This window comes from Antechinus flavipes, chromosome 4, assembly GCF_016432865.1.
Source record: "Antechinus flavipes isolate AdamAnt ecotype Samford, QLD, Australia chromosome 4, AdamAnt_v2, whole genome shotgun sequence".
Taxonomy (NCBI): Eukaryota; Metazoa; Chordata; class Mammalia; order Dasyuromorphia; family Dasyuridae; genus Antechinus; species Antechinus flavipes.
The window spans coordinates 105,292,383-105,436,561 of record NC_067401.1 but is presented as its reverse complement, the minus strand read 5'-3'; the positions used below and the strand labels follow the sequence as shown (position 1 = coordinate 105,436,561).

Here is a 144,179-nt window from a genome sequence, read left to right as displayed (position 1 = left end):
TTTTTAGGTGGTTGCATGCATATGTTAGTAGATGTGAACATAGGATTGTATACACAGATATCAAACTAAATAAACTGTGGCTATAGACTTGGGCTCCCCAGTCTTCATTGCAGTGAAGTCTTCTCACTAGAGGGAATAAAGCTTTCTCCTGTTTAAGGCAGGTAAATAGGTAAGATGTCTCTTCCAGCCTCTGTGTGTGTATATATGAGTGTGTATTGTATCAGAGTAAATAGTATATGATCCATGTGTCAATGTATGTGTTTCGTCCCATAGGGATGTCCACATTTGTGTGTATTCGGGCACCTGTCTCCTTGCTCCTTCTGCCTCATGCAGCCCCAGCCCCAGCTCTGCCCTGCCCTGCCCTGCCCCAGCCCCAGCTGAGTCAGGGAGAAGGAGGGAGCCAAGCCTCCCTGCAGGCCCCTCCCTGGGCTAGCCTGGCCTGAGCATTTTCATTGCCACATACAATCCTGGGCGGCCCGGACTTTATGGGCTTCCTTAGCCAGATGCCCCAGGGTGGGGAGTGGGGATTTCCGGAAGTAAAAGACAGTTTTACAGTCTTCTTCCCTCCCTCCAAGCCCCAGGCAAAAGCCTATCCCAACCAGTTGGACAGACCCACCCCAGAGAATTGAGGGAGAGAAGTGGAACAGCAGGTGCATGGGCAGAGATGAGACCAGGGGTCCCAACTTACCGTCCTAGGTCTCATTCCTCCCCCTATTCCACCCCCATCTTCCTTTCCAGTCCCCTCTGCTCTCTAGCTAGGTTTACTGCTGTGCCTCCTCTTTCCCAATCAGTTAGTCAATCAAAAAGTATTCAATGAATACCTATTATGTGCTCAGCACTGAGCTCCATCCCTTTGTCTGCCTCCTCCTGTCTTGATCTCTCCCAGTCACAGACATAAACACACACACACACACACACACACACACACACACACACACACACGGAACGTGAAACAGATCAAGTCTGGCTAATCGGGAAAGGCCAGTAGAATCAGTTCCCACACCAAGCTGTATGACTTCTTTCAGAGCCTCAGTTTTCTCCTCGGTAAATTTAGGACTCATGCAATGCTCTCTAAGGTCCCTTCCCAGCTCTAATCTTGTCATTCTAAGATCACTGAACTAGAACTTCTGAATCAAACCTGAGAGAAGTCTCCACCCACCTGACTCGACAACCTCCTAGTCTCTCCCAAGAATTCTGGGGAAGCCCAAGAAAACTGAAGAATGGAAGACCTAAGATTCCTCACCCCCCAACAAAGGGAACGGGAAAGTCTGCTAGAGAGCTAACGGAAGCAGGTTGCCTTTCCCCAGCCCTGACCTCAGGAAAACACAGTGGAGATAAGGATCCTGATATAATCTCCATGTCTCCCCAGGCACTGGGAGGACTGGCAGACACAGGTAAGCAATAGACATCTAGCTGCACGGTAAAGTCCCCGCCCTAGGGAAGGGCTGCTTGGCAGTAATGGCCACAGTACAAGTTGGAATTTAATGGAGTCGTTTTCTCTTCAGCCTCTGGGCTGCCAGAGAAAGTTAGAGAAGTAAGAAAAAGACATTGTTGAGTCTCAGGTAGGAGACAGGGGACAAAATCTGGGGTTTGGGGAGAAGAGAACAGAGGGGAGAGGAGATAGTGGAAGTGGAAACAAATAAGAAATCACCTCAGTCCATTCATTCCCTCACCTCCACTCAAAGTAGTACCTCACCCATCCCAGACTGAGGAGACCCTCCCCTCAGGAGCTGTGGAACTGCCTCATGCACATCCACTTGCCTCATCCATATGTACCTGCAGATGTTAACAAATCATTCCGTGTTTCTCACGGAGAAAAAGCCAAATTGCAAGACCACACCTCAGAAAGGGATGGGGAAAGGACACGATGTTCAGAGGATGTATAAACTCACAGGATTTACAGGTGAAAAGACTTAGGAATCATTTAGTCCCAAACCTCCTAGTTTTATGGGAGAAGATTGAAGCCCAGAAAGAAATCACTTGGCCACAGCAACAGATAGGGTTCCAACTAAATTCTAAACCCAAAGCTCCTGACTGAAAATCCAACATTTCAGAGAGAAAAGGGAGGGAAGGAGGAAAAGGAATGCTGGGGAAGGAACAGATGCAATAGGCAAGGGAGAAAGGAGCAGATGGGGAGGAACAGAGTGAGTTGAACAAGGAAGGAGAGCAGGCTGGAGGAGAGGAACATGCAGGCACCCTATAAGGCAAAGATTTGCCTTAAAAGAGACAAGAATTGAGAACGGGACAGATTATGGAAAAGTAGATAGAGAGCTGGGGTAGGGAGCAAAAGAGTCTTCCACTAAACTTTAAAGATCATCCAAGATCTACTGAGTGATCATGTCCCTAGGAATAGCAGCATCATAAAAGCTAACTTTCCTAAGCATTGAAATCCATACCTTATTTTTCACTTAGTTACTTGTGTCCCATCCTGCATTTCAGAGAGGAAAGAATGGAGCTTCCCAGAAAAGGATAGTCTATCTAGCCCAAACCCCTAACTTAACCATCACCCCAAACACATAGCTTCATAAATGGAAATGCCCCCAGCAGGGCACCCAACCTGGAGCTCCCAAATAACCAAATAGAATTCCACAGACAAAAAGATAAAAGCTAGATTACTCCCCACTCCCTAATCCTATCTTGGATGTCATTGTGACAGTCTCCAGGAAAATAGTGATAAATTTGATTGACCTATTGGCCCAGCCTGGATATCCTTCCTAAAAAAGAATCTCAATTTGAATAGGCATGGAAATAAGTTTCCTCTGTAAGATAGGAAGGAAATAGGGAACCTTGATCCAAATGCCAGATTGGTCTTTTTGCTATCTGTCTGTCCCCCAAAAGGCAAAAATGAGGCAAGCTCAACCCTGAATTTATACTTTCCATTCCCTCCCCAGACCATGGAGTCTTCCAAGGTCATAAATCTCTTCCTAACTCCCTGTGAAAGGAATGAAGAGAGAAGAGTGGAGCAAAAAAGACCATCCAGAGAGAATCAACTCCCTTCTCTGGCTGCTCACTGAATACCATTTTCTACACCAAAACCTTTCACTTGGAATTCTCACAATACTTCCAGCTGGATAGCTCCCAGACAGAGTTCAGCCCAGTTCAAGTACCAAACACATGTATACACATGAAACCTAATGCTCAGAGATGAAAATGTCCATGAGGGAGATCAACCCTAGCAAGCAGCTTTGAGGAGAGAGACAACTTCCAGAGGCATCTGACTCTCAAAGAATCTCCCAAGATTCCCTTTGCTACAAGTTCTTTCTTGTCTTCTCTGGGTGCTGGGAAACCCCCAGACCCTGTACCTGGGCTTAAGCACATCAGCAGTAGATGGAATATTCCTCGTCCTCCCATCTCTCCTGGGTAGAAGTCTCCGCCTTTAGCTGGATAGTTCCTCAGAGCTGATGGTGGCGGGGCACAGTGATGGTGGTGATGGTAGTAGGATGTGTACAGGGATGGAGGGAAAGGGGAGATGGGAGACGGTGAGCCCAGACACTGCCCGGGGTAGGCAGGGAACGTGCAGTGAATGACCTGCCTAGCAGCCAGCCAGAGTTATTTCAATGGGAGGGAGGGGGCCAGCTCCCCGCCTTGGGGAGGAGTCCCAGGAGCTCTAATTAGCGGGGTGACAGGATGGCCTACCCAGGCATTACCCAGCCCTCACCCAAGCTCTTCCCCATGCTGAGAGTGGCACAGGGCGGGCAGCGGGACTTATAATTAGGCACTAGGTAAACCTCCATTTCCTTCTGGCCCCATCCCTGAGGGTGACAATAGTCGCCCCAGTTTACAGCGTCCATTGAGCTCCCCTCACCACTCATTTGTCCAAGGGGAGCAGGAATGGGGAAATGGAAACATTATCGAGGGAGGGGTGAAGAAGCAAGGGGCTGAGGTCAAAGCTCCTCCCCTAAACCCAAGACTTTAAGGGTTAAGAGAGAATATAGGTGTCTACTGTCCTGTCTTTGTTTCCCCACCCCCACCCCATACTGCATCTTAACAGTTTTAATGTCTTTCAGCCTCATCTGGTTGGCCCCTTCTAATTTCCTTTCTCTCTCTCCTCTATTCTTTCTGTGCATATAGGCATGGGGGGGAGGGGAGGGGGAGAAGGGGACAGCCAAGTCCTACAGGTAGCCCAGTAGTAAAAAGATTTCTTGCCCCTGATTGTCCTTTAAGGTTCAAGGAATACTAGAGATAGAGGAAGGTAATCCGTTCTTGTGACCTAGTTGCTCTAGGGAAGGGCCAAGTATATTTGAAAGAGATTCAAGAATGTCTTGCCCAACCTTCCCCTCTGTGTTGTATTAAAGGCATTTTAGCCAGTCAAAGTGATGCAGGGAGGGAAAAAGTGTGGATATAACAAGATCTTTATCTGTCATTGTTAGTTCCCCAACCCTGAGAAGAGTTAAAGCTCTGGATGGGAGTTGAAGAAGAGAGTATGAATGAAAGGATCACCCCTAAAGAGAGGAAAGTAGACTCATTCCATTTCCCTCTCAAGTCTGGCACCCTACCCACAAGGGCTCAGTGACCTTGCCTGGGAATAGAGGAAGTCCTTGGGTGCTCAGGGTAGATATTTGGCATGTGGGTGGAATGGAGCAGAGGGAAGAAGGGCTGTCCATTCCACCACAATTACCAACCTTTCTATATACTAGGGGACAGGACAGAAACAGTTTTTTGAAACCTGAGAAAACAGGGACCGGGGTGTGGATAAGGGGATGAGATCCAAGAGTAGAATGGTGAAAATAATAATTGGATGTCTGTAAGAGGAAAGAAGGGCACCTGAGAAGTGTCTGTGTGTGTGTATGTGCGTGCATATGTATGCATCTTTATTCTGTATGTGTATTATTCTATAAACATAGGTAACACATGAGTACGCTTGTGTGAGATAAGGAATGTAATGAAAAAGGATGTTCAGATTATTTCTTCATTAGGGGATATATGTATGTATATATATGCATAAGGTATGTTATTAGTGCATCAATGTATGAGAAATAGTATGTATATGTGTATGTATGTCTAGGAGAGAGATATAAAGGGTTCGTGTTCCAACATGGGAGATGCTCCAGGCTATTCAGGGTCAGCAGAGTTTTTGGATAAACTTAGTCCCAGACAGCAAGGCCAGTTTTATAGTGATGCTGGAAGATAGCTCTAGATGGAGAAATTATTTGGGGACTTCTTCCCCCTGACTTCCCTGATCCACTATACATGAATTAGCATATATTACAAGGCTTCTGAATTTAGGAGTCTAGTCACGTGTCCTTCCCACCTACCTAGTCTGCTCAAAAGGGGACCATCAGATACTTCCAATGTGCCACTTAAGGAGCAGAGAAGAGTGAAGTTAGGGACAATTCAGTGGCTGGGGAAATAGAAGGGGATACAAGAAAGGAAATCATGAGTTTCTAAGGCAGTTTTGGTTGGGAGTAGTAAAGCATTTTCAAGACACACAAGGAAGACAAGGAGTCCATGATTCTTAATTCCCTCCTCTCTTATTCCAATAATAACAGGGATCTCAAGGGCTCACAAAGCATTCACAATTGATTTCCTTATTTATTCAAGAATTTATTGGATTTTTTTCCCTGTGCCCTCTTTTGGCCTGGTATCATTATCTACCTTTTACCATTTGGAATTCATCCTAGGTCACATACCTAGATGCTGTCTGATTTGATGTCACCAAGGCATTCTGGCTTTCAGCCCAGAGTGAGTCTGTGAATGAAAAGAACTACTAGACCATTCCAATGGGGACCAAGGAACAAGGTTAAGATCAAGACTGGGGAAGATAGGCAAGAAAGTATTCTGTAGGGAAAAGTAGGAGTTGTGGTCACCATTAAATGTAGGGTTAGAATTAAGGTTTAACCTTGGAACCCAGGTGACAATTGATTGAGGTTTATTGCTGGAGTTGAAATTAAAATTTAGAGTTAGGACTGAGATTGCACTTGGGGTCAGAATTACAGGTAAGACTATGACTGGGTTTGAAATCAGCAGATCTGTTATTTGTTAGCAAAGTGGTATGAACTTAGGGAAGCTTTTTCTCTTCTATGGACCCCAGTTTCCTTACCTTTAAAATGAGGGGGTTGCATATGGTCCTTTAAAGCTCTAAATCCTCTGATGTAGGTAATTATGTCTAATATTAGTTTTATTCTACTATAATATATAACCACTGTGCCTTAGGGACTTCAACATATCTCAGAGAGTAATTCTAAAGTTTTACCTAATCTATGCAACAGAATATGTCAAGTGAGCTAGGAAGATGCCGAGAAGTGGACTCAATGGGTGGAGTCATTGGAGCAATGACTCCCGGTCAGGTGATAATTTTATAGTTGGATCCAGATGACTGGGAGATTGGAGAGTCTTGGAAACTGGGAATTTATATGGATAGATGCTTATATGGACATACTTAAAGAGGAATGGGGATGAGATTTGCAGCTGTCTCAAAGCTAAGTGGGATAACTAACATTCTGGGTGACAACATCCAAAAAGATTTCTATAGGCAAATAAAATGAAATATGATGGGGATAAATGTAAAATCCTTCACTTGGGTTCAAGGAATCAACTGCACAAATATAGCATGAAGACAGAGTTGAAAGGAAATTGTTCGTGTGAAAAAGATTCAATTCAGCTCAATAAAAATTAATTATCTGCTATGCACAAGACACTATGCATGGGAGACAAAGACTAAAAAACAACAAATTCTACCCTCAAGGAATTTCCATTCAACTGGAAGAGGGAGAACAACATGTACAAAGATAAGTAAATATAAAAATAATTTAGCAGGGGAAAACTCTAATGAGTGAGTGGATCAAGAAAGACCTCAGCAATCCAAGGCAATATCAATAAACTTTGGATAGAAAATGTCATCTGCATCCACAAAAAGAATTATGGAGATTGAATGTACATCAACACATGCCATATTCACTTCTTTTTGTTTGTTTGTTTATTTGTTTTTTCTCTGCTGTGGTGTTTTTTTCCCCTTTAGTTCTAATTTTTCTCTCCCAATATGATTCATAAAGCAATTAAAAAAAGAAAAGAAAAGAAAAAAGAAAGGCTCAGCAAGGAGATAGTAACTCAGCTAAGACTTGAAGGTAAGATAAGATTTCAAGAAGCAGTAGTTAAAGAAGAGCATCTTAATAAAGAGAGCAGCCTCTGCAAAAGCATAAAAGGGTGAGAGATATTAGTTCAGGGAACAAGCAAGTCAGTTTGACTGGAACATAGACTGAAGAGAAGCAATATGCAGTAAGCCAAGAAAAGAAACCTGGGAATCAGTGTGATGGATTTTAAATACTGTCCTGAGGAGGTCATATTTTTCCCTAGAAGCAATAGGGTTATTCCAGGTTCTTGAACAGAAGAGTGAAATGGCCTTTCCTTTAAGAAGATTATTTTGGCAGTTGGATGATGAATAGATTGGAGTTGTAAAAGACTGGAGGCAGGGAAACTAATTAAGAAAATCTTGTAATAGTCTATTCAAGAGGTGATATGAAATTGAAGTGGAGTAGTGACTGTTTGAGTAGAGGGATAGGACAGATCTGACATGTTGTGGCAGTTGAATTTCTATGACTTAGAAAATCATTTGATATAGAATGTAAGAAAGGGTGAAGAGTTGAATATGGCATTGAAGTTTTGAACTTCAGTGACTGAAAAGATGGTGGGGCCTTAGGCAGAAACAGAAAATTCAGAAGAGGGGATGGGTTAGTGGAAAGATTGGAGAAAGAAGGGAGAGATACCAGATCTGTGATTTTATTAAATAGGAAATTCTAATTTCTAGTATAGATCTGCAACTACTCTATAATTTACAGCCTTAGACAAGGAGTTCTTATCTTTTTGAGTGTTATATACACCCTTTTCAGTCTAGAAAAGTCTATGTAATCCTCAGAATAATGTTTTTAAATAATTGAAGAAAAGGACAGGTTTCTGATGGAGAACAGTGAAACTAATAATGAAAGGGGTTTTTTCCACATCTAATTTCATAGAATCCTTAAATTTCTCTGCAGACTACATAAGGTTTAAGTTAAAAGAAGTCTTGCCTTAGAAAGTAGTCTATAATACTGAGAAATTAACATACAGTCAAGAGATGAGATTTGAACACAGATCTCACTGACTCTTCCTGACTCCACTGTACCATATTGCCTCTCAAAGGAGAGTGAATAGGAAGTTTTTAGTAGAGCAAAAGTTCTGTAATTGCCAACAGTAAGACATAATAGCATACAAAAACAAATAATAAGCGAGTCTTAGTCCAATAACCTACATTAGGAGGAACAATATCCAGAAGGGTTCTTGTGACAATCTATGCTTGCCTCCTGAGAGCCAGTCTTCCTAAGGCAAAAAGATCCATCTTCATAGACTGGTTGATGAATAATCCAGTGATGAATTCTTTGGCTATGCATCCCATGAAATAAAGGATAATACACTTAGTCCCATGCAATTCTCCTATATCTGCAGGAATAGAGGCTAAAAAGTAAAGAAATGGGTAGGAAGGACAATCCATTTGTCATTTATAAACACTAAATGTGAGATTTTTTCTCAAAAAATTATTCAACATATTTCTAGAGGAACTAAAATGTATCCATATTGACATTCATGCTATAAGTGACATTAGATTATAGGAAGAAGCTTAAAGGATGAAATGAAAGGATGTTTCAGAGGCTCTTCTGGTAAAGGCAAAAAAAAAAAAAAAAGAGTCAGAGGAGCTGGTTTTACCATGTACCCAAAGGCAAAAGAAATATCATCTCATGGGGCATTTGGTCATTTTGTACTGCATGACTCCTGATGAGCATTTGGGGAAACACCCTGTGAAGGTAATTATAGTTTCCGCACCAGCCTCTGCTGCAGAGGACAAGAAAATAAAAGAATTCAGTGAAGAACTCAACATATATTTTAATACTCTGTGGCTTTGATGTACTGATGGGCATGAGATGGAGAGTGGTGACAAATATGTTGGAAAATAGAGCTCAGGATTACAAGATAAAATAGTTTAATGGTTTGTATATTATACAAAAATCCCTAGTTTATAGGGATTTTCTTTAATTTTTTTCTTTAATGTAAATATAAAGTAGTTGAGGGGGGATAGTAACTAACAAAGGGGCAAATGAATGAGAAAGAATGTTCTAAGCTGGGTGGAGGTATGAGAGGAGGGGGCAGAGAGAAAAGGAAAGAGAATAACCATGTAAAGGCACATTGGTGGGAGATAAGATGACATGATCAGGGAATATCAGGTAGGGATTGTTATGTAAGTGCATGAAGAGGAGAAATGTTCAATAGACCTGGAAACATGGGCCAGAATTAAATTGTCAATAAAATTTAATTTAAATTGGTTGGTTTTTTTTTTTTTTAAGGAAATTTTTGTAGCTAAGTAAAGATAGAAAGCACATGATCATCATTTTCAAACACCCACTGTATCCCCAGGGCACACAATATTATACTTGCATTTTTCTATCACCTAAGAAAGAAAATATCACATGACCTATCCAAATACTAAATAAAACTCACTTCTACTGGCTTCTGCTAATATCAAAGAAATTACATAATAAGGAGAATTGAAAAGGTATGTTCTTTCTATGTAATTCTGAAGGGCCTAATTACAACATTCCTGCCTACCTTCCCCTCCTACTCACTTAAAAAAGTTTTATTGATGCCTTTTGTTTTTACATCACAATTATTTCTGAATCTATTTCTTACCCTCCCACTGATCCTTCCCTTGTCACAGGAAAAGAAAAAAAAAAAAAAACCAATGAACATGCAGGCTAAATCTGAGCTACAATATCCCACATCCAAGTATAATCGTTATTTTTCTCAACAGAAAGTAAGCTCCTTTAAGGGAGGGATTCGTTATCTTTGTATTAGCTGGTACATAGTAGGAGCCTAATAAATGCTTATCAGTTAATTGAAGAAGAGACAGGAGGTATTGAATATGGCAAGCTTTGGATAATATCAGAAAAATTAAATTGTATCTTAAATTTCCAATTCAATGGAATGGGCAATTACTGGTTAGAGGAGCTAGATGGCATAGTGAATATAAAATTAGACAGAGTTAGGAAGAGCTAAGTTTGAATCTTGCCTCAGACACTTATTAGATGTGTGTTCTTGGACAAGTCATTTAATATCTTTTATCTTTAGCATCCTGATCTATAAAATGGAGATAAAATTAGCACATCTCTCATTAGGTGGTTGTTAAGACTAAATAAGATAATATATGTGAACGTTTTGCAAACTGTAACACACTATATAAACATTTGCTATTATTGCTATTTGGAATAGAAATTAAATTGTGAAATCTAATAAAGGAAGGTTGTAAATTATGAAAATATCACATTATATGATGATGAGCAGTGGAGAAAAAATACATTTACAGAAAATTCAGTGACAAATCCAATTAAACCAACTTATATTAAGAAACAGTGATCCTGGAAGAACAAGAAAGAAAGAAAGAAAGAAAGAAAGAAAGAAAGAAAGAAAGAAAGAAAGAAAGAAAGAAAGAAAGAAAGAAAGAAAGAAAGAAAGAAAGAAAGAAAAAGAAAGGAGGAGGAGGAGGAGGAGAAGCTGCTTTCAATAAGACTGTGAAGTCTGAAAGGGAAAATAATATGCAAACAGCTATGTACAAACAAGATAAACACAGAGTAAATTTGAGATAATCTCAGGGGCAAACCACTATGATTAAGGAGGAGTGGAAAAGATTTCTTGTAGAAGGTGGAACTTTAGATGAGGTTTGAAGGAAGCCAGAGAAACCAAGAAATGGAAATGAGAGGCAAAGAGTTCCAGGGATGGAGGACAGCTAATAACATCCAATAGACAATTGAACTTCAGACATTTTCTGGAGGCTACACAATTTTAAGGTTGATAAAGGATTTGTTTTCATCAGTGTGGATCCAAATGCCTAAAAAGAAAGAAAAAATTTCTTCTTTTTTTTTTTTTTTACTGCAGAAGGAAAAGAAAGTCAATCAAGAAAAAATAATAAATATCATCTAATATGCCTAATTTCCCATCTTTACAATATAGTATGAAGAAATCTACAAAAAAAATTAAGCATCCTTGATGAATGTATGAGAAGGGAATTGATCAACTTTTGCAAAGGGAAAAATATTCTTTAGCAGACCACATCTTCACTGAAGTACAATTGACTAAAAGGTCAAGACAAGGTCTTTGCCTTCTCTCCATTTCTTTTAAATCTTCTATAATTTAAATTCCAACCTCATCCAACTGAAATTGCTCTCTCCAAAGTTACCAATGAATTCTCAATTGCTAAATCTAATGATCATTTCTCAGTTCTCATCCTTCTTGACCACTCTGCAGCCTTTGATCATTTTGACTGAATTCTACTCCTGGATACTCTTCTTTCTGGGTTGTAGTGTGTGTGTGTGTGTGTGTGTGTGTGTGTGTGTGTGTGTGTGTGTGTGTTTATCCTCTCTTGATTCCAGACCTACCTATGTAATCCTCCTTTCTCATCCTTCCCTCTCTCCCTTTTTTATGTTAGATCTTCATCCATGTAATACCTACTAAATGTGATTATCTACAAGGCTCTGCCATAAGGTTTCCTTTTTTCTCCCTATATGATCTCATTTAATCTCCTCAGCTCTAATAGGTTCAATGATTATATCTATGTTAAATGATTCCTAGATCTATTTAACAATCCCAAGTTTGTTTATAGAGCTTAAGTCCCACATAATCAACTACCTAAGGGACATTATCAATGAGATATTCCCTAGACATTTAAAACTTAATATATCTTAAAAAAAAAAATCTCATTGTCTTTCTCCCAAAAAAATCTCCCCACATCTTAGTACCCTGTTACTTTAAAGATCACCATCATTCCTCCTTGCGTTCATATTTACAATCTCTGGTAATCTCTATTCCATTTAAATCATGCCATTACTTTCTCTAAAACATCTCTTGAATACATCTTCCTCTCTCTACTCATACAGCTTCCATATTCAGATTTACATCACCTCTTTCCTGGAATATTGTATTAGCTGAATTTGGCCTCCCTGCCTCTAGTTCATCTTCCACTTAACTGCTAAAGTGATTTATTAAAACTGAGGCTTAGTCAACTCCGCAGACTCCAGGATCAGATTAAAATCCTTAATTTGGCATTTAATGATTTTCACAACCTCATCATTTCCTACCTGTTGAATCTTCTTAGACTCTGCTCCTCTTCATCCATCTATCATCTAGCCATACTAGTCTGTTTGCTGTTCCTTGTATACAAAATTTCATCTTTCATTTCCATGCCTTTGCGATGGTTGTATCTCACTACTGAAATGATCTCTCTCCCAACCTCTGACTCAAAATATGTGGCATCCTTTAAGTCTGAATTCAAGGGCCATTTTCTCTAGAAGTCCTTTAGGTGCTAGTGCAACCCCTCTAAGGTTACTTTCTTTTTTTATTAAAGTTTTTTATTTTCAAAATATATGCATAGATAATTTTCAACCTCCACTCTTGCAAAACCTTGTGTTTCAATGTTTTTCCCTCCCTTCCTCTCACTCCCTCCCCTAAATGGCAAGTAATCCAATATATGCCAAACATGTGCAGTTCTTCTATCCCTATTTCCACAATTATAAAACTCAGTTTCCAGTTTCTTGCCGCTACAAGAGGCTGCTATATTTTGTGCTATTTTATACATGTGGGTCTCTAAGGTTACTTTCTATCTGTTTTGTATTTTATCTTGTAAGATTTCAATATGATCTGACTTATATATGTTGTCCTCATCGTTACAATGTAAGCTTCCTCAGGGTAGGAATTGCTCTTGTTTTTTCTTTGTATCTCTGCTATTTAGCACAGTGCCTGGCAAACGGGATGTGTTTTAATAAATGCTTGTTGCTTGATTGCTACATGATATGTATATATGTATTTACATGTCCATATAAAAATGTGTGTGTGTGTGTGTGTGTGTGTGTGTGTGTGTGTGTGTGTGTGTGTAAAGTGATAGGATGTCTTCCCTCAAAGAGGGAAAATACTGTTTCTTTTTTTTTTCTTTCTATCTGCAGTGCTTAACACAATGCCTGGTATAGAGTTGGACCTTGAAACTTAGAAATACTTGAAGTTGGGTGATAAATTTTGTTATATCTGACACTGTAGATAGACTAATTAACTGGATCCTATAATTGAATAGGGAAAAGAGAGCAGACTTACTCCATTTGGAAACTACACAGTGTTTTTTCTGCTCTCAAGATTTTCTCTTAAGAAAAATTTAATTTTTTAAATATAGCTATACTCTTTCAATAATGCTATGGAGCCATGCATGCAACATCCTAGTTTTCAAAGGATCAGAATTGTGAATCATTCAAAGAGTGATGGAGAAGTAGAGAAGCAGGGAATGATCCAGTGACCAAATTGAGGCACGTGATCAACAAGGAATTGCATGCAGAAAGCACCGTAAAAGATATCACTGAGTGGGAAATGATGAGCAGGATGCTCTCAGAAAAATCTGAAAAGTCCTCCATGAACTCAAAGTGAAATATACTATATACAAAGTAATAGCAATGCTGTGGGATGATCAGCTGTGAATGATTTTGCTATTCTTATCAATACACTGATCCACGACTACTCTTAAGGATTTAGGATGAAAAATGCTACCCATACCTAGAGAAAAAACTTATTGTGTCTAAATAGAAATTGAAACATAATCTTTGGTTTTATTTTATTTTTCTTGAGGCTTTTTTTAAGGGGGGAGGGGGGAGAGATCTATGCTTTCTTTCACAACATGACTTTTGTAGAAATGTTTTGCATAACTCCACATGTGCCTTTGTAAAGGGGTAAGAGTGGAGAGAAAAGGAAAGAATCTGGAACTCACAGTTTTAAAAACAAATGTAAAAAATGTTTTACATGTACCAAAAAAAATGTTTTACAAGTAATAAATAAATAAAGTTTTAAAAAATATTATTGAGTTATGTGACCAGAAAAGGAAGGTGGGCTGATCACATAGCAAGGGCAAGAGATAACAGATGCAAAAGCCAAAAGCTGCCACTGCTAACAATATTAGAGAGCCCAGAGCAGAGGTCCATTATCTGTTCGTGTCATGGTGGCCCCTTTGACAGTCTGGTGAATCTAGAGACCCCTTTCTAAGAATAACGTATTTAAATGCATAAAATAAAAGATACAAGATTACAAAGAAAATTAATTAGATTAAAGTATTTTGAAACAAGCTCCTTAAATCCCAGGTTAAAAAGCCCCTGGTCTAGAGGACCCCAGAAAATTTGATGAATTCCATGGTAGATTTATGGAAAGATGTGGACAAGAGTCACACAGGATGAGAGGATATGAAATTATTGCAGTTTGCACCACTGGATAGAATAGCCCCATAACTGTGATCATAGGAACTTTAAAGTTTAAAGCTAGAAAGGTGAGAGTCAGGCTGTCCTCTGATCTGGTAAGATAATAGCTAAAGTATTGTGTTGAACTCTGTATGCCACATTTTAGAAAGTATAAGATAAGCTAATGCTCATAATCTGAATTCTTTCATTAAATGCTGGAGCACCATTTATCCCAGTATTATTTCTGTTCAAACATGGATTGAATTAGATGACTATTGAAATTGCTTCCAACTCTGTGATTCTAGAGGAGAAAAGGCATGTCAGGAAAGGGAGATTTGAGAGGGGGAATCCAGATGAGGTGGAGGCATATAAAATGAGGAAGGTTGTGAGACTGAATTACCTCCTCCTAAGAGTTCATCCATCTGCCTCTTTACCCACTTGAAACTAAAAAGACTAGTGTCCCTTATAGACACAGTATATCAAAAACTAATTTTCATTTCCCTCTAAGAAGACAAGAAGTCTTCTAGCTAGTTCAAAAACCATGTATATCTCACTTTAGTGCAGTATGGTGGAAAGAATATTGTATTTGGAGCAAGATGACTTGGGAGTCAAAGCTAGGGGTCACTTCTCATTAAACTTTACTTTCCTCATTTGTAAGTTGAGGAGATTGGACTAATTGAATTATAAAAACTCTACTAGAATTATTCAAGACTCCAAAGACACTGAAACTCAAGACCAAAGATGTAAGGAGGTTGGAAGAAGTGTATGGTAAGAAATACGTACTAGCTGTGTGATTCTTCCTCCCCCTTTAGAAGGCAATTTCCTCATCAGGCAAATGAAGGGCTTGAAGAACCAGCATGAAGTAACAAAGAATATTAGATTTAATGTCAAGGCAAAATTCTCTACTATTACAATCTATATGATCTTGGGCAATCACTTCCCTTCCCTAGGAAGGGATTGAACTAGATGAGTGGAAGACAATTTCTAACCCTAAATCTTATGATATCCTCTCCCAATTTTCTGGATCTACCCCACCACCACCCCAGCTCCACCTGCCAATTCCAACCTAACTCCTCCTTTAACTTGCAGTCCTATCCTCTATCCCACCCATTTCCTTTTTATCAAGATCAGATAAAATACAAATGCTCCTCAGGAAAATGAGAACACATAGAGGCACAAAAAACAGAGATCAACAGACATTGAGACACAAACAAAGGAAAAGACAAAAGCTTATATTCTGGTACAACTCAAAAACAACTCCCACTTACCCACCCAACCCCAACTTAATTCTCATTGACTACTAAATGTATGGTTTTCCAGGAGGGAAAGGAACATTTTTTAGTGTCTTCCACATCATTTCAAACCTGTAAGGAAGAAGTTGTAGGATGTTTTTATATCTAGGTAAGTCTTGATAGAGACAAAAATAAATAAATAAAAGAGACAGAAAGGAAGCAAGAAGGATAAAGAAGGCGGGATTTCAGGTTCCCCAGCTGTTGGACAGGAAAAGTCACTCCCTCAAAGGCTCATCCTTAGGCATGACTCATCCCCAAACCTAGATTTGTGTGGTGAAGGAAGGTGCCGTATCACTCTCTTCCCAGCCCCCATCTTACTCCTCCCACACCTCACTACACCTAACAACTCATCCTATAAGGACCCTTCCTTTCCTCTATCTCTTCCACACCAAATCTTCATCCCTTCTCCTTCTATAGTTCTTCTTAGCCTCTCTTTTCCCATTTCTCTGAAACTCCCTTCTCTGGACTTGAGGGCTACATGACATGCCCTGAATTGCCCAGGGCTGCTATTTCTCACAAATTGTGCCCATATTCTTTCTTTCCAACACACTCCAGCCACACTCCAGTTCTTTGTTTTAAACATTCTTTTTCTGTATCTAAGCCCAAAGTCCTCCCCTTTATCTCCATTCCATATTCCCTGGCCTGAGCCACCTCTTGCCACTCAGAGGGACTCAGGAATTGGAGATGGAAGGAGACGAAGATAATTAAAACCAATTTTCAGACTGAGCCTTTTGAGAAAACAAAAGAAAAGAAACTTGGGAAACAGAACAGAAAGAATCAGGTTGGGTAGAAAGTTGAATTCTAAATGTAGAGAAATGGAATAATAGTTCCAATTAGGGACAGATAAACTCCAATTGGTGCCAGAGGGATGAAATCAAGTCCTTTTAGTTTTGAAGTCTATGCACCAGGTAGGACTAGGGTGAGTGAGGTGAAGTATGTGGTTAGGGAGGTACAGAGGGTGGAGGTGTGAAGGCTGAGGTGATGGTTGCAGTTATATTGGAGTTGAGGCTAAAGAAAAGTTATGGTCAAGTAAAGAAGAGTTAGAAACAGTTTCCCAAATAGAGTTCTAGTTAGAGAACTTCAGGGAAAGCATTGGAGATACAATTTGGAGATCGAGTTAGAAATCAAGATTACTAGGGGGAAACAATAACATTTTTAATATCAAAGTTAAAAAATTAATATTGATATCAGAATTAAGTTCTGGGAGCCAAACTACAATAACAGCCTAGGAGTCGAGATTCTCCAGGACCAACATCCCTGGACCAAGTAGAGAAAAGCTAGGATTCCAAAAATGGGTATCACTGGGACCAACAGACCTTCCTTTCTCTCTCAATATCAATCTCAGGGTCTCTGGTTCTCACTCTTGTCTGTCCTAAACCTGGTATTCACAGGGAAGACAGGAATCAGACCTCATGATATATAGGGAAGAATATTGATTTGGTAATCATAGAGTGACAAAATATCTAAAAGGGATGAGCTGATCGATCCTCAAAGCCAATTCTCTTGGGCCTTTTGACTCCAAGCCAACCATACCAAGTTTCTATTTTTCAACACAATGGTTCTAGGTTTGAATCTTGACTCTGCTACTTCCTTTCTATGTGATGAATAAATTAATTCTTTTTTTCTGGGCCTCAGTTTCTTCAGTGTAAGATGGACTCATGAGCTCTTGAAGGTTCTTCTGGCTCTGGCACTTTTGGAGAGCTTATAGTCATGGAATGCAGCTAGCAGATACTGGGCTTGGGGCCAGCAGTCACTTTGAGAGCTAAGGAAGATGTATAACTGGGTTGGGAGACTCCCCATTGAGTCTTTCTGGATCCAGCTCTGTACCCTTGGCTCCATGTTTGTTTTCCCTGGTTGCCCGGGATCCTGAATTAGGAGAGGGAGGAAATGGGGTTGGGACAGAGCCAGAAGAGGTGGGATCTGGAGTGGGACAGGACTATGTCAGGTAGGCAAATGATCCAGATATTTTCTATCAGTCTGGATGAGTATGCTAGGTTGCAGCCTATCCATATCCACCATACCTCTTTTGCCCTTTGAAAATTGTATTATACACAATTTTGATTCTTTGGATATTATGATATTATGTGGTTCATAGCCATATTATATGATTAATTTAGAACCCTCCCCCACTTTACAGACGACAAAAATGAAGCTTATTGAGGCTAAGTATTTACCTAAGATTATACAGCTCTTAAGTATCGGAGATGGAACTGAGCACCCAGTCTTGACTCTAAGCCTTGAGTTCTTTCCAACATGTCACAGTAGCTCCTAATCCCCATTTGGCATACACACATCATCCAAAACTCAGGGCAATTCCCAGAATAAGGGAGCCAATCTTTGCTCTACTTTTGCCCCACTCATTTTGTTTCTTATTGCAATCCTCCTTACTTTTCATTCTCAAGTTTCTCTCCAGAAAACTCCAAGATCTCAAATAGCCTTACTCACAAATCCCCTAAACGTCATGATCTTCTGTAAAAAATTCATATTTAGGGGACAGATAGCCTTTTTTGTCCACCAAAAAGAAATCAGTTAAGAACTCATTAGGCAGGATTGGAGTTGGGACACAAGAATAACTTTTCAGGACTACAAAACTGAATGAAAAAATGAAATGATCCTCCTGAAAATTATTTAAATCCCAATAGCTGTGGTAGCTAGGAAAGTCAGATAGGTGAACATAGGTGGCCTTTTAGGGGAACAAAATGTCAATAATATTTTAAGTGAGGGCTTTATGAGAACAGTATGTCTTGGACTATGGCTCTGGCATCTCTTTCATGTGGGTTTGGTAGAAAAGGGAAGGAAAAGGAGAAGGGGTGCCTATCAGTCTGCTACCTGGTGTGACCTGTGATCCAAACTAGTTCCCTCTCACTCAATGTTCCCCAATTTTCCACACACACAAACACTTTGCATGCAAAAGGTATTCAGGTAAAAACTGTGAGCCTTCAATATGCCTGAGAGTCTCTCTATGACCTAGCTCCAGCGTCCTTCTCCATGGCAAGGTCCTCTCAGTGAAATACCAACAACTCCCCTGCTTGCTCCCTCCTCCTCACTCCCAACTATCACTCATCCCAGCTCCAGAAGCCCTGACTGGCTTTGAACTTTCACAATCCCTTTCATGCTAGCCTAATCAAAGCATATTTACAGAAACCAATTAAATACTCAGTTCTGGCATAAGGCACAGATGAGAGAACTAAGACATTTGGAAGTAGAAAAAGAGGGTGGTGACAGATAATTCCATTGAGTCAAGTGGAGGTCCTGTTCAGGACACTGAGTCACATCCCTGCCTAAGGCAGTGCCGGTAAGGCTGGCATCAGTTTCTGGAGCTGGAATGCTGAGGCCCAGAGAATGCCTTCCAGCAAGGAGTTGGCATAGCACGGGCAAGGCTGGCTCCCAGCCAAGAGATCTGGGAATACTTACCTGAGACGGCTGCTTGTAGGTCAGACTGGCTGCCCCAAGATAAAAGGCCAACACTAGTTTCTCCAGTCAGAGCCATCCAAAACTGACATCTGGGGCTGAGGGACTCCAATAGGAGATAGGGGTCAAGACTTTAAGGATAAGAAGTAGGGATTGGAAGGTCACGGGCATGAAAAAGCAAATAATTATAAGCAAAATATCTTACCAAAGTCAATAGTTTTTAATTTTTTTTTTTGTTTTTGTTTTTGTTCTGATTTTTTAAAGCTTCTGAAACTTTGTAAGGTTAATAAATTCTAAAGAAAGAATTGTCTTTTCTCAGCATTGGAAGGGCCCTCAGAGATCATTCTGGTTCAACCGATATAACATTGCCAAAATGTTAATCATCCAATCTCTGCTCAAAGATCTTTAGTAAAGAAAGTTACTGAGGCTACTGCCTCCCAAAGTAGTCAATTCTACTTTTGGAAGACTAATTTTCCAGCAGTCATTTCTTATATACAGTATTTTAAAATCTGTTTCTTTGCCACTATAAGGTCTAGTACCAAATCCATCATCTCCCTCTGCTTACCTTCTACCTTTGCTTCTAAATCTATAAGATAAAAAGAACAAAACTAATTCTTTTTCCACGTGATAGCCTTTCAACTACCTTAAAACAGTTATGGCATACACTCTATCCTTCTTATCTTTCTGCTACCATCAAGTCTCTCTTCTTGAGACTAACCATCCCCAACTCTTTTAGCCAGTCCCTATATGGCCTGGTCCCTTCCCTGGTCCTAATTTGCAGGACAAAGTGATGCTTCTGGACCAATGGGTGCTTTTTCCCCCCATTTCCCAATTCTCCAACCCATCCTCCTATCCCTAAAGTTTTACTGGAATTCCTAAATCTATGTATGTTTTCTTCTGCGTTAGCTTTGGGGGCTTTCCCCTTTGCAAGTTAAAAGTTCTCCTTTTGTGGATTAAGGAAGAACAGAATTCAATGACAGACTTAAAAATGGGTACTGGCCATCTCAAGGGATCTACTCCCAGAACAGCTTGGCCAGGGCAGGTAAGGCACCTGAACCAGACATTCTGGTGCCAAAGGGATCCAGATACTCCCTTCATAGCTTACCCAACAGCATCTTCATGTTGGTGCTGCCAAGAAACAGTAGGAACCCAGGCCATATCTGCCCCTAGCAAGAGACACACTTTCCCTATAATTATCTTTACCAGAGAAGGGGGGTGGTACAAAAGAACTCACAGTGTAACAAGTCTGCCTCCACCCTTTATTCCTAGCTCTCAACTGCACCCTAAATCTGAGACCCTGGGTTTCTCTAATATTTAGTGACCTGCCCTTGAGCTAGCAATAAAAAATAAATAAAATAAAAAGATAAAACAGACCCCATCGTGAGGCTGAAGACAGCTAGATAGGACCTTGGAAATAGGAACTGATTGGGTCAGGAGACTGAAGAAAAAGAAGCTTTAAAGGGGGGAAAGTGGGAAAGTTTGCCCACATTAAACATCCAGATCATGTCTATGAAGAGCCATTCACCTCAGTACTTGTCTTCTCTGCCCAAAGGCATAGATTCCAAAGAACAGAGGTACCTTAGTCTTAAATCTCTAAGAGCTGCAGTTTAATTTGCATATCATTTGGCTGCACAGTGGGGGAAAAAAAGAGACAGCATCATAAGTTTTAGAGCTAGAAAGTTCTTTGTATGGTGTCCTACTTTACTCTTGACCCAAAGTTGAAAGCCTTAAGATGCAGGATAAGAGAGTTTGAATCATGTCTAATTCAGGAATTTTCTTTTATTTGAATATGCATATTTAATAAAAGTTTTGCGGGATAATTTTCTCCATATTGGGGGAGGGAATGGGAGGAAAGAAAATCAATTTTTAAAAATTGAAAAAAGTAAAACATTTTAAAATGTTCACGATTAAGTTCTTGTCCTAGGATCCATCACTTTTTTAAAAATATATTTAAGTATATTTCAATGTAATTGATTTCCTTTGTAATGCCATGTAATTTTATGTATTTAAAAATATTTTCCCAGATTCACCAAATTGCCAAAGGGGGTTCAGGACAGACCAAAGGTTATGAACTTTTAAATGTTTTCAAGTAATGAATTGTTCAGCAGGCTGTATTTTTCAACTTTTGGAAAGGGTGCTAAACCCCCATATAAATATAACCTGGGTTCCTTATGCTTGGATGCCTCCAACACATGGGTGACATACGCTACACTGGATTAACATTTCTCTTTTTATGTCTATGTTCCAATTAGAATGTAAATCCCTGAAGTCAGGGACAAGGTTACACATCTTAGGATTTCCTACTTTTGCAAAGTAGGTACTCAAAAAATATGATGGGATAAAGTGAAGACATTTGGTTTCTAGTCTAAGCTCTGACACTTTTAACTAGCCTTTGTGACACTGGTCAAATCACTTTCCTTATCCTTATCTTTATAAGTACAAACTAATCTAATATCAAAATGCACAAACCAAGGTTCTTATCTCCCTTTCCTACATTTAGTCTTCCAGTATTCTCCCTGGTCTTCCCCCTAGAAGCAGCTGGAAGAAAACCTGAAATCAAGCATTCAAATCCAACCTCAGATGTATTAGTTGTCATTTAACCCCTGCCGCATTTTCCACAATTGTAAAATGGGAATAATAGAATCTACCTCTTAAGATTGTGAGGATTAAATATCTGTAAAGTACTTGGCATATGTCAAATACTTAAGGAATGCTTTTTGTTTTTCCTTTTCCAATTTCCTGTGTAGTCTTGTATCCTATAACTTGCCATCAATTACTGAGAAAAGAACTTTTGTAGTCTCCCTTGTTATCCCTCTGGAAAATGGGGTAGGGGTAAGAGTGGATCTAATTCTAGTTGTGACGAGAATGATCTCAAAGTTTGGGGTAGGCTTTGCAAGTGGAGGAAGATAGAAAATTCCTTGAATCTGGAGCAGAAACAAGGACTTACTCCAACCCTACCTCTTATAAGTTCCCACTTTGGGACTGTCCTTTCTGAGACTTAAAAGTCCTTAAGGAAATTCTACATAGAGATGGATTTTTCCTTGCCCCATTGGCCTCTTTCCCATTCCCAAGTGAGTAGATGTGGGAGGGTTAAGCTGAGCCTAAAAACAGGGTTTCTAGATCCCCTTGGAAGAATGAGGGCAGAGCTTCTCTGGGCCCAAGTGGATACAGGCTCAAGCTATTGTGCTTTTGGCTCATCTTCAGCGTGATCCTTCTACCTTATGGGAAGTGATGCCCAAAGAACCCCCCTCCCCCCTCAGAGCTGCATCCTCTCTAAAGAAAGCTAAGAGGGAGCCCTAGGGAAGGAGTCAACATAAAGAGGCTGGGGACAGATCGATGGTTCTCTCTTCTTCATGGGAACCCAGGCAGGGCCAGCACTCCCCCCCCCCATTCTCTTCTGCAGAGAGGAAGGAGATAGGGGAGCCTCGGTACTGTGCCTGAGGAAGCGGAAGCACAGGAAGCAGCTTGCTGACTCTTGCTGGGCCCCATGAAAAGGGGACTCTTGCCCAGGGCCCTTGTAACCTGGCATTGTAAACACCTGGGACGCGCCCAGCAGCCGCCCTCCACCTTGATGGCTGCAGGGCCCATCGTGGAGGAAGGCTGAGCCCCAAACCTGGGAATGGGTGGGTGAAAAAAATGACAACTCAGGGAGGGGACCCTCCACAATTAGCTCCTCTTCCCCCAGAACAGTCAGATTGGTAATTCTAGACCAGGTTTTCATGACAGATTATTGGGAAGTGGAGGATAGATTGGAGGTGAGGTATTGATATTAATATTGATTTTGAGAAATAGTGATATTAATCATATCCTTGAGTCAAAGGAAATGGGTTGGGGAGGGTTGAAAGGCAAGGTGAAGAGCAGACCAGAGTAGACTAAGGAAAGCTGAGGCAGATTAATGGGCTGAGGGGAACCATGTTTATTAGGAGAGAATTGGATGTGGAATAGATTAAGGAGGATGGAGGCAGGCAAATGAGGTAAAGGGAACTGTTTGGGTGAGGGGAGAATGGGGCAGGGTGGGGTGAGGAGCACTGGAGTTCTGGGTGTGCCCTGTTAGGGGGAAAAGGAGGTGGAGGTAATGTTTGTGTTGTGGTATTGCCTGAAGTTGAAAGGGCTCTGGTGAGGAAAGGCTGAGGAAAAAGGAGTCGGGATTCATCCCCTAGATCACAGATGCAGTCTGATTCATGGATATGTACAAAGGGACAGCTCTGCCTCGGGCTATGGCCCCTCCTTCCCGGGCCCTCTGCCCTTCATCCCTCCCATTTCCATCTCAGTGGCAGGAACAACCCGGGAACTCCACAAAGGGAGCATCCTCCTGGAGGAGGCCCTATTGATGACGTTGCAGAGGAATTAAAACTGTGTCAGGATATGGCTGTTCCCCGGCTCCTGCTGGTTCTCTTAACCCACCAAGGCCACAGGTCATTCGCATAGCCCAAAAAGCATTATCATTTTCTTTTAATAGGGATACAGAAAAAAAAAAAAAAGGATATCTGGGTTCCTCGGATGATTATATAGGGGAAGGGGAGGGATACACAGAGAAACATCCCCTTGCCAACAAGCTCTTCTACCTCCCTGAGACCTACTTTACTTGTCTCGGCATTCTCATTGTGGGTACGGAAAATCTTCAGGCCTCAGCCCCACTGAGAGAAAGTCAAGCATGAATCCTAATAAAGGTAAAATAAATCTAATCTCTATTTGTAAACTCTCTGGGTCAGCAGCAATAGTGGAAACCAAGGAACAAAGTCACAGGTAGCCCCTGGCAGGGGTCTAGGGAAAAGTCCATTCGTAGCTCCTTCACTCAGCTCACGGAGGTGGCTGGCAGAATATTGCCTTTTCTCTCTGCCTCAATACAATACTTCTCCGGGAGGCCTGTGGCTCTGCAGAGAGAAAGTCAGAGAGGGTCAACAGGGGGCTAAGAGCAGCAGGAAGGAGCACCTAGAAGGCCCTGGAAAAGGTCAGTCAGTCTATCAGCAAGCACTGAGGGTGCCCTGAGCTCTGGGCTCTGTGCTACGTGCTGGAGATATTAAAAAAGGTAGAAAGATAGTGTCTGCTCTAGGGAAACTCACATTCTAATGGGGGAGACAACATGGAAATATATATGACATATACAGGGCAGATAGAAGGGAATCTTAGAGGGAAGGGCAACAGGGGACAGGTAGAAAGCAAAGACAGAGACCGGGAAAAGGGAAGGTAGCCAGCACAAACTCACAGGCAGGATTAGAAATCCTTTCCTAAGAGGTATCCAGAGAATAAAGTTCTGCATTCCTCCTTTTTGAATTTCAAATTGACGAATACCATAACTATCATAATAATGGGCCCAGTAATTGAAATTATTGGTTTTCTTTATGGATGAGCCCCATTTTTAAGCTGGTGTTACTTGATTTTAACAGTAAAACTGGGGAAACAAGTTTTTGGACTCAGAAGGTATGTGTATGTTCATAAAAACTATTTTTTACTGAGTTTGTGCAAAATCAGCTTGTTTTTAATTTTTTGTTTTTAGGAATAGGAAAAATGGGGAATTTTGAAATTAGGAAAGAACTGCTACTCAAAGTGCAAAAGCAATTATTTTGATAAAATGGACTTTTGTAGATTTAAATAAACATCAGAAAATTTTTTTTAAAAATAAAGTTCTAGAACATCCTAACTCCCATTCCCTCGAATCTCTGAGCTAATTCTCCCTACCCTCCCAGTTTAGGGGAGATTCCTCTACCCCAGGCCATTTCCCCTTCCCTATCTGCCAGTACTTTAGTAATCCCGTCTGTACTTCACACTCTGGGATAACTCCCTATCTCCTTGACCATGGGTTCCAGGATAATGCTCCCTGCCTTCACCTGCTTCCAGATCCAAAGGGATTGCCCCCTCAGCTCCCTGCCCCTCTGGGCCCTGAAAAGCAGGACTGGATGGCAAACCCACCTCAACTCTTCCATCTTCTTCCTCTTGATGTCATCGATGCGCTCACGTCGCTTCTGAGCCTCTTCCTTGAGGCGCCGGCCCTCTTCAAATGTGGCAATCCGCTCCTGCACCTGCTTCTGCTGATTCTCTCGCACCTGACGACGCAACTCATTGGCATGGTGCAGGTTTTCCTTGGCTTTCTTCTCTTCTTCCTCATGTTCCTTCTCAATCTGCAACCGCTGAGCCCTTGGGTTTGGGGGGGAAGCCAAGACAGGGCTCAGCAGAGAAAGGAGCCTGCCACCCGTGGGTGCCCACTCTCTGAGGCAACCATTCTCTACCTGACCCTCTTTACTCATCTCAAACAAATAGCCTATTCATGGACCCCCTTCTCTCAAGACTGTGCTATAATTTTGTGTGCCAGTCCACCAAGGGTTCTTGTCTTTATACATTCATTCATTCAATGAACATTTATTAAGGACCAATTTTGCATAACCCACTGTGCTAGGTGCTAAGGGAAATACAGAAACAATGTTAACATTCTATTGTTTTTTCATGTAATGGAATTAAAATGATTTAGCCAAGGGAGATTGGAGCAGCTGTAATAATAATGTAAATCAGAGAGATTTGGGAAATATGGGTGGGGTCCACCAAAAATGGTATGGCCCTTATAAAGCTTTTTTTAAGCAAAACACGCTTAAAATATTTAAGAGAGGCAATGTACTGTGGTGAATAAAGGATAAATCATAGGGCTCAAGTTCTATATTTGACACATACTGACTAAGTAACCACAGCTAAGTCATTTAAGCTCTTGGTCCCCCTGACAAGAAAGTTACACAGAGTTTGCCAGGTTGCATCCATGAGAGAATTTGAAGACTGAAATAGTTCTTTAGTTCAATATCTAAGACAAGATTTAAATTCAGGTCTTCCTGACTTCAAGTCCTGCATTTTATCCATTTAGCTGACCCTTCTTTATGTCTGACTGAAACCTTTTCTGCTACAATTTCATTCTTTTCCCTCTTATGGAAATAAAGAATCATTGTTGCTTTTCATCTTTGTCAACGCTCTCTCTTTCCAGGGGAATTATTCCAATTCCTTTAACTCCCACAGGTTCTTGACCAAAAAGAATCTTTGTCACCCAGCTAACTCTGAGCAAGCTACTTAATCTCTATCAGCCTTAGTTTCTTCACGTGTAAAATAGAGATAATAACAGCATCAGCCTAACAGGGCTGTGGTAAGGCTCAAATGAGATAATATCTCTAAAGCACTGAGTACAATGCCTGGCAACTAGGAGGCATTTACTTAATAAATGTTTATTCCATCTCCCCTTTCCTCTTTGTAAAATAATTTTAATGACCATCACAAAGAAATAAGGACTAATCTAGACTGATTAGAATCCTCTCAGTGGTGAGAGTACTCTACCCTCAACAACATGGCTCAGTGGGAAGAAAAAAGTATTTGTATTTGGGAAACCTTGGATTCAAATCCTAGATCTTTCACTTACTGCTGGGAAACTCATTGTTTTCTCCAATAAAGGGGTTAGACTAGACAATTCCTAAGGTAATTTGCTCATCTAACTGTAGATGCTCACCCTTCCCTCCATTCCCCCTTAGCTGCCCCCTTTGCTTATTTAATCGGCCTTTGTTATAGCCAGGTGAGGAAGGAAGGCCAAACTACCTGAGGATCCTCTCAAACTCGTCCCGGTCCCGTTGCACCTGCACAGCCAGTGAATGCTCCTTGAAAGCCACCTGTTCCTTCCGAATCTGTTTCATCATCGCCTCAGTTTCTGCTTTCTTCTGGGCACTCTCCTTCTCTTTCTGGCGCCATTCTCGTTCTGCCATTTCTTGATTGCGCCTGGCCCGCAGAGCATCCTGGCAGGAGAAAAAGAGCTCAATGAGGGTGGGGGCCCTGCCAGATAATTGAGGGGGGCACTTAAAAATTCTAAATCTACCCAATTGAAACCAAGAGAAGGCAGGGCAGGTTAGGGTGCTTAAGGGGACAAGTCTCCCTAAACAACCCTCTTCATCCCAAAGACATCTAGAAGAAGCTTCCTCAAAGAACTCTGCGATTGACACCCCCTGCTCAATCTTCCACCCCTTCCCTAAATAAATGAGTGGTAAATTAATCCTTTAGAGATCACCAGTTTATGATCTTCCCATTACTCTTCTGCTTTGAGAAACCCAAAAATTTCTCTAGCAACAAGAGATTCTAGGAAAGAATAGATGACATTTAATGATCAGAAAGTAACTTAAGAGACTATCTTATCCATTTTCCACCCCAAAGTTATTCCAATTTGAAAATACTATTAATGAAGGCATCCAGTCTCCCTTGGTGACCTATTTGAGAAGTTGATATTCTGCCATCAGAAAGTGATTAATGTGTTGCCTGTTTCTCAGGGGCTGTGACTCCTGATTTTTAGAGGGGGAATACATCTCACAGAAGGTACTATACAGATATATGTGTATATATTTGTGTGTGTACATATGGGAATATATATCTTATTCAATATATGTGTGTGCATGTGGGAATATATATCCCCCAAATATTTCTTATTCAACCACTACCCCTGTAGGCAGATCCTCCTAAGCTCCTATATTGGTAAAGTATGCAGAAAACTTGGAGTCTCTTCTGTTAGGCCTTTCCCTGAAGTCCATATCATAGGCTACCCGAGGAATAACCTGGAGGGGAAGATACCTGCTCGGCTTGGTAGTCCTGGGCTTTCTCTTGCATGGCCCTCAGCCGAGCAGTCTCTTTGTCTTTTTCCTTTCGGATTTTTTCTTGCTCAGCTTCAAACTCTGATTCTCGGACCTAAAAGAGAGAAAAAGCCAAGGGAAACAAGACATACTACAACCTTGGTCTGTCAGACAACCATGAAACCCCTACCCCCAGATGTGAATCTTCCAGTCTTCCGGGGGCACTTCTTCTTTCTTTACTGGAAAAGCAATGAAAGAACTGGCTTATCTTTTCTATCACTTGATTTTCCCATAGGGCAATTCCATCTTGTTTAAGAAACAGACAGATATGTTAGCAATCAAAACAGCAGTCTTTACCAGGTGCTCATGCTATAAAAGTGGACAAATATCTATTCCCAAGGCCATCTCCCCAGGGCTGCTCCTCTTAAGCTGGTAAAGCACAATCTCCCGACAGAGAATTCCCTTAGCCCCGGTATTCTACGTTGACAGATCTCTGCGAATATCCTTATGTCCATATTTTTGTGTCTTACCATATTTAAGTCAGAATTCTTTTAAATTTGCTATTTCCTGTAGCACCTAATTAGTGCTTTGCCCCTCAACTGGTGTTCACAAATGGTGTTGGTCAATGACTGATGATTCCTAGGAGTATTCTGAGGTTTGGAGAAAGCGACTACCAAATACCCAAATGTCACTAACCTGTCCAAAGTCCTGTGAATGAATGACTCAATCAGTCAAACATTCTGTAAGTTCTTACCATTTGCAAAGTACCATGCTAAGTACACTGGGGGATATAAATTAAAAAACAAGGCAACCTTTGCTTTCACAGAGCTTACATTATGTAATAGGGGAATCAACATATATAGTAGGTTTCCACTGCATCAGATGGAAGGATCCCACAGTTCTCAATATGCAGAAGCAAATGAGATATTAATGCCTCTTTTTTAATGTCACTCCCACTGATAAATTCATGTAAGTGTCTGACATAGAATGACCATACAGTGGCAAGGACCTTGATGGCAGGAACACTCCTTTCAATAGATTTGAGTGTGAGTGGGCTTGTGCCCATCTGTATCAGCATCTCCTCCCCTAAGTGTCTATCTTCGGTAATGAGAGAATCCAATTCAGTTCCAATTGATCAGTGATGAACAGGACCAGCTAGACCCAGCAAAAGAATTCTGATAAACAAGTGTGGAGTACTTGCATTTTTGTTTTTCTTCCCAGGTTATTTTTACCTTTTAAAATTCAATTTTTCTTGTGCAACAAGAGAAATGTATAAATATGTACACATGTATTGTATTTAAGATATATGTTAACATATTTAACATGTATGAGACTGCCTGCCATCTAGGGGAGGTGTTGGAGGGCAGGAAGGGAAAAGTTGTAACAGAAGTGTTTGCAAGGATCAATGTTGAAAAAATTACCCATGCATATATGTCAATAAAAAGCTATTTAAAAAAAAAAAAAGATCTACTCCCCTAATCCATTTTGATCTAGGTACTGATTTTAAGTCCTCCTAGCAATCTCAATAAAGAAATCATATTTTTCTTATGCAGCAAGATAATTGTATCAATATATATATATACATATATTAGATTTAACATGTATTTTAACATGTTTAACATATATTGGATTACTTACAATCTAGGGGAAGGGGTGGGAGGAAGGAAGGGAAATTTTGGAACATAAGGTTTTTTACCCATGCATATGTTTTGAAAATAAAAAGCTTTAATAAAAAAATAAAGAAATCATATTGTGACTTGGATGATACATGCCATCTGTACTGTTCTAGATCAGAAAAAATTCTGTGATTAACAACTACTTAAGATGAGCTCCAAAGACAGCAGCGTGTATATGGATGTGTGTTTTCCTGTGAGACCCAAAGAGCATATTTATATCTATATGTCCCTTTGTTTTGCCAGTCTATATGCCTTCAACCTCTTCCACAATTCCACCTGTTTCCCCACCTTCTTAAAACATAGCAACAAGAGTCACAGGCAATGAAAATGGTGGAAAGATCTATGTACTTGAAGTTAGAAGTCCTGGATTCAAGTTTAAATTCTAATATTTATTAGCCCTGTGACTACAAGCAAATAATTTAAGTTATTTCATTTTCAATTACCTCATCCATGAAATTAGAATAATAGCTAACCATGTTTAACATATATTAGACTACTTGCCATCTAGGGGAGGAGGGTGGGAGAAGGGAGGTAGGAACTGGAACACAAGGTTTTGCAAGGGCTAATATTGCAGAATTATCTATGTACATGTTTTTAAAAATAAAAACCTTTCATAAAAAATAATAGAATAATAGCTAGCATTTATACAGCACCTATGGGATACCAGGTACTATGTTAAGCATTTTATAATTACTATCACATTTGATCCTCACAACAATCCTGAGAGCAGGTGCTATTATTATCCCCACTTTATAGATGAGGAAACTGAAGCAGACAGAGGCTAACTGTCTTAATCAGGATCACACAGCTAAGCAATCAGTCCACAAGTATTTATTAGGCACATCCTATGTACCAGACATTGTGTCAAATGTTGGGCATTCAAAGAAAGTTGTAAAAGACAATCCCTGTTCTCAAGGGGCACACGCTCATGCAAACAAATTATACAAGGTAGATTGGGAATAATCAACAAAAGAAAGATGCTAGTATTTAAGGAAGATTAGGAGAGATTTCTTGTAGAAGGCAGGATTTTAGCTGAGACTTGAAGGAAGCCAGAAATGTTAGGAAGAAGAGACACAAAGTTCTCCAGATAATACAGACAACCAGTGAAAATGCCCTGAATCAGGAAAAGGAGAGCATGGGTCAAGGTACAGCATGGAGATTGCACTGGATTGCACAATCAAGGCTTAAGAAACCAGGAAAGATAGGAAGGGGTACTAGTAGGAAGTTAGTATCTGAGTATCACCTACCTTAAAGTATTATTACCAAGAAAATCTCTTTTAAACTATAAAGTGTTACATGAATGGAGGCTACTCTTGCTATTGTGTTTTTTACAAGTGTTCTACTTTTTCTTGCTCGAGACCAGGATTAGTTCCTTATTGCCCACAGCTGTCAAATCCAGACTCAATATAACTTCCAAGTCTTCTTACCAAGTGTTTCTACCCTTGTACATCTCACCACCTACAAGTCTCAATACTACTGACTTTAAATTTGATTTTAGGCAAACATGTCTATTAGCTCAAGCATCCTTCCCATCTCTCTATATGCAAGTCAAACACTGCTACTTCTGAGACGTCATAAAAAACATTCATTCATTCATACAATATTTACAGAGCACCAAGCCTGGTCAGGAAGCCTCATCTTCCTGAATTCAAATCTAGCTTCAGATTAGTGGTGTGACCTTGGGCAAGCCATTTAATCCTGTTTGCTCCCTTTCCTCAAGCCATAAAACGAGCTGGAGAAGGAAATGTCCAGACATTCCAATATTTTTGCCAAGAAAACTAGTCACAATATTTACCATGTGCCTAGCCCTGTGCTAGGTACTATCACAATATAATTAAGTATATACATAGCATGTGGTTTTTCTCCTTCAAGGGACTTATTGCATACCTTCCACAAATACATGTCTCTCCCTCCCTTCTTTCCAAGTCTTGATCACAATTCACCATCATGCAGTCTTACTGGAATGATCTCTGCCCTGACTGCTTCCATTCTTCATTCCCTTTTTCTTTAGAATTTCTATGCATTTTAATACACTATATTAAATTATATCAATCTGTATTTCCTTATGTTTCTTTGAGAGGATTGTCCTGCCCATATGTCATATGCTTCTTATGAGAACCCTATGTTCTCTGAATCTTTTATTTTTCCATAGCACCTAATACAAAATTCAGTACATAAAGCATGTTACCAAGGTGATGGAAGGATGCTGACAGTCTCGGGAGGGAGAAGGAATGAAGATGTCTATACCTTATAGAAGCACTGTGGCATAGGGGAAATTCCAGGATTTGGAATCAGAAAACCCAAGTTCAAATTTTATTTCTGTTCTAACCTATGTGACTTTCACCAATCTGGTTCTCAGTTTCTTCATCTGAAAATAAGGGATATGGATTAATTGATCTTCTAAGACATCTCCCAGCACTAAATCCTATGCTCTTACCCAAGTCAAAGCTGTATGGGAAAGTAATATACCATCACATATCAATTACCAAGATCAGTAGGGGATAAAGTCAATATTCAAAGGGATTATGTAAGTATTTCCTTCATTGATACAGAACACTACCTATTCATTTTTGCCCATCCGGGTTCTGCAGAAGTTTATCACTGTGGGGGAAGGAAAGAAAGGGAATGGACAGAAGGGTGTCCAGTGAGCATGGGAGGAGCAGACTACCTCCTATTTTCTATCTTCATGAGAATATCTATCATATATTTACCATATTCTCACTCCAGGGGCATCCCATCTTCCTTTTTAACCCTAAATTTTCCTGGTGATATTCTTTAATCCTTATATCCTTGACTAGAGAGGCAGTGTGGAATTGAACACAAAGAACCACCTTCAGTGCCAGAAAGTTCCTCCTCTGATGCACACTATGTGAACCTGGGCAGATCTTTCAACCTTTTTTGGTTTGTTGGGTTGATTTTTTGGTTTGGCGTTTTTGCAAGGCAAGTGGGGTTAGGTGACTCACATGGCTAGTAAGTGTTAAGTGTCTGAGACTGGATTTGAACTCAGATCCTCCTGATTTCAGGGTCAGTGCTCTATTCACTTTGTCTTTCAACCTTTTTTGTCACTCAAGGCAGAGAATTTGTAGACAATTGTTCATAGAATCCCTTGTTGATCAGTTGTTGATGGAGTCCCTTCACCTCAGAATTCCCTTTATCAATGGCATTCCAGATCTAGTTCCTCTTTCTTATTCCAGGTCTTTTTTTTTAATTTTTATTTAATAATTACTTTATATTGACAGAATCCATGCCAGGGTAATTTTTTTTACAACATTATCCCTTGCACTCATTTCTGTTCCAATTTTTCCCCTCCCTCCCTCCACCCCCTCCCCTAGATGGCAAGCAGTCCTATATATGTTGGATATGTTGCAGTATATCCTAGATACAATATATGTTTGCAGAACCTAACAGTTCTCTTGTTGCACAGGGAGAATTGGATTCAGAAGGTATAAATAACCCGGGAAGAAAAACAAAAATGCAGATAGTACACATTCGTTTCCCAGTGTTCTTTCTTTGGGTGTAGCTGCTTTTGTCCGTCATTTATCAATTGAAACTCAGGTCTCTTTGTCAAAGAAATCCACTTCCATCAAAATATGTCCTCATACAATATCGTTGTCGAAGTGTATAATGATCTCCTGGTTCTGCTCATTTCACTTAGCATCAGTTCATGTAAGTCTCGCCAGTCCTCTCTGTATTCATCCTGCTGGTCATTTCTTACAGAACAATAATATTCCATAACATTTATATACCACAATTTACCCAGCCATTCTCCAATTGATGGGCATCCATTCATTTTCCAGTTTCTAGCCATTACAAATAGGGCTGCTACAAACATTTTGGCACATACAGGTCCCTTTCCCTTCTTTAGTATTTCTTTGGGATATAAGCCCAATAGAAACACTGCTGGGTCAAAGGGTATGCACAATTTGATAACTTTTTGGGCATAATTCCAGATTGCTCTCCAGAATGGTTGGATTCGTTCACAACTCCACCAACAATGCATTAGTGTCCCAGTTTTCCCGCATCCCCTCCAACATTCATCATTATTTTTTCCTGTCATCTTAGCCAATCTGACAGGTGTGTAGTATTCCAGGTCATTTTTGAAGATTCTTTTATGCTATATTTTGCAGCCTGCTCATTCCCAACATTATGCCTCTCCATTGCCCTCTGCTGCTACTCATTTTTAATTCTCTTAGAGATAGGAATGTTTTATAATTTGCAGCCACACAAGTAACTATTGGTATTTTAAAAAATTAGTATTTGTTTCAGGGAAAAGTCTGGGGTCATTAAAGAATCTTTGCAATTTGTCAAAACAGAGTCCTCTCTCCCGTTCCTTTTTAATTTTGAGTCCAACTTGTCTTTCTTTGTATTGTCTTCCCATATATATGTAAGGGGTTAGAAGGGAGAATAGCTTCCCCAAACCACAGCTCAGTGGATAAAGTCTATAAGGTATAATTATAGATGACAAGATGTAGTATGTTAACACTTTTTGTTTCCTTAAGAAACAGAACATTTCTATGCTGGAATTAATGGAACCTTGACCAATGGGGGAAAAAATGATCATGTCCCTGGAGAATTTAAATAGTTAAGCCTGTCAACAGCACCAGTAATAGTTATAGCAGGAGCCCATAACTCAGAAGAGTTCAAAGACATCATTGAAAAAACAATGGCACAAAAAAACCAGACTATATAGATAAGTATGTGTCTCCCTACCTAATATTTATGAACAGAAGGTCATTGAACAAGGTTATATCTGTTGCTAAAGTTCTTAATAGATCTTGAAGTACAGATGGGAGAAACCTTGTTAAGAGAAAACCTTTAAGGGAGCATTTTCTTTACCAAATCAAAATTTTAAAAGAGAATCAATGAAAAAGTCCAATAGGACCTTTTATTCTTTATTATCAAATTGAGTGAGAGTGGATTGGTGGTCTCCTGTGGATATTAGACTTTAAAAAGTCTTCCTGTAGTAACCCTCATCATGTGTACATGTCTCATAAAAATTTCACATGAAAAGTAAGTATAGTGGGCAAAGTCAGCATATAGTTCAATAGTTATTGATGTTTTCTCAGTTATTTTTTTCAAGTACTGAGATCTGACATTCTCCCACACACATCTGTGACATCTTTGCACTCAAATACCTTGTGAATTGATCCTTCCACACCTTTACAACAGTGCTGCCTCTAGCACAGACCTCCTTGATGTATCTCCAGCACAGACCTCCTCCACCTTCTTTCTCTTTGATGCCATTTCTAATTCCTTCACAAACACATCCCAGGTTGTGATACTAAGTGCAAGTATGATGATTCTACTATCTTTGATGATGAAAAGAAGTTGATTGTAAAAATCTTTGCAAATCTTTTCCATCTTTTTTTTATTTGTTACACTTCTTTCATTTTCATCTTTATATGTCCCCAAGATGAATCTTTTTATCTGATTGTTTTGACAAATTTTCTTTAAATTGATTTTGCCCATTGGGGTTTTTCTCAGTTTTAATGAGGTGACTGCTCATCATCTTCCATCTTTCTTCTTTATAATATTGTACAAATATGTTTATTTTCTAAACCCATGTTGCTTTTGGCTGACAATCTTCCTTACTGAGCAAATAAGTTACTTTTGTTAAATAAGATGCTTTTTTTAGCTCTTTTGGTCCCCTTTTTATGACAACTGATTTCAGCATATAAACATTTAAGCACTGTGCCAGGTACTATGCTAAGCATTGGGCACATAAAGAAAGACAAAACATTGTCTCTGCCCTCAAGAACTTCACTGTCTAATGAAGGAGACAACTTATATTATAAAAAAGCTATATCCAGATTATATTGGAAATAATCAACACTGATTGCCATCTGGGGGAGAGGGTGGAGGGAGGGAGGGGAAAAATCGGAACAGAAGGGAGTGCAAGGGATAATATTGTAAAAAATTACCCTGGCATGGGTTCTGTCAATAAAAAGTTATTTAAAAAAAAACATTAAAAAAAAAAGAAAGACTCAACAGAAGAAAAGAATTAGAATTACCTGTAAGAAAGTATTATAGTCTGTGTCTGTCCTTTCTATTAACCATTTCCTGGGATATGAATAGTTGACAATTAATTTGGCTAGGTAAGGATTAAGCTATTTCAATTGCACACCACATCTTTTTCTAACTTCTTTTTTTCTGTTTGCATTGATTTTTATCTTTGTTCTAAAATATATCAGTAGTTTGTTTATAAATATTAGGTTTAAAAAAAAAGTATCCTCACATGAGTAATGCCTTTTCCTATCAGTTAAAACTTAATCAGTTTTCTTTTATTGATGTTTTTCAGTGTTCTCCTTGCCTACTATCTATTAATGATTCTTTTTGTGAAGAAAATATTCACAAAGGTCAAGCTTCTTTGTAGTCTATAAATCTTTGATCTCTCAATTGTTATTTTCAATCCATATTTTCAAATATATTTCTTACCACCATTACATATTCCTATCTCTGCACTGATGTCACCAAATATCGAGAATAAACTAATTTAGTGGGATGATCTCATTTAATTATTGGTAAATTTCTTTATCCCTCATCCGATGAAAAATATGTTAGTGCAAAAGGGAAATCATTTTTATGGAGCTCTCTTTGCCAATGCTTATATTGATGTCAATCTCACATTAAAAACTGAATTTTTTGTTGTATTCTGGTCATCATAAGATCTTACCATCTTCCTGTGTGAGTTTAATTTATCTGAGCTCTCTCAGTTCCTCAAGTATGGTCCTGGAAACAAACTGGGTCTGCTTTTTGAAGACTAGTCTGTCTAAGTATGTGGAGGATTATCACAAAGAGATGGGCCCTAGTCATGTGTTTTGGTCATGATAACCATGAAACAAACAATAAAAATCCCTCACGAACCTTTCATTTCATGCTGCCTCCTTCTCCACAGTGACTATGGCAGCAGGATGGAAAAGCAAGCAGAGGATACTAAGAGTCACACAATTTTTAGGCTATCTTATAAACTTTACCTTGGCCACTGATATTTCACACGTGAGACTGAAGTTCAGTGACCAGCAAATGGACCTTCTACTAGAGGAACAGAATTATATCAGTATCGACATACTTGCTAAAAACAAAATTAGAAAGAAAGGGAAAACAATGCAGATAATGGAATGAATGGCTTACATATTCTCCTTGGAAACGCAAATATCATCGGAGTCAGTGTCACCAGTTTTATTACATGCTCAAAGGCAGCAAGAAAAATTCCATGGAACATTTGGTCATCTTGTACTGTAGGATTCAGTAAACTCAGGGGAATTAAAAAAGAATTACAAGGAATTTTCTAAACCTAAATGGGATAGCAATTATAGACAAGGGACTATGTATCCTTTGGATAGTAAAAAAAATAAATATATCCATGGATGCCTTCAGGTTCTATATTCTCAAAAGAAAGTAAAAAAAAAAAAATCACATCAAAAGTCTCAACCACTGTGAATCCCTCACTGCCTCCCAATTTAATCTCCTCATTCGAGTTACTCATAAGAAAGTGACCAACTTACCTGATTTTCTCTAATATTCTATTTTCCCTACCACTCTTTGTTAATAAGCAATTGGACCATCTAAAATGGTAGGAGAACTAATGTAGTCTCTACAAAATTGATTCCTACAGAGTAAAGAAATGGCTATCTCCTATTTGGAAGGTTCTTAGCTCTTCTGCTAACTTGCCCTCCTGAAACAGGATTGTCATAACTGTTCCTGATAAAAAGTTACAAGTTGTTCTCATAAATCATACCCCTTCACTACCATCATTTCACCAGCCTTTAACTCTTAATACTGTCTATTATGCTCCCTTAATTTCAGATAAGCAAACCTACTTGCCATCCCCTTCATATAACTCACCCATTCCCACCTTTAGCCTTCCCCTAGCTCTGTTTCTTCTTGTCCCTACCCAGGGCCCTGTTCCCTCACCAATTTCTTCTTGGTGAACTCCATCACTATCTGGTCTGCAAGTTTCTCCTGGTTCAGCAAGTCCTCCTTTCGCTTCTGGTTTTCATCATTGATGCGCTTGATCTCAGCCTGCATCCTGAGCTTATCCTGGTGCCTTTGTTCCATATCCTTCCAGAGAGAGAGAAAAACAGCATGATATAGAAATAAGAAACACACATTAATGTGTGTGTGTTTATATGTATATATAAATGCATAGATATATACAAATACACATATATACACACATATAGAAATACAAATATACACCCATATGCCTGGAGTCAGGAAAGCTCATCTTCCTGATTTCCACTCTGTCCTCAGACCCTTACTAGCTGGGTGACTCTGGGTAAGTTACTTAACCTGTTTGCCTCAGTTTCCTCATCTGTAAAATGAGCTAGAGAAGGAAATGGCAAACTACTGCAGTATTTTTGCCAAGGAAACTCAGAAAACTCAGTCATACAAAGAGTGATATATGGACTGAAACAACAAAAAATATATTTGTGTATTTGTATGCATACACATATATAAATATACATATAAATTAAATTTTTATGTTATTATATGTGTATTGTGTACCATTTACATATATGTTACATATGTATATATATTTAGTACGTATATAGTAATCAATTTAAAATAAAGAGAAAAGCAACTGAATGGGGAGAAATGTTCATAGTAAATACGTCATATGGAGGTTTGGTTCCCAGAATAGATAGGACATTGATAGATTGAATTTTTTAAAAATAAATAAGTATCTTATCTCCTACAAGATAACTTCTTTAAACTACTTTGGGATATGAATGGCTTATTGGTCTAAGGTTCCATAGTCAGTCAGGAGCAGAACCAAGACTAGAAGAAGAACTAAGATCTCCAGATTTCTGGTCTAATGTTTTTTTCCCTGGTACTAAGACAGCTTTCTCCTCATTTGGCCACTAACTATATAACTTTGGTAAATACACATAGCTCAGTTTCCTCCTCCCTCTCTCCAAGGGCAGAATGGATTCAGTGATCTCTAAGACACTTTATATCTCTAAAGATGTTATTATAGGACAAAGTCCCCATGAATTCACCACTAGGACAGTATCTTTCTGATATGTCTCACAATGGTAGAAAATAGATGTAGTCACCAACAGGAAGCCTCCAAATAGTGGAACGATTTCTAGCTGTTCAGAGTAGTTCTTAATGGCATCCTCCCCTTGCCCCCTCTCAATAATGTCTTCATTCAGGGGTACATTTTTCAATGAAAGTGAATTAAATTTAAGTTAAAGTGTCAATCAGTATGTCAACCTGAGGGGTCTCTCGGGAAGTATCATTAGAGTTTTACTGAACATTTTTATCAATGATTTGAATGAAGACGAAAATGGGATATTCATCTAATTTACAAGTCACATAAAGCCATAAAGGATAACTAAATTGGCAGAAAAAACCTACTAAAACTAGAGTAAAAAGATTCAAGTTTGAGCCTCAGCTTCAACTCTTACATAGATATGTAACCATGAGCATAGTGCTTAATTAATATCAGAGTCTCCCTCTTCTCATCTGTAAAATGGTCATATTTACACTATTCATCTGAAAATATTATTGTGAGGAAAACACCCACAGAAATCTTAAAAGTGATTTATGTGGAAGTTATTATCATTATTATTATTATAAGCATGTTAGGCAACAAACATAATCAGGATCCAAATAATCTTGACAGGCAAGAATTTAATGAGATCATTTTTATCTTTATTAATAAACTTCAAACACTATACTTAAGTTAAGAAAAAATAAATTATCCAAGGACAGGATGTAGGAGATGTGACTAGACAGCATTATGTGTGGAAAGGATATGAATGTGAGTAAGCAGTGTTACAGGGCAGCTTAAAATGTTAATATATTAAAGGCAACATTAACAAGTACGTGGTTTCCAAAATAATGGAGGTGACAAAGTCATTGTCTTCTGAGCTGTCACAGTACATTAGGAGTCCTATGTTGAATGTTCAGTCTTGAGTACCACATAGAACACTGACAAGTTGCAATGTAGTCAGAAGAGGAAAACTGAGATGATGAGGGGACCATACACAAGGTCATCTCATCTAAGGTCTGAGTGACCAAACTGGGAGTGGTTAGCCCAGAGATAAAATGGCTTAGGAAGGCTCTGATCACCCACCACAACCACCTGGTGTGTGGAAAAGGGCAATGACTTAAGTCTATTTGGCCCCTGAGGAAAGAATTAGGGCCTGGGAGTTGGAGAATGGGGTTGCAGGGAAGGTTCAGGGAGGTAGACATCAGTTGAAAAGAAATGACAGATAAGAGCTATCCATTAATGAAATTCGCTTTCTAAGGAGATAACGAGCTTCCCATCACTTGAACTCTTCAAATGCTTGGAGATTAACAGAGAGAATTTCTATTTCAGATATGAGTTGGGCTAAACCACTTCTGAGATACCCCTTCCAGCTATGTGTGACTATAGGATATAATAATAATGATTAATACATTTCTGGCACTTAAAGGTTTATAAAGGACTTTTTTTCATAACAATCCCTGTGAGGTAAGTTGTATAAATGTTATTATTGCCATTATACAGATGAAGAAACTGCTCATTTCCCTCTCTGGTTCTCTTTATGTTGCTCTCCTGAACCTAGAAGATCCTCTATTCCTCTTAAACCAACTTCCTACTCAGCACAAGTCTTTTCTTCCATGAAATTTTAACTGGTATTAAAACTGACTTTAATCAGTCATTTCTGTAATTTCCCAGTGCACTTAAAGTCAGTATTATTCTTTAATTAAACACTGCTTTGATTGTCTTTCTAATTGTTTTTTTTTGTGTGTGTTTAAATAGACCACAAAATTTTTATTCAGGGTAAGTGTTTAGAATGAAATTTCCCTTGTATTCATCCAAATTCCATGACAGAGGGCCTAGCGGGGTTCAGTCAATATTTATGGTCAGCCAATCAAAAGTAAGAAATGGTACTGTGAGAACTCAACTTAGAGGTGAGTACCCCCAAGACTGGGAAATATTCAGAAAATGCCACTGTTTAACACTGAACCTAATAAGAAATGACCCAGAATCACAAGACAATACGAAAACTTTTTTTCTATTGTTGTTGCTGTTTGCTTGCTTGTCTTTTTCTCTCATTTTTTTTCCCTTTTCAATCTGATTTTTCTTGTGCAGCATGATAAATGTGGAAATGTGTTTGGAAGAAGTGTTTACAAATGTTTAACCTGTATTGGATTACTTGCCATCTAGGAGAGGGGAGAAGAGAGCGGGAGGGAGAGAAATATGGAATACAAGGTTTTGCAAGGGTAAATGTTCAAAACTATCTTTGCATGTATTTTGAAAAATAAAAAGGTATGATGAAAAAATAAATGACCCAGAATGGATGAGGTTGGCCAAGAGTTGAGGTAAATCATATTATGATAGGGCTTAGAAACAAATATGTCAGGTCTGGCAGGGTAGCAAGAGACCATCAGGCTGCTGTCTCTGAGGAATAGACCACTTGGTAACCTGCTGTTTAAACTAATTTGTCTCAATAATTATATACTAAAGTTCCTTATTTCTTGACATTTGACATCCAGAATGTCTGGGGTATGGAAAATGGTGTGGAAAATCTTATAGCTAAAGGCTTTGGATGAAGGGGCTCAAAAAGAACATAAAGTCAATCACTCCCTTTCCCTTTTCAAAAAAGAATCCTTAAAATATTATCTTGGGGCTCCAATGTAATTTAGGGATAAAATAATTTAATCCCTTGATTTTACATAAGAGAAAATTAAGATCCTAGAGGGGTTACTTACTCAAGGTCTCATTTAACTCATACTGAAATTAAGGCTTAACTGTGATGGGGTTAAATGGAGCCCATTATGAACTCACAGATGATTGAAACAGGAAGGGACCTTGGAGATAGCCTTGTATATAACTACTCTATTCATTTCACTATACACATATAAGTTCATATAAGTCTTTCTAGGGTTTCCTGAAATTGTCCTTTATTATAGCACAATATTATTCTATTACAATATTATAACACAGCTTATTTAGCCATTCCCCAATTGACAGGCATCCCTTTAATTTCCAATTCTTAGCCACCACAAAAAGAGCTGCTATAAATATTTTTGTACAAATAGGTCCTTTTCCTTTTTTGACATCTTTAGGATACAGATGTAGCAATGGTAATGCTGGATCAAAGGGTATGCAGAGTTTTATAGCTTTTTGGGCATAGTTCCAAATTGCTCTGCAGAATGGATGGGTCAGTTCACAACTTCCTATTCAGCACAAGTCTCTTTTCTTCCATGAAATCTTAACTGGTATTAAAACTGACTTTAATCAGTCATTTCTGTCATTTCCACCAACAGTGCATTAGTGTCCCAGTTTTTCCACATCCCCTCCAACATTCAATATTTTCCTTTTTTGTCATATTAGTCACTCTCATAGGTATGAATTGATATGTCAGGGTAGTTTTAATTTACATTTCTCTGATCCATTGTGAGTTAGAGCGTTTTTTCATATGACTATAGATAGCTTTGATTTCTTTGTCTGAAAACTATCTATACATATACTTTGACCGTTTATCAATTGAAGAATGACTTATGTTTTTATAAATTTTGCTCAGTTCTCTATCTGAGAACCGTGGCCTTTGTCAGTGATACTTCTTGTAAAATTCCTCCTCCCACCTCGTTTTCTGCTTTCCTTATAATTTTGGTTGCATTGATCTTGTTTGTGCAAAGTTTTTAAATTTTATGCAATTAAAATCATCTCATATTTTGTAATGCCTTTTCTATCTTCTTTGATCTTAAATTCTTCCTTAACCATAAATATGACAAATAAACTATTACATGTTCTCTTAATTTGTTTATGGTATCAGCCTTTCTGTGTAAATCATGTATCTATTTTAGCCTTATCATGGTATAGGGTATGAGATATTGTTCTATACCTAGTTTCTGCCATACTGTTTCAGTTTTCCCAGCAGTTTTTGTCAAATAAGATCCAAGTTTTTGTTCCAAAAGCTTGGATCTTTTGGGTTTATCATATACTAGATTATTATGGTCATTTACTATAACATAATTTGTATCTAATCTAGTCCATTGATCCAATCTGTTTATCTTGACTATATATGTTCAACATTTGGTATCCTCCCAGAATAGAGTATCCAGAAGTATGAGGACAACAAAACCTTGTTTCTTGGACTTGGGGCCCAGGACAAGCAGCTAAGCAAGAAAGACTGACTCACTCCAATCCGAGATCAGCCTCCCATCAGAGTCAGAGGCCCTTCACTGCCCCAATTCCATTATCAATGTCCCATTCCTGCTTTCTTCCTATCAATAGCCCTTTAAATCTCTATCCGTTGATTGAGGCTAGTTCCAATGATCTTGTGATGAAAAGAGCCATCTGAACCCAGAGAGAGGTCTGTGGGGAATGAGTGTGGATCACCACATAGCATTTTCATTTCTTTTATTATTATTTGCTTGCATTTTCTTTCTCATTTTTTCCCTTTTTGATCAGGTTTTTCTTGTGCAGCAAGATTACTGTATAAATATGTATACATATATTGAATTTAACATATATTTTAACATGTTTAACATATTCTGATGGCATTGCTTGCCATCTAGGGGAGAGGGTGGGGGAAGGAGGGGAAAATTTGGAATACAAGGTTTTATAAAATCAATGTTGAAAAATTGTCTATGCATAAGTTATAAAAATAAAAACCTTTAATAAAAATAAATAAATCTCTATCCCTGCAAACAAATGGAAATGAAGGGAGTAACCATCAGTTGGAGAAGGGCTGAACAACTTATGACATATGTATGTCCTGGAATAATAGTGTACTGTAAAAAATAGTGAAGGGATAACTTCAGAAAAAATCTGGGGATATTGAAAGAACTGTTACAAAATTAAGTGAGAGAACCAGGAGAATAATATATACAATAATATCAGTATTGTAATAGCAATTTTCCAAAAGACTCAGGAACTCTGATCACACTTCCAGATGACTCAAGAACATGCTACTTACTTCCTAATAGAGAGGAGATGGACTCTGAACACATAATTGAGACATATTTTTTGGCTATGGCCAATGCATGAAATTTGTTTTGCTTGATTATACATGTCTATAACAAGGATTTTCTTTTTTTTGCTTCCTCAGTTTGGAGCAAAAAGATGTGGGAGGAAAAGGAGATGAATATGAAAATAAACTAAAATTTAATTTCATAAATAAATAAATCTCAAATCCTGAGGCAAATTTCCCCACCTTGGGCAACTGCCCAGTGACTCTAACATAATATTGTTGTTCATCCTTTGTTTTTGATTAAAACCAATGACATCAAGGGGTGATGTCTTAACTTGTGCATGAATAGGATTTAAGTGAGGCAAAATTGCACAGTTGTCAATCTCACTCTCTCTTCCTGAGTAACTGAAATCTAGTGGCAGGACAAAAGTCCTGGCTCCAGAAAAAGTGGATGATCTTAATGTCTTCAATGTATGATCAAGTTTTAAGTGCCCCTCGGTGCTAGTTTCAGCCGCCTTCATGGCCACTGGAACAAACTGTTCATTTTTGTCTATTCTAGAGGGTTCACAACTTCCTATTCAGCACAAGTCTCTTTTCTTCCATGAAATCTTAACTGGTATTAAAACTGACTTTAATCAGTCATTTCTGTCATTTCCACCAACAGTGCATTAGTGTCCCAGTTTTTCCACATCCCCTCCAACATTCAATATTTTCCTTTTTTGTCATATTAGTCACTCTCATAGGTATGAGTTGATATGTCAGGGTAGTTTTAATTTGCATTTCTCTGATCCATTGTGAGTTAGAGCTTTTTTTCATATGACTATAGATAGCTTTGATTTCTTTGTCTGAAAACTATCTATACATATACTTTGACTGTTTATCAATTGAAGAATGACTTATATTTTTATAAATTTTGCTCAGTTCTCTGAGAACCGTGGCCTTTGTCAGTGATACTTCTTGTAAAATTCCTCCTCCCACCTCGTTTTCTGGACCTCACATACTTGGAGGGGATCCTCACATATTTGGAATAGAATTCCCCTAACTCACCAACAGGTTTGAGACCTGTTAGTTACCCTCAGCCTGGTTTAGCCCGTCTGCCAAGACAGTTTATTGGGGTCTGGCTATTGCACATGCTATAGCTTCTCGGAGCCACAGGTGAGAGTTGAGTCAAGGTGGATATCAAATATAGGTGAGCAGCCCTGAAAAGGGCTTGGAAAGCCCTCAGAGCAGGGATACTAGTCCTCCTGGAACACTCCATACACTCCACCCTGCCCTAATTACAATTGAGTTGAAGTGACAAGCAAGATGAACTTAGAGGTTGTAAAGTAAATTTGAGCTCAAAGCTATCACTGCTACTGAGGAATATCCTATGTGTGGAATGACTGTAGATTGCTCTACCTTATTTTAAAAAAAGAAGAAAAGGGAGGTAAAAGGAAGGCAGTAATGCTATATATTAAAATACTGATGTAAAGAAAACTAGGAACTAGAGAAGAGAAATATAACCTTCATTTGGATGAAGATCATAGACTAGAAGAATTTTTGAAATGAAAAATATTTATTGTGTTCCGTATCCCAGGCATTATACTAAAGGATGGAGACACAAGAAAGAAGTGTGTGAGACTTTACTGCAGAGTTTATTACAGACCACTTAAACCAAAGGAAGAAATAGATTAATTTGGAAAACAGATCATAGGACTAGCACAGAGCACAATGTAGTAATGGGGTACCTGAAATCAGAGCTGCTAATACCTTCTTGACTTGTCTTAGTGATATTGTCATTCTTTCAAAAGGTGGAGGAAACCAGGGGAAATTTATTTTGGATGTAGTTCTCACTAACAGGGAGAACCAGTTGCTGAGATAGAAATGATACAAACCTTAGGGAAAAGTGATCTATCCCTCCTAGATAGAACTTTATTATAGAAGAACAAAGGAGAGCTGGAATAATCTACTCTGCACCTTAGATATGGGCGAAAACAATTTCAAAGGGACCAGAGAAAAGTTCCATGGACTAAAATTTTATGGGAAAAGTCAGTCCAAAAGGGGTAGAAAGCTCTTACAAAATCCTAAAGCTTCAAAATAAAAAGCAGAAGCTATCTGAACAGACTTGTGAGGATATAAAAAGAGCCAAACAAAATTAGATGTTTAGAAAGGGAGGTAAGATTGCCAAGATTTGTCCAACTGATTGTATATGTGATATGATAAAAAGTAAAAAGATAAAGATAACTGAGGACCTATATGACTAAAAGAACAGTGATATCTTTAAACAAGGAAACAAGGAAGTTCAGAAGAGGTGTGGATGTTAGGGGAGAAATAGTGAAATCTGTTTTGGCCATGTTGAGGTTGAGATACTTATGGAAAATCCAGTGGGAAATATTGAATTGAAAATTGGTGACATTGGGCTAGAGAAAAGATTTAAGGATCACCTACCTAGAGATGTCAATTTAACCCAATAAGATAGAAATAGAAGCTAAGAGGACTTAGCCTAGAATCTTGGGATATAACCACAATTAGGAGAGTAGAATGATGATCCAGTAAAAAAAAAAAAAAAAAAAAAGCAAAGGAAGTGGTGAAAAGTTATCACAGAGAGAATAGTATCACAAAAAAAAAAAAAAAAAGAGAGAGAAAAGAAAGTTGTCATTAACATCTGAGGCTACAGAGAAGATCAAAAGAATGACTGAGAAAAAGGCATCAGATTTGGCAAACCAAAAGATCACTGGCAACTGGACTGTGGTTTCAGTTCAGTAGTGAGGGCAGAAGAGAGATCACAAGAGGACGAGAAGAGAAGCTCAGGCAATGAGAATAGAGAGAGCTTTTTCTAAGAGTTTGGAAGTGAAAGTAAAAAGATGTAATGGATGAGAGTTTGATGAAATTGTAGAATGAGAAATTTTTAAAGATGAGGGATGAAGGAGGATAAAATAGGAGGTGATAAGATCTATAGACATTGACTGAAGATTAATTACACAGTAACAGGGGATGGCTGAGGTGAATAGTAACAATTTGGCAGATTCCAAAACTCCTGCATCTGAGGTTTGCTACATGTATGATTTTGGGCAATTTGACAACCTCCCAGGTCTCAGCTTCATCTTAGGTAAAAATGTGGATAGTGAGTTAAAAATGTTTCCGAGGTCCAGATCTATGTTGGATGATCTTATAAACCTTAGGATTGGAAATGTCAGGACAAAAATTCTAATAAGGAATTGATACCAAAGGAAGGTGATAATAGGAAAGCACCAGCCATTCCTGTGATGACTTCAAGTAACCCAGCCTAGGTGAATTAAATCATCAGAGCCTAAAAGAACTGATAGATATGATTACTGTTGCATTTGTCAGTGATATTTGAAAAACTGTAGAGAATGAAAGTAGTAAAAGATACTTACTAGCTATGTGATCCTGGTAAGTCAATTCTATAACACAGATAACAGTACCTATCTTGTATGGTTATAATGAGATTCATATGAGGTAATACTTGGTTTTTTCAAAATGCTTAGCAGAATGCCTGGCACAATGAAGATACTATATAAATATATAAATATATATATATATATACACACATATATATTCCCTTTCTCTTTACTATTATTATTATTATTGTCTTGATTTTTTAAGAAAATAGTGACCTAATAACTAGTGGGTTCCTTCTCAGTGGAAATCTTTAAGCAAACGATGGATGATCATTTGTTAGGAATTTTATACTAGGAATCCTTCAGATGTATTTTGGACTATAGGGTCATTGAGATCCCTTCCAACTTTGAAATTCTATGATTATGGGTCTTGTGTAAAAATACATGAAAGTGAAAGCAGGTAAGACAAGTCAAGCAGATAGCTAGCAACCAGTATGTCCAGTTTGGCTAAGTTGCAAACTTTGTAGCCAGACTGTGCTAAGTCTTAAAAGTTAAGCTAAGGAATTTTCATTTAATGGGAAATTGGGAGTGACTGAAGATTTTTGAGCAGAGGGGTATATATGATTAAAAAAACCTTTCCATTAAAAAATTATTTTAATAACTGTATAAAGGATATATGGGGGAAGCAGGTGGTGTATTAGTGAGCATACTGAAATAGTCTGGGATCCAGAGGAGTGGTGAAAACCCAAACTATAATAGCAATTGTGTAACTGGGGAGAAGGGGGCTGTTAAGAGAGAAAATGATGAAGGATAAGTGACAGAACTTGGCAAGTTCTGGAGTGGTGACTCAAGACTGAGAAGAAAAGTGAGGTCACAATAAAGATGATGACAAATTAGAAGAAGTGGGGTGGAATCAGAGTCATGATGGATGAGAACAGCTGTTTCTGTGATGCAAAGGGAAGAGTACAAGGTTAGGGAAATAGTAACTAAAAGGGAGGATATCCGTGTCAGTCTTCTTGTAGACAAAATAGTTCAGGGTGCTCCAATACATTTATTAAGTCTGTGCTCCCAGCAAAGAAGATAACAACAAGATAGCAACAACTATAGGAGCCTTAGGACAGTATTCTTTAGAGTCATTTTGTACCCTTTGTTCTAGATCCATTTAACTTTTCAAGAAGACTTCCCTTGCTAAAGATAATACACTGATCATCATACATTTTCTAGTTTTCATCATATATTAATAAATTAGCTAATTTTCATTGCACATTAATAAATGATTTTCCTGGTGGTATGTATGGGTGTTTAAGCAGAACTAGCACCTCTGGTATGAGGGCTTGTGAAGCTCTCTTCAGGGATGTTTATCCATCTTTGGTGTCCACCTGGCACTCGTCTCTCACCTGTAGCTCCAAGAAGCTGTAGCACCCACACCTCAGTAAACCATCTCAGCAGACGGGCTAAGCCAGGTTGAAGGTAATCAACGGACCACAAACTGTCAGTGAATTAGAGGGATGTCTACCCCAAGCAGGTAAAGACTTGCTCTCCGAAGAATGGGTGGATTAGAACAATTTGTTCCAACAGCCACAATGATGTCTATAAAGCCATCTGTAAAGTGTCTAGAGCTTGGTCAGATATTGAAGATGCTGAGGTCATCCACTACATCCTAGGCTGTCGCAGGTCATCCCAACTTTTGTCTTATCACTGGACTGGGATGACTTTGGAAGAGAGAGTGAGACTGACTACTTCGTGCAATTCTGCCTTAACATTCCCCTGAGATGTCACTGGTCCTCTTCAAAAAAAAAAAAAAAAAAGACAAACAACAATCAGCTTTTTGGTTCATACTAATCAAATTCCTAACCAGTCTCTTGTGAGTTTGGTTGCTATGAGTCAGTTCAGTACTTTTGAGTATTTTTGGACTAAAGAAATCAAGTCCCCCCCCCCAAAAAAAAAAATCTGAACTTAGACTGGTCACCTAAGGGCATCCCCTCCTCAACATCCTACTTAATTTTTTCCATCTATGTCTCTTTTATGACTGCCCAAATCCAAGAATCCTATGGTCAACCATTAAACATCAGATCACTCAAGCCAAGCTTGCTCTATGTTCTCTGGATCCAATCTTTCCCTTAAGAAATGCCACATGCCTAAAAATGACTCTTTCCTTCCCAAACTAACAAATCTCCTTGTCATTCATATAGCTCCTGGAATCCCACTCCCTTTATAAGACCTTCTACATAGGGTAGCAGAAAGAAAATACCCCTGAAAAGTCAGAAGACCTGGTTTGAATCCCATCACATACTAGCTCTGTGACATAAGCAAGTCACAAACTGTTTCCTCACACATAAAATGGAAATAAAACATGCACTCTCTCCATCACAGGTTTTTATTTTGAGAAAATGCTTCTTAAACCTTAAACCACTATTTGAATGTGAGCCAATCTGACTCTTGTAGAATGCCAGATCATGGAACTCTCCCCGTTCCCTCTTGACTTCCAAGAATTCACTTACCCTCCCTGTGAATACAGCCAATTGAAATATCCATGCAAATGGAACAAGGCACTAGCAAGATAACCCAAAGAGCAGAGACTCTTAAGAACCTGTCTATTTAGCTGTGGCATGCATTTAATCATTTCTTTTGCAATATACACACCTTTCTAATTGTTTCATATTGGCTAATTGTAAAATGAGTTTTCCCTGCCTAAGTACATAACAACTAATGATAGAGAGGCCATTGAACAGCATGGGAAGTGATAGTGGGGAGGGGGAGGAAGCAAGTCCCAAACTTGAGCACAAGTCTGGCTTATTCTGCCAAGGGGATAATCCACCTGCAGGTAACTAAGAGTGATTTATAATAAAGGCTTCAAACAAGCAAGTGACCCGGCTGCCCTGCATCATTCCCAAATGCAGCCTGAGCCAGAATAAAATGTAAATTGGGAAATATTTTTATTTCAACTTTTTATTTTCAAAACATATGCATGGATAATTTTTCAACATTGATCCTTGCAAAACCTTGTATTCCAAATTTTTCCTTCCTTCCCCTAGATGGCAAGTAATCCATAAATTGGGAGATATTTAACAAAATACTACAAAACATAGATGATGTTAACATGTGGCTTTCTATGTTAATTTCTATATGCTCTGGGCTTTTCTACACTCCTTTCCCTCACTCCCTTCCCATTTCTCTTTGAGTATGACATCAGTGATTTACATCATTGTTATCATTTACTGGCTACAAGTACAATCTATCCAGCATGACCTGCCCATCTGGACTGATGTGCCTGTCTTTGACTGTAAGCTTCCGGAAGGCACGGACTAACATCATTTAATTCAACCCCCAGAACAATACCACATCCAAATAACTATTTAATATAATAGTAAATACTGCTGTTGCTGGTAGTATTAAATGTGCTTGTGTCTAATGAATATTTTGTCTTTCTTGTAATGAAGACAAAATACATATACTTTCTATTAAGAAATATCAAACCCTAAGAATAGAAAGTTATATGTGCTGCCATTCATAATCTGTTAGCCTGTTTTGATTAATTCTTTTTCATGGGAAAATTCAATAGCAGTGATGAGGGAGATGGGGTATTTATCAGGGAGTGACTAATGTGGCCCAAAATTAAATTAAATTTTTAATTAAAAATTAAATTTAAAATCTAATTTAAAAGTAAAATTAAATTTTAAATGTCAAATTTTTTAAAAGTCTGTACCTGCTAGTCCCAGAATATCAAACTTTTGAGAATTGGGAGAGAACGGAGGAAATGGGAAGAAAGGGTAAAGGATGGATTGCCTTTTAAGACATGACAGTTTTCATTACCTTTATATCTTCTTCCTGGAGTTGCTCTATATACTGTAACATCTGCTGGATCTCCTGCTCTCGTACCTCTGCCTTCAGTGACCGTTCTTCCTCGTTCTTTTCCATCTGCTGGATAATATGCCGTCTTCCTCTACAAATCATAGAAACCATCCAGTCCAACCCCCACTTTTAACAACTTAGCATTTTAGAAACCATTGGTCTCTAAAAAAGAGGAAAGAACCCACATCTGTAAAAATGTTTGTGGCAGCCCTTTTTGTAGTGGCAAGAAACTAGAAACTGAATGGTTGCCCAACAATTGGGGAATGGCTGAATAAATTATGGTATATGAATATTATGGAATATTATTATTCTATAAAAAACAATCAGCAGGATGATTTCAGAGAAACCTAGAGAGACTTACAGGAACTGATACTTAGTGAAATGAACAGAACCAAGAGAACATTGTACATAGCAACAAGATATGATGATCTATATTTTTACCATGTTTAACATATATTTGATTATTTGCCATGTAGGAGAGAGGATGGAGAGAAGAGGAAGAAAAATTGGAACATAAGTTTTTACAAGGATTAATGTTGAAAATTATCCAGACATATGTCTTGAAAATTTAAAAGCTCTAATAAAAATAAATAAATAGATAAACATTATATGATGATCAACTCTGATGGACTTGGCTCTTTTCACCAATGAGGTGAATCAAAGCAATTCCAATAGACTTGTGATAGAGAGAACAATCCACAACCAGAGAGAATTATGGAGACTAAATGTGGATCACATCATAGAGTTTTTAACTATTTTGTTGTTGTCATTTGCTTGCTTGTGTCTTTTTTTTTCTCATTTTCCCCCCTTTTGCTCTGATTTTTCTTGCACAGCATGATAAATATGGACATATGTTTACAAGAACTGCACATGTTTTAAACTCTAATGGATTGTTACGTAGAGGAGGGGAGAAAAGAGAAGGGAGGGAGAAAAATTTGGAACACTAGATTTTGCAAGGGTGAGTGTTGAAAACTATCTTTGTATGTATTTTGAAAAATAAAAAGCTATTATAAAAAAATTTTTTTAAAAAGAAAACATTGGTCTCTTTTTCTTTTCTTTACCCTCCATCTTTAGCCCCTTCCACAAGATGGTCAGAAAGCAGTTTTAAAATTTCCTTTTCTAAATAAAAAAGGGAATCAGCAGAAGAAGTAACATCCATTGTCTGGTTCACAGAGCTCTTCCAGTCTGTCTCTCAAGTGATATTGCTGCCATTGATTATTCTGCCCCACTTTGCCCTTTACTACAGATAAACACCCCACCTGCCAGCATGATAGAGTTGAAGGAACGTTGGTTTTTAGAATCAAAAGTTCCTGGATTTGAGGCTCTGGGAAGGACCAGAAAACTGGGAAAATTCAGCATCCTCAGAGTGCTGGTCAAGGACTAGAATCAGCTATAATGGAGTCAGGTCCACAAAGTGAAAACTCCAGAGTCCAGGATGTCTCTTCCCTCCTGGGGCATTTCTCTATAGTACTTAGTAAAGGTTTTATAATAACAATATTTTCTGATAATGAAGATTATTTCTTACCTCTTCTTTCACTGGTATTCAACATGAACTTAAAAGCGATTGTAAGTGGCCAGGACAGAAATGCCAACTTAGACAGCTTACCGTATTCTTTCTTCTTTCCGCTTCCTGAGTAGTTCTTCCTCCCTCTCAATGGCTTTCTGCCGTTCCAATTCCATAATCTGGTCCAGTCGCTTCTCCTCTGTGTCCATCTCCTTTTGGATTAATCGCTTCTCCAGAATCTGAGCATCACGGATGGCATGACACCTGGCATTTCGAATTATCTGAGGAGTGAATAAGAGATTATAGCACTAAATTTAGGGATTAAAGTGTACTTTTTACATAAAGAATTAGTTGGGGAAGGACAGGAGGAAAAGGGAATCAAATGTTGGATCCCTAGCTCTAATTAATTAGAAGCCAAGAAAAGCAAATATAATAATAGGACCATATATCTACAGCTGGAAAAGACCTTTAAATGTCACCTACATATTTCTACCACATTCATATTTTTCTACCATGTTTAACATATATTGGACTACCTGCCATCTGGGGGAGAGGAGGAAGGGAGAGAAAAATTGGAACACAAGGCTCTACAAGGGTTAATATTGAAAAATTATCCATGCATATTTTTTGACAAATAAAAAGCCTTATAAAGAAAAAATGGACAGAAAAAAAGGTCTTCTAACTCCCTTATTTTAAAAAAAAAAGAAATGTGTATTTTTAAAGTTAATATACATGTACAACCAGAAAAAATAAATCAATTAATAAAGATAAAAAGAAATGTATGAAGTTTCATAGTAATCATCAGAAATGGAATTTGAACTTAGATCCTCTAACCTAAGTCAACATTATAATTATCCTTACTCGTGTATGAATGTATCAGATGTCTCAAACATACCTTATTTCAAAAAAAATTAACTAAATGGTGTTTCACTTTTTTCAAGTTTTCATTTTAAAATAAAGTTGAGTTTTTAATTGTTAAAAAAAAAGTTAAATTAACTGGATTTTCCCAGTTCTCCGGTCCATCCCAGAGCCTAAATTAATTTAAAAAAAAAATACAATATTCTTTTTTTTTAATTTAGGATATAAAAATATATCCTAAATGTGTATTCATCATCTTCTTCAAGTAATTATCAAATCTTCCCATTTTCACCTCCACAATATGGCTCACCTTGGTCCTCTTCTCTCTACTCAACTGTTCATCATTCTAGGTTCAAGTCCTCATCTCCACTCACCTAGAGTACTGCAAGAGCCTTTTAATTGGCTTTTTTGCCCCTAGTTTCTCCTATACAGCTGTCAAAATGATTTTCCTAAAGTGTAAATCTGACTGCATCACTCCTCTAACTCAATAAACTCTAGTGGCTCCCTATTGCCCTCTTGAATCAAAGATAAGTTCCTCTGTTTAGCTTTTAAAGCCATTCACAACCTGGCCCCAAACAATATTTCTAATCTGTAGATCAGAACTACACTGTACACCAGAGGTATTAAACACTGGGCCAGAGTCTAGAAACACTCCCACATACTGTCCAAACAAGATTAAAAACTGATCAGGCAATATTTAACAATATATTTAACATTAGTGTTAAATAATATTTAACAAAATTAAAATATGATAGAATATAGATAATTTTAATATGTGATTTTAAAAATTCCTTCTATGGCCAGCAGAGATCCTTACATGTAGTATAATGACCTGTTCCTACTTGAGTTGGATAGTATTGCGATACTTTCCTCCCCTTCCCACACTCTGCCATCTTGCTGTTTCTCACACACATCACTTTATCTCCCACCTCACTACCTTTGCACCGGCTCTTTTCTGTGACTGCCGTGCACTTCCACTTCACCTTCATCTCTAATAATCCCATTTTCCTTTGAAATTCTGCTCATGTGAACCTTTATACAGGAAGCCTTCCCAGCTCTCCATCCACAGCTAGTGCCTCGTCCCTCAAAATGCACCTTATATTTATTTTGTTTCTTCTTAATTATATACATGCTGGACTCTCTGATAGAATGGAAACTCTTTGAGGGCAGGGACTATTCCACTTGTGCCTTTGTTTGCTCAGTCTAATGTACTAGGTGCTTAACAGATTCTTGTTGATTGACTGAATATGGAGCACAGAATGTGGACCCAGGAAAGTGTCCACTACGGCATGTGTAAAAATGAACACACTTAGGCAAGCCCCAATCCCTGATTTTTTTTTTTCAGGTTAGGAGAGCTTGACTTGACAGCCGGGGAGGGAGATTATGGAAAAGGGGAACAAGGAGAGCTAGGGATTCTGGAAAAGAGGAAAGAAGGAAAAACTGAGAGGATCAGAAGTAGAGGAACAGGAATTAGTGCTACTGGGGAATGGGAAACTCCTGGCATTTGGACATTCAATGAACCAACAAGAAACAAGATGCAATCAGATGGAGCACTTCTAGCACCATGACAGCAGTGCCCACTTTCGCTTTTCTCACCCCCAGGACCTCATTTCCTGAGCCACCAGCTATGGTCACACTAGAAAGAGCAGGACCAAATCTCATGCTCCCTGAGCTATCTAGACCCACCATGGGCACAGCTTGGACTTCACTTTCTATCTTCTACAAGCCTCCGGTATCTTTGATTGTTTACTTTGACCTTGCCAAGAACCGGGAGCCTCACCACCCAGGATGAGAATGAAAAGGCTGGCAGGAACAGGAGACAACCAGCAGCCTCACTTACCTGGTTCATGTCTTTGATCTCCACCTCTTGCTCCATCCTCATTGCATTAGCTTTCTCCAGGAGATTCTGTGCCCTTTCCTTGGCCTCCTCCTCCAGGTCGTTGAGCTTCCTATTCTTCTGCCGTACCATCTCCTTCTGTTTCATCATCTGCTTTCGAAGGGTCACTGCATTCTGGGAGAGATCAGTCCATCTCAGCAAGGTGTGTGGAGGGGTGTCTGATCCATTTAAGATCATAGATATAAAGGTAGAAGGGACCTTGAAGTCCCATTGAGGTTGGGACTGTTGCCTAAATATTTTGTTCTGGGTCTGATCTCTCCAATGTGCTCCAATGGGATTTCTACTCCTCACTCCATCTCATCACTAAGAAGCAAAAAGTTTCATCTCTTAGCTCCATCCTCACCATTGCCCTTCCTATTTGTAGTTTCTTTGGTCATCATTCTAGCTGAACTCTTCCGCCATATTTTTTTTTTAATGAATGCTCCTTAGAATTCCGTCTAACTTTCCACCCATTCCTTCCTTGGGGTCTTTTAGTCTGAGCTCCCATTTATCTGGTGAGAAGTCAACCTCTCCTCCAACATATCCCCAAGCCACCAGTAGATCCACAGAGGCCAAAGTTGGCAAGGTTAGCTACCAAGACATCGGCCCTTTCCTTCCTGTGAGCCTCTTCCATGGCATTTCGTTCTTCCTGGGTAAGCACTCTGGAAGCAAACTTGATCCGTTCAAACTCCTCAGGGCTGATAATAAGAGACTCTCCTGAAGGGTCTTCTGTGGGGATTCTAATGGGAGGTATAACCAAAAGTGGAGACAAAAATCAAAGAGGAAAGAAGAGGAAAGAAAAGAAAAAAAATACAAATACAAATGAATATCCTTTCTTCTATCCCTACCACAAAAACCCACCTCCTGGCACATAGCCAGTTACTCAATATGAGGTATTTCCACCCAAGCCAACTGGAACCAATAAGGAAAAAGTAGGAATATCATTTATTATAAGGAATCAAAAAAAGGGAAGTTTTAAGGGATGAATCTCCTCTCTAAATGGGCAAAGGGAAGCAGGATGAAGGCCACCAGAGGAACACCTAAACATCCCTGTTCATCCAGCCCAGACAGAAGCTTTGAACACTAAATATTAATTAAAATCTCTGATCAACAATAGCAGCTGACATGTCTATAGACCTCTCCTTCCCAGCTGCCCAACGCACTCAACAAACCAATAACTAATTATAATTATATAACCTACATTAAAGGTGGGGGAGGGAGCAGCACAGGGGGTCACCTTAGGAATGAAGCTGCTTCTGGGTGAGGCATTTTAACAGGCACACAAGAATAAGACGCAATTGCTTTGAGACAGGAAGTGAAACCTCATCTAATAAAACCAGTGGGGGGATTGCAGGAGACAGACAGAATGAGAAAGCATATTTGGGATTTGGCCAGGACACCGAGGTTAACCGAAAGGCACAGCCCCATGGAGCCTTGCATCTGGAACAACCCAATATGCTCAGAACCTCAGAGAGTAAGAACCCCAAATGGTGTGGATCAGGACCAGCTTAATGTGCCTCTTGATGACAATCACCTTATATAATTGCCCCATGCCTCAGATATGGAGGGCTCTGGTGAATGGAAATGTAATTGGAGGTAAGGGGGAGAAAGGATAAGGGTATCCCACAGCTATAAACAAGAGTAACTGAAGGGAGCTCTCGGGGCAACATCCCCGGTGTGTGCCCCTGGCCCCTGATTTCTTGGAGCTGCAAGGAGCGCAAGACCACAGCAGGAGGGAAGGGAATGGACAGTTACCGAGTTAGCTAAGCGCCAACTACTACAAAGAAGTGGCTCTTCTCCAGATTCCTACTCAGGCCCAGATCTAGGAGGAGGGGGGCCGGGACAAGGAGGGAGCCATTAGGAAACAGTGCTGAGCTAATCCCAAAGGAACCCAGCATTTCCCATTTGTGGCCAGCCACTTTGGGAAGAAGCCAAGAGGTTAATTAGGCAGCTGGTCAGTTTTCCTTTGCATCAGACTCTTAAGGCACCAGAAAGGAACTGACTCATCCAGCTAATTTCCCTTTACCAGGAGCACCAGTGGGAAGGGAAAAGGCAGGAAAGGGGAGGACCCAAACATCCCATGAATCCTTCCCCTTTTCTAGCTCCTAAGCTGAAGAAAATGGGAAAGAAAGAACATGGAATGAGGCAGGGATGAAAAAGGAAGAGGGAAAGATAGAGGAAAAACTCCAAACCCTAAAATAAAAGGGGAAAGCCAAAAACAGGAATGGGAAAAGGAGCGATGAGACAAGCCAGAAAGGATTTTCTTATCTCAATATACTACTCTAAGCCAAGAGGAAAGAGGGAAAGGGGAAGGGTGACTGGGCCCAGCTACTTACACAAGATCCCGGACCATGTCTCGAGTGATAAGCTGGATGGTCTCCGGCTTGTGGGTCCAGCCCAAGTTCTTCTGGATACATTGCTTGTCCCTTAGAAGCACAATGGGGCTCTCACTGCGGTTCTGCCGAGAGGGCTGCAAGGCCAGAAGAGGCAGCTCACTAGCTGGCCACGAAAACCTCTTCCCGCCCTTTTTTCACCAGTTTGAGTCTCCAGGAATCCCTTCATCTGGGTTCTCTACTCACCCAAAAACCAAGCACTAAAAGATAAGCTGAAGCCCAGATTGTAAGACTGCAATGAGTGTTAAGACACTAAGGGAAACTAGGTTATATTCTCTATTTGAATATGACCAAAGGTTTTGTCTTTTTTTAAATATCTGATCCCTCCTCCCCTTTCATCCCCTTCCTCCCACTGTTTCATGATAATCCTATTCAGTAGCTGAAAAAGAATGTCCTACTTTATAATATACATTTCTACCAATATCTGCTTGTGACTAAATGTTTGGAAGATTCTCTGGCTTGGGGGGAGAAGCATAAAACTTAGGATTGGAGATAACTTTAGTGATCATCTAACCCAGTTCTCTTTTATAGATGAGGAAACCATAAGGTCATACAACAAGATCAATAGTAAAGCCGAGATTTGAATCAAGGGACCTTTGATAGCCAATCATAATTTTTTTTCTTTTACAACACACTCATGTGTTCTAGTGTTCTGCATTTGATTTTTAAAATTAATGAATTATTTTGGATTATTGGGTTAACTTGATTTCTTTTTTCACCCCTAAAAGATCCAAGATGCCCCAAACTACACTGTGTGATATTAAATTAACCAATCTAAATTAGGAGAATTATCTCAGTACCTTCTCTGAACACTTATCAAATCAAAGATGTAGAATTGGAAGGGACTAGAAATTAGTCTTATTTTCCAGATAAAGAAACTCGGGCTAGCATGGGACTTGGAACAAACAGCAGGAAGGATGCAGATTATACAGAATTTTCCCAACAAATGTGGACTGAGAGAAGCTGTGGAAGCTTTGTCCCTGTGGGTCCTAAGGAACAGGAGAGATGTTCACTTGTACAAATTATGTCAGTACTTCTCTGAACACTTATCAAATCAAAGACATAGAATTGGAAGGAACTAGAGATTAGCCTTATTTTCCAGATAAAGAAACTCAGGCTAGCATGGGATTTGGAACAAACATCAGGAAGGATGCAGATAATATAGAATTTTCCTAACAGTGTAGACTGAGAGAAGCTGTGGAAGCTTTGTCCCTGGGGGTCCTAAGGAACAGGAGAGATGTTCACTTATACGAATTATCTCAGTACCTTCTCTGAACACTTATCGAACCAAAGACATAGAATTGGAAAGGAACTAGAGATTAGCCTTATTTTCCAGATAAAGAAACTCAGGCTAGCATGGGACTTGGAACAAACAGCAGGAAGGATGCAGATTAAATAGAATTTTCCCAACAGTGTAGACTGAGGGCAGCTGTGGAAGCTTTGTCCCTGGAGGTCCTAAGAAATAAAAGAGATGTTTACTTGTACGATATGCTATAGATGTGCGACTCTGTCCAGTAGAGAGAGAGTTGGATCAAACAGTTTCTCAATGGCCCTCCCAGGCCATAAAAATCTGACTCTTCAAATGCTATTTCTCTAAGATGCTGCTGCCACCTGGTGCCTGGCCCGGGCTTCTGTGTGGGTTATCAGACCGACTGCAGGAAACTCCTGCCACCTACTGCCAAATCAGGGCCTTCTATGGATTACATGTTTTTCCACCTCCAGGTACTCAGCCCAAGAAAAGAAAACAGAGGGCAAGGCTTTCTCCTGATTATTCCTTTCCCTTCCCAGAAGAGATTGTTCACTGAACGCTTATCCATGTCCAGACCTAGCCAAGTTCCACTGGGCACAGCCCATTTGCAGGTTTGATTTTCAAGTGAAATTACATTCCCTTTTTTCCCCATCAATAGGCATAATACTAGGTGGGAACTTCTAAAAGGAAGCATGCTGATTCCTGGGGGAAAAAATCTGGAAAGCCTTTCATAATTCCACTCTAGATGGTTCAAGTCAGATATATTAGTGCTTCTTAGGGCAATTACAAGTGGAGGCCTCCCATTCCCCACCAGAGATACCACTTTCATATTTTTCCTTCCCTTGCTTTCCCTTTTTCTTCTACTTTTCCAACCCCTTCTCTTTTATTTTCTGTTTTCTACCTTATTTATGCTTTAGACCTCACCGAGGTGCTCATGGGCATTGTTAAATTATTAGTGGCGCTCAGGACGCAAGAAATTGGTGACCCCCTGGTTTATTAGCAAATAGTCACTCCCAAGGAAAGACATTTTTTCCAATGGAACAATAGGAAAGGAAATTAATCAAGGTATATTACAGCAGAAAAGGAGTATTCATTTCTTGGGTTTCATTCCTTTGGATGAAGAAAACTATAGAGAGCAACAAAATTCAATGTTCTGTGCTTGCAGGACTGGTTTATTGGTCTTGGCAGAATCTAGTGGGGATTCTCAAATGTCTTCATCTCAAGACCCACCTTCCTCTTCAAAAATGAGGCGATCTGGAATGGACTCATTTGTACCAAATAGCTCCCCCAGCTTTCCTGTTAGCATCCCAGCTGTTCTTAAAGCCTGGAAGGCAGGGAAGGCTTGGGGTGGAGGAAAATAAGTCACCTTGTTCAAATGCCCACAGTTTATTGCAGGTACTCCAGAGCTCTGTCACTCTGATCTCAGTGACAGCCACAGAATGTCTCCGGGGAGCAGGTAGCATCAGGAGCATTAATTGGCAGTAATCTAGGCCACTGCCTCAGGGGTAATTCATATATGTATTTCAAAAAGGAGATCACAAAGGGGAGCTTTTGAGGAAATCACCGAGCAGGAGGTTACCTTGCCACCACCAAAGAGGCTCTCATCAACCTCAGAGTTCATGGCCTTGGTCCGGTAGCGGGTCCGGTTCCTTGATCTGTTGGAAGTGCTAGAGGAGGAGCTCAGGATGCCAGCTGCACTTAGTGGCTGGAGGGGTGAAGGGAAAGTGAGGAGAGAGGAAAGCAGGAAGGTAAGTTGAAGATCACAAGTATAATGACATGAATTTAAATCAAAGCAAGCAAGTATCCTATTCCCAAAGGATTTTTTTGCAAGTAACATTTTTTGGAAACATTGACTCCCTTTGGCAAGAATTAAAGGAAAATTCTCTCTGTGAAATTACTGTTAGTGGCACTCAGGACTCAAGAAATTGGTGACCCCCTGGTTTATTAGCAAATAGTCACTGGGCCAGGCTCCCAAGGAAAGAAATTTTTTCCAATGGAACAATAGGAAAGGAAATTAATCAAGGTATATTACAGCAGGAAAATAGTATTCACCTATCTATATAACTTCCCAGAAAAAGAAGCTGAATAAATCCTAGGAGATGTAGTGTACAAAGAGGTGTCCCACTCTGTTAGGGATGCCTCCACCAGAGCAAGGGACTCCATCAGTGAGGACATGGATCTCTGTAGCTATGAAAAAGCCCAACAAGGTTCTACCAGAGGAGAATGGGGTGTCCCTTTTGTAATCAGGAAAAATCCAGAGTTAAATAATCAGCAGGAATGATGGAAGAATTTAAATTCAGAAGACCACTTATCGCCTTGGATAAGTTTGGATAGTCCTAGTCAAGGAATCAAACAGAAAAGACTCAAACTGAATCTCTGACATTAGCTATGTGTACCACCGATTTGCAAGTCACTTTTTTCCTGTAAGCCTTAGACTCTAAAATAGAAATATTAATACTTGTACTTACCTTATATAAATTTTACAGGCTTATTATAAGATTCCAAAGAGATCATATAAGTAACAAGTTACATAAATGTTAGTTATTATTATTACGCTCTTTTAAAGCAAATCAGATCATCTCATTTTCCAGTCCCCAAATTTATGGTACTTCCTACTACCTGCCACCTGAAATGCTAATTCCTCAGACTAAGCTTCAAGACTCTCACCAACTGTAAATCCCCTTTTTAACACCTTTGTTTCTTGAGCAAATCTATTTATAAATCCAACTACATTCACTCCCACTTGCAAACTCAGGCCATTCTTTTCCTCTAGCAGGCATTAGTCTAAGTTTTTTTTTTTTTCTTTTATTCCAAACTGCTCTCCAGGAAGCTTTCTGTAAGTAGAGATACCAAAGTTAAAACTAAATAAACCTTGGCATAAAACCATAGACTAGAGAAAAACAAACAGCTTGGATGATAAAATATCAGTAGGTTGGTTAGCCTATCCATGATTAATCCCACCCGTTTCTGATGACTCCATTCAACATTTGTGTAGTCAGTCAATCAATAAGCATATATTAAACAATTATGGCCAGGCACTAAAGTTAAGCACTAGGAATACAAAGAAAAGCAAAATAATACACTCTCTTTTAAAAAAAAAAAACTCATTTTGTAATGTGGGAACAATGTGTAAATAACTAGGAACGCATAAGATAAATTCAGTGCAGGTGGGAGGTCATTTCAAAGGGGAAGTACTAACAGTGGCAAAAGACTTTAAAGATCTACTATAGAAGGAAGAGTCTGAGCTAAGTTTTTAAGGAAATTAGGAAAGTTTAGAGGTGTAAAGATGAAGAAGGGAAACACTTCAAGCATGAGGACAGATAGTACCAAAAAATTGCACAGTCAAGAAATGGAGTATCATATTCAAAGAACAGTTTCACTGGGTCATACAGAGTGGTACATACATAGAAAGGAATAACATGTTGAGATGTCTGAAAAGCTAAGAAAGAGCACTTTATATTTGATGTGGAGCTATTTAAGTTTACTGAGTCACTCGGGGTGACACAATCAAACTGTGCTTTAAAAGCAGATTGACAGTGCAATAGATAAAGTAACTGACCTGGAGTCAGGAAATTTGACTGCAGACACAACTTCTGTGTGTCTAAATTTCCTCATCTGTAAAATGGGAATAATAAGAACAGCTACTTCACAGGATTATTGGGAGGATAAAATGAAATATTTGCAAAGCATTTTGTAAACCTTAAATCTCTATATAAAAGCTAGCGCTGCTTTCTCAAGAAATTTAGCCATTATGACTAAAAAAGATTTATGGCAATAGCTAGCAGAGATGGTTGGAGCAAATGAGGGAGAAACATGGATACATTTATAAATTAGCAGGAAAAGATCCGATACAGAGAAATTAAAGTTCTCCACCATCTTTTGAGCACATTGATTTGGTATTCTGTCAACTCTCCCTTGGACTTGGAACAGCAATGGGGGAATTTCTCTACCCTCTTCCTCATACCCCAGGAACAATGACTCTGCCTGACTCAGCACGCAACCAAATGAGCAATTAGGAGTTGTTATTGGTTCATGGATATGCTTTAAGGATGTTTGAAGGAGTGGGGGGGAAGCAGGAAAAGCCAAGGTAATAACAGGGCTTGCAAACAAAGAGTCAGAGGACCGGGGCTAAAAAGCCACTTTTGACACTTATTACCTGTGTGACTTCAGGCAAGTCACTGTAACAAGGAACCAGCCAAAGAGCTCAGCCTGAATATGCACCGAGTGTTTGGCAGATGCAGTGCCCACAGAGATTTTGAAACATGCACAGATATTATTTAACTGAATCTAGTCTGAGAACCATGTTAAAAAATAATAATAATAAAAAAGCCTCATTGAACAGCCATGGAGGTGGAAGTGGGGTTCATTCAAAAGGTGCTATAGTCAATCCTGGTCTATGCCTTTTGGTCCGACTCCTTCCTGCCAGTAACAGAAGAGAAATAATGCAGTAAGAAGGGAAATCTCAGGTACAGACATGTTGCCCATGAAAATGGGTTCAGATTTTCTGCCTCTGCCTTTATTTTCTTTTGTTTTAGATTTAGGAGATTGGAAGTATCTTTAACCTCATGAGCTTTAAAAAGGTCAGGAGAGGGATCCACCATGAGGTCTCGGAGAGGAGTTCATAGCAGGTTTTGTAGCCAACAAGTTCAGCATTAAGATCAGCACCAGTCACAAACATTAAAGAAATACCCTTTCCTACCAGACCCTCAGCAGTGCCCCTAGAATCCCAATGTAGTGTCTATCCATTGATTCAAAAGTTATTTATTGATAGTTGAGGAAGGGGCAAGAAGAAAAGCACTTGGAATGCAAAAAAAAAAAAAAATTTAAATGAATGTTCTAACATGTTTACAATATAATTGAGAAATATTTAATGAAATAAAAATATAATTTTTATAAGAGGTTTATTTAGTATCTACTACGTGCAAAGTATTGCTTTACCATCACCTGGGTCAGACCAGCTATTTCAGCAGATGGTAACCTATAAATTGAAACTCACAATGACATCCAGGTCCCCTGGCTGTGTCCAATCCAGTTCAGAAATTTAAAAAGTCCCCTTTTCCTGACTTCCTGGCTCAATCAGCTAAAAGGCCTAATAGAGTCAATCCAAACAGAACAAACTAGAATTCCTTGTTCTGATTAAAAAGTAAAGGCCTGAAAACAGCTTTAAGATAGGTGGAAAGCGGCAATTCTCCAGTCCAAGAGAGAAAATGGAATGAGAAAATAAGCTGAAATTGTCCAAGCTGGGATTGAATGTAAGCACTGGGATTAATTTCCCAACTGGAAGAGGCCTAAGACATTGGAACATGAAGGAAATGGTGAGTTTTTGTTCTCTAGAGACCTTTTTAAAGAAAAAGGGTGGGGAAAAGAAGGGGCACTAGCAACTCTGTGTCCTTCAGCACAGGAACAGAACATCATTAGTTTAGCTCAACTGAAGGCTACTTGATGAAATAAATGCACAGGGAGGCAAAGTTCAAAAAAAAAAAAAAAAAGACAGTCATCCATTAAATTGTAGCTGGAAGAGGCAGTGGGAAGCTCTTAACCCCTTGAAGGACAGAGGAAGAAGTGCCATTGGAGTGAGGGTAAGGGAGTGAAATGTTGGATCCAAAGTCTTGGGACCTCGGCTTCAATTATATCTCTATCATTTCCTATGTGGAAAAATATTTCAGGCAAGTTTCTTAACAAGCCTAAGTTTCCACTTCTCACCTGTAAAATGAGGGGAATGAACTAAGTAACCTCTGAAGGTCAGTATTATAATTATTCTAAATCAGTAAGTATTACAATTATTACTACTATGCAATCAGTGCTATGAAGAATGGAGTTTGTTACACCTGATTTGCACAAAGAGAAAGGGAATAAGCGTGTGTGTGTGTGTGTGTGTGTGTGTGTGTGTGTGTGTCACTACCATGGGCCAGGCACTGTGCTTAAACATTTTATAAATATGGTATCATTTGACGTGATGGCTACCCTGAAAAGTAGGCACTATTATTGTACCCATTTTATAGTTGAGGAAACTGAGGCTCCTTGAGATTAAGTGGAAGGGTCACAACACTAGTAAGTGCCTATGGCTGTATCTGAGTTCAGGTCTTCCAGACTCCAGACCCCCACCAGGGGTAAGGTAGTGACATGAACTTCAGCTGGGAATATGCCCTAGAAATGTAAAATCTTACACACTGGGCTCAAAAACACTAACTTTATATAGAGAAATATGGCAAGACAGCAATTTATCTAAGAAAGATAGAGAGAGCTGAATGGACTGCAAAATCACTTTGGGTCCACAACATGATGTGGCAACCAAGAAAAAGCAAAAGACTGTATTAATGGAGATAAGTTAATAAATCACATAAATGCCCATTTTACAGATAAGGAAGCAAACTTTAAAGGAGATCATCCATGAGAAGAGAGGCCTGAAAAAAAAAATAGTCAGACAGATGCTGAACACTAAGTGACAACTTAGGGGAGGGAGAACATTAAACTGGAAGAAGGAAGGCAAGGGTTTGGTTGTTTCTAAAATTTCATCTTGAAAATGATGACTCTGAAGATTAAAGAGGACCATTAGAAGGCACAAACTGATGCAGAGTGAAATAAGAAGAACCAGGAAAACATATACAACAATGAAAGAAAAGAACAACAAAAACAAAAACAAACAAAAATCATATGGTATGTAATAGAATGATTCAACTCCACCCTGAAAAAGAAAACTCAAAGTCAGCAATTATATGTGTGAAAGGCTGCTTATTACTGTCAGACTCAATCCATTTCGGTAAATCTTGCTAAGTCTCTCTCTCTCCCTCTTTCCCTCTTCTCTCTCCCCCTCTCCCTCACTCTCCCTCTCTCTCTCTCTCTCTCTCTCTCTCTCTCTGTCTCTCTCTCTCTCTGTCTCTCTGTCTCTCTGTGTGTGTGTGTGTCTCTCTGTCTCTGTCTCTCTCTCTCTGTCTCTGTCTCTCTCTCTCTCTCTGTCTCTCTCTGTCTTTCTCTCTCTCTCTGTCTCTCTGTGTCTCTCTCTCTTTCTCTGTCTGTCTCTGTCTCTCTCTCTCTGTCTCTCTCTCTGTCTCTTTCTCTATCTCTCTCTCTCTGTCTCTCTCTGTCTCTTTCTCTCTCTTTCTCTCTCTCTCTGTCTCTCTCTCTTTCTTTTTTCTTTGTCTTTCTTTTTCTCTGTCTCTCTGTCTCTTTCTGCTTCTGTCTGTCTTCTTTATAACAAGGTATCACTCTCTGGAGAAATTAAAATGATATGAAACCAAAAAATATCAATAAAATATTTTTTAAAATAAAAATAAAATTTCATCTTGATGGCCAGTTTTAATCCTCTTTCCACTGAACCTCACAGGCTCTAGGGAACAAGAATTAGAGCTGTTTTCCAAAGTGTGTCTGGAACTCGCTGTAATTGCAGAGAACTTAAAATATGGAAGTCTAACTTCTGGAAATCTTGGCAAGACCAGCACTTAAAGTGCCAAGGCATTGTCTATCCAGAGTGTTCAGCCAGTACAGAGCAAGACGAAGCTGGAATGGGTTAGTTTGTAGTTTCTCTGACGTAACTGCAACACCTGTCAGCTGAGCAAAAACAAAGAAATGCCCTTTTCCTGGATGGCCTTCTCTAGTCCCAGTCCTGTTTCTTGTGAATGTCAGGACCACTGAAGCTTAGTATCTCTATTAGGCAAGCTCAGAGACCTTAAGCCAAAGTGGGGGCTCCCCTGGCCTGGAAGAAGGAAGGTGCTCCAGATGATTGGTCAGATTCTACTGCACTCAATGCCAGCTCTGATTATTAAGAGGATTACTCTGAGAAAGATTATAGAATGTCAGAGCAGATAGGTCTGACCATTTAATCCAGCAGTTCTCTAAATTCAATCCACAGGAATCCGAGACCCTTTCAGGGATCTACAAGATCAAAATTATACTCATAAAAACACTAAGACATGATTTGTTTATTAAAATACCCCTCACTTTTGTGACTACACACACACACACACACACACACACACACATACACATACATATACATATACATGTACATACATATGTGTGTGGGATCAGATTTTTCAAATACTTCAATCAAAACAATGTATTTCAACAGACTGAAATGCAAAAGCAGATATGAAGAATGAGTTTTCTATTAAACAAGACAGTAAAGAGATTTGCAAAATAAAAAGAACATATATATGTAAAATACATATATGTATCTCAATGCCATTCTTAATTTTTCAATTTTATTGATTAATTCTTCATTCTTAATTTTTGGTGGAAAATATAGCTTTATGTTATTATATAATAAGTTTTTTTTTTAATTTGAGGCAGCTGAGTGGCAAAGTGACAACTCATCTTCCTGAATTCCAATCTGGCCTCAAACACTTATTAGCCGTATGATCCTGGGTAAATCAATTAAGTCTTTTTTCCTCAGTTCCTCATTTGTAAAATGAGCTGGAAAAGAAAATGGCAAACCACTCTAGTATCTTTAACAGGAAAACCTCAAATAAGGTCACAAAGAGTCCTCTCCAACATGATTAAAATAATTAAACAATAAATTTTTAAATTTTATCAGTTTTAATTTCTAAATATCTATAGATATCTCTATCTATATCTAAATATCAACAGACAAAAGCCACATAAAAATTCTTTAGGATGCCCAATAATTTTTAAGATTATAAAAGGGCCCTGAAACCAATTAATTTTGAGAATCACTGCTATAGTCCAATTTCCTCATTTTACACATGAAGAAATGAAGGTCCATCAATGATGTATTGTGTCTATAATCCAAGCAAAAGCTTCACCAGGTTTGAATAGATTCATGAATTTGAGGAATATGGCAAATCTCTAAGTCTCTACTGAGATACCCAGTGGATTGCAATACACATCAGTGAAGGAAGAACTCATGCTAAAAATAAATTACAGCTCTTCGAAGTACTTGTATGTTAAAAGATAATTGACTTGATTTATAGACTTGGGTTATTCATCTAATGACACTTCTGAAATTGGTGACATGTTTTGATTTTGAATATATTTAAAGAGTTGGTTTAACTGTAGGATAAGCTTATACAAATTAGCTAATCCTTAGAGGATGTCTATATTTGTTACCTAACATATAATTATGAGGAATTAAATAATAAATTTGAGTTGTTGAGCTGGGGGAAAAAAGAGGGAGAAATTAGGACCCAAAAGATTGTTTCCTCTGTTTACTCAACTATAAAACAGGGATAAGAATACTACCTCCTTGGGATTTTGTGAGGATGAAAAATTATTTGTGAAGCACTTAAGTGCCAGGTACATAGTAGGTACTTAACAAATGCTAGTTTCTTCCTCTTCCCCCAGGTGGCAGGCTTAGGGTCACAAAGATAATAGCAGAGATGAAACTAGAAGATGCTCCTCCCCTACTACTAGATAATTATCAGCTTGTCAGAAAGCAGCAACAGTATCCCCTTTCACCTTTGTATATATTCCCCATTGCCTAATTCAGTATCTTGCATATATAAATAAGTACTTCATTTGCCAATCTCACAGGATTGTTATGAGAGGAGAAAGAAAAACTTAAAATGTTATAGAAATACAAGCTGTTATTATTAGATGCTCAATAAATACTTTTTTGAGTAGGTGAAAGAGTGATCAAAGATGTCTGTCTTTGGAAGAATTCTATTCTTTTTTTTTTCTGCCAGGCCTACAATTTCATTACTGTGGAGCTCCCAGGAAGTAATTCCCTCTACCAGTTTAATTCTATACTTGCAATGCAACTTATTATCTTAGCTGCCTCAGGCACTAAGAGGTTGACTCATAAAAGTCTCATAAAGGTAGTGGGTGTCATTCTCAGGACTTGAACCCAAGTTTTCCTGATTTTCAAATCCACTGTGCAAAACTGTTTCTTCCTCAACAAACTGGGAAAACATCTTCACAGTTAAAGGTTCTGATAAAGGCCTGATTTCCAAAATATATAGAGAACTGACTCAAATTTATAAGAAATCAAGCCATTCTCCAATTGATAAATGGTCAAAGGATATGAACAGACAATTTTCAGAGGATGAAATTGAAACTATTACCACTCATATGAAAGAGTGTTCCAAATCATTATTGATCAGAGAAATGCAAATTAAGACAACTCTGAGATACCACTACACACCTGTCAGATTGGCTAAGATGACAGGAAAAAATAATGATGAATGTTGGAGGGGATGCGGGAAAACTGGGACACTAATGCATTGTTGGTGGAGTTGTGAACGAATCCAACCATTCTGGAGAGCAATCTGGAATTATGCCCAAAAAATTATCAAATTGTGCATACCCTTTGATCCAGCAGTGTTTCTATTGGGCTTATATCCCAAAGAAATACTAAAGAAGGGAAAGGGACCTGTATGTGCCAAAATGTTTGTAGCAGCCCTATTTGTAGTGGCTAGAAACTGGAAAATGAATGGATGCCCATCAATTGGAGAATGGCTGGGTAAATTGTGGTATATGAATGTTATGGAATATTATTGTTCTGTAAGAAATGACCAGCAGGATGAATACAGAGAGGACTGGCGAGACTTACATGAACTGATGCTAAGTGAAATGAGCAGAACCAGGAGATCATTATACACTTCGACAACGATATTGTATAGAGGACATATTTTGATGGAAGTGGATTTCTTTGACAAAGAGACCTGAGTTTCAATTGATAAACGATGGACAAAAGCAGCTACACCCAAAGAAAGAACACTGGGAAACGAATGTGAACTATCTGCATTTTTGTTTTTCTTCCCGGGTTATTTATACCTTCTGAATCCAATTCTCCCTATGCAACAAGAGAACTGTTCGGTTCTGCAAACATATATTGTATCTAGGATATACTGCAACATATCCAACATATAAAGGACTGCTTGCCATCTAGGGGAGGGGGTGGAGGGAGGGAGGGAAAAAAAATCGGAACAGAAACGAGTGTCAATATAAAGTAATTATTAAATAAAAAAAAAGAAAAAAAAAGAAAAGTAATAGCAAGTTGCACATAATAAATCTGTAGTTTCATGCACAATTATCTTTTAAAATATATTTTACTATGTTATGGAAATGTTAGTTTTATTTCTTAAGTTCAGAATTAAATATTATAATAAACAAATAAAAAAAAACTGTTTCTTCCTTTGGGAGAATTCCTGAGGAAAGCGTTCACATTCATGTAGACCCAGAAGCAAAAAATTAGGAAAATATTCAAAGGAACATGTCAGCAAATTCTAATCAATATAAAGCTATGCAAGTTTAGGCTTAGTTATCCCACCAGCATCAAAAATTCCAAAAAATTCTAATTCTTCATCATCATCATCTCTGTGTGTGTGTGCACTCTCTGCCTCTGTCTCTGTCTCACTCCTCTCTGTCTCTCTGACTCCCTCCTTCTGTCTCTGTCTCCCTCCTTCCATCTCTCTCTCTCTCTCTCTCCCCCTTCTCTCTCTCTCTCTTTTTTTTGCTTTTTCTTTCTTTCTCTCTGTCTTTGTCTTTCTGAGTCTCTCTGTGTCTCTCTCTTTTTCTCTGTCTTTCTCTTTCTCTCTGTGTGTCAGACTCTATGGCTTTCTGTCTGTCTGTCTGTCTTTCCCCCCCCCCCCACTCTGTCTCTCTGTTTCTGTCTCTGTCTCTCACTCTCTCCCTTTCCCAGGAAAACATTCCCTTCCCCCTAACTTGTCTATTACTATCATGGTCCTAACATTTTCATTCTCCATCTTCCAGATTTAAAACTTCAGATCCTCTTGGACTTTCTCAAGCACAACAAAGAATCAGCTGGCAGGGACAGCTAGATGGTGCAGTGGATAGAGCACCAGCCCTGGAGTCAGGAGGACCTGAGTTCAAATCCGATCTCAGACACTTAACACTGCCTTGCTGTGTGATCCTGAGCAAGTCACTTAACCCCAATTACCTCAGAGAAAAAAAATTAATCAGTTGCTATGTCTTATCAATTTTTATCTTGGCAACATCTTTTTTCTCATTCCCACTATACCTATTCTAGTCCTGACCTTCATATGAGCTACTATAAAAACTTCCAAAAGGGTCTCACTTGCCTAACTGGACTAGTAAACTTTCTGATACACCATTCTGTTACTTCTCTATTCAAAAACCCTCTTTCACTCTCTTTTGTCTACCAGAGTATAAACTGCTTACTCTGGTATGGGGAGAACAGGCTATCAAGAAAGGCTGGCAAAGGTTGCCAACCTCAGGTTAGCAGCCAAGGCCAAGTTGGAAACTGAAAGGACTTTTCTTACCTAACTCAAAGGGTAGACTAAATTCAAAGAATGGCAAAGGAGGCAGAAGAAATACAATGGTAAGGGTAATAAATGTTTGAGGGAATCTCTGGCTACCTGGCTTTATGTGTCTTGAGTCACAAAAGTGTTGAAAGAGATTGTGGGATTTTGATTTAATAAGTGAGACTCTTCTACCACAAGGGAAAGAGTGAATGTCTATAGCTATTCAGGAAAAAAAAAAAAAAAAAAAAACCAACAGATGACAGAAAGCAGCATAGATAGCCACAGATGTCAATTCAGAAAGAACAGAGCAGTAGTTTGGGGGAGGAAGGGGAGAGAAGGAAAGGGAGGAAGGAGAAAAATAAATAAAGATGGCAGTTCTATGGAAGCAAGCAGCAGGAAGACAGACCAACATGGGGTTCCAATGGAGACAGTGACCTCAGAATATGACTTTCCCTGCATGTTCCCTAGTCTCCCTTATTTTTTATAAATAGGCCTTTTTCCACAAATGTTCTATGATCACCCTTTATATATCTTTCCCAATGTGTGTGGCCTCTCAACAACTTCCTCAACCAAATAAATTCCATAATTACATGTGTTTCCTACATGAGCTCCCTCTCCCACTGGACTAGTAACCTTTGAGAGGTTGGATTCCTGTGTGTATGTGATGAATTTCTCTTATTTATTTTCCCCTGCAATTTAATTAAATATTTTTTGCTTTGAGGTACAATATCTTCTAATTGCTCTAGTTAAGAAAAACAACAACCTGCTGTGGGCTTGTGAGTTATGGTTTGCTAGGTGCTGACCCTAAATAGGCCTTGGATCTGAAGTATGTTTTAATGGGCCCATAAAGGGCTGGGGAAGGGAGAAAAAGTAGTAGATGGTGCTAGCATTCAATATTACCTTCACTTTGCCTCTATCTAATTAATATACCTTTCCAGGTCTCCCTGATAGCCATTTTTCTTCACCTATCCAACATTTCAAAATAAGCTATTCACCATATTCTCACCCTGCCCTCATTTATAAGCCCCCACCCCCATCCTGAAATGGATTGTGATCCACTCTCACCCCTAAAGTCTCCCTGTTATGATCTTTCTTTGAAGTCTAATTTCCTGTACTACCACCAGCATTTTCTAATCCAGGCCCACTACCAGCACCCCACTGCTGAAACCGGCATCTACTTGCTCAAATAACTCAAAGTTGTTTGTTTGGACAGACAAGTGGGATTGGAGTCAGAAATCTGCCTTCAGATCCCAGCTCTGTCACTGCCTGGGTGACACTGGGTACCAAAAAGAGCCTTCAGATGAAACTAAATGAGCTTTCAGGCGACTCCCAACGCACACCTCCTATAGCTTGACTTCTCCTTAGCCCTTATCATCTCTTTGACTTGTAAAACATGTCCATGTTGGAACCTTTTCCTCCTTTCCCTTAGGATGTAGACTACCTAAATATTAATTAGGGAATTTAGGGTAAAGTCCGCACATCAGACAGCCATGGCATACGTGGGGAGTCTGGAGATCCAGTGTGTTTGCCTAAGTCGTGCAGATTGTGTAGGAAGTGTGGACACACCAGAGAGAAAGGGTTATTGTTTCCCTTAGGTAGCATTATAAGCATAGGGAATTGTGAGGTTCTCTGGAGGAAAAGGTAGGGTTGTTTTATTTCCTAGCAATCCTAAATTATTTCCCCTTGGAAAAAAAGGGAAGCCACTAAGGATAGTATTACAAGTCTGCAGGACAGTCTAGGTCCCTGAGGAAGATAAAAGCCCACCAAAAAGGGAAGAGAAATTGTCACGGTTTATGATATTGGATATGATTCCTTTTCTGTTGAGTTAAATAAAATCTATCCTAATGTTAATGTTTTGTCAACCTGAGTGTTTGGGAACAGACTGCTTAACTTTAGTGGGACAGAAATCAAAATTGGAAGCCACAGCAGAAAACATTGAATAGCCATGAACCAGATATTGATATTCCCAATGAGTATAAAATGAGTCATAAACATAATTCTAGAAAGAAACTTCCAAGAATGAAATTGGTTCTTGTGAGATTGGAGACATGGGTTACATTGATTTTCAAACCCTACTTATCTTTTGAACTATGACACTGAGCACCCAAGAAATGTTAACTCCCTTTAAGTTATCTGCCAACTCTGAAGATTTATAACCATAGAAATCCAAGTCACTTGATTTCTCAAGATCTAGGTTCCCTCATGGGAAATGGAGATAGACAACTTTTTTCCTTGCTTCACTGAAACCCTGTATCCATAAGGACATCTCAGTGTCCACTTGATACAGCTGACGAGCACTGAGAAAATTCACATATCTTTGCTACTATAGATAGATATTTTGCATGACCTCCCGTGTATAACTGAAATCAAACTGTTTGCCTTCCCAAGCAGGGAGGAGAGATAAAGAAAGGAATGTTGATGTCAATTTTTAAATGATTGTAAAAAAAAAAAAAAAGTGTTTATATAATGGGAAATATTTAATAAGTAAAAATATTTTTTTAAATAAAGTTAACAATAACAGAAAAAATGTTCAGATGCTTGAGTGAAATCCATGAGAACCGAAAATTCCCATATCCAACCATCCAATGTTTCATCTCCAGTTCTAGGAAAACTACATTCAATTATTCCTATCTCAATCCCTCACTCAAGTAGGCTCAAGCAATGGACCTCAGAGCTCCTCTTAGTTTCTGTTTTACTTTTTCAGGCCTCAGCATATTCCTAATGCCCCTAACCCATACTCCAACTCTTGTTCCTTTTCCCAGTTTCTATAATCCCTAATTCTTTTCCCCTCCCAGATCAAGCATCATTCTCACTTACCAATCTAGTTACTTCATCCCTCCCAAAACTTCCAAGATCCAGATTATTCCACCTTTTATCCAACCACTTCATCTTTATTTTTTACCTGTGCCCTAAACATGGACCCACCCCAATTTTCCTGCCTCTGCCCTTTTTGTATTTCATATTGCTTCTTCAACTCTGTTCTAAAACTATAGTAGGAGGGATTTATATCAGATAGGAGATTAAATTACACACCAACTCCCCTGCTGCGAGTGGTTAAACTACTCTGCCAAAGAAGGCTGGGGAATTGTGCCATACAGGATTTTAAGAAAAGGCTGTTATACAGAAAACAATCCAGGTCCTGCTCTCTCCCCCAAAAAAGAAGCATACACCCGAGACTGCACCAAAAACCTTAGCACACCCTCTGCTTCTGAGCCTGTGGCCTAAAAGCTAGCCTTTACACATATTAGCTAATTTAATCTTCAAAACAAACCTGGGAAACAGGTAAGTGTTATTATAGGTAATGTCATGGATAGAGAGTCAAGAAAACAATTTAAATCTAACTTCCTGCATTTACTTAGCTATGACTCTGGGCAAATCGCTTTACTTCTTTTCCTCAGTTTCTCATCTGTAAAATAGGGATAATAACAGCATTTATCCGTTGAAATTTCAAGGATCAAATGAGATAATTGCAAAGCACTTAGCATAGTGACTGATACATAGTAAGTATTATAAACTGTTACTGTGATTTTGAATGTGAAAAAATTGAGGCTGAGAAGTTGTTACTTGCCCAGAGTCATATGGCTACTAAGTGTTTCAGGCCCGATTTGAATTCACATCTTCCTGGCTCCAGCTCTGTCTACTGCATTCCGGCAATATCTTTCATTTGAAGAACATTCCATATTTTCCAAAAGTACTTTCACAGTATGTTTCCATATGAAAGATGGAATAACTTAGGCTCAGAAAGGTAAGAGCTACTGCTCCAAAACAAGTTGATGGCTTAGAATTGGCTAGAAGCTAAGTCCTATAGAAATAGAAGTCAGCTTTTTCTCCTTCTATCCTAAAGCTGCCATTCTCAAAGTGTGATTTAGAGAATCCTGGAGGGGTCTCTGAAACCTTTCAGAGGATCTGCAAATTCAAAACTAGTTTTTTATTTCTAATAGGATCAATATCTATAAATATAATCCATATAAACAAAAACTCTTTGGACAAATCCTCAATAATTTTTAATTGTATAAAGATTCTGACAACAAAAATTTGAGAACTACCACCCTAGAGGTCTATCTAATTTTAATGCTGTATGTATGGAATATCTCCTTCCAAAGATTAAGCACCACTTTCCAGATTTCTGGTGTTTACACCTGCATACTCACAATGGAAATCACGGACTCCTTGCTGTCAAGGACCTTAGAGATCATCTTATCTCCAGTCCCCTCATTCTATAGACTGTCCTTCACATTTACAAAACATTTTATAAAGGTATAACTCTGTGAGTTAAGATACTCCAATATCATTATTCTCATCTCACAGATGGGGAATCTGAAGTGGTTTGCTCAAATTCACACAACTGGTAATCAGCATGATAAAATAAATTCGAAGGCAAGAAGTGCCATGTACCACTGTGAGATATTGACTAGGAATGCCTCCTGTATTCTTCTATGATCAAAAAGCATCTGAAGTCTACAGTTTTGGCAACAACATCTTGATTTTTGTTTTGTTTTAGTTTGCTTTTTGAACATTTTGGAAGAATCACCAAGAAGCTGAAGAGTACCCAGAGGAGGGAAATCCAGATGGCGAGGGGACTCAAAATCTTGGAATACTAGCTGTGAGACCTTAAAATCCCATCCTCTCTGAGTCTTGGTTTGGGAGAACTGGAGCTGGTTCACCTGGAGAAGAGAGATTTGCAAGGAATATGAGGGCTACTTTCAAATACTTAGAGGACTGCCATGTGGAAAAGGGATTAGGCTTGTTTTGCTTGGCCCCTGAGGAAAGAAGTAGACCAATGGGTGGAAGTTACAGGGAGGGAAATTTTATTCAGCTCAGCATAAGGGAAAACTTCCTAATAATTACAGCTTTCCAAAAATAGAATGGGCTGACTGAGGAGATAGTGAATTCCCCATAACTGGAGGCTATGAAGATCACTTGTGGGAAAGGAGTAAACAGAGACAGAATTTCTGATTTAGGTAAGATCTGTACCAGGTTTGTATTAGATGACCTTTCAGGGTTTTTCCCAGCTCTGTGACTGTGATTAAGCCTGTTATTTTCGCCTCCGGGGGCCAGAGGTTCTTCATCTATAAAAGTCCTCTCTACTTCAGAGGGTGATCTCGGAAATCTCATTAGATAGAGCCTGTATACCATGATTATAAGTTAGCACTGCTACTGGTAAGAGGCGGAGCTGGGGCTGACTCCCTTGCACTTCGGTGGAGTCAGTGACCCTCTCTGGTCTGTTTCTCCATCTGTAACATGAGGTGGTGAGATACAATGACTTCCGAGCTCTCTTGCAACTTGCAGTTCTGTAACTAACATGTTTGCTCCAGATCCCCCAACGCCAGCCGACCCGGTACTCCCATCCCCGGGCTACCTGCTTTTGCACGGAGTACCTCAAGTAATCCTTCTGCACAGACTGCCTATTTCCCAAGCTGCCTTCAATACTCAGCTCAGGTCGATTTCTGCAAGAAACCTTTCTTAATTCCACCCCTCTTCCAACAAATCTCTTTGCATTTATTTTGTACCTGTTATCTCCCACATAGAATCAAAGTATCTTGAAGGCCGGAACTGAACTCTTTTTTTTTTTGTCTTTGTATCTCCAGCGCCAAGTACACGGTAGGCGCTTAATAAATGCTCGTTGATTGACTGGCAGACCCTCAGACTGCTCGGCTTTTCTTTTTGCCTCCTAACTCTCCACTTCACGCCCGGGCCGATTTTATCTTATACCCCGGGCCCTGCCCCGGGCTCCCACAACCAGCCTACCACAAACCCCCTCCCCACTCCCGGGCCTCACCATCTTGGCAGCACCCTAGGCTTCGGAGGCCTCCCCGGCCTCTCCGGACTCCCGGGCGGAGCCACCGCTGCAGCAGCCACACAGCTGCCGCCGCCGCGGGCTGGAGGTGTTGACGCGTCACCATGGCAACCGAGAGTCGGGCCTCGCTCCACCCCCTGGCGTGACCGCTCAGTTCCCAGCTCTGCCTAGACTGTCCGGGTCCGGCCTGGCGCCCGTCTCCTGAGTGGGTTGCCATGGGAAACGGGAGCCCCTCCCCCCTCCGTCTCAGCGCTACGGAGGGGCGAAAAGAGGTGAGGGATAATTAGATAGATCCTCAGAGGGCGGCCCCTTTTCGTTGGGGCCAGCAGTCTTCTCAAGTGTGGTATAGTAGCGAGAGCCCCAGACTCGGCACTGGACTTCCTGGTTTTAATTGTCTATTTTCTATGTCCTTGGGACATTTTACCTTTTTATAAGCCTCAGTTTCCTCATCTGCAACAGAGGGAGAATAATCCTTGCGCTGCCCACGGGGATTGCGCGAGAAAAGTCTTGGCGTTCTCATCTCGAATTATCTTGCTCTAGCTTGCTGAAGGAGGGCATCCCGACTTCCCTCCCCCCGCCTTAGTTTCCCCCTGCACTAGCACAAGCTTTGCAGGTAGCAAAATGCTTAATAAATCCTCCCTCCATTGTTGTCTTTCACGAAAGTTTCCAAACCCAGAACTGGGGAGAGGAGGGGTGGTATGAAAAGAAAGGAAAGAAAAGAAATCCCTGGTGGATGCTCCAACTTCCTTACTTCCTTACAGCTTACAACAGAGACAATGGGATGTCCCGGAAAGGACTTGAGTTAGAAGTGAATTCGAATGGCAATGTCAAGAACGACATAATTCTCTCTGATCCTCGGTTCCTTCCTCCTTAAAATCCCTGCCATCCTTAAATTTTACCAACAATGAATAGAATCATTCCCCTTAAAAGCAAGAGTATAGAGACTGGGAGCTAGATGAGGATACATTTAAAACCTGGATTAGAGTCTAATTTGGCTAGATTTTTATTGAGGGAAAGTGGACAAAATCACTTTTCAGAGTTTTAGTTTCTTAATCTGAAGAATGGCTAGCATTTATATAAGCACTAAGATTTGCAAAAACAAACTTTGCAAATATTATATCATTTAAATTCCATTCCCTTCTTGCAAATAAGAAAAACTGAAGCTGAAAGGTAAGTGATTTGCCCAGCTCATTTATATAGCTAATAAGTGTTTAAAACAAGATTTGAATTCGGGTCTTTTGGATTGCTCTGTCCCCTGCTGAGGGCCAGATTACCGTGGGATAAGAACATTTGGTTTATCTCAATCCAATTCTTTATAGGGAAGAAATATACACAAATAAATATGGGATCTCTTCGACTTCTATGTTCCCTCTAACAAGCACAACATAAGTGATCCATATCTGTCTACTCTGTGTTGCTTTTGTCCATTCTTAACTCTCATGCCAAAGAACTTTGCTTGTAACCCTTTGATTATTAATATCAAGTGACTTGTAAAACAGGAAGATTTGATCATCAAGAGTATTATCCAGTTATGGAGAAGATATCAGGCAGAGTTCAATTTGAAAAAGAGGGGGGAAGGGGAGGGGGAAAGGAGAGAAGAGAGAGAAGGAGAAAGAGGGAGAGAAACTGAGAGATTCTAGGAATGGTGAAGATCGGCAGATGCTCCTTTTTGCTTTGATAGAATTAAGCCCTGGGCATTGGGAAGATTTGGGTTGGGAAAGCAATTTATAAACTAAAAAGTGATCTAGGCATTGTTTCTATTATACCCATCATAACATTAGATTTCTTAGCTGAAATTACTTTTTTCCCTGAGGGCACATCCTGGGATAAGGCAGACCCAAAGATTTAGACTACAGAGGGCAGAAATAACTATAAAGCAGCAGAAGAAAGTGAATTTAGGTCTTTAGTCTGATGTAGTATACTAGAAAAGGGGAAAAAAATGGTTCTGTAAGTTAGAGGTCCCTCGATGAAATTCTAACTTTGTTACTTATTTACTAGCTGTGTGCAGTTGGATTTCATTTTTCTCAGATATAAAATGGGAGAATGTGGTTTGTAAATTCCCTTAAGTATAGGAGGGCTCCAGATTTGTGAGGAATATCAGGATGTTTGGTTTTGTTTTTGTTTTTTGTTTTTCCCTGAAATGGATAGCCTTAAGAGTTGCCCCAAAAGTCTTAAGAGGTTAAAGGACTGGTTAATGATGTTTGAGGGTATATCAAAGACAGGATTTGAATCTAGATCTTCCTGATTGCCTTCCATCCACTATGCCGCAGTCTTTCAGAAAGCCCTGTAAAGATCTAAAATTTGGGGTGTAAATCTCCAAAGTATAGGACAGAGGACGTGGCATTTCTCTTTCAAGAAGGTTGTTTTGTTTTTATTTTAAAGTACTAGTAAAATTCTCACTTCTGTTCTGGTTGACATGAGTTAATGCACAGGGCATGTTTTAAGGTCTCTACAAACCCCTAGGGGTTCTAGATTTTATGATTTTCCCCTCGAATTGTCATCGCTGCCCTGGCTGTTCCCACTCTGGAGGGGCGGAGCCCAGCTGTGAGAGGCCCCTGCCCTGCTCTGAGCTTGCTCCAATTCTGCTCTATGGAGGCTCCCCGCCCCCACCAACTGGCCAAATTAGACTTCCCTTCCTCCCATACCAGCTGGCTGACCACATCCCATCCCCCTTCTCCAGAAAGAAGTCATGGAGTTACTGTGAAATGTCCTTCTTCCTCACTCTGCTCCCAAGCATTGCTTACCCACCCACTCCCCTAATTTCTTTACCCCTCTTCCCTGAGGTCATCCTGTTCTTCCTGTGCCCAGATCGACCCCCCATCACTCATCTTCCCAGCCCCGTGACTCTCCCCCTGCCGCCTTCAACTTGTGAGGGGAGAGGTCAGAGCCAGACGAGCTAGGGGCAAACTGAATAGCTGAAGGATGTTATTAGTCCCCTGGGGTGTGGGGAGAAAGGAATGGGTCACCTCCTGCTGAGAGCTCCGCTGTATTTGTAACTAGGCTGAGCCGCTCCTTCTAACTCCACATCCCTTTTCTGGTTTTCCCAGCCCTTATCTCTTCCTGGATTTCCTAGACTGGAAGATTGTATCCCCTCTGCCCAGGATCACACAGGCTCTCCACATGTGGAGAGAGGGAGGAAGCTACTATGTTGGAAAGGAGCCCAGAGGAGGGAGGCTACATAGGGAAAATGGGGAGTGGGAACTGGAAAGGAGAATAAGCTATTGTCCCCTGGTTTCTTTCTTCTCCAGTTTCATCCAGCTATTCCCCTCCCAGGTTGATTTTTTTTTTTTTTTGAGGTGAGAGGCCATTTTTTGTCTCATTTCTTACCTAGCATTAATCGCTGATTGGATATCACCTCAGAAAAATTCTGGAAAGATCTTAGCTTAAAATGGCCAAGGGTTTCCCACTTTATCCAGGACCATCTCTAGTCCTCCTGATCTATATCTTGCCACTGGACCCAGATGGCTCCAGAGGAGAGATTAAGGGTGGTGACGTTGCACAACCTGGTCTCACTTAAATCCAATTTATTTGCAAGTCAAATTCCTGTGTCTTTGATCCCTTAAGAGAACAACAAACAACTTATACCTTTGGCCTGGGGTGTCAAACTCAAATAAAAATGAGGGCCACTAAACCCTCCCCATTCTCGTTGACTTAGAACACTATGTTCTATAGTATTTTGTTAAAACTTTTCCAATTACATCTTAATTTGGTTTGGTCTGTACTCCCAAGTGTGATATTCTGCTTTTGAAAACATCATTCTCTCTGGTCCTGGCTTGGACTCAATGATCCCCTTAACCTGAAAAATTTTTGTCCATCCTGCAAGGTTCAATTCAAATGCCATCTCCTTACCATAATTCCCCCATCCTCCACTTTGTTCTTACACCCCCCCCCACACACACACACACACAGGCACACACGGGAATTTGTTTTGCCTACTATTGCATTTCTCATATAACAATCATAGCTAGCATTTATATAGTGCTTACCATGTGCCAGGCACTGTGCTAAGGGTTCTACAATTATTTTTCTCAATCAGTTCTCACAACAGGAAGATAGGTACTACCTATATGTTAATATTTTGTATTATTATCCCTGAGTGCCTTATTTCCTTACCAAGCTTTGTAAAGGTGTCTAGGAATCTTGAAAAAACAGTCTTTTGATTAATCAGTTCATTAATTAATACATGCCTCATTACTGTAGTCCAGAAGGAAGGATTTAATGTTACTTTGCAGTGGGGGTTTTTTTTTTTTTTTTTTTTTTGCTGTGAATATTTTTAATCACTTATTTTTCTTAGTATGTCTCATTACCTGGCTATTTATTATACCTAAAGGTATAATAGGACTAGAACTTTTCAATATTAAAGCCAAGGGAAGAAACCACAGCCCTTCCCTTTGATATAGAGCTCACTTCAAACTCCAGTCAGCTGCTCTTTTTTTCCCTTGATTCTTAAGTTTCTTTGGAGGCATTTTAGGGGTAAAGCTGCTTTGAAGCTTTCTAGTTACATCACCTCCCCCAAGGCCATAACTAATAAGGTTGAGCAACTGGGGCTTTATCTCTGGGTGCCAACAATGAAGAGGGTGAACTTCCTTCCCACGGGCAGCTCTCTAGGCTGACTTCTCCTCCTGGATCTGTCTCTCCCCTAAATTGCTTCTCCAAAATACATCGAAGAAGAACTTTGGGGAGGCAATGCCTTCTCTTGTGGCGTAACTACACCCAGTTTGCAGAATGAGACATATTTTCGAACACGGTCAATGAGGAAATTTGTTTACCTATGCATATTTATTTGTAGGTCTTATTTCTTTCTTTTCCATGGCAAAGGAGGTGCAAGGGATAGAAAGTACATTTATTTTAATTTTAAAAACTTTTTAAATTTAAAAATAATTGTACCCAACAGAGGTCCATAGAGACTGGTCACTACTTTCTGTACTAAAGACACTCTCTGGGGGAGGGATTTTCCTCCCTCTAAAATCACCAGGACATAGTGAGAAGTCTTCTGAACCTTCTACCCCCCATCCCCAACTGAATTTGCCCCAACTCAAGAATTCCTCATTATGACTATCACCCACTCATCTTCTTTCACATTTTGCCCCTGCACAATAATGACTCACATTTACGTAGTTCTAAAATAATTCTCACTCTCCTTGAAGGAGTTAGTGCAAGTACCACTATCCCCACCATACTAGTGACCAAATAGGGATTTAGAGAGGTTAATTAACTTGCCTACAATTAAGTGGCTGGGAAATGGTGGAAACCAACCCAGGCCTTCTGACTAAGCTCTGTACTTTGAGCTTTTTCTGCACCCTTATGCTCCTGAAGTGAGTCTTCCTCTATTCTTTCAGTACTTCAAAAAAATGTATGGCTTCATAAAAATGGGGGAAATACCCTCATAAAAAAAGTTCAGGAGGTGGTTTTATGAACAGTTGTGTCCAGAAAAAGGGGAAAAAATTACATCATCTAAGAACCAATCTTCTGCTGATAATAAGTTGCCACACCCTTGGCAAGGCTGGTAATCGGCTATCAGTCTGAAACTTCATATTTTGGTAGGATTTGTGCTTTACTTGATTAATCTTAAGAAACCCAGAACTATTTCCACAGAACCATCAGCCTAACTTTTTGAGAGGTTTTCCTAACATGATATTAGTGTGCTGTGCTTGTCACAGTGCCTGGTACATTGTATATACACATTGCCTATTATTAGTTGTAGTTGTAGTAATATATCCTTTTGAAGTAACTGTTCATCTCATTCCCAATAGATATTTAAAAGGAAGCTGAGCAGCTATCTATTAAAGATAGTGACAAGGCAATCCCTAGAGGGACTGAGTTTGGTCTATATAACTTCTTATATCCTGTCCAACTGAGAGTCTATGAAAATAATTGAGCCACAATGATATGGGAAAAAAAAAAAAAAAAATCCCCAAATCACTATTAGAGATGTGTGCACTATGGCAACTCTGAGGTTCTACCTTTTATTTATCAAAATGGTAAAGGGAAATTACAAATATTGGCAGAGCTTTGGGGGGAAAGGTTCATTAATACACTGTTGGTGGAGCTGTGAATTGGCTCAGACATTCTGGAATGCAATTTGGAACCAGACCCCCCAAAGTCACTAAACTGTGTACTCTTTGATCTATCAGTACTACTGCTCAATATATACCCCAAAGAGACCAAAGGAAAAAGAAAAAGGCCCATATGTACAAAAATATTTATAGTGGTTCTTTTCAGAATAGCAGAGAGAGAGGGGTGGGGGGAGGAAGGGAGAGAGAGAGAGAGAGAGAAGAGAGAGAGAGAGAGAGAGAGAGAGAGAGAGAGAGAGAGAGAGAGAATAAAAATGTGACCACCTATTAGAAAATGGCTAAACAAATTATGGTATTGAATGTAATGTAATATTATTTTACCATAAGAAATGATGAAGTGTACAGTTTCAGAGGAACTGAGAATTCCTTTATGACCTTATGAAAAGCGAAGTGAGCAGAATTTTTAAATAAGTACAACATTACAAAGAAAAACAACTCTGAAAAACTTTAGAGCTCTGATTAGTGCAATGACAAACTACAATTTTAAAGGACTGAAAATGAAGCCAGATACTCACCTCCTAGCAGAGAAATGATGGGCTTAAAATGCAAAGAGATACATAAATTTTTGGACACGGCCAATGTGGGAATTTGTTTTGCTTGACTATGCATATTTATTGTGAAGTTTCTTTCTACTGTTCATTTAGGGAAAGGAAGCCAGTTGGAGAGAAAATGAATGCTTATAAATTGGAAAACATAAAATTAAATTTTAAAAAATTGTGCAAAGCAGAAAAAAGAAAACTGTTAAAAATAGTTGAGTTATATAGACTATAATGTAAGTTAGACTGAGAAGGTAGCTATCATTTATGGCAAGAATTAGCTTTAGTTATCCAGAGAATGCCTGACACCACCTGGAAGAGAGATAGGCTGGGGAAAATTCTGGAATTCTGGAGACCAGCTCATTAGTTATCTTAAAGATGCTTTTCTGGGGAATTAAAATAGTTGGCCTTCTTCTGTTTTAAAGTATTAAAGCAAGTTTATTATGTATTTATTATGTATTAATTATAGATTTAGGACTGGAAAGGATCTTAGAGATTATCCAGTCCATTCTCATTTTACAGATCAGGAAACTGAGGCAAGGAGAATTTAATGCAATTATTAAGTGTTTCAAATAGAATATGAGCTCAGGTTTTCCTGACTCAAAAGTCCAGTGTTCTAATCTGAGAGTCAAGAAGACTATGAAGTGGTGCTGTAACTTAGCATGTTTATGGTTCTAGAACATTTTACTACATTCCCCCCATAATTCCTTAATAAAAATTTTAGCTCCTACTCTTGTCAAAGTTGAATTAAAGGAAGACAGATTTGTCTTCCTCACAAAAGTCTTATAGAATATTCAGACCCTTATAGATCCTAGGAGGCAGCTAGGTGCCCTGACTAGATTGGAGTCAGGAAGATTTGAATTCAAATGCAGCCTCAGATATTTACTAGCTGAGCAAGTCACTTCATCTCTGTCTCAGTTTCCTTCACTATGAAATGAAGATAATAATAGCACCTACCTCCCAGGTTGTTGTGAGGCTCAAATGTGATATTTGTAAAGTGCCTACTTTGAAGAAAGTGCTATATAAATGCTTCCCTTCCCCCTAAATATTACCTGCTTGCTTGGACTATTGCAATCACCTCCAAACATGTTTTCACATTGTTAACCTAGATTTGTTTGGTTGGTTGTTTTTGTTTTGTTTTGTTTTTCTTTCCTACTTCAACCCAGCATACCCTGTGGGTTGCCAAATTAAACCTTCATGGACCAGTTATATCACAATCTTTGCTGAAAATCCTAAAATAACTCCCTATTGCTTATGAAGTAAAATTGGACTCCTTTACCTATCAATCAAGGTTCTCTCTGTAATCAAAAAACATACCTTGCCAGAATTATGTCATGTTATTCCCTTCTTTGCCTATCAATCAAGTTTCTCTCTGTAATCAAAAAACATACCTTGCCAGAATTATGTCATGTTATTCCCTTCTTTTTCAACATTCCTGCCATTAGGCTGTCCCCTGTCCCCCAGATACACTAAGTTCTTTGCTGCCTCTCCCAATGTCTGGGATCTCCTCCTCTTCCCCTGTTAAATTCCTTCCTAGCTTTTAAAGTCAATCTAAGGAAGTCTTCCCATCATTAGTAACAATCCCTTCCCTACTCAAGAAAACACTTTTGTCATGAACTTATCTGATGCATTTGTCATACACTTGTGAATTCTGTGTATATTTGTATCACTGTTAAATTATTAAACTCCACAAAATTAGGAATCCTAAATTAACTAAACTTATCTCATCTGAAATCTAGTGCCGGACTTTGGACCATGCACATAATGAGATGGACGGAAAAATGCCAGACACTGTAGTAAATACTTGGGGTCCAAATCCTCAAAAAAGAAACTCAATCCGTGACCTCAAGGGGAGTGGTGACTAAGGAAGAAGATTTTGTTGCGGAAAAGTCACAGCCGGGAGAGTTAGTCCTTCCATAAGGTGGTTGACTAGCCGACCCTTTCCGGAAGCAATGTGAATAAATATTTGTAGAATTAATTGAACTACCGAAAGAGATCTGGTAAAAGCTGGTCTCAATAAGAAAATGAAACAAAAAAAATTTGTAGTGGTAGAATGTCTGCAAGGTTTTTGTTTTTTTGTTTTCCCATTCTTATCTCTTAACACATCCTTGGGTCCTGTGCCTTCTAACCCAAATCTTGTTCCCTTTTCTCTTCTTCTCTCCTTTTATTTCTATTTGGATTTGTTTCCCTAGAGCTCCATGGGATTCTTCCCTCCAAACTCCACTCCCCAAAAATCTCCGAAAATGTGAATTCTGTTCCTTTAATGAGTATATTCTGATCCCCATCCCCTATCCTTTATTTTTTTATATGATAATCAGGGTGCCAGGAAGGGGCGGGGAGCGGGAGGAATGGGGGAATGGGGAAGCGGGGAGGAAGGAAGATAAGGGGAGATCCAAACCATAGCAAGAAAGGAGAGATGGTAAGAAGTATCCTCCGGCCCTAACAACCACTGCCCCGCCCCCACTCCACTCCCTCCCCTCTCCCCGCTCCCTGTGCAGTAGTCCCATCCCCGATCTGTCTCCACCCTCTGAAAAGCTCAGGAATGAAGCCCCAGAGGGGCTATAATCTTGGATCATTGGCTGGGAGGGGAGGTGAAGCCTGGCTGGAGTTAAGGCTGTAGTCAGAGGTTTGGGGAGGGGGTAGTGGCGTCAGCTGGCGGCTGGAAAGCCGGGAAGGGATGAAGTTTGGAGGGGGAGGTCTCTGTCCTAGTTTCACTCCTACACATCTGACTTATGCTTTTTTGAACCTTGCCCCAAGTCAAGAGCTGGCTAGCGCTGGTCCACTTCTCCCCCTACGTTGGCTGAGGCCAGGATTTGAATTCTAACTGGGTTATAAAGCCACACATTCAGAAGGGAGGATACTGGCAGTCTAGCTCTGGTGATTAATTTGCTTATAAGGCAAAGCACTGGGAGCCACAGCCAGTTTTTTGGCTTACCATGGTGAGCCCTGCCGTCCTGCAACATGGTGGGCTGAACAGCGGGGTGGAAATGCGTTTAATAATGTACGGGAGTAAACTTTAAGGAGGGAAAAGAGAATCTTCGGAGTGGGCAGAGTTCTTGGTAATCAAACTAGCAATTGTGCGGAGCCAAGCCAATGAGAACGAGGTGGGGGAAGGAAGAAATAACAGGGGGAAGATATAAGATTAGATTTAGCTAGGGCAGAGGGCTGTGGTTTCGTTGTTTATATTCAGGATTTTTATTAAATACAGCTCCTAACGAAGTAGTCATCTCAAGGCAACTTCCTTCCCTGAGCCTCAGTTTCCATCAATGGAAGATAAGTGGCTTAGACTAGATGGGGATCTTCTAGATACTCTGTGATCCGTTAGTTTTGTGGGTATTCCCTGGTCTTTTATTTTTTGTGAATGCTCCATCTCTCTCCTTACACTGGGAGTCTTCCAGGGGCCATCATCTCTTCTATCCTCCACATTCAAGGTTCTTAACCTGAGAGCAGTGAATTTTTTTTCAATAGTTAGATAACTGTTTCAATCGAATTAGCTTCTTTTGTAATTTTAAGTATTTTACTTTATGCACATAAAACACCAATTTGAGAAGGTGTCAGTAGGCTTCACCATACTGCCAAAAGTTTATATTCTCAAAGGGCACAGAAAAAGATTAAGAATCCCTAGTCTAGATTGTCTTTTTGATTCCTCCACTCACATCCCACCAATCTCCAAACAGAAAAGGTTTTCTGTCTTAATTATCATTTTGAGGCATAAGACATCCCAACAATGTCAGGATCCCCAGAATCAGTGTCACCAAGTCCAGCAAAAGAATTTGCAAACTCAGTTTGTCTCCAAATTGAGGAGCAAAGATTTATTACTCTGCTAACATTAAGTTCCAAAAGAAATTAGTAAAGAACCAGGAGTAAGAAGATAAATTTATGGGGAAAATAGATAAGGTGTTTCATATTACTGATATGCTAATGTTTTTCTGAGGCAACTGGGGGTAAGTGACTTGCCCAGGGTCACAGGCCTAGGAAACATTAAGTGTCTGAGTCTAGATTTGAACTCAGGTCCTCCTGACTTCAGGACTGGTGCTCCATCTACCACTTCACCACCTTGCTGCCCCTGATATTCTAATTTTATGAATTAGAGGTAGAATTGAGAGTGATCTTAGAAGTGGAGTTCTACCCCATTATTGAATTCTATGGCTTAGAGGTAGAATTGTACCCCATTATTGAATTCTCTGGCTTAGAGGTAGAATTGACCCCATTATTGAATTCTCTGGCTTAGATTGTCTTAGAAACTTTGCTATTACTGACCAACAGATTGTTATCTGATACCAGCATTCTTTGTGGAGCTACAGCATTCCCAAAACTAGATGGCTGAGGGTTATGGCTGCATCCTCCCTAGGAACTACATTATGTCAATCTAAGGGAAATTCTGAAGAGTAGATTCAGGCGCCAGTTATATCTAAACTCTAGATTGGGAGAAGGTCTGAGTTCAATTCTTTGTTGTCCTGTTAGTCATATGACTAATATAATTTGAGGCTAGTTGGTTTTTTTTTTTTTTTTTTTTGATCGGGACTGGTTTGTTCAGTTGTAAAATGAGGGAACTGGACTACATGTACATTAAGATACTGATCTATCCCAAGGGAAGAAAGGTCATCTCTCATTTAAATCTCCCATAGGGGCATTTTAGTCAGGAGTAGTTTTCACATCCCTGTGACTCATCTCTCTCTTCTATGTGACAGCCCTTCAAATATTTGAGAACAACTATCTTGTCTACTCTGAGGCTTCTTTTCTCTGAGCTAACTATCTCCATTTCTTTCAACTCCGGGCTTAAGATCCTTCACAAACCAGTTCAACCAGTGTCCTCCTTAAACATTGGTTCCCAGAACATAACACAATACCACATCAGACCCTGGAAGGAGGACGGAGAACAGAGAACTCCTAATTCCTGAAAGCTTTGTTGTTATTGTTCAGTCATTCATCCGTGTCTGACTTCAGCCTCAATTTCTTGGCAAGGATACTAGACTGGTGTGTCATTTTTTTTTCCTCCTGTGGATTAAGGCAAAGACAAAAGGTTAAGTGACTTTCTTAGGATCACAAGACTGACTCCAAGGCTATGATGTCCAGTGCTATTCCTCTCTTAATGGAGACCAAGATAGTATTAGTCATGTATCACCCTGCTGACTCAGCTTGAGCTTGCAATCCAATAACACACCACCCCTTTTTCTCCCCCACCATCTTTTTCCAGACAAATTACAGTTTCAACAGGCCTTCCGATCCTGTGCTGTACTTGTGTAAGATTTTACATTTACTTTCACTGAATTTCCTCATACCAGATCCACCCCCATACCTGTAAGGGATCCTGACTTTGTATGTGAGCTCTCCTTCCTAGCCTTTGAGTCATCTGCAAATTTGATGAGCACATGCCATCTATGCTGATAAAAATGTTAACTTTCAAAAAGTTGAGAACACATTCATGGGACCCCTCACTGGAAACCTAATTCTGAAACTGTTAAAATAGTTCAAAATCTATCTGAGCAGTGTGGAATGTACTCTAGAATCCTTCCTTTGGAAAGGTTTTTACCCTTTCTGATCTGAATTGATCTGAAACTTTGTACTGAAATTGTACTTGGAAAAAAAAACCCTTCTATTACCCATTCAGATATTTTAAAACTTAAAAAACCTTATGCCTTCTTTAAATCCTAAGAACATAATCCTAAGGAATAGTTTAATATCCTTGGGTCTCAGATATAAGGAAGAAGTAGGAGAGAGAAGAGGTTAAGATGTGGAACAAGACCACCAGGAGAGAGAAAATAGGGGTTTCCAGGAAAGAATAGGAAAAAAAGGAGAGACAGAAAGTAGAAGAGGATGGGCACGGAGAGGCTGGAGCTGGGATGAGAGTAACAGAAGGATGTGGAGTTATCATGGAGGCAATGAAACGAAACGAAGGGAAAGAAAGCGGAGGAGCGAGAAAAGGAAAGAGGAAATAAAAGTAAAGGATGCAGAAAGGAGAAGGTTCTGGTTTTGGAAGTGGGAGACTGGGGCACAGGGTTTCTCCACGTGTCCTGAAAAATTGTTTCCACATGGTGAGCCTATGTCCATGGGGTGGTAACCCAGCTTGATTACTCAGGCTTCTCCACACACCTTCACAAGCTTTAAAGGCTCTCACAGACCACTTGGGGAAACTGAACCCCACCTCCACATCCCTGGCTCAAACTTCCCCCAACCAGCCTACGTGACCAGCTTGGGACCAGGGGCTGGGACACTGTCGCTAAGATAAGGGCAACAAGGAAAAGCTGCCAAAGTCAGGAAATTGCATAGCCTGGTTCCCCTGGCAACCCAAACTCAGTCCCCAAACAGCAGTGGGTGGGGAAGCTCCCTGCTCAGCTCTCACTTTCCTCTGAGGAGGCCTTAGTCCCCTGTTTCCTTGCAGAACTCAGTGTCCCCTCCTGAAAGCTGGAAGGCATTCTTTAAAGAATTACCCTGTGCCTTCTCTTCTTATGGGCTATAAACTCTAAGCAAATATATTAAATCCAGGTTATTCTTGGTCCTGATAAACTTGAGGGAGAGTTCGGGCTCCCCAGCAGACAAGGACTCGGTATGTTGGGTAGGTGGGTGGGAAGCTCTTTGGATGGGAATGGAGTGGATTAAATCTGACTTGGTGCCTTCCCACCCGCCCCCTCCAAATGAAAATTAAATCCTGGGGGGTGGGGGGAGGATGTTCTAACCAATCTCATCCCTACGAGTTCTTGGCTGGACCACCCCATGTACAAAGGCAGACCATCTGGGAATGATTTCATGGAATACAGGGAGGGAATCCCCTCCCCCAGCGGCTCTCCTTGTGTCTCAGTTACCATCCATTCCCTATCTCCTCAGGAAGAAGCCAATTCTCTGTGGCAACATCCCTACTGCCCTTTCCCCTGCATTGTCCCCTTCCCCCAAAGCTACCATCCTGTTGTTTTTCTCAGCCTTCATTCTTTCCCTGTATCATTGCTTCTTTTCTTCTGTGGCTTCAAGCCTCCACCCATTAAAAAAATTTTTTTATTTAGTCCAGCAGAAGCTGAACTCCTGCTAGGCGTTGTGCAATAAGGTCCAGGGTCTTGAGAGGGCAAGATTGTGGCTGGTACAAACACATAGCTACTGAAAAATTAATTCAGCACCAGACTGGGAGCATGGCTATTGCAGTCCCTCTAGGTAGGTGAAGTTGACTGTGTCATCTCATTTTTCTGGGCTTCCTTTCTGAGAAAAAAAATGTATATAATTATATATAACCAGCTAACAAGCACTTATCAAATATTAACCATGTGCCAGGCACTGTGATAAGAATTGGGTACAAAAACCGACGGAAACTCCTCAAATAGTTTACATTCTGATGGAAGAAGACGATACATAGAGGAGTGCTGGAAAGGGAGTTGTTATTGTTTGTCCTTCATTCTCCAAGAGGACCATGACATCAGGGAAGTGACGCCATGACATGCAATTGAATTGGATTTAAATAACAGAGAGCTGTGCAAAGTCACCAGCCTCACTTTCGGGTTCAGTTCCATCAGGGTCCAGTGGCCAGATAGCGATTAGGATGACGGAGATGGCCCGGATGCAGTGGGTGCTGGAAAGGGGGTGTCGTAGGAGATAGTTGGGACTTGGGGTGCAAATCTGTACTGCTTCTTTATAAAATGGAGGCTTGATAAGGGAAAAAAACTCACTTATTAGATCTGGGGAAATTTAAGGAGTTAAATTGGGTAGTCCCTGAGGTCACGTCTAACACTAAATCTATGATCCCAAGGAGATCATGTATTATTAGTAAATAATAACAACCACCAACTCCTCTAGACTCTGGGAATCCCTGGATGATAGATTCAAATCTGGATGAGTCCTAGGACATGTGCAGCCTGGGTATGGCTAATTCTGCCTGACTGTACTTCTCTGAGTGAGCAAAGCAGCATGCAAAGCAATTCCCAAAGGATGTTCAAGGTCTCCTTTCCATAGGACATGTCATTGGTGCAGACACAGAAACCTTGGTGGTGTTAGTCCTGGTTCACCAGGCTCATTGATGGCTCAGGACCGTGAAATGCAGGGTCCAATGTGAATAGACACACAAGAAGATTTTCAGCTTTGTTTGATCATTAGTAGACACCTTTGACAGCCTGGGTGAAGCTAGTCCCTTGCGGAGCTAATTTGGAATTTGCAGGCAGCCTGGATAAGTGCCATTATTTCATAGTCTTTGGTCTTTTCACCTTGAAAATGGTTCCATCTCTCTGTTGCTGGCTGTATCTGGCTATCCCTCTCCTCCTCACTTCCTATGGCCATCTGGGGCTGGGAGGGGGGATGAGAGAGAAGATAATTTATTTACATATCCAAATAAGGGAACTGGGGTAACTCAACTGTAAGAAGAGACTTAGAAGGGACAGAATTAGTATTAACAAACAAGTGAAAGTTGAAAGCAGATAAATTTCTGTTCAGTATAAGGAAAAAAATTCTTCACAATAAGAGCTGTCTAAAAGTGAAATGGGAGTCCTCAAAAGAGCAAGATAGTAGAGTGGATAGAGCCCTAAATTCAAATCCAATTTGAGACACTTATTAACTGTGTGATCTTGGGCAAGTCATTTTGAACTTCTAACTGCCTCAGTTTCCTTATTTGTAAAATGAGGATAATAATAGTACCTATTTCCCAGGGTTGTTGTGAGAATTAAACAGTAATATTTGTAAATACTTTGCAAACCTCTAAAGCACTCTATAAATGGTACCTAGCTTTCAGGCAGACAACATGCTCACACTTATACAAAATAATTACTAGGTATGTAGTTATAGAGAGGTACATGGAATTGGTTGAATCAGGAAAGTTCTCATGTGGGAGACAGCATTTGAGCTGAGCTTTGAAGAAAACTAGAAGTACTCTAAGAGGCAGAAGTAAAGTGTGGGGGATAGCATATTCTAGATATGAGTGATAGCCTCTGCAAAGACATGGGAACAGGAACTGGAATTTCTTGTGTAAGAAAAAATAAGGCAACCACTTTGGTTGGACTATATAATGTGTAAATTGCTGGAGGTGGGCAAAGGAGGATGCAATATCAACTTGCAAAAGTAGGATGGAGAAAGGTTGTAAAGGGCTTTAAATGACAAACAGCATATATTTTATACTAGAAGTAAGTAATAAGGAGCTTGATGGCATAGTAGATAGAGTACTGTGTCTGGAGTCAGGAATCATATTCCTAAATTCAAATCTGCACTCAGACACTAGCTGTGTGACTCTAGGCAAGTCATTTAGCTCTATTTGCCTCAGTTTCCTCACATATAAGATAAATTGGAGAAGGAAATGGCAAACTATTCCTGTTATCTTTGCTAAGAAAATCCCAAATGGGGTCACGTAGAGTCAGACATAACTGAACAACAAAATAAGGAACCATTAGAGAAGGTGAATGATATGATCAGACCTGTCATTTTGGCAGTTGGATAGAAGATTAATTAGAGAGCAAAGGCACTTAGGACAGACTGTCTCAATGGTAAGAGGTGAAGAGACCCTGAACTAGGTGAGTAGTCATGCAGGTAAAAAGAGGAGATAAGATGGAAATTAAATCAGCCTGACTTACAATTGAGTTAGAATGGAGTGAGAAATAGTCAAGAGCCTAAGACAACTATGAGGTTGAAAACCTGGATGACTAGAAGGATGGCAATACCCTCAGCAGAAATAGGGAAGGTGAGCTGATGAACGAGTTTGAATTGGGAGGGTGAGGGAAGATAATGAATTCTATATCAGGCATGTTGACTTTGAGATCCCATTTCATAATCAATATATGTAAAGTGGGGGGGACAGCATATTCTAGATATGAGTGATAGCCTGTGCAAAGACATGGGAACAGGAACTGGAATTTCTATGTAAGAAAAAATAAGGCAGCCACTTTGGTTGGACTATATAATGTGTAAATTGCAGGAGGTGGCTGAAGAAGGATGCAACATCAACTTGCAAAGGTAGGATGGAGAAAAGTTGTAAAGGGCTTTAAATGACAAACAGCCTCCAAAGGTCAGAAGAGAGTAGGGTGAGATATGTTGATTTGAGAATCATCTGCATAGAGATGATAGTCAAACTCAGGTTAGCTGATAATACTATTGAAAGAGAATGTAGAGAATAAAGAGGATATAATATAAAAACTTGGTGCATGCCTGTAGATGAAGGAAAATTTGTTAACATGGACCCCAAAGTGCACAGTGGAAGATGAGGTTTTTAGATGTTCATGACTGAGCTTATTGCATCAAGCCTTCAAAAACCACTAAACTTCCTAAATAATATATCCATAATCATTCAAGAGAAGCTAGTCTAGTTATACACACAGGAAAAACTAAATAGATGAGAAATGTCTGGTATACAGACAATGATGTACAGTTGGATGAAAAGCTTATAGAGCTGATTTATCACTATATATATATGCATACATATATACATATGTATACATACATACTATACCATATATGTGTATAGTATATAATATAGTATATGTATATGTATATATGTATATATGCACTATATATGTACACTATATATCTAGATACTATGTATTTGAGGGAATTTTTTATGTAGACAGATATACAAATATACAGTATCTAGAAAACTAACCAGCTTTGGATACATACAAATACATATAAATATATACTTATATATATTTGTATAGTATATATAAATATGCTTCTTCCCAAAACATAGTCTTATCTTTTTCACACTAGTATTTTTCTGGTGATACTATGTGGTTTCAATTCATGGAAAAGCATAGCCTTTGAAGAATTAAAACTGAAAATTATCCAAAAGGTAATTTATAATGTTTATAGAGGATATGAGAATGTTACAATATGTTACAAATGAGAAACTACATTTGAGAACTTGTAAAAGATGGTTTTAAAGAAAGATAGGAGTCATTCACAAAAAAAAAAAAAAAAAAAAAAGAGGGATAGCTGATGAACAGGTAAATGTCCTGCTTAGATGGTATTCATTGATGTTAAAAGAATTTGAAGAAAATCACCAGCACCTTAAATGAACCTTCTGATAAATGAAAGTAGAGTAGGATAGAATCTGTCTTAAGGGAGGAAATATCTACATCAGCAAGACCACACATCTGAGTTTCATCACAGCTTCTCAATTTACTGATAAACAGGACTAGTAAGGCAGAATGACTTACTAATGCTCCTTTGAAGGAGATGCTAATTCAATTCAATAAACATGAGTTCAGGTTTCCTATCTCCAAATCCAGCATTCCTCCACACATTGTACTGATTTTCCAAGGGACAGAATTGCTAATCCCCTTCGGGCTAGGCCTGATATCCGATCTCTACACTTTGTTTCTGATGTTACCTGGAAAGCAGAGCCAAGATAGTAGAATAGCAGCAAGAGTGTCATGAGGACTGTCCCCCTACCCCGAAAAAAAAACCCCAATTTCCTCAAATATATACTATTTAGATACATAGTCTATATATATACACACACATGTATATATACACACATGTGTATATATAGTATGCATGTATATTGTACATATACAATATATAAACTACTATATGTCTGTATATAGTATATGTACTATACACACATATACTGTATATCTAGATACTATATTTTTGAGAGAATTTTATATATATAGATATACAAATATACAATTTCTAAAAATTTCACAGACCAACTCCAAAAGGTGAAATTTTAAGAAAAAGCCACAGTAGTGAATCATTTTTTCCAGTCCAGATTGTCATAGGGAGACACTGGCTACCAGATCTAGCCAGAGCATGGAGAGTGCAGGAAAAGGCTGTATACTGGAGCAAAAGGAGGTCCCAAACCCATCATGACATTGAATAGGGTATGGGGACAGCTGCTACTCAGCAGCCATACTGCTACCTACCATCAGGTCACAGATCCAAGACAGACCAAGAAGGGGACCTGCATAAAGAGATGGTCAAAGATCTTGGGCTCCATATTGAAAAAGGAACTAATTCAGAAGCAAACAGCAGTGGATCCCAAAAAGTAACTTGGACCTCAGGAGGAGAGGTGCTCTAACTTCCCACCTGTCTGAAGCCTGCAGAGGAATAACCAGGGCGAGAATTCCCGACCAAAGGGAAACTTGCAATTCTGTCTATATTTGAATCCAGAGCTTCCCAGATGGCTGCTAGAGGCTAAAACTAATAGTTTTCTATATTTGCTCAAATTTAAATTCAGGGCAAGAACTTGCAGGACTCAGACTAAGGAGAGAAGAATCAGACTTTGTCCTTTATCGGACTACTTTGAGAGTACTGATGGCTTACAGGTCCCCAGAGCAAGCTGTCCCTGAGATGCTAGAATAAGGCATTCAATACAGCTGAGATTTTTATTCCAGAAGAGTGCAGGATCTCTTCCTAGCGTCAAGTACAGAGTCAGGCAGTAGCAAGTAGGGAATGTCTGGACAGTGTGCAAACCTTCAAGAAAACCTGGATGGTGGGAGCAGCTAAGTGGCCCAGTCCTGAAGCCAGAAGGATCTGAATGGAAATCTGACCTCAGACACTTAACACTTCCTGATTGTGTGACCCTGGGCAGCCACTTAACCCCAATTGCCTCAGCAAAAAAGTCTGGATGGTGCTACATATAGCATGACCATTTAGTATGTAGAAAATACTGTGCACATTGATACACATAGAATCATATTTAATCAGATACACATATTGAATCAAAATGATAGGCCAGTGGTTTAGAATAGATTGCATGTCATCTAACTCATTTACAGATGAGTTTGGGAAGGATACATAATGGCCTAAGATCATGCAGTAAATATCCAAGCAGCGTTTGAACCCAGGTTCTTTGGCTCTAAACTTAAGGTATTTTCTCCTTGAATCCCAAATTGGGAGAATGACTTTCCAAGTAGTAACTGGCAAGGCTGGGACTCCCAACAAGGGCTTCTAACACAGTCACGTACTGTTTCCACTACACTCCTTTTGCCTCCCCCGCTCCTATAGTCGCTTCCTACCACCTTCTGCAGCTTCCCCTCCCCTGCTCTTATGCTTAATAATTCTCTTGTTCAGAAAGTTACTTCTTTCTTACATACAAACTCCGACTTTCTAGTTACAGCCTCAGTCCATTTCCTCCTAATCAGCATGTTTCACAAAAGCTGAGAGCCTTTGCACCTTCCAGTTTTATCCCAAGTACCTTAACTCTCCCTTCCAGGTCCATCCAGCCCTCTCAGCTCTCTCCTGCTTTTGGCTGACTTGGATCCTTTGCCAAGTTCTCCACACCCGTCATAAACTCTGTGTGGACATTGGAAGGGGACACATTGTTCTCTGGGGCACCATGCGGAAATGCATATAAAGACCTGCTTACATGCTCTTGTGCACACACACACACACATCTATGTATGGATACATCCCCCATGCGCTGCACTTGAACAATGCAGAACCCTCTGCAGAAATTTACAGATCACCTTCCCCTTATTCCCCCCATGTCAACCCAGTACACGTGCATCCACCAATTTATTCATAAGCACATATGTTCTGGTGAGGTTACTCCTTCCGCAGGCTTGTTCATCGCCCAAATTTCACCTCTGCTCCACCACCCAAAGTGTGATTTTTCCATTCTGTAGAAGTGGAAAATGAGTCAAAGAGTTAGGGTGAGCGGCTCCTCCCTTAGCCCTCTCCTTCCTTTTTTCATTTCTTTTCTCTTAGTCTTAGTCAGGCTGTCATTGTTCACACCTGTAGAAGGTTCTGCACACAGACACACACCCAAACTGCACACAAACACCCTGAACACACAGAGCCACTCACACATTCATTTATCATTCTCTTCTCCTCACACCCAAATCCTTGAGGGCAGAAACTGTCTCCCCCTGCAATTTGTCCACAACAGATGTTTAAGAAATACTTATTGAGTTGAATTAAATTCAGTTAGTCAAACTTCCAAGGTCTGTCTTCTTTTAGAACTTCTTTATGCTCTCAAAGTATGATCTGAAGACCTCTGGAGATTCCCAAAACCTTTCAGGAGTTAAGTGAGGTTAAAACTATTTTCTTAACAATACTATTATTTGCTTATTAAAATATTCCTTCTTTTTCTAATTTGTGTGGGGACAGATTTTCTTTATGATAACCAGGTTAACACACTGAATACAGATATATATATGTGGCCCTGTCTGCTAGTAAACTAGTCATTACAAGAGATTTGTAAAAATATGTGAAAGGAAAAAATTTAAAAAATAAATAAATAATAATAAAAAATTTTTTAAAAATATGTGAAAGGATACCATTCTTCTAATTCTTTTTGTTTTAGGTGTATATATTTTTCATTAAAATGTGCTATTTACATTAACATAGAATGAGTTTATTATACTTATTTTTAAATAACTTAATTTTTAAAAATTTATTAAGTTTCATTTCTAATTGGTAATAATGGACAGATAAAACCTACATAAACAAAAGCTCTCAATTTGGAACTATGCTCAAAAAGTTATCAAACTGTGCATACCCTTTGATCCAGCAGTGTTTCTACTGGGCTTATACCCTAAAGAGATACTAAAGAAGGGAAAGGGACCTGTATGTGCCAAAATGTTTGTGGCAGCCCTGTTTGTAGTGGCTAGAAGCTGGAAAATGAATGGATGCCCATCAATTGGAGAATGGTTGAGTAAATTGTGGTATATGAATATTATGGAATATTATTGTTCTGTAAGGAATGACCAGCAGGATGAATACAGAGGATGTAATGGGCTGAGGCTTGAGTTGATGCACTGAGGTCCCAAGCACATGAGGCTAAATAGTAATTGGACCATACTCTATTAATATATAAGCTTGGAGAAAGAATGGCCCCCACCCACTCTTTGTGCAAGTCCTGATGTGTTGTATAGGAAATGACGATTTTGGTGGGTGGAGGCAGGGGAGTGGAAAAGGAAGGGGAGGAGAGACTTTTGGGATTGCCATTGCCACGGTCGGCTCGGCTCGCGTCTCTCTCTCTTAGCTGGCTTCCTGTCGCAGCTGCCCATATTTGCTATCGCAATCTTTATTCACCTCTTCACTTCAATAAATATTGAAGATTTTTCCCTTAACCTGAATTCCTGACTCCGGCTGATTTTAAATACGCGGTCATTACATTTGGCGCCCAACGTGGGGCTCGAACCCACGACCCTGAGATTAAGAGTCTCATGCTCTAATCAGCTAACAGAGAGAGATGTGAGCTGAGCCAACCGTGGCAATGGCAATCCCAAAAGTCTCTCCTCCCCTTCCTTTTCCACTCCCCTGCCTCCACCCACCAAAATCGTCATTTCCTATACAACACATCAGGACTTGCACAAAGAGTGGGTGGGGGCCATTCTTTCTCCAAGCTTATATATTAATAGAGTATGGTCCAATTACTATTTAGCCTCATGTGCTTGGGACCTCAGTGCATCAACTCAAGCCTCAGCCCATTACAAGAGAGGACTGGCGAGACTTACATGAACTGATGCTAAGTGAAACGAGCAGAACCAGGAGATCATTATATACCTCAACAACGATATTGTTTGAGGATGTATTCTGATGGAAGTGGATCTCTTTGATAAAGAGAGCTTTAATTGATCAAAGATGGACAGAAGCAGCTACACCCAAAGAAAGAACAATGGGAAATGACTATAAACTGCTTGCATTTTTGTTTTTCTTCCCGGGTTATTTATACCTTCTGAATTCAATTCTCCCTGTGCAACAAGAAAACTGTTCAGTTATGTACACATATACTGTAACCTATTCAACATGTATAGGACTGCTTGCCATCTGGGGGAGGGGGTTGAGGGAAGGAGGGGAAAAATCAGAACAGAAGTGAATGCAAGGGATAATGCTGTAAAAAATTACCCTGGCATGATTCTATCAATAAAAAGTTATTTAAAAAAAAAAAAAGCTCTTTTGGTTTCTCATTTTTAAAGGTATAAAGGGGTCTCAGAGAGAAGCCAAAATGGTGGGTTAGCACCTCCTCCTCCTCTAATACACTTAAAATAATGTTTCACCACTATTTCTAGCCATATGAAAATATGCTCCAAGTCATTATTAATCAGAGAAATGCAAATTAAGACAATTCTGAGATACCACTACACACCTGTCAGATTGGCTAGAATGACAGGGAAAGACAATGCAGAATGTTGGAGGGGATGTGGGAAAACTGGGACACTGATACATTGTTGGTGGAATTGTGAACACATCCAGCCATTCTGGAGAGCGATTTGAAACTATGCTCAAAAAGTTATCAAATTGTGCATACCCTTTGATCCAGCAGTGCTACTACTGGGCTTATACCCCAAAGAAATACTAAAGAAGGGAAAGGAACCTGTATGTGCCAGAATGTTTGTGGCAGCCCTGTTTGTAGTGGCTAGAAGCTGGAAAATGAATGGATGCCCATCAATTGGAGAATGGTTGGGTAAATTGTGGTATATGAACGTTAAGGAATATTATTGTTCTATAAGAAATGACCAGCAGGATGAATACAGAGAGGACTGGCGAGACTTACATGAACTGATGCTAAGTGAAACGAGCAGATCCAGGAGATCATTATATACTTCAACAACGATACTTTATGAGGATGTATTTCTGATGGAAGTGGATCTCTTCGACAAAGAGAAGATCTAATTCAGTTTCAATTGATAAATGACGGACAGAAGCAGCTACACCCAAAGAAAGAACACTGGGAATTAGTGTAAACTGTTTGCATTTTTGTTTTTCTTCCCGAGTTATTTTTACAGTCTGAATCCAATTCTCCCTGTGCAACAAGAGAACTTCGGTTCTGCACACATATATTGTATCTAGGATATACGGTGACATATTCAACATGTATAGGACTGCTTGCCATTTTGGGGAGGGGGTGGAGGGAAGGAGGGGAAAAGTCAGAACAGAAGTGAGTGCAAGGGATAATATTGTAAAAAAAAATTATCTAGGCATGGGTTCTGTCAATAAAAAGTTATAATTTTAAAAAAAAGTACTTTGAGTTTTGCAGAGCACTTAATAAATTGTCTCATTTAAGGCTCACAAAAAAAAAAATATTTCACCATGCCCAAAGGGACATAAAACCGTGCATACCCTTTGATCCAGCCATGCCTCTACTGGGTCTGTATCTCAAGGAGATAATAAAAAAGGGAAAAGGATTTATGTGTGCACAAATGTTTATTGCAGCCTTTTTTGTATATTATCAAGGAACTAGAAATTTAGTGGATGCCCATCAGTTAGAGAATGGCTGAATAAATTATGGTTTATGAATGATATGGAATATTATTGTTCTATAAGAAACAATTGGGATGAGTTCAGCAAGATCTGGAGGGACTTACATGAATTGATGCTAAGTGAAATTAGAAGAACCAAGAGAACATCATACACAACACCACCAAGATTATGTGATGATCAATTCTAATAGACTTGGCTCTTTTCAACAATGAGGTCATTCAGGTCAATTCCAATAGACTTGTGGTGGAGAGAGCCATCTGCATCCAGAGAGAGAATTATAGAGACTGAATGTGAATCACAGCAGAGTATTTTCACCTTTGTTGTTGCTATTGTTTGGTTATTTGTTTGTTTTTTCCTTTTTCCTTTTTTCCTTTTTGATCTGATTTTTCTCGAACAGCATAATGAATATGGAAATATGTTTAGAAGAACTGCACACATGTAACTTCTATTGGATTGTTTGCTGTCTAGTGGTGGGGGGAGGTGGGGAGGAAAGGAGAAAAATTTTGAACACAAGATTTTGAAAGGGTAGATGTTGAAAATTATCTTTATATTGCATGTATTTTGAAAAATAAAAAGCTATTATATTAAAAAATGTTCCAAATAAAATGTTGAAATAGTAGAACCAAGGTCAAGGTGAGACATTTTTCTAACCCAAGAGAACTTAGGAGGTCAGCAGGAGAGATTTGTGCCATTGAGCTCAGGGTCTGTCCAGAGCACATGAGATACTGGCTCCAGAAGCAACGGCAGCAGATTTTGAAGGCAATTTTAACAGCCTCAGCAGTGGTAGTTTCTGGAGCTCCCAGTAAGGGGATCAGACAACTGGGGAAAAAAAAAAAAAGATTAAAAGGGACCCTTTTCTGGAACTGGGTCTAGTTGGCACTGATTCTTGGTCATACCAGTTCAGGGTCATAGTTCTAGGTTAGAGAGTAGTGCTTTTTTTCAGTCACGAGGGAGCAGAGGATCTGGTGACTAATGTAGGACCCAGAGGATCACTAGTGCTTGCAACTTCAAGAGAGCAAGGATCCTTTCCTGGGTAGAGACCAGAACTTGGATCAAGAAAACAGTGACCACATGTCATATAACATTCTTTTTTTTTTTTTAATTTTGAGTTTCAAATTCTCCCTCCTTCTTACCCTTCCCCACCTGTTATGAAGACCATAAAGGTGGTATCAATTATACATGTGAAATCATAACTTTTTTTTAAGTGACAAAAGTGACAAAAAATTGAAAACCAAGGGAATGCTCATCAATTGGCTGAAGAAGATGTAGCATATGATTGTAATGGAATATCATTATGCTATAAGAAATCATCAGGATGGCGGTTTCAGAAATATGTGTCAACTTATATGAACTGATATATAGTAAAATGAAAAAAATTGTGCACATGTAATGATGTTCACATGTGAAAGACTTGATGACTCTGATCAATATTGTGGTCCAAAATAATTCCAAGAGACTTAATGATAAAGAATGTTACACACTTCCAAAGAAAGAAATGAGGAACTCTGAGAGCAAATTAAAATATAAATTTCTCACTTTATTTCCCTTACTTTTTTTTTCAATATGCTAATATAGCTATGTTTTACATGATTTCATATATATAATTAATGTCATATTACTTTCCTTTTAAGTGAGGGAGATGGGTGGAAGAATTTAGAAATCAAAAGTTAAAAAGAATATTAAATTATAGGGATCTTAAGACCAAAAAGTTTTAGAGCTATTGTTTTAAATCAGATAGGAAGTGGGAAGTTGTCCTCAGGAAGAAAGAACTGATCAACTAGAGTTCACTTCATATTTAAGGACTCTGGGTTACTTCAACACAGATTACAAGCCTTTGGGGACTAAATATGGGGACAGCAGGTTATTATGATATAGGAATCCTAGATTATTGTGCTTTGAAGATTCATCAATGAGAAAACATTAGGAGAAAGTTTTTTCTGGATTCCAACCCTAGGGCCAATTTGACTGCCTTAACTTTAAATGAGGAATAACAAAAGAAAGGAGCTTTGGGAGATCTGTAGGATGACTGAAGGAAAACACTAAAAGATATCTTAAGATCTAGCCCGGGGAAAAGAACATTGAGTTGCCTGAACTCAGAAATTTTTCCTTTGAAAATAATATCTCAAGGGAAGGAAGCAAAACTACAACTAACTGGCTTGGTTTATATAGAGCTAGGATGATGGCTTTGCTCCTTAAGGCCAAATTCTGAGGACTCTTCCCAAAAGCCAAGCTTATTGTGAGTGTGGGTAAGGAGGTTAAGGGCTCATATACTACAGGGTAATGGCAGGAGAAAAAGGAACCTCCTCCTATACCACTTCCTTTCATACATGAGGTTATGGCCTTTCTTCCACACTCTCAGCTTAACTGGCAACCTAGATTTTCTGGAAAATGATTTTCCTACCATTGCTTTGATTTTGCCAATGGCCAACAATGCTCCTAAAGTATGGTATGAAGGGAAATCAAAACCAGATTTTTTTTTCTTCCTTCAGACTCACTTCACCCCTTAATATGTACCTTATTCCTAATCTGGACAGGGTTGTAGAGTGAGAACCACTGAGAATCCATGATCTTGCAATTTATATATGAGGTATATCTCCCACATCGGGAACAGAAAGCATAGGACAGCCCAAGAGAGGGGAATGGGCTTGAGAAGGACCTCAGCATCCTGTTGCCTCTGACTTGGAACTCCCTTTGAAGTGGAATAGAGGCTGAGATGTGGGTATGGTAATAAGAGTAGCATGGGAGGACCCCCAGAATAGAAAGTCCTCATGTTAGCCAAAATGGAATGGACTCTAGTGGCACTCACAGGGTTAGAGTGACATTAAATTGATGTCTGGATTCACTGCCATAAGCACTTATCTCCTCATACTTTAAGGATTCAAATCCTTTCTATTGAGCTTGCACAAAGACATAAAGGAGAAAACGGTCCCATCCCCATCTCCACCTCCCAAAATGCCCTTTTCTGCCACATTCTTCCCACATACACACACACAGAGGAACATGCACTCTTCCTAGCTTGTGGAGGGTACCATAAGTTCCCCCTCTCTTTGCTTCCAGGTAGAATCCACAAATGAGGAAAAAGAAGAGTTTCAAGGAAAAGCTTGGGACTTTCTCTCGCTTCCAAGGCATTATGCTGGTATCCTGTTCCACTCTTGCCAAGTCTCAAAATTTCTAATTCCAGATCTGAGTCAGATCAGAGTAGACTTTCCTCACAGGGCTTATTGGTATCTATTAAATAGAAGTAACCATCAAAGAGAACAGCCCCATTGCAAAGAGCCTTGTCCCTAAATCTTGTATAGGAATCATTAGGAATTGGAAGGTTGGAGAAATATATAAGATACTGCTCTTACAAGAGTAACTTAAACCCTTTTCACTGTACTTGATTGTATATAATTCTAGAAGTCTTATAGCCACATGTTTTTTGGCCTTCCTGTATTCAACCAGCTCCACCTTCTCTTTGAAGTTCAACCTCTTGCCAAGCCTTCCTACAGCTATTCACAAGGGAGGAAATATCTGGGGCCAGGAGGCCCGATTCCAAGCTCTCCCTTAATTTATCATTCTCAAGAGTTAGGAACGATGGTTTTTCTCCTAAGGAGAAATAGTCCTTGGGGAAGAATAAGTCACCAGAAAATGATGGAATGGAAATAGCTTGGGGAAAGAGAGGATGTAAAATTCTACCCAAGAGCCTTCAGCACTAACAACGGCATAAGTACAAAGTGGGTCACAATATTAGAAGCATTGAAGGGTGTTTTGGAAGGAGAAAAGGGTAATGTGGCCTTGGGGAGGTTTCAGAAACTCCTTTGCAGTGAGAGGAGTGAAGGGTTAGGCAAGTACCAGGCTGAGATGGCCCCATTCTCAGTCAATATTTGCCTTGGGTAGGATTACCACACCTGAGTTGTGGGCTGGTCAACAGCCTGCTCCTGATGTCCATGCCTTTCACAAGGAAGAATAGGACTTAGAACTGGAACAAATCTTAGAGATAATTAACCCAATACCCTCAGTTTAAACTTTAAACTGGGATTCTAAACTTTGGATTCATGAAGTTTAAAAAATTTGTAACTATTTCAATGTTTCCCTTTATTATCCTACATATTCTATTCTATACATTTAAAAAAATTATTCCAAGAAGGGATTCAGATTTCACCAGACTTCCAAAAAAGGCCATGACACAAAGGTGAAGAACTCCTGGCTTAAAGTTTATAGATGAAGAAACTGAGGTTCTATACTTGAAATCTCCTTTACTTCTTCACCCTTTCTACCCATTATCTAACCTTTAAGGTTTATTTCAAAAGGATATTTAGGTGACTGGAGTCAAGAAGATCTGAGTTCAAATCCAATCTTAGATACCAGTTGTGTGACCCCAGACAGGTCATTTAACCCCATTGGACTCAAAAATCAAAACTCAACCCCAAAACTGACAGGCTCATAAACTTAGTACTAAAAGGGATTCAAAGACCATCTGTTCCAATTATCTCATTTTACAGAGGAAACTAAATGACTTGTCCAAAGTCACAGAGGTGAGATTTGAACCTGTACACTATCACTTAAATTATTATTATTTTCACTCTACACATTTGCCCAAACAAGTTACACTTTTCTGCTCCTCAAACCTTGTTAACAGCACTTGGGTGATACCTCTCAAGTATTATCATCATATCACTTTGTATTATGATTAGTTGCATGTATCCTACCATAGAGACATGTAAATAACCATATAGAAAGAAGATGGAAGGCATTGGACTTAGTTTCAAATCCTACCACTGAAGCTAGCTCTCTGATCTTTTCTTTATATCGATAAAACGGAGGAAGGGCAGTATGGCATGACAAACACCTGCCTTAAAGGGTTGTTAATTGAGAAAGCACTTTGGAAACCTTAAGAGATGCTATACAATGAGTGAACAATTAACACTACTAATCCTACTAATTAGATTCTAAGTTATATAAGGGCAGATGTGGTCATTTATTTCCCCAGTCCAGAGTCTGGTTTTGTGTATACAAAAGGCATTTAAATGTTTGTTGAAGTTGGGTTTTCCTACATGAAAAATGAAGGCAAACAGAATGCCAAGTAACCCCCTCTCAACCTCAAGTGGACTGATTTCCCAGTCAATAACAAGCCACTTTCTCTAGTTCTAGGACCCAACTGTACTAAGTAACTGATATTTATACAACAATCCCTTCCACATCATGAGGGTTAGGGGAATAGCACCCCAGCAACCTATAAAATCCCCATTAAAATCATCTGGCCCACCATTTGTACCAGAAGTCTGAATTTTTTCTCTCTTATGTTCTCTAAATTTTTTCTCTTCCTTCTTATGGCTTTTCATGTATCACCTTGTGGTTTCTGCAAAACTCCCCCAAAATTCCCACTTAATTTCTAAACTTTCATGAGTTTCTAAACTTTTTCTCTGTCCTCTTATGGTTTTCATGTATCATCTGTGGCTTCTGCAAAACTCCCCCAAAATTCCCATTTAATTTCTAACACCATCTTGCAAGATGGGTAAAGTTGCAATGGGAAGGGGATAACTGTATTATGCTTTAAAGTCATTTCATTTGAGCCTCACAACAACCTCATAAGTAGGTAGTGAAAATAATAACTAAGATTTATATGGCACTTTATGACTTAAAATGTGCTTTAGACATGTTACTTCATTTAATCTTCCCAACAACCCTAGGAGGCAGGTGATATATTTTTTTAATTGATAGATGAGAAAACTAGATTGGAGAGAATTTAAGTGATTCGCCCAAAGTCACACACAGCCAGTAAATATCAGAGATAGAATTTGAACCTTGGTCTTTCTAACTCTTAAATTCAATATTCTACTCACTAGGTCATGCTCTCAGTATTTTAGCCAGATACAACTGTTATTCCCCACCCAAGGTCTTTCCACAGGATCTTTTGCCTAAGTGGCTAGTTTGAGGGCCTATGGGAATGGCGACAGATGTGCATATATATGAGTACTAGGCAGACTGCATAGAGAAACATATGGCCCTACTTTTGGCCCTATTTGGGAAAGAGGTCAGAGCCTTTGGGGGAAAATAGTAGTATTCCTAATTCCATCTTAGCAGAGAAGAAAAGGACAAATAGATATGTTTGTCTGGGAATGTCCCCCAAGGCCCCAAATGCCATTTCTCCCAACTCATCATAGTTCTTCTCCCAGGGACAATTTAGAAAGATGTCCTTGTTAATTCCCACCTTTGTTTTAAGATAAGAGATATTCTAAAGGAAAGTAGAGTGGTGAACATAAAAGCACAGGGTTTAGTTAGAGATAAAAATAAAAAGTCCCTTCATTTTACAGATGAAGAAACAGGCCTGAAAATCCCCTCCCCTTCCAGGGTCATTTCCCTTTGTTCCTGCCTTATCTTAATTCCATTTCTGACTTGCACCCTTCTCCCCTTCTCCCTCCCATTTACATTGTACTCCCTCAGACACAGGCGGGCTACATCTTACAAAGACTGGGAATCTTTATTCAGATCAGCAAACTCACATTCCTCAAGCCCTAGACTTTGGGTGGGCCTTCTGAGGAAGGGGGGAAGGGGAGAGAAAAGAAGGCAGGGCCAACCCACCTCCCTGGACATCCCCTCCCCACCACTCCCCAAGCCCGTCTCAGGCTACTGGGTAAAGAGGGAACAGGCAGAAGGGAATGCCAAGAAGGGAGGAACCGAGGGGAAAAAAGGCCCCTGCCAAGGAGGCCTACCCAGATGTGTGGCTTTCAAAGTCCAGCTGTGGCCAGGACAGCAGCCACCACAGGCTCCTCCCTATAAATTAAGTCCCCACAGTAGCAAAGCTGGGGGTGCAGGGAACAGGAAGAACAATCTTGTGGAAGAGAAACTGGTCCCATGTTCAGCTCCTTTCAAGGCAGTGCCCTGAAGCCTGGCCTGCAGATGGATACGAGGGGCAAATTCACAAATACGACAAGCCAGGGCGGGAGAATGAAGAGGAGTGTTGAAGGGGTCCGGTTTGGTCCAGGAGAGGGGAGGATGGGTGGTTGGTCCAGTTTTGCTGATTTGGGGGAAGGGAGTGTATTACAGCAAGTTCAAGATTAAAAGGCACTGGCTGGACACCTGCAGGCACAACAGGAGGTAGTGCCACCAAGGGGCAGGGAGAAGGGGAGAAAAGGAGGGAATGGAGACAGAAGGGGCTTGAGCGTTCCACGGCTTCCTGGGAATGTCACTGCTAGAAATATATTAACCATTCAAGGGCGGGTAGGGAAGAGTAGTGATCAGAGGATCTGGCGTGGCATCCCATAGCCAGTCATGCCTGCTTGAGATGCCCCACGGTTGGTGCCCATTTGCAGCCCGATGACGTTCTTGCCCTCCTGCAGTTGGTTGTCTGTGAAGTTTCGGGGATTCTCCTTGGATTTCCTGGTGGTAGAAAAAACAAGGGTCAGCCAGGGGAAATTCTGAGCAAGGGGGAATCCAGGGATGACAGAATAAATCCTGCCATCCTATTTATAAAAGTAGGCAAAAAATATCCCCACCTGCTCTGGGGAGGGCGGATTGTCCCCCTACTTACTTAGGGAACCAGTTAGGATCTCCGGAGAAAAACCCATCACCCCGAGCCACTGCCAGCCCACCAAGGTTCATTAGTGTCCGCTGCACACAGGCCATGTTCTTTCCTAGGAATGAGAAGCAAAGGCACAAGGTCTAGTTATCTCAGAGAACCAAAATATTGGGAAGGAGAGACCAACCCAATGAATCCTCTTATTCTTTTCCACCCCCATCTCCTCCCACCACAATCCCTTGCTTTTATTCTCCTTCAAAATGCTACTCCGCCCTTTAAATCCTTGCTCATCAGTAATCTGAATATTATTCTCCTTCCCCATCCTTCAGATGGGCTCTTGGGCAGGTCTCTGAGCGAAGTCAGACCTAAATCAAATCCAAGGAGATGTGGAAATGCGCCGCCACACCCAGCCTTGCCTTCCAGCCCTCAGCCCATCTCCCCGCCTTTGCTTCACCTTCCCAGAGGTCCACAGTCTGGAAAATGTCAGTGGCGTTGATGCCGTAGCGCTCCGCTGCCTGCAGGAACTGAGAAATCTGTTCCATCTGTTTGAAGGCCATGCCGGAAGCCTGGATCTTCTTTACCGGGCCCTGGCCTTCAGGGAACAGGCTGTTGATAAGCTCGCACAGCACCTGGGAGAAGGCAATGGCATGAAAGGGCACGTCCCACACAGGACAATTTTCCTGGCCTGCTTTATCTGGGCCCAATATTGCCTCCGAGGGCCAGGAGAGGAGGAAAAGCCAGGGCAGAAGGGAAATCTCGTATCCCTGGGAAAGCCAGTGGTGTCCACAGGAGCATCCGGCTGAAGCTACCAAGATGAGAACTCCTTCTGTCTACATGACGCCCACCGAAGAACGCAAGAGCTCTCTAGCTCCCAGCTTGATATTTTACAAGTTTTCTTAGAACTCTTAATCACTCTTGCCCTATGGTCAGTGAATAAAGATGAACAGAACCCCCTGCAAGGTCTAGAACCATGTAGTTAATTCCCAATTCGTCCCCTTCTTGGTTCAACCTCCATGCTCAGTGCCTTAACTAGAACCCTTCTGAACTCTTTCTGTGCTTTCCTATCTATCAATTGAAATGCTTTTTATAAAGCAATTTGCAAATCATAAGGGGCGAAAGAAATAGAAATTCTATTTTTGTCTCCTCTCCCTACTGATCCCATGCCTTGAGCTTCAGCTCTCACCGTGCCATCCTTGAGCCAGTTTTGGAAATTCTCTCGCCCAGGCTGGGGCCGCCCGACGTCCTTGCGGCACTGTGTGGTAATCCACTGAATGAGGATCTGCTCCAGGTCAGCATCATACTGCTTCTCAATTTTCTGCTGCACTTCCCGGCTGAGTCCGTATGCGGGTCCCCTGTTGGCCATTCTGAGATGGTGGTACAGATATCTGGGAGGAGACACCCCCACACTCTGGTTAAGGAGAAGCACTGAACCTTCTCCATCTAATCTAATTCAAGTTCCTGACTTTAACATAAGGAAACAAGTCCAGGAGAGAAAACGTTTTTCCTAAGATCACACAGTTGATGACTCTTAAGACTAAAATTAGTGGAATACATTATATTCCAGTAGAATGTGAGCTCCTTGAGGACTAGCACTATTTTTATTTTTGATTTCTATCCCCAAATCTTAGCATGCATTAATTGCTTTTACTGTTTCCTGCAGGGCAGAGAATACAACCCACACCCATGTATCATTCTCCAAGATGTATGGCTAATAACAAAATGAACAGTAATCAACTCCACTTATTTTAACCTAGCTCTCTCCTTTTCCTTTCTTTGTATTGGAGGGGAAAGGATGGGGAACAATAAGATAGGGATAGTTTATAATTGATCTGCTCAAGGCTGGCAGATAGTAGATTTATAAGAAGGGAATAGTTTCTTTCACCCCTGATTTCTAGGAACTCTAAAATGGCATGTTTCTACAGAATCCAGGTAAGAGTAATTTCCCTTAATTGGGGAGTCTGATTTGTATGGTGGGACAAATAGACCTGGGTAAAGTTAGTCAAAGAACATTTTCTGAGAAATTACAATGCACCTAGTTTCATACCAGGCCCTGTGGGCAATGTAAAAAAAAAAAAAAAAAAACCATCTTTGAAAGACTTTCATTCAAGAATTCAATTTATTAAGCACTATTCAAGTTAACAGCAAAATAACAAAACAGATCTGGCCTTTAAGGAGCTTACATTCTATTGAGGGAGCTTATTATTTGGTGAGATGAGATCATACACATGAAACAATTATGGAAAACTCTAATTCAGGTTCATTTGTATGGTACAGATTCTAATAACTGTTAGCATTCAGAAGATATGGAGTAGTATTAGGGTACTAAAGAAAGTCTTCATGGAACATGGAGGACTTGAGTTTAGCCTGGAAAAATAGGTAGTATTTAGGTGAGTGATGAGGACAAAAAAAGGTTCTAGAAGGCAGTCCAAGTAAATGGAGTAGAACCAGGAATAGTTTATAATTGATCTGCTCAAGGCTGGCAGATAGTAGAGTTATAAGAAGGGAATAGTTTCTTTCACCCCTGATTTCTAGGAACTCTAAAATGGCATGTTTCTACAGAATCCAGGTAAGAGTAATTTCCCTTAACCAGATGGGATAGATATCAGGAGACTGGAGGTGGGAAGAAGCATGAGTCAAAGGGATACAAGGGAAAGTGGTTGGGTGGTTTCCTGTCTGCCAGCCTGTGCTAGAATGTCTACACCATGCCAAGAGGCTGCCCATGCTCACCTTCCACCCCCTACCTTGGACAAGTGCCCATATACCTGTCTAGGCAGGCCCATTACAACCGTATTGCCCCATATGGAGACTTGTTCAGTCTCTATGCCATTTCTCCTCTCCCTCTCAGAATCCTCTATCCCCAGAATTATGGGATAAGCCCTAGGACTACATGAAAAAGGGTATTCCTGGTCAGGGCAACTGTCAGTATCCAGGATGAGGGAATAAATGTGTGCTAAGAAATTGCTTCCTTCACTGAACGAGCTTCAAAAGTCTGTAGCTCAAGTCTCAGAAGTGGTCATCCTGATCTACTATCCCCATCCTCCTACTCCATCCAACTTTCCATAATAGGATCCAGTTGAGGGTTCTGAATTCATTATTCAAGATTCAACACCCCTTACAATCCTTCCTCCTTGTGATATGAGCGTTGTGAGAAGGTTGGAAGAGAGGTAGAGCTTCAAGCCCCATGTTCTCTGCCTAGAAAACTAGTGTCTCAGCCTCTTTTCAATATTTAAATCCTCCTTTCTATCCCAATTTGTCAAGTGTCACAATTTACTTCTAGTTTAGAAAGTTCCTTTCAACTATTTGTAACTTTATTAAACAAGCATTCTCCTTCCAACACACATATTCTTTCGCCCAAAGAATGATGAGAGAATGGATAACTTCTGGACTCTAATCTGATCCCCTCATCGGATCATCATCAACTTAAGAGTAGAGAGGCTGGTAAAGGAGATGGAGCCGAGGAATCTGATAAAGTTTGGGGGAGGAAAGGTTGGAAGAGGGACCTCTTTCCTCTTCCAAACTTCATTGTGTTTCCCTGAGATTGTGAAGCCTTTAGAGGAGGAGGTAAGGAGAGAGGAAAAATTCCAGGGTGGATCCTTTTTGAAGGGAAGTAAGCCCCTACGTCTTCTAAGTTAAATTCCGAGCCCCCATCTCCTAGAATCAACTGAGTTTTACATGCCTGGTTCTCAGATCTGGATCCTGTTCAGTATTAAATGACCCAGGGATCACTAAGGCACAAAGTTAGGAAAGAGAATAATTAATCCCAGTACAGAGGGTGGGGGAAAGAATGGACGATAATGTCCAGATAGCCGGTTCCTTCTATTCTCTCAGGGCTGAACCAGACACAGGACTTCTGTACCAAACAGCCCCTGAGGGAAGGAATTCAGAGGTACCACTTTTCCTCCACTGTCCTGGGCCTGGGCCACAGCTGGCAAAGGAGGGGGCTCCAGCTGCAGTGTCTGCTATGTTCTGGAGCTCCAGCCACTCTGCAGTGCCAGAGCAGCAGGGAGGGGCCCTGGGAAGGAACCATCCTGGCCAACAGCTGTTCTTCCTCCCTTCCCCATCCTGGCTGAAGGGAGGAAGGAGGTATCACAGGCGTGAGCTGACAAGCTCCGGCTGGGCTGTTAAGGGTAAAGAGGCCCACCCTGGCAGCAAACCCTTTGGACTGCCTCTCCTACCCTGGATGGGAAAAGAGTAGGTTTCTGCCCAGAGGGGAGGATATGCTGAATTAGAAAGTCAATGTGGGGTCCTCAGAGATGCTTAAACCAGAGTAGGCATGGAAAGCCAGCAGCTGGATAGCTCAGGAATATGGAAGGGCACTTAGAGGAAGAGAGGGGGCAAGATCTGAACAAAGATCTCACAGAACTCACAGCTGCACAAGGTGGAAGAGAATATAGGAGTAAGAGGTAAGGGGGAAAAGGCAGGACCTCATCTTTAACCCAGCAAGGCGGACAAGAACCTGATTCTATACTAAGTGCTAAGGAATAGAGAAAAGGGATGCCTTATTATCCTCAAATTGCCAGACTCAAGCCCAGCCTCAGAACAAGCCTGTACTGCTTCCCTTTTATCCCCCAGCCTCAATCTCAATGCGAGGGGAAGAGGAAAGCTGTGGTGAGGGCCATGGAGGATCTAAGATGGAGGAAAAAGGGTGAGTCAATTTCCCAGACCATGCTGAAAGGGGACACAGAAGGAAGGAGGGGGAATCTGCTCACAGGATGAGGGGATAACAAGAGCAGGAAGAAGGAAGGGAGATGGGAGGGCAGTGTGAGTCTGATTACAGTGTCCCTCATAGAGCAACCCCCCCTGCCCCAAGTGGAGAAAGCTAGAGATACACAAACAGGAAGCCACAAGGGCTAGGCGGGAGGAGGGTGTGCTGGGGTGGGGAAGGGAGGGCAGGCAGGAGGAGGTCAGGCGGGGGCTGTTGCTATGGGTTTTGTATACTAAACATAGTACAAGGGGCTAGGTGGGGGCGTCAGGCAGGGCACAAAGACAATCCCTCCCAGGCAGACAAGGGTGAGAATGCTCAGAGAAGAATCTGGAGTAAAGAGGAGATGGCACCATCAGGGTGAGGAGCATTTCCTAGGAGGGGTCACCATAGAACCAGCAAGGAGATAATTCGGTAGAACCTGCTGGCCAGTCAGCTTGTGGGAAAGTGTACTTCCGGAGACTCAGGGTTCTTCTGGGGGTAGGAGCTGGATTCAAGACTAGTACCAATATATACAAAAGAAAATTCTCAGAGGAGTAAATGAGGTCAGAATCTAGCCCTGAGGGAACAGGAAGGCAGAGGCAGAATGGGGGAGAGGGGAAAAGACAAAGAGGACTTGTAGGTTCTGGGGTCCCCTCCAGGTTCTGCTCCACCTCAACATCTCCACTCCACTCCCTTCCCATTCATCACAAAACAGGAATGGAAAGCTCAAATATGTACTAGAGAGTTAGGAGGGAAAATCCAGATTCCTCTTCCACATATAAATCGCACCTTTACCCTTCCCAGCTGGGTACCAATAAGTCAAAGACGCAAAAAGCATTTATTAAGCACCTGTTGTGTACTAGGCAATGCACCGGTGCACCTTTGGTCCAGTTTCTAGATGGATACCTTTTCAGATAGGTAGTAAGAATAGGGAGGAGGGAACTATTTCAACCCCTCAGATCCTTGCTGCCAGATCGAAAGTCGACGGCCCCTGCCCAGAGGATCTGTTATCCTCCATGCTCTTCCAAGCCCATTCCTATTGGAGGAGTGCTAATCCCTCTCTAGCCCAGTACGTCCGGCCCCTTGCCTTCCCTAATCCTTACCTTCCCCCCCCCCCCCCCAAACCACACCCTGGCCGTTACTGAGAGATGACTCACCCGCCGCCAGGGTGACGCAGTGGTCTGGGCAGCCAGCCCGCCTAACAGCCACGGCCAGAGGCTTTCCCAGCAGCAGGGGGGATGGGGTAGGGAAGGGGCAGGACCCCCCCCCCAATCCAAGGCCATGGGAGCCAGACAGGTCAAGCTGCGGCCAGGACTACTCAGGAGGAAAGAACCCCGCCATACCCCCCCCCCAAATACTGGAAGAATGGGATCAAAGTGCGGACCCTGATCTTACTGCAAATAAAGAATAAGGTTACTGAGGCAACCAAGTCAGGTTGCTACAAACCTAGTGCTAACCCCAGTGTTTCTGGGAGCAGAGGCACAGGGACACCTCCCTGTTGGGAGGCCTGAAATCAAGCTCCAGAGAAAAGTTTTTAAGAAGAAAGCAAAGAGTTGAGGGAAAAGAGGGCGGCACTCCACGCGTGTACCACGAACAGAGAAGTGAGAAGTGCAGTTGGGGAAAATCTAAGTGCCTGGGGTCAAGGAAAAGCCAAGGGGGCAGTCCTCCTCGAGGAGGGTAATAACGCTCTAGGTGCCAATGCTTATACCGGGTTCCTTCCCGTGCTAGCCCCTCACCTTCCCCTTCCTCCCTTTGCAAAATCCCGGCCAGCGCTTCTCCCACATCCCCCGGGTGTTCGAGAGGAGGGCACGGACACCAATTCTCCGGCCCGCAAAGCCCAAGCTCAGCGCACCAAAAAAGGGCCGCCGCCCGTGCCCCACCTGTCCTGTTAGCCTAGCGCGGAGCCAATCCAGAGGACGGGCGGGGCAGCACGGCACGGGGCGCGGAGTAGACCCTACCCCTGCTCTCAGTGACCCCCCGGCGCAGCCTCCCGACGCTGCCCAAGCTGCCCAGCTCTGCCTCTCCCCTCCCTCTTCCCGGCCTTCGGCGCTCACCTTTACCTCGGGGCGGTGGATGGAGAGGGGAGCGGGCTGGGGCGCGGCGCGCAGTGAGTGGCACTGGGCTTCTGAGGCGGGGGTTTTCAGGCAGCTCCCGCCTCAGCCGAGGGGCGGGCCTGAGGCGGAGCCACGACCAGGACTTAAAGGCGCAGGGCAGAGAAGGCAAGGGGGGGAGCTAGGCTGAGTACGGGGCTCCCGGGAGGTACCTCCCTCAGATTCCGTTAACGACTCCAAAGATGTGGACCTGATTGGGAAACTTCGGAGCTAAAAAGTCCTGCCACCCTTATGTGTACATGTCATAAGAACAATAGGTGGGGAAACTGAGGCACACTCCGAGACAACTCTCTTCTTCCTCTCCTCCTTATGCCCCAGGGGAAGAGAGATAGCGTTTGTAAGAGAAAGGGATCATAAAATCATGGAATGTAGAATGATAAGGACCTTTAAACCTAGTCTAGACAACAGATAAGATTATGAAGTCTGAGAAGTGATGGGATTTTCTCCTAAGGAAAGTGGCAATCAAAACTAGTTCAGGGCTTTGATTTCAAGGTTTGTGCCAGTCTCTTTTGAAGAAAGCAGAATTCCCCCCTCCCCCAAATTTCCCCTTAATAGCAGCACCTTCTTTCCCAGGTTATCTCCAAAAATATGTATCCTATGTATACCTTGTTTGCACATGGTTGCCTTCTTGTGGTCTCTTCCCTCTTAAACTGTGAGCTCCTTAGAAGGCAGGCACTGTTCTTGCCTCTGTGTTCCAAGCCTCTAGCACACTGCCTGGTGTGCTCCGAGTGCTTTATAATGCTTGTTGATTTGGCTTTTGCACAACCACCACTGCTGGCTCTTCAGGCCAAGGAGGCAATCCTGTGCTGTTTGCTTGGCCTGCCCTGTCCTGCTCTGCCCTGCCACCTTCTTCAAGCCTGGACAGGTGGTAAGAGTGAAGTCACTCTCTCCACCCGGGGGCCCCAGAGGCAGGGCTAGGGTTGGCTTCTGGGAGCTCAGGGCTGACTCTTCTCTCCCACTTACCCTCACCATTTTTTCCCATCTCAGTTATTATTCCTTAACATGTTGCAGAAAGGAAGGTTGTGGCAGGGAGGTCTCCTCAGAGGGGACTTGGGCTTCTTAGGCTGATACCTAAAGAGTAGGAAGTGCCGGAGATGGCCGTTCCTTCAGGTGTCACCCTTCGGGCCCAGCTTTGGGTCTGGCCCTTTGCTGGAGAGGGACTCGTGCTCCACATTGGGGAATTTCCACCCCTACCATTCATGGCCCTAGTGTCTCCTTTCCACTTCTCCCTCCTCAGCTTCAGAGCCAGGCATGACACACAAGTAAAGTATTCTCAGTCTCTCTTTAATTGCCTGTAAAAAAACCTTTCCTCCCACACCACACTCACACAGAAGAGGCAAGGGCAGACCCTGAGACCCCTGTAGCTATCATCCTCCCTCACTGCCCGGGGGAGAGGAGAAGTCCCTCTGGGGAAACCCAATTCAACCTAAGGGACATAGTGCTACTCGAGTCCTTCCTCTTACCCAGCCAGTGTCTGTGCCTAGGTACCAACTGGGGGCATTATTAGTGTCCCCATACCCTTGCAGGTATCCCTGTTCAACCTTTCCCACAGGTCCTTGTCCCACCACCATCAAGCATTCATAGTAATGTGGCTTGCTCGGGGTGATTAATGGGGTCCCGGCGAGGAGGTAGCCGTGCTCGGGTAGCATCACGGCGCCGTCGGAAGGCCAAGAACTCCTCCCGGAGTGCAGCACAGCGTTCCTCTGGTCCAAGGGGGTGGGCAGCACCCCAGGTACACTCTGGTTCCTTGGAGCCTTCGAGAGGAGCATGAAACAGGGGAGTGAGAGATGGAAGCATTTTTTTTTTAAGCAACAGATTAAAAGGACAGAAAAGCTTCAAGGGACAAGCTAAATGGGGGACATGGAGGAGAGTGCACCTACGCCACCTCCTTTGTGAAAGTAAAGAGAGGGGATTGATATCTATAATCCCAGAACAGAGAGACTAGGGTACAACTGCAAACTAAACCTGGGAGGGAAGAACGAGCAGGCCCTGAGCTGAAACCTGTGCTGGGGAGTTAAGAAAAGGAAATCATGGGGTAGAGAGATGCCAGGTGAGCTGAGCTGGGAAGGAGGAAGAAGCTGGCACCCGATCCCCTGCCTGGGGGTCTCACGCACCTAGTTTCAGGTCAGTCTGGAGCCGGGAGCCACCACCCCTCTGCCCCAGCTGCAGGGATTCGAGCAGTTCCGAGTCCCCAGGAAGCTCAGAGTCCCATTCATAGTTTTCATCCACTGAAGTGTTCCTCCTGTGGGCACAAAATTGTGTATGTGGGGTTATGGAGCAGGAAGGCTCAGGACAGTAGTAGATGGCCCCCTGACCTGGAAATGGCTATGGAAGCCCTTTGAGCCGCCGAGCAATGTCCACAATCAGGGATTAACCACTACTTCAAAGGAACCTAAGAAGATATGAGACTAGCCCAGGGGAGGAATGATGAAGATAAAGAAAAGGAAGAGGATAGAAAAAGGAGGAAGAGCCCCTGCTCACCTCTTACTGACGGTCAGCACGTGTTCCCTCCGAGGCCACCTTTCCAGACCAATTCCTCCACTGGCCCAACTGCTAGTGTCCCCTGAGGGAGGACTGAGGTAGCTGCCACCAAGAGAGGGGGCCAGGGAGGGGGGCCGAAAAAAGGAGGCACTGCCTCTCCCACTGCTCTGGCTGGTGAGGCTGCCTCTGGGCACAGCAGGGGGAGGCCCAGGCAGCCCCCTCTCCCGAAGTGTCCAGTCTGCCAAGGCAGCGCAGGGTGAATCAGAGCCCCCCCCACTGACCCCACTCCCGGGCAGAACTGCCTTAGGGAGGCCTAACGGGGAGCCCAGAGGTCGGGACAGAGTGGTCTCAGGGCCTGGCCGGGTGTCCATGTAGTCAAGGGGTGGAGCCGGACTGGATTCTTCCATCGGCCAGTCCCCATCAACATTCATCTCCCGGAAGAATGGGAGACTCAAATACTGGAGCAGGGGGCTGGGGGCTGGCAGGGGGCTGGGTGGTGGGCCCACAGGACTGATGTCAGCAATGTGAAGGGGCCGGGCCACTCCACTGGGACTGCTGCTGCTACAGTCAAATGAGTGAGCCTGGCGACGGACTGTGCTTTGGGGCTCATCTTGGATCTGGGACAGCAAAACCTGGGGGGACCCAGCACCCGGTCCCATCACAAATCGCCCGTCAGGGCCTCGGCAGATTGGTTCCAGGGGCAGCGGACTAGACAGGAGCTGGGCAGGAGGACTGGGGAGCTGGGTGGTCTCCCCCCACAGCAGGCTTTGTCGAAGGCTGAGAGATGGGGACTCCTGGAGTTTTAGCTTCGCCACACTGTCAGGGCTGCCCGAGCCTGGAGCAGAACTGGGGAGGGGTGGGGCGTCAGAGCCCACGTCAGCGTGGACGGGGCACAGGACAATTCTAACCACCCATGAGCCAGAGACAGGAGTTGGGAGATTTGGAATGGAACAAGAAAATGCCGAGAAGATGAAGGCAGGAAGCAGTGTCTACACAGGGGTTCTTAACCATTTCTGTCACGAACCTCTGTGGCAATCTGGTGAAGTCTGTGGACCCCGGCTCAGAGTAGTGTTTTTAAATAAACGAAATAAAGCACACAAATTACAAAGGAAGCCAATTCTATGGGAATTATTATTTAAATGTTTTTTAAGGTTCATGGACTTCAAGTTAAGGACCCCTGGTCTAAAGAAGAGAGAACACTAGCCTTGGAGGGGTGTAAGGCTGGACCCTGACTGGCACAATGTCCCTGGCCTGCGGGAAGGCTGAAGGCAGAGCTTCCCTTCCTCAAGGCCGCCTGTGTAATCGGCTTCAAACCCCTCTAGCCCCAGTCTAGCCCCATCCACCCTGAGACCCCACCACCTACTTCCCCCGAGAAGGTGCAGAAGAGTTAAAGGGAGGAGGCACTGCCCAGGGCACCGCAGGGTCAGGCACTAGGGAATGGAAGAACTTACTTGGGAGGTGACTTCCTTGGGGGGGAGAAGATGAGTGGTAGATCTGGAAGGGTGTGAGAACAGGGGGATGATGACAGCAATGGAGAGAGGACTCTGCTCTTTTTGTTTTCTCCATGCTCAGTCCCTGGGACACGCTCCTCCTACCCACCCCATGGAGCTCCCAGCCCCAGCGTCGGCAGGGTGTGGGAAGGAGCAGGGATGGGGCCTGGCCCAGGCCCAGGAGGGCAGAGGCAGTTTGTTCCTCACATGTAGGTACGGACATGGTGGAAATGTAGGCCCTGGGCGAGGCTCACGGCAGCACGGAGCTGTGCTGGGGAAACAAGCTAGAATAGACCTGTCCTGGGGCTGGGGGAGGAGGGGGGACTGGGCAGGGAGTGGGGCCACGAGTCTGGGGCAAAGAAGAGGGCCTCGGTGAGAGGATTGGGGCACATCCCCCCGGCTGGGGGACAACTGAGAAGCCGGGGTCTAGGTGGGCTGCAGGACCCGGAGAGCGGCAGGATAGGGCCTACCTCGGTGACGTTTTCGGAGTCTGGCAGCCCGACGTCTGTTCATGGCACAGGCAGCCATCGTGCTGATGAGAATGGCTACGCTCAGGAAGCAAACGCCACCCACCACACCAGCCAGCACAGGCTGAGGCAGCAGGCCGGGAAGCTGGGTTCGGGAGGGGTACACCTCCATGCCTGAGTGGGGGGCGGAGGGGGAGTCAGCGTGGGGCAAACAGAGTGACCCCAAGGATTCTGAGGGCCCACCACGCCCTCTGCTCCTCCAACCCGGCACAGGGGCCCTCACCAGCTGTGGAGATGTTGGCCACGTTGCTGGGGTCACTGATGTAGCTGCCAGCAAAAGCCACGAGACGGAACTCATAGAAGGAATCCTAAAATGGGGCAAAAACATTGGGGAGGGGGGTATAGAGCACAGCTCAGTATCCCTTATAGAGCAGGCACGCAATAGGATGTCCCCGAAGGTGATGGGGAAAAGCAAACAGTGAATGGGGAGGAAGGGGGAGTAGAAGGAAACACCTACAAAGTGATTTCAAAATCCACAGGAGGAAAACCCCTCAGAAGAAAACTGACCCTCAGCCACCACTGCCCATCCTGGACAAACCACTGCTCTGGACCCATTCTCCCAACGGGGGACTTCCCACAGGGGCCAGCCGAGCCCACTCCCCTCCAGAGCCAGCTCTCTCTCTGACTGCTCCACCCTTTGCCTACAAATGGGCTCCCATGCTCCTCTGCTCTAGCTCTTTCCCCCATCTTCGCTTTATGAGGAGACTGCCTTGTTTATATTTGTATTCCTAGCATTTAACAGAACCTGGAACAGAATAAGTAGTTAAATGACCTCACCCATGAGCACTTTCTCTGAGTGTGTGTGTGTGTGTGTGTGTCTATGTATCTGCGTGTCTGTCTCTTTCTCTCTGTGTCTATCTCTTTCTCTTGTGTCTCTATTTTTCTCTCCTCCTCTACTTCCCCTCTCCTTTCTTTTCCTCCTCTTCTCTCTTTTCATCTCTCTCTCCCCCATGTTTCTTTCTCTTCTTCCCCTCTCCTCTCTTTCCCCCTTTCCCATGCACTCCCAAGCAACAATTCCTGATCTTTAGAAAAAAAGAACAAAAAAGACTTAAGGGGGCAAGTAAGCTTGTCTTGCATGATCAGTGGTAATCAATCTCTTATAAACCAAGATCCAAAGAAAGCCCATCCAGTTTGATCTGTTTAACTTATTCGAAGCCCTACTCGACTTTGGCAAGTTGTCTTCCTCCCCATTCTTTCCCTCCCGACTTCTTTCTCCCTCACCTTGATGAGCCCAGGCACCAGCAGTTGAGTGTCGGCTCCACCGATGGCCCTGTCCAGCACTTCCCAGCCATGGGAGCCATGCCGCCCTTCCAGGGCATAACTGGCCAATGTTTCAGGAGCCAGCAAGGGAGGCTCCCAGTGTAGAAGCACACCCCTTGCTGTCCTCACTGCCATGAGTCCTCGGGGTGGGGAGAGGGGTAGCTGGGATTCCGTGGGGGGTGACATGGGGACCACCTGGGTAGTTGGGAGCCCTGCAAGGACAGAACTTGCTTTACTTTCTGAGTCCTTCAGTTCCTCGGTCTCCCCCCTAGAACAACTCTCCACCACATGGGAATCCTTCCACATTTCCCAAGCATCCATTCTCTTTTCTGAACCAACATTCTATTTCTTAGATTTTTCTTCAGCCCTCTCTCATTTAACTTTCATATTATTACTATTATTGCTGAGGCAATTGGGGTTAAGTGACTTGCCCAGAGTCACACAGCCAGGAAGTATTAAGTGTCTGAGACCAGATTTGAACTCGGGTCCTCCTGACTTCAGGGCTGCTGCTCTACCCACTGTGCCACTGAGCTGCCCCAACTTTCATATTATTTTAAACCATGTAAGTTCAACAATACCTCTCTCTCCAATCTTTCCCTTTACAACTGCCCCCCATACCCAAGTTCCCAAACATCTTTCTCCCTTCTCCACTGCTCATTCCTGCCCCAACCCAAGTCCCCCCAAACCTCTCCCATCCCAGGGTCTGCCCTTTCTCCTCCGCTTTCTCTGGGGGGCTGTTAGGATGATAAGTCTCACCATCTGGAGAAGACAAGATGATCTCACTGAAAGGCCCACTCCCCAGCTTGTTCTGGGCCAGGACACTGAACTGGTAGCTGGTGTGGGGTTGCAGACCTGCTACCACTAGGTGGGCAGCACCTGCAGGCACTGGCAAGGATATCCAGTCATGGTGGGCACGGTCGGGACGCTTGGCCCTGTGAAAATTGAAGGCCAGGAGGCTAATGAACGGGAGAGTTTGGAGCACAGGGGAGTGAGATACTTTGACTAACTGAAAGTATTGTCCAGAACTTTCTGGAATTGGGGCAGAAAAATCTGGAGATGTTCCCAGCAGGATCATGAGAGTCCTCGGGTACCAGAACAACAAGTAGTCTGTCTTCCTGTCCTCTCCGCCACCTCTTTCTGCACGTACCCTCCTATCCCTGGGGCTGGTTCCTGATCTCATTGACCTAAGAACTATGACTAAACCATCAGAGCCCCAACATCCTAACAGGTTGTTCTTAAACTTCTGTTTATATGGGTTGTATTTACTGCTAATTATCATATCAGAACTAAAACATCTTAGTGTTATTGCAAGAAGAGTTTTGACCTTGCGGACCCTCTGAAAGAGTCTTAGATACCCACAGGGGTCCCTGGACCACATTCTGAGAACTGGTGTACAAACACAGAACGCATGAAAGAGAGGTAAGAGATTTGGGTAAGAGTCTAGCATAAAAGGGACAAGGAGGGCAGTAGGACTGAGCTGGTTAAGGAAAAAAAGGAAGAAGCAGAGTAAGGGAATACTCACAGAGGGGTATACCACACACTGAATCTCTGCAGGTAGCCACCATCAAAACCAGGCTCCCAGGAGACATTGGCTCCCTCGGGTAAGGACAGCACAGACACGTTGGTGACAGCATGGGGACTAGTACCTTGTTAGGGGAATGTCGTAGGGTTCGGGTTAGGAGACAGGGCAGGGTCTCGGTAGAGGTCCAAGTCCTCTATCCTAAGGCCCTTCTGTGTCTCAACTCCTATCCATGTTCCTCCCTCAACCTCAAAATGTTACGGCTCTGGAGCCAAGCCCCCCCGTCCAAACTCCCCATTTGTCCCATGCCATCTCCCTGACCCTTGGACACTGACCTAACACGTAGACATTAGTAGTGGTTGCCACACGAGCCACAGCATTGCTGGCACTGCACTCCCAACGCCCGTGAGCTTCCTTGCTCAGGGGTCGCAGGACCAGGCTGCTATTACCATCCACCTGGGCCTCGCCTCGTAGGCTTCGGTCCACCTGCGGAAGAACCATCCGTCTCTCCTAGTGACCCTAGCTCTTACTCACGATCCCCTCATCCTCCCCAGTACTACTCCACCCCATGTTTGAGAAGGAGGCTGGAATTCCCTGCCTCCTTCTCAGAAGAGGCATTTGGGCACTTTCTTCCCACTACATGCCTGGGGAGGAAAGGGTAGGAGGTAAATGAATGCTCAGTACTGTGGGGCCCAGGTCTGGGAGTCTCACCTTAGCCCAGGTGATGGCGGGGGTGGGGTCCCCATGGGCTGAACAAGGGATGAGCAATTCCCTCCCCACTTCTTGGAAGTACTCTTTCTTTGGTTGTTCAATGAAAGCTGGAGGAGCCTGAAATATAGAGTGGAGTTTAAAGAGTAGAAGGAAAGGCTGAGAGCTCCAGTGGTATCCCATCTTCTACCCCATTAATTCTTTTTTTTTAATAATTATAACTTTTTATTGACAGAACCCATGCCAGGGTAATTTTTTACAGCATTATCCCTTGCACTCACTTCTGTTCCGATTTTTCCCCTCCCTCCCTCCTCTCCTCCCCCAGATGGCAAGCAGTCCTTTACACATTGAATAGGTTACAGTATATCCTAGATACAACATATGTGTGCAGAACTGAACAGTTTTCTTGTTGCACAGGGAGAATTGGATTCAGAAGGTATAAATAGACTTACCCCACTAATTCTTAACATATATGTCCATCTTATGTGCCTGCAGGGAGGCCTCTCCCACCACTTAGCTCTCTCAATTTTCCTATTCCTCTCCTACAAGCCTCCCTAATTTTTCTGACTCTGACTGCAGCTGATATGGCAGGAAAAATGGGAAGGTAAGTTACTTCTCACTGACCCATGGTGATAGACAGTCAACTGAGAGGACTGGACTGCTATAGAAGAGAGTGAAATGCTTGCATCAGGTTAAGAGGATCAGGAGAGAACAGATCTCCAAGTCTTGTTTTGGGGACCTTAGAGCCAGCTTCCTGTTCTAGAATCCAGATGGGCAAAGAGAACGGCTTGCATCATCCTTCCTACTCCTGCCGGACTAATTTACTTTGTCTATAAATCAAGTCATATCATGACTCCGCTACTCAAAATTCTTTAGTGACTCCCTAGGTACAAAGGAAAGTTCATTAACCCGAGTCTGGCATTCAAGTCTCTCCACAATCTAGTGCCACTCTAATCTGGGGCGGCTGGTGGTGAAGCAAACAGTGCTGGGTCGTAAAAACCTGATTTTTAATCTAGCCTCACACACTTATTAATTCTAAGTCACCTGTTTAGGTTTGACTCAGTTTCCTCAACTGGAAAGTGTGAATAATATTACATCAAGTGAAGAAATATTTTTAAAGAGCTTAGCACAGTGCCCAGCTACAGTAGGTGCTGTAGAGCAGGTGCTACAGTACCTCTCCCCCTCCATATACTTTGACCAAGTTGAATTATATTTGTCCCATATTTTGTATTTTCTTATTTTCAGGCTTTTGCTTTATCATGTTCCTAGTTTCAGAATATCCTCCTTATTTCCCCTTCAACTGTTCAATTTCTATCCATTATTTAAAGCCAAGAGATTATCATCTTCCTTTTGGGCAGGGGAGGTTTAATTTTTGTCTTTATACACGTATACAAGGGTATATAGAAAAATTCAGTAAGTGCTTCTTCGAATGAAAGGCTGTTGAAGTAAATTAAAGTAATCTCCAAAAAAGGCCCTAGACCTGCCAGCACTAGCCTTCTGCCTTAAGTCTCATGGAGTCTTTTATTTTGCTGCTCTCTAATGTAGACATCATTGTGTATTTAGTGCTGAAGACTTTATTCTCCTATTAGATCATAAACTCCGAGAAGGTTGATCCCTTTTTAAACTACTTCCTTAAGAGTCTAGCACAGCAGACACTGTTCCTGTCCGTTCTCCCGCTTTATCTCACCTGGTTGTGTTGAAGCGACCCCGGGAAGTTAACACTAACTCTGGTCTGGAGAGTTTCTGCCACGGCTGCTTCAGGATAAGAGGCGGCTGGGAGCCAACCCCGGAGAGGAGACCAGGGACCATTACTTACCTTGAGCAGCACGCGGGTTGGGGGGGAAGGCCCAGTGGTGCCGTGGCTGTTGTAAGGAGTGCAGGTGTATTCTCCCAGGGCATCCTCGTTCCCCAGGGCAATGACCAACGAGCCATCGGAAGCCTGGGACCAGCCTGGGAACTGAGGATGGCACCGAAGGAATCACATACAAGTCATCAAGTCTATACCCCCTCCCACGTTTAGAGATCGGGAGACCTCCAGCCCACTCCAAGCCTCCTCCTGGTCCCACCCAGCTTCCATCGTGACCTTTCTCCCCCCCACCACCGAGCCAGTACCTTGTCCAGCTGCAAGGCCTGGCCATCTTTGGTCCAGTTGACAAACAGGAGAGGGGGGTTGGCACGGGTGGGACACCGTATCACTCCCTGCATGCCCACAGGCAAGGGTGTCTCTGGGGGCATTGCTGTCACCTGGGCAGGGTCTGAAGGGAACAAGCAGCACAGAGATGAAAAAGACACGGGGGCCAGAGTACCCTATGGCACCTACGACTAGGGTCATAGGAGAGAAAGGGTAGGGAGAGGAGTCTGGAGATGTGAGGAGGGTGATAAAGAAAAAAGCTTCGGACAGACAGGCTAGAGCCCCGAGGTTCTCTGAGCCAGGAGAGGGTCTTACACAGCACGGTGAGGTAGGCAGATGCTGAGGGGGGGTGGCGAAGGCCGTTGCTTGGCACACAGGTGTAGCGTCCAGCGTCATCGGGCTGGGTAGCCTGCAGCCAGAGACTTCCATCCACCAGGATTCGGACTCGGGGCTGCAGGCGACTGTAACACAATACGCATGGAGAATGTATAAAGGAATTCTAGGGGAATAAACAGTGTAACTGGACTCGTGAGTTTCTTCCTACCTATACCTTGGAAGCTAGGCAGGGACTGGTGGCAGGGAAAAAAATTCCCCGTTCTTTACCTCTGGTAACAATAGAGATAAAAGGGATACCTATCTAGTAGAGGAAAATGAGAGGGTGGGAAGAGGTAAATCTGGGGACTGGCAGCAACAAAAAGAGAGGGACTGCTTTATTACCGGCTCTGAGGTGTGAACCCATCAGAAAAAAGGAAAAGAGCACTGTTGCTCAAGGTGGCCTGATTACATTTTTCCTCCCTTCTCCCCCCTTGCTTGTTTGGGAAAATTTTCTTGGGTGACCAAGGCCCTTGTCCTACCCAGAAAGGGCAGCTCCTCTCCATTCATCCCTTTTCCCACCCTAAACCTCCCTGTGGTCTGCTTCCCTTCTGGACAGACAGAACTATGGACAGAAGTTCCCTTAGTCCTCCCTGGGTCCCACCTGATGTGGAAGACATTGGTGCTCCCATGGAACCAGGTGTAGGTGAGGTTGGCAGGGTGGGCTTGAGCCTGGCAGGCCAAGGAGGCATCCTGGGAGGCATTAACTGTGCTATTTTCAGGGGGCACCACGATGACTGGAGGTCCTGTGGAGGGAAGCACATCAAAGGGGACTCTCCCATCCTTATTTCTGATCCACAGCAGAGAGAATTCTTGGCTTGCTCCCTTCCCCATCTCTACCTCCATTGCCTTGATCATCTCTCTCAGATAACTGTTAATGAGATAGTAGAGTACTAGAAAGAGAGTATCTCCACTTGGAATATTACACACAATCACAATTTTCTCTGCAAAACCAGCTCTCCTTCCTAACTTTTCCATTTTTATCAGGGAGAAGCCAGAAAGATGGACGGATGGCATTGCACCACCAACACATAAGCACAGAACCCAGCATCCTCAGGTTGATCAATGAAAGTTTCCCATCAAGCCGTATAGGAACTCGGGCCTATAATCTAGGATTTCTCCTATCCAAAGTTTAGGATCACCTTTGACTCTTATCTCTTCCTCCAGATGGCCATTCTAAGTCTTCTTTTTCTTCCTTCAAAATGTCTTTCTCTTTCTACATTCTATTCCTACTTCCCTTGTTCTCAACATCTTACTCCAAGCCTATCTCAGAAACCTTAGAGGTGGTCAGGCTACAGCCTTTCCCTCACCCTCAAACTTCACACATATCTTTAAACTCTCTTCATCAGTCACTCCTATGGAAGAATGTATCATGGCTCTCACCTTCCTTAAGATCATAGAAACTAAAGGTGGAAGAAACTTTTAGAGAAGAAACTTCAATTTAACCAATATTCAGTAAGTACCTTTGTTCTAGGCACTGTACTAGGTGTGCTAGATTCTTGGGCTTTGATCTAGAAGAAACCTTAAAGGCTATGTATATCTAGTCCAATCCTCTTGGTTTATAGCTACTAGCTACATGATCATGAGGAAGTCAGAACCTCTCATTATCAAATTTTTTTTTAAATTGCAAAATGGGAATAATAGTACCTGCCCACACCTACCTTGTAGCCTTTGTTTCAAGAATCAAATAAGATATTGTAAAGTGCTTAGCAGCATGTCTGGAACATAAGTAGGTTTTTAATAAATTCTCCTTTGCAAAACAATGCTGAAAAAATAGTCATTTGACCTATGAAGCCAAGCTTATTCTTTTCTGTAACACACAATTCTACTCCACCTCAATCTGGTCTTTCCATTATCTCCCTGAACACAAACTGCTCATTCATTCATTCCTGCCTTCCCTCATACTATTCTGCCTACTTGGAATTCCTTCTCTCCTCCTCTTCTCCACCTATCTAAATCCAATCCATGCTCCAGTTCCCAGGTAATGTCCCACCACTTCCATGATGTCATCCTTCTTCCTGAGAAATCCTAATGCACTGATGGCCAATGCTTTCCCACTGACACTTGGTTCTGAAATGGCTTTATGTGCACTAGTACTCTCCACAGGACTTCAAATTACTTAAGGACTTAAGGACTTGGATCTAGAGGCAGAAAAGCTGCCTTTGTTACTAGCTGAGTAACTTTCCTCTAAGAAATGAAAAGGTGAGATCAGATCATCTCATGGGTCCTATTCAGATCACTCTGTGATCCTGGGCTGCTGCTTTTTTGTTTCTTCTACAAAAAAAACAGAACCTAAGTGGGAACACAGCTGAAGCTCAATAGTTATTTGTAGATGGATTGATGCCCTGAGAACCAAAATGCTGTTTTTAGGGTAAAGGAAGTAATAGCAGATGCTGTTTGTAGGGTAATAACTCAGACCAAGGGGCCTCTCTTCATAAGCCTTGGGCTTTAAGATAGCAGTTCTGGCTGTCTTCTTATTTCTCTATTCTTTACACTATATTCAATTTAAATTGAAAGAATTTGCCCACTCTTTGCAAAATACCGTGCTAGATATAAGAAATACAAAAACCAAAAGGAAAATGTTCCCGATCTCAAGCAATTCCTGGTCTATAAGGGAAAATATAACATATAGAGAGCTAAGTAAATAAAAGTTAATTTGAGGATGGGGAAAACATTAACAACTGAGGGAATCAAGAAAAGAGAGAAGTTGGGGCTAGAAATACATATGCATGTAGATATACAGATGTAGGGCAGAGATGCACCTGCAGGGAGATAATCCTGTAACCTGGGGTTCTTAAGCTTTTATGAGAACTTTGGCAGTAACTCCTTTTCAGAATAGTGTTGTTAAATGCATAAAATGGTACAAAGAAAACCAATTATACTGAAATATTGCTTCCAGAATCCCTTTAAAATATGATCATGAACCCCAGGTTAAGAACCAATGAAAAATCTGCAAGATTACAGAAGGAGAGACATGTACAAAGGTGCAGTCTCAGGGGAGTATCAGGGAAGCACAACATCATGGGAGCAAAGAGAGAAGAGATTGTGAAGGAAAAGAGGATGGCCAACAGTATTAAAAGGATACAAAGTGTATTGAGTAATACCAAAATATAGCGAGAAGTCATGGAGAATGAATGAGAACTGAGGGGAAAGGCCATTAAATGGAACGGTTTAAAGGTCATCTTTGTGAGAGAAGGAGTGGGTCAAAAGCAGCTCTGAGGAGAGAGGGAAGCGGGCAAGGGGAGGAGGGAAGATTTGTTCTGGCTGTGACAGGGAAAGGCTGGGGATACAAGGCAGCGCCCGCGGAGGTGGCGGGGCTGGGGATGGCAGCAGGACAGGAGCCGGATAGAGGAGGGGGATGACAGAGGGGCTAATGTTCCAGGAGGACGGGATCAGGGGCTCATATTCAGCCCCTTCTCCCCGCAGCCGTCCTTCCCAGGGGAGTAGATGGGTTTCCAGGGCTCACTCCTCCCCGGCGGCCGGCTCTTTCCCTTCTGCCCCTCCGCACCTCAGCCCTCCTGCTCACCGTGCACCAGCAGGTGGGTAGCATGCGTGGCGCTGCCCTCGGGGCTGGAGGCATGGCACGTGTAGATTCCTGCGCTGGACTGCTCCACTCTCCCAATCCGGAGGGTCCCGTTCTGCACCTGCGGGGAGAAAAGGAAGGAAGGAGAACTTGGAGCTCCCTTTCGGTCCCCCATGCACAGTCTGTGCTCCCAGACATGGCCAGCAGAGGGCAGCAGAATCCCAAGAACAGGGAGACCCTGTGGCCGTGGCACTCAGGGCCAGGAAAAGATCCGACCGCTTCCCGTCAGTCACACGCCCTCCCTGCGCACCGCTCCGCCCGGGCCCGATACCCCTCCCCACGTTCCTTCCCTTGCCACCCTCCCTGCTTCCTACCTGCACCTGGCCCTGGCCCTGGCCCAGGTCCCGGCCATCCCGCTTCCAGACCACCTGAGGCTGGGGGCTGCCACTGGCCGCACAGCGCAGGGTCACCGGCACCCACTCCCGAACCTCTAACACTGGCGGGGGGGTCTCCAGGAATCTGGGAGGGGCTGCGGACAAAGAGGCCGTGAGAGCGCCCAGAGCCCCGCCCAGTCGTTCACTCGATGGGAGGAAGAACAGGGTTTCTATTTTGGATGGGTCAGCAGAATCACCGCCAACCGTGCCCCGTAGGAAGCCTGGCCCTGCCCCCCGCCCAGGAAGTATCAGGGTCCCAGGGTCAATTCTGCCCCAACCAGCGGAAGGACACACACACACACACACACACACACACACACACACACACACACAGTGGGGGGAAAAAAGTATCATCTCTAGCACAAAGTAGACTTGTCCCTAAGTTAATTAAATTGGATCCACAGGAAAAGCCATAGCAGAGACTTAAAACCGGGAGGGACCTTACAGGTCATTGAGTCCAAGGCTCTCATTTTACAAATGAGAAAACTCAGGCCAAGAGAGATTAAGTTAGTTGCCCAGAGCCACACGCCTAGGAGGCAACCCAGACAAGATTTGATCCCTGGTGGGCATCCCAGACAAGATGGTCCCAGGTGTCCTGTCCTCTCTCCATTATACCACGGAGACTCTCATTATAGTGACCCAACCCACAAGCTGTTCCTCCCCGGCAGCCCCGGCGGTCCATGGCCCAGGGCCATGACCGATGGGCGGAGCTGTCCTGGAGAGCCAGGCCGGGATTAGTGGGACTGTCAGGCTGCATGTACCCACACCCTCCCCCATCCATATCAGACCTGACTGAAATTGCCAAGGGGTGAGTTGGGCCCTTCTGGGCAGAGAAAGAAGGGGAAAGCAGAACGGAATAACTGAAAGAGCACAGATCCGAATTTTGGTCCTTCCTCCAAAATAGTCGGGTGAGCCTGGGCAAGTCATATAATCTGTCCTTATCTCTTCTGTGAAAGGAAGAGAAAAATGCTCTCCCTGCCCTGTTTTGAGGATTCAAGGAGACAATGTGTACCAATTCACTTTGCAAGGGAGATCATCCATGGATGAATAATACCCAAAGGAATCACAGGAGGAGGGCAGAGTAAAGAGTACGAGAGAAAAGATGGAGGGGAAGGGAAGAAAGGAGAGAAAGTAGGACATGAAAAGGATAGAATGGAATTGTACTTTAAATAGAAAGATGAACCTCTTTCCATTATTCCCTTTGAGCAGTTCCCACCTTCCAGCTCCCCCGTCACCACATTTCCTTCAACCCTACACTTCCCTCCTGCCCCTAACCACTTTGTTCCCCAGTCCCGTACAATTAACTGTGAGGTGAACCCAGGAGCCATTGGCAAAGTCATCTTCCGGGTTGGGCTGATCCAAGAAGAGCACACGGCATTCATACCAACCCTGGTCCTCCGTCTGAAGCTTTTCAATTAGTAAGGATGCCCCTTCCTGTAGCCGCACGCGCCCTAGAAGAAGAAACACTGGTATAAAGCATTGTATCATCTGAAAAACTCCTGTGGACACCCAGGGCAATCCCTTGCCTCCTGGGAGGTTGGGAATTCTGGCAGAGCATACTACCACAGCTGGGAAAAGGGTCTGAAAAAGCTGATGCCTTTGTCCAGCATCACTATTTCCAGTATCTCTTCCCTCCCTCTTTCTCTTTCCTCCTCTCTCATCTCCCACTTGCTCCTGTTTCTACAGTTAGGACCCATCCCAAACAAAAGGAAACATTTCTTCCTATTCCAATATAGGCAGCCTAAGTTTAAGAAGGCAGATGAAAAGAGACTCTAGATCTCAGTTTCTTTCACTTTTTGCAGGAATTATCCTCCTCACCCCATATTCCCAAAAGATATTCATCACTAAAATGTGTGAGGTGAGGCTGAAATTATTTGGGAGACCCTAGAGTTGTTACCATCCCTTGTCATTCCTCCTCCCCCATAGCCACCCACCATGGGAACCAGGGCCCCTGTAACTCTAATAGAGCTGCTTGTCCTGGCTAGGGGCCAAGTATCTCCAGCTAAAGCCCCTAATCTCCCAGAGCTATTATCAGAGGCCTAAGCGCCTTAGGGTGGCTAGAACCCAGGTCAACCAGGCAAACAGGCTGGCAGCAAAATCAGATGCCTTGTTACCTCAGTGAGCTCCTCTCCCTCTAGATGATCAAACCCTGGACTGAATGGAAGAATCATTGAATCACAGAATGGTAAAGTTGGAAGGGACCTCATTGGTCATGTAGTCTAATCTATAAACACTAATATAGCCCACAAGCGATCATTAGACATTTGTTTAAAGACTTCCAAGAAAAAGGGAACCTCTTAGTGTATACACACACACACACTCTCTCCACTTCTGGACAGCGCTGTTAAAGAAGGGTTGAGTTTGTGGTTGTTGTGACATCTAAACCTGCCTTTGCAATTTCCAGCCATTGTCGCTGGGTTTTTCCTATAAGGCTAAATCAAAATGTCTACCGTCTTCTCCGTGACAGCCTTGAAATACCTGGAGACACTATCATTCCCCTGCCTCCTATTCTGAGTGCTGACCCCACCAGTCTATCTTCTCTTCCACAGGCTAATTGTGACCAATTCTTTCAATGGATCCTCTTAGTTCATGGGTTTCATCATCATGCCCCAGTCATAGAAATTCAAACATACACACCCAAACATTAACCTTTGTACATAATGCACATATAACCCCTACATTTATACCCACAGTCAAGACATTGGGATTTATAGGAATTGTAATGGACAGTCCTGGACTCCTTTTCCCTTCTTTCTCTCTTAAAAACCCTCCAAATAGCTCTGTCCCCAGACATTCATTTACCCATTTTCAGACATGATTAGGTCCTGGCTGACACTGATCCTGAGTTCTAGTTATAGATTTCTTGCCTTTGTTACAATTCAGTAAGCCTTAAACACCTACTTTAGATGCTATTCAAACAATAGGGATACAATGGGAAAAATAATAGTCTCCTGACAAAGTATAAGACACAGTAATAAAATGTAAGCTCCCTGAAGGTAGGGACCCAAATTTCCATTTTGTCTTTTGAATACTCAAACCCAGTACAGTGCTTGGGGTACTCAGGATACAATACAATGCCGTACAATATTAAAAACCATGTTGTTGTTCAGTCACTTAGTCATATTTGACTCTTTGTGACTCTATGGATTATATTGTCCCTGGGGTTTTATTGGGAAAAATATTAAGTAGTTTATCATTTCTTTTTCCAGTTGATTAAAGCTAATAGAAATTATATGACTTACCAAAGTCACACAGCAAGCATCTGAGGCTAGATTTGAGCTTTAGTCTTCCTGACTCCACATCTAGCCCTCTATCCACTGAGCTACCAAGCTGCCCCATAGTCACAAATTAAGTGATCCGTGGCTAGGAAATATGTGAGGCTGAATCTTAACTCAGATTTTGTTGACACTTGGTCCAGTGCTCCTACCAACTGACTGACCCATCTAGCTGCCCTTATTAAGTATACATTGGTATTTAATAAATGCTTGTTAGTAGGCATAGGGTATACCTAGACTGTTACAGATATGCACATGGCTTAAGATAGACTCGCAACCCAAAAGTACACTCCTAATACACACACATACATAAAACTCAATTCCAACTTTTTACTTCCTGTAATATCCCAAATTTTCTGTCTCTTTAATTCCCAACGAATAAAATCATACTTTGGTCACAACCCTTGTTGTCTCAAATCTAGGACAGTTCCACTATAAGGAGGAACTACCCATATTAAAGCTATTTGAGATTAAGATACATATTAATAAGTATTTAATCAGGTGGGCTATGTCCCTTTGCATAAATCAATCTCAGATGGGCCCTCAGTTGCAGAGTGTGACATTCTAGAATGGGTGGACCTGTTTAAAGGGTTTTCTATCTAATTCCCCTCCCAGGTGATAAGCTTTGACCAGGCAAGTAAATATTTAACCATATCCTTACATCTCTGGTTACTGAGTACCCTGGACACAGGCCTACGGACACCTCAGCAGAGACAAAGATATGCAATGAACTTCAGTTGATACAAAATCAAAATGGCCAAGAAACTCAAATAACTACCCTGCTTCAATAGGTTTTAAGAATGGAAACACGTCATGATGGCGATCCAAGGACACTGATGGGCTTTTTGATTCATCAAAGATCAAATTGTGTTTTTTAATGTCTCGATATGGGGCATGTTTTAATAGATTTTTTTTTAACTCCCATGGGATCTCTCCTATGGTAACTCTCAGTTAACCTGAAAACTTAGTGAGGTGGAACATCTGACTGTCCTGACACAGCAGAACAGATGATACCAGCTGCTACAGCTTACTCCAGGGGGCAGAGGTCTCCAATGTCCTCTGCTCTTTGATACAGATGATAAGACGGTTGGCAAGGCTGTCTTTCCTGGTTTGGGGTGTCACCTCCAGGCAGGCAGAGTTCTGTTCTAGTTGTGAGAATTGGGGACAATCCTTGACCTTAGAGAATGATGGGAGAGATAAAACCACAGAAATAGAGGAAGGAATACAGGAGAATCTAGTGCAAATTGTGTAGGTAAATGTAGGGGTTATGAAGAACAAATAGTGTAGAGAGAGATAAAAGGAAACCAGAAAAGGCTTCCTGGAAGAGGTAAATTCTGGGTTTTTTTAAGGAGACACGTGAAGAAGTACAGGGGAGAAAGGTAGGGCATTCTGGGTGGGATAGAATAAATGGAAGCATTTGAAATCTTAAGTTACCCACAACAGAAAGAATGCATAGCCACTTCCTTAGCCTGGGATATTTCAAAAGCACTGCAGTTTTGAGTGTTTTGAGTCTGGCGATATTAATTGGTGTGATGGATACAGTGCCAGCTCTGGAGTTGGCAAGATTCATCTTCAAAAGTTCAAAACCAGCCTCAGATACTTTTAAGTTGTGTGATCCCAAGCAAGTCAGTTCACCCTGTTTGCCTCCGTTTCCTCATCTGTAAAGCGAGCAGGAGAAGGAAATAGCAAACCTCTTCAGTGTCTTTGCCAAGAAAACATCAAATAGGATCACAAAAGAAGAGAACACAACTGGAAAACTGAACAGCAAATATTAGTAGGGTAGGGACTGGATTTGTGATATCATCAGTGAATTTCCGGTGAGGAAACTCCCTCTACCACTGCAGATAAGCAAGTGTTAAGAGTTGTCAAGAGCACTGAGAAGTTTAATGAGTCCCTCGTGATGACACACCAAGAGTGATCAAGAGGCAGGACTTTGATCTTCTTGGTGTTTAGGTGAGTTCTCTGCACATTCCGGCAGAGAAACTGGAGTGACTAAAACATATATAAGGATCCCTATGGACTGCATACTGAGTTGGAAAACCATATATTAGCATTATCCATGTTGTGTCATATTTTTATTTATTTTGCTAAAAATTTCCCAATTATATTTTAATCTGGTTTGCTGGGAATGTTGTGGATCTCTGTTCTATCCTGTTTCAATAAGGTAAAAATAACTAAATAAAAGCTTATAAAGGCTCACCTCAAGCCCTCCCTCCTTACTGGAGATCCTCCCTGATTCATCTTTTTAGTTGTTAGTTGTCCCAATATTTTGTAATTACTCTGTACATATTTTATACTTAGAAATAGCTTAAAGTAGTGGAGAGGGAGCTAGCATTACAACCAGGAAAATATGGGTGCAATTTCTGTCTTTGAGTCATACTGACTGTGTGACCCTGGGCAAATCATTTAACAACCCAAGAGCCCAAGTTAACTCTCTAAGATTTTACATTTCAAAGCAGGGCTTATTTTTCTATATTAGTAGAGGGAGTTTTCTCAGTGGGAGTTCCCTAAACCAATGAAATCATACGTTTGATACAAAATTTTTAAAAACTTGTATTTACTTATTTGGTCACATTATTTCCTACCAATCAAATGCCAGCTCCTAAAAGACTATTTTCTTCTTGCCTTGTATATTGTCCCAGTGATTAGCCTAGCACCTGCCACTTGAAGGATGGGATTAATAAATTATTTTAGAGCTAAAGAAAAGAAACTGGTTCTGGGCTTTATTCCAGGAAACCTCATTTATGGTGAGGATGAGGATAAGTTCCTTTTTCCTTTCTTCCCATCTTCTCCTACTCAGAAAAATCACATCATCTAATGCTGGATTACATGTTGTCCTACATGCTTCTGAAAGGAGGACAGAGGGGACAGAGAATGAATGGTCTGGATCAATGCCTGCACCCTGCACCAATGGCAGCCAGATCTAGACCAGTGAAATCAGGATCCTTTCAAGTACGGAAGTACAGAGTAAGCTCAGATTGTTTTTTGCTTGGAATTCTGTAACGTCTTCAAGGATATCAATCTTGTACATTTTTTGTCTCCCCTTTCCACCCCCCCCCCAAAAAAATATCCATTACTGCTAAGCATTTGATTAATTGAGTTAATTAATGTATCTTCCAATTAAAAAGTCCAAGTCTGAAGTTCCTTGCTTTAGGATGGGAGATAAGGCAGAGTCTTGCTAACTTATCCCACTCTAATACTAAAAGTCCCTCTCTTCCTAACTCTCCTTAGCTACCAGTACTTCTTTCCCGGGCCAGGAAATTCCAGAGTTGACTTTATGGAAACTGGGCATCTAGGCCCGGTTATACAGTATCAGTTTTCTCTTCTCCCTCTCATTCTGACTCTTCCCCTTTTGACATCAGACTCTCCATCATTCTTCTTCAGTATAGTACTAATTCCCCTCCCACTCACTCCCACCAAGCCCGAAATGGATTTTCCCCAAAGATAGGCTCTAAATCTCAGGTCCATCTTGTCCCACCCCCTACGGACACCACCACGAATTTGTGCCTATCTGCCCTACACTAGCCAGAGGGTTTATGACAAAACATCATTGTCCTAAACAACTTCCACGTCCTGTTGCTTGGCAACTCTGTGGTTGGGAGTCCCCACACAAAGGCGGGAGAGGCCCTGGGGGTAGGGAATGGGGGGAGGGAGAGAGGCATGGAGTGGGGATGGGTGGGAGACAGGGAATGGGAATGGAGAATCAGGGGGCTGAGGGGGGGGCAGGGAATAGGGGGCACTTAGGTAAGGGGGTGTGTGGGGATGGGGGACAGGAATGCCTTCAACTGTAGTGCAACTGTAGTTGCATTTAATGGGCAACAGGTATCTCTTGTTTATCTGACTTTCTCACACAGCATTATATCCAGCAACTCCTTGCTTCTAATAAGAGGAAGCCCCAAATTAGGGAAAGGTACTCCCTTTATTCCCCATGCCCTTTCCTCAGAAACATCACCCTCAGGAGCTGCCAATTACAATAAGGAGTAACAGAGAAAATGAGGCTAATAAAGGCACAATGCCAGGTAGTAGGTTGAGTAAGAAACAGGAGCAATAGAGAAGAAAAAAAAAAGAGGGGAGACAGTGGGTGCTTGCTTGGCAGTATATCTCTGTTTACCCCTCCACTTCCCACAAGAAGAAAATTATCTGTTTGGCAGAGACTGACATCTAAAAGAGGGGGGATGATGTAGGGTGGGGGCTGGGAGACTAGAAAGTTTACGAGTTTCAGAGTTCCCTTAGGGAATCGTGGGGGAAAGTCTCTTCTCCCTTATCCTGTCCTCCCTACCCCCCACTATATCCTCAGGCAGGCAGGCAGCCCCACCTTTCTAATAAGAGAGGTTGCCCAGGCAGGTCCTTCTTAAACATCCAGGGAGGCCCCACTCACTCTCAGTGCTTGTATCTCCTCTCACAGATTCTAACATCATGAGGCACTGGAGTTGTTTTTATTCTAGTGTCCCTAATTGGAGCATCATTTGCATACACAGAGAGAGAGAGGTCCTATGAAGTTAACCATACCCCTTCCCCCAACTGGGCCAGTAGCCAACAACTGTCCTAGTTTGAAAAAAAATCAGAAGCAAATCACTGAGTATCTCTCCCCAAGATACCTGCCAGTCTCCTCCTCTCCCACTGGCACCTCCTCCACAAGCCTCAACCAATCCCACTGCTCCCTCTAGAATTCAAATTAGAGAAAGGGGTTGGTTCTCAGGATCCCACTTCTCTCCCCTCAGTGGCCCCTTCTGGGTTTCTCCTTGGGAAAGTCAGCAGAGAAGGACTTGGGTAATGAAGAAGTAGAGAGAGATATCTTATTCAGAGTTTTAGAATTCTCCCAACTTGTCTACCATCATGACAACCTAAAATCTGTTCCTATCCATCCTATCCTATACAGTCCACTGGTTGCTGGAACAACCCTTTCTTGATTCCCACTCTACCATGCATGACACCCATCTTAGCCCACACCATCTCTATGTAATCCTGCTCCAGCTTTCATCACTACCATCCCAAGATACTGACTCTGGGGATGAGTGGAAAGGGATGTCTCTTCAATGATAGCGTACTTGAAAGGTTATAGATAACAGGTATCTCTTTCCTATCGGTTGATGAAGAGTTCCTAGGGGCTAAGTCAGGAAAAAGAACATAGTCTTTTCTTCCTTTGTATTATTCCTTCCCCCACCCTAAATTCAGAGAACCCTTGGGTCCAAGCACCAGCTAGCCAGAATTAATAACTCCAACAAAGGGATCAAAAGGAAGTGGAACCATCCAGGGACAGAGGGGGTAGAGTAAAGGGCCTAGAAAAAGGATAGAGACAGCTTTGGTGTTCAATATCCCAGGTTCCAAGGGCATAAAAAGGAGAGAAATACATCCTTTACTCTGAGCCTCATCCCTTGTTTAAATATTGGGTATCTCAGATTCTGGAGACCTTTTTCACCACCCTAGGTGTACCTCCTTCTTCATCATCAAGCTGCATGCTAATATTGTGATAGAATGGACTAAGGCCTCCTGAAGCCCTGACATCTGAAATAAGGGGCTTGAACGACATGACTTCTTATGACCCATTCTAGCTCTAAAAGCAGCTTTCCTTCTGCATCCCAGCCTTGAGAAACTTGCCACAGGAGACACAAGTTGGAGTTCTTAGTTAGTTCTGTATATTTGCTAAGGATTGAGGAGTCAGAGGATGGATAATTAGGTTTGTGATAAATCTGAGAGGATGGAATACAGTTTGATAAGATTTCAGGGTGGGATTAGTTCAGAAGTATGAAGGCCATGTTTGGAGGCAAAGGTGTAGAGGAGAAAGTCAGAAAGTAAGCAGAATCACCAAAGGTAGAGCTATTATCGATTTGATAAAATTAGGCAAGAGAGTAAGGGATCAAAGGTTAGATATTGGAATTGAGGATCAGGGCAAAGGGATGAGGATTAGAGAGCATGACTAAGAATTGAGGAAATCCCAGCTCCCATCTGTATGTCACAGCTGCCCCTCCTAAGGAATGGTTCTTACCCACGTAGTGAGGATCAACACGGGGGGAGTACAGCCCAAACTGGATGAAAATGGGAAGCAGGAAGCCAAAGCGCAACCACTCGATGACATGCAGGGGGGGCCTCCCCGTGGGGGGCAGGAGGTCACAGCTTAGCAAGGCACTCTCCCCAGTACGGCCCACCACTGTCACTGCCTCAGGTTTCACACGGCCTGTAGGGAGTGAGGGGAGAGAGGCAATGGGAGCACAGCAAGGAGAATTTGTGTCAAGGTTATACAAGTGACTTAGGGTTAAGGCTTTAATTTAATTCAAGAAACATTTATTCTGGCCATCTCCTGATCCAGGTATATATCCCAAGGCCCCACAGCCCTTCAGGACCCACTCTGGGACTAGGAGCTCTCTTTTTTCCCAAGCTGAGTTTTTGCTGTATTTGTATGTGTGTGTGTGTGTGTGTGTGTGTGTGTGTGTGTGTGTGTGTGGTGCTGGACTTTATGAGCCCCAGAAGGACCTCACCGTCAGCCCCCTGACTGGTGATCAGGCTGAGGGTGGCCAGGCAGAGGCACCAAATCATAGCACAGCTGTCCCACCCGGCCCCTCCTGTCCCCAAGGAGCCCTGATGGAGGGGCCGAGGGATGGGCCCTGGCTGAAGGGTGCTCTTCTCTGCTTTGCAGCAAACTGCTCAGTTCCTCCGTGTAGCCACCAGGGAGATGTGACTCCAGCCAGATTTGATCTTTGGGAGACTTAGGGCTTCAGCCCAGGTGAATCTGGATGAGGATACCCTCTGGGGAACCAGTATCTGAAAGAAGAAAAAATTCAAAGGGATGAAGAAAGCTAGTCAGTCAGAATATGTCAAGGGAGAATCTACCAGACTTGAAATAAGAATATATAAGGGCAATGATAGGCAGTATACAAGGCAGTATAAACAAAGTGGAGGCCCTGAGGAATAGAAAAAAAGACTCTAGCTCAAACAAAAAATTCTGAATTCCTAAGACCATACTGAATGATCCACCTCTCTCCCATCAAGTTTTCCAATAATCTTTATTTATAAACTTATTTGACCTTCATAACAGCACTGTGAAAGTATTATGTGGTTAATTCACTAAACCTATAGTAAATGCCTAGAGTAGGCTAGGCACTAGGGATATTAAGACTTTAAAAAATGATTAAAAAGTCTCTTGCCTTCAAGAAGCATACATTCTATTGGGGGTGAAGATGTAACAGACAGGAAACTAAGTATATCATATATACTATAACTTCTTATAAGGGAAAAGGAGTAAAAGATAAATACAAATATAATGCTCTGGGAAAATGGAGGAGGAAGGAAGCACTTTTGGGTAGATCACAAAAGACTTCCAAAAAAAAAAAAAAGTGAAGAATTCTGAAAAGTAGAAATGAAAGGACTACTGCAGGCATAGATTATAATTCTCACAAGAAGTGAGAAACAGGAAGTCCAATAAAAAACACAAAAAGTAGGAGGGAAGGAGGGAATGAATGTGAGATAAGGCTAAAAAATAAAGTCAGATTGTGGAGAATTTTGTAAGGCTTTTAACCAAGAAAAAATAAGCATAAAGTCAAAAGGTTTTGTCCAGAGTGTAAGAGTCAAGTCTATGTTTTAGGAACATTAATTTGGTACTTGTATGAGGGAGAGGAGAGGAACTGAAAACTAGTGACCAGTTAAAGGGCTATTAAGATAGTCCATATGTGAGATGGTAAAAATCTGTTTAAAAAAAGAAAGAAAGAAATAGATATGAGCAATATTATAGAAGATAGAATCAATGAGATTTTGACAACTATTATTTGAGTGGGAACAGAGAAGAATCAATGCTAATAGAGAAAAAACTGAAGTAGATGAGTTAAGTTACTTGCTGGTGCTTTGACACATGACAGTGTCACAGGACATTCAATCTCCCAGTTCTAATTTTCTTTCTACTACTACAATTTTCTCTCTGTGTCTCTGCCTCTGTCTGTTTCTCTGTCTCTATTTGTCTTTATCTATCTGTCTCTCTCTTCCCCCACTTCGCATCATCCATCTATTTACCTATATATACACAAAGCTGGAAACTAAAGGAGTGCACACTGGGGAATGGCTGAACAAATTTATGGTGTACAAATGTAATGGAATACTAGCATGCCTTAAGAAATGATGAAAGAGATGATTTCAGGGAAGTCTAGGAAGACTTAAATGAACTGAACACAATCAGAAGGCCAATTTATACAAAAAAGACAAACACCTTTTACAGACTTAGGAGCTCTGATCAACAAAATGACCAATCATAGTACAGAGCAAATCATGGAATACACCAATTGTCTCCTGGTACAATGCAGAATGATACACACATTTTCAGACATGGTTAATATAGGAATTTGTTTTTCTTACTGTACGTATTTATTACAAATCTACCTACCCTCACCCACTCCAGTTCAGGAGAAGGGAAACGGGAAGGAAGAAAAAAATATGTGTATAATTGAAAAAAAAATAAAAAAAAATTTAAAGACTGCCATCTATCTATTGCAAGGAAATCTCAATTTAAAAATCACATTAGACTGTATTGAGCCCTGAGGCTTTCCTGCCTTCTCTTATAGTCATATTGCTACTCATTAAGAGTTACTTTTTGACATTCTGCTTCATGATGCACCCCAAGCTGGGAATTCTCTGCTTTTCTCAGAAGCCTCCCCAAAAGATTCATGTTTCAAAGATGAATCACATTCCCCAGGGAGTAAGTAGGCATAACTTTCCCCATCCTCCCACAAACTGAGGGGGGAGCAGATGGAGGCTCCCTCCAGGTCTAGGTGGGTAGCTGAGCAAGTTAGATCCCTTTTTCCTCTTTTCTTGACTCCAAGACTGCCTAACCCTGCTTCTGCCAGATTCCATTCCCCAACTTCCCATTTTATCTCTTTCACTCCCTCAAATATCCTCTTAAAATCTTCCAGGATCTCTCTCTTCTCTATTTCACTGGACAAAACTTACCCCAGGCTCAAGGTTTCTAGTATTGCTGGGAACCACTATAATTCACTTCATTTCAAAGCACATTTTGGTATTCAATATGGGAACTGCTCAGATATCAGACACCATTAGTCCCAGAGCAAACAGTAGTGAGATGCCTGGAATCTCATCCTTCCCTCTCTTCAAACTGTCAGGATCTGAAATCTCCCCAATTTTTTCCTCTCTTTTCCAACATATCCAATTGAATTCTACTCTGGCCTCTCCCCCCCACCAGAACTTCTTTCTCCACCTTTCTTCTGTTTCCTACTCCTACAACTCTCTTTTTCTGTTCTTTCCCATAGAATTCCTTTCTTTTCTTGTTTTCTGCCCCAGAACTATTCTTCTCTTGTTCTCTGGCCCCACCAAAACTTCATCTTTTCTCTTCCTCTAGAAGTCTTTTCCTCTTCTGTTTTCTCTCAGAATTCCACTTTTAGTGGTCTCTCCTCCAAGAAACTCACCTTTTTCTGTTCTCTCTCCCTAGGATCCACGCCTCTCCTGTTTTTGTCTCCCACAACTCCTCTTATCTTTTTATCTACCAGAATTCCCCTCCATCTCCTTTTCTTTGCTCCTAGAACTCCCTCTCTTCTGCTCTTTTCCCCAAAACGACTACTGCTCTGTCCTAGAGAGTTCCCTCTTTTCTGATTTCTCCCCAAAACGACTACTGTTCTCTTCTAGAGTACTCCCCCTCTTCGGCTTCTCCCTCGGAACTATTCTTTCCTCCTAGAACTAACTCCCTCTTCTCTTCCCCAGAATTTTCTTTTTCTGTTCTCTCTCCACTTCCAGATCTTTTCTTTTCCTGTTATCTCCTCCTGAACTCCTTTTTTTTTTATAGAATTGCTTCTTCTGTTCTCTCCCCCCAGAATTTCCTTCTTTTCCTGATTTCCCCCAACTTCCTTTTTCGGTATCCACTACCTGAACTCTTCTTCTGTGTTTGTCCCCCTGAATCCCCTCCCCTCCTTTTACTTCGATCTCTTCTTCTGCTCTCTCTTTCTAGAGCTCCCTTGTCTTGGTGGTACACCCCAAGTACTCCCGGCTTTTTCCGTTCTCTCCTCCTAGAATTTCCCTTTCTTCTATTCTTCCCCATAGAACTTCTGTCTTGTTTCCAGCTCCTGAAATCCTCCTCTCCTCCAGAACTTCCCTCTTCTGTTGCCCCCCCATTCTTCTCCCCCCAGATTTTCCCTCTTCTCCTGATCTGATCCCTAGAACTCTTCTCTTTTCCTGTTATCTCCCCAAGAACTCTCCTATTCTTCTATTTTCAGCACCCTTCCTTCTCTCCCCCCCAAAACTCTGGTCTTTGTTTCTCCCCCAAAACTTCTCTCTTCTGCTCTCTCCAGCACCCCCTCCACCCCACGACCCGAGTTCCCCACTTCTCTGGATCTCGCCAGAATAACCCCCCAACCCACTCCCCACTTGTTCTGCTCCCCCAGAGATCCTCCTCCCTCACCTGCTGCGCTCCGCTCGCCCGCTCTCCCGGTCACACAATAGGGGGCGGTCCCGCCTCCCAGCCTCAGGGGCTCGGAGCTCCTCCACAGCTCCTCCAGTTACCCTGGAGACCGTCAATCCCCCCTCAGCCTGCTGCCAATGGGAGTCAGCGAGAGGAGGGGTTGGGCCGCCGGGGTCCCAGCCAGTGTCTGGGAGTTGTAGTTTCTCCGGGGGTTTGCAGCGTGGCCCGTGAACCCTTGGCGCCCCCTTGTGGCGATTTCGACAGCCCGGGCTGGGGTCGGCTCAGACAATGTCCTTGTCTTTGGTGGTGACAGGAGGAAGCAGTTCTTTAGCTAGTCCCCTTCTCACTTAGTCCTTTAGCCTTAAGCAGATGCCCTTTGCTCCCTGGGACAAGAGTCGCGGGACTAGGGCTGGAATCGCGACTGAAATTTGAACCCTAGGGGCAGGAACAGCATGCAGGGTGCAGACCTCCCCGCCCTCTCACGGGAGATCCACCCTACTCTTTAGCACATCCGATCCCTCCCCGCCTCCGCCCTCCTCCCGCCCCCCTCTTTCTTACTGGACTGGAAATACCTGTCTTGTGTTGGCAAGAGTCCTAATCCTACTCCCACCACCCGCATTGGAGAGAGGCGGGACCCGCGGCTTCTCAGCCTCACCCAGGGACTGTTCAGTGCTAGACCCTGGATTTCTCTCCTCTCCAGCTTCAAACTCAAAAACTGGAAGTCTAGTGTCCAATATTTCTCCCTGAGAACTCTAGCTGACAGAAATCTCCGTTTTTCCTGGACCCTGTACTTATCTTTCAAGATCCACTCAAGTCTCTTCCATGAATCTTCTTACTACCTTTTATACTGACACTCAATTCTCCCTTATTGTCTCTGGCACTCATCTTTTAATTACTATCTATTGTTTTATGACACCTCCTGTAACCTGAATAGAACCTATAATTAATGTTGTTTTTCCGTGTATGTACACGGTATGTATATCCTTTTTAGGGATATTTCCTTTTCATTTTAAGTCTTGTCTCCTTTGCTAGATTGTAATACCTGCAGGGGAGAACCTGGCTGTCAGTCTTACTTTTTGGTAGGTGATCAGTGGTTATTTGTTAAATGAATGAACTCTTTAATAATAACAATAACTGATTTTTATTTCATGTTAGCTTTATAAAGCCCTTTCCTCACAATAACTTAATGAGGTAAATGGCAGGTCCATACATGTGAACCAGCTTTCCTGTGGTCGCTCTTGGTTTTTTGGGGACTTTAGCAACCATCTAGTCTAACCTTTTCCCCATTTAATAGAAAGTGATACTGAGATTCAGACAGATTAATTCGTTTTCTAGTAACAAAAGCAGGTAGAGAAGATGAAATCAAAGGGGTATATTAAAAGTCAGAAAATCTGAGCTTTAATCCTACCACAAACCAATGTATCAAGAGTACAGTCCCCTCTCTTTATCTTGGTCTTTCTCTTTCAAATCAACCAATCAAGTATTTAATGCCTACTGTAAAATAGGTTCTGGGGATAGGAATGTCATGTGTAATGAATAGAGGATAGACCAGTTTGGATGGATGCCAGAGTGTAACACTGTATATCAAAGTTTCTTAAACTGTGGGTAAGTGAGGTGAGGATCATGAAAAATATGGCAACAATAAAAAGTATCAAATATTGTCAAGATTTAATTCTTTATTGTAAAAATAAACAAGCATATTCATCTCATTAGTATGCAAATTTGCGCTGATTCAATAGTAGGAAAACTATTAATATAATTCACTATATCAATAACCAATTTTTTTATTGTAGCTTTTTATATGCAAAACATATACATGGGTAGTTTTTCAACATTGACCCTTGCAAAAACTTCTGTTCCAACTTTTCCCCTCTTTCCCTCTACCCCCTCCCCTAGATGGCAG

At 41.5% G+C, this 144,179-nt stretch overlaps 4 protein-coding genes and 1 long non-coding RNA gene across 9 annotated transcripts in view; 1 reads left to right on the top strand and 4 right to left on the bottom strand.

The window, feature by feature from the left end:
• The window catches only part of VSIG8 (V-set and immunoglobulin domain containing 8), a 10,376-nt gene extending 6,585 nt beyond the window's left edge, over positions 1-3,791 (bottom strand). The window contains exon 1 of the mRNA XM_051996576.1: positions 3,659-3,791. Coding sequence (XP_051852536.1) covers positions 3,659-3,791 — 133 coding nt within the window. The remainder of the gene's footprint in view (positions 1-3,658) is intronic.
• A 19,568-nt stretch (positions 3,792-23,359) lies between these two features.
• On the bottom strand, positions 23,360-76,223 carry CFAP45 (cilia and flagella associated protein 45). Of its 2 annotated transcripts, none has more exons than XM_051993691.1 (12): positions 76,131-76,223; positions 59,749-59,874; positions 56,864-56,997; positions 55,123-55,267; positions 54,492-54,662; positions 51,896-52,074; positions 50,251-50,380; positions 37,095-37,241; positions 27,506-27,619; positions 26,489-26,682; positions 24,836-25,060; positions 23,360-23,799 (listed from the first exon to the last, which is right to left on the bottom strand). In XM_051993691.1, the coding sequence occupies exons 1-12, from the start codon at positions 76,131-76,133 to the stop codon at positions 23,721-23,723; spliced, it is 1,647 nt and encodes a 548-aa protein (XP_051849651.1). In that variant the 5' UTR covers positions 76,134-76,223; the 3' UTR covers positions 23,360-23,720. The 2 variants fall into 2 exon arrangements, with proteins under 2 accessions (XP_051849651.1, XP_051849652.1); XM_051993692.1 differs by lacking the exon at positions 76,131-76,223 and adding an exon at positions 75,862-76,096.
• Positions 76,224-76,302: 79 nt separating this feature from the next.
• Positions 76,303-84,741, top strand: LOC127559721 (uncharacterized). The gene is made up of 2 exons (XR_007953193.1): positions 76,303-76,420; positions 84,498-84,741. It is a non-coding gene; the product is annotated as an uncharacterized LOC127559721 (long non-coding RNA).
• Positions 84,742-106,314: 21,573 nt separating this feature from the next.
• On the bottom strand, positions 106,315-114,870 carry TAGLN2 (transgelin 2). Of its 3 annotated transcripts, none has more exons than XM_051993690.1 (5): positions 114,772-114,870; positions 108,555-108,756; positions 107,826-108,000; positions 107,384-107,486; positions 106,315-107,232 (listed from the first exon to the last, which is right to left on the bottom strand). In XM_051993690.1, the coding sequence occupies exons 2-5, from the start codon at positions 108,732-108,734 to the stop codon at positions 107,091-107,093; spliced, it is 600 nt and encodes a 199-aa protein (XP_051849650.1). In that variant the 5' UTR covers positions 108,735-108,756; positions 114,772-114,870; the 3' UTR covers positions 106,315-107,090. The 3 variants fall into 3 exon arrangements, with proteins under 3 accessions (XP_051849650.1, XP_051849649.1, XP_051849648.1); XM_051993689.1 differs by lacking the exon at positions 114,772-114,870 and adding an exon at positions 114,116-114,224; XM_051993688.1 differs by lacking the exon at positions 114,772-114,870 and adding an exon at positions 114,110-114,216.
• Positions 114,871-115,429: 559 nt separating this feature from the next.
• Positions 115,430-142,687, bottom strand: IGSF9 (immunoglobulin superfamily member 9). 2 transcript variants are annotated; one of them, XM_051993685.1, is made up of 21 exons: positions 142,277-142,687; positions 138,363-138,645; positions 137,873-138,061; positions 129,910-130,062; positions 128,552-128,706; positions 128,181-128,298; positions 125,259-125,400; positions 124,598-124,743; positions 124,264-124,406; positions 123,968-124,108; positions 122,155-122,271; positions 121,779-121,929; positions 121,447-121,570; positions 120,681-120,856; positions 119,886-120,136; positions 118,888-118,972; positions 118,608-118,778; positions 118,099-118,141; positions 116,648-117,493; positions 116,281-116,408; positions 115,430-115,920 (listed from the first exon to the last, which is right to left on the bottom strand). In XM_051993685.1, exons 2-21 carry the CDS (start codon positions 138,418-138,420, stop codon positions 115,745-115,747), a joined length of 3,513 nt encoding a protein of 1,170 aa, XP_051849645.1. In that variant the 5' UTR covers positions 138,421-138,645; positions 142,277-142,687; the 3' UTR covers positions 115,430-115,744. The 2 variants fall into 2 exon arrangements, with proteins under 2 accessions (XP_051849645.1, XP_051849646.1); XM_051993686.1 differs by lacking the exon at positions 142,277-142,687 and adding an exon at positions 141,291-142,112.
• Between the last annotated feature and the right edge of the window lie 1,492 nt (positions 142,688-144,179).

Coding starts and splice junctions, on each gene's coding strand:
- CFAP45 (XM_051993691.1), bottom strand. Junction 50,381..51,895: donor CGGAAAGAAGAAAGAATACG/GTAAGCTGTCTA, acceptor TATGATTTGTAG/AGGAAGACGGCATATTATCC. Junction 27,620..37,094: donor AGTTCACCAAGAAGAAATTG/GTGAGGGAACAG, acceptor TCTCTCTTTTAG/GTCCGAGAATCAGAGTTTGA.
- TAGLN2 (XM_051993690.1), bottom strand. CDS start 108,734: ATGGCCAACAGGGGACCCGCATACGGACTCAGCCGGGAAGTGCAGCAG. Junction 108,001..108,554: donor ACTGGCTCAAGGATGGCACG/GTGAGAGCTGAA, acceptor GCCTTCTCCCAG/GTGCTGTGCGAGCTTATCAA. Junction 107,233..107,383: donor GATCCTAACTGGTTCCCTAA/GTAAGTAGGGGG, acceptor TTCTACCACCAG/GAAATCCAAGGAGAATCCCC.
- IGSF9 (XM_051993685.1), bottom strand. CDS start 138,420: ATGATTTGGTGCCTCTGCCTGGCCACCCTCAGCCTGATCACCAGTCAG. Junction 122,272..123,967: donor CAACCCGCGTGCTGCTCAAG/GTAAGTAATGGT, acceptor TCTATATTTCAG/GCTCCTCCAGCTTTCATTGA. Junction 121,930..122,154: donor CCGCCATCACCTGGGCTAAG/GTGAGACTCCCA, acceptor GTTCTTCCGCAG/GTGGACCGAAGCCTACGAGG.